The sequence below is a fragment of the Microcaecilia unicolor genome, chromosome 4 (genome assembly GCF_901765095.1).
Source record: "Microcaecilia unicolor chromosome 4, aMicUni1.1, whole genome shotgun sequence".
NCBI lineage: Eukaryota > Metazoa > Chordata > Amphibia > Gymnophiona > Siphonopidae > Microcaecilia > Microcaecilia unicolor.
Window position 1 is genome coordinate 144050611 of NC_044034.1, and position 144179 is coordinate 144194789.

The window sequence follows — 144179 nt, forward strand, 5'->3', positions numbered from 1 at the left end:
TTTAATCACCTTGCTCTGTTTCCAGATCATTTGTAAAGATGTTAAGCAGCACCCCTCCCAGTACAAGTCCCTGGGGCAATCCACCATTTATCTCTGTGGTATGTCTACTAAAGGGCATTAAACCCTAATGCATGCTTAGCGCATGTGAAAACGCTTACCAGAAAGTATGTTAAAGTATTTTGTGGTACGTAACCTGTTTGCGTGCTAATTGCATAGGATTTTCTTTTTTGTATTTATTTTCTGGAGGGGGCGTGTCAGGGTGGAGAACGGGAGTGGTTATTCTATCCAGCTCAGGCAAAAGCAACCCAACCACAAAAGTGGAAAGGACAACAGAGTCCCACGAGCAGTCTCAGGAGCAGGAGAAGAGTGGGAACAGAATCAGGCTCTTCAAAGAAGAGACCGTGGACATCCAATATTGAAATCGAGTTTACTGAGGAAGATTCTACATGGTACCATGTTTTGGCACAGGAGGTGCCTTCCTCAGGCGTTTAGTAGCCATATTTTACATTACGTTCCACAAAGGTCTTTTTAAAGACCACGACTCCCTTCCGACCGGAGCCTTACTCCTGAATGCATTGTCTACAAGTTTGTTCAGACCAGTTTCAAGACTCATAAGGAAGGCAACCCCTGTGCCAAAACATGGTACATGTAGAGTCATCTCTCAATAAACTTGATTTCAATATTGGATGTCCACGGACTGTTCTTTGAAGAGCCTGATTCTGTTCCCACATTAGCACATGACCTGAAAAAGAAATACTAGAAATTGCTCTGTTTCCTAGGTGCGCTAGAAATGGATTAAATATGCAGTAAAGTCTTACATTAGCAAGCACTAAAGCCCTGATCCTCAAAAGTAAACACAGGTGCCAGAGGCCATTAGCTTTGGATTAGTGTTCGCATTTATCTGCGGAGAATGTTTAGATGCCTGGAGCGCGGGAACAAATGAGCGCACACATGAACAGTGCAAGCAGCATGCTAATGGAGTCGAGCTCATGTTAATGAGGTTATTTTGTATATCCTCCCCAATGCTCAGAAAAGAGCGCCGAAAAGAGAACTGCCTTACTGCGACAAAGAATAACGTCAGGTTGGAGCAGGCGTTAGGGTGTTGAAAGAGAGGATTTCTCAGGATTCGCATGCTTCTTTCTGTGAAATCTGCAGGTTTTGATTGCATTTGGAAGCAGAAGGAAGCAAGGGCATAGCCAGACTTTGGCAGGAGGGGGGTCCAGAGCCCAGGTGAGGGGGCACATTTTAGCCCCCCCCCCTGTCGCCGCCGACCCCCTCCACCGTCGTCGCCACCACCAACAACTTTGACCCTCCCCCCGCTGACGACCCTCTCGACCCCCCTCCCGCCGCCAACCCTCCTCCGCCGTTGCCGTGGGCTACCTTTGCTAATGGGAGACCCCACCCCCACCCCCACCAGTCGAGGTCCTCTTGCTTCCCGCGCAAGGCTTTGTTCTGTTTCTGACATGCAGGACGTCAGACTCACAGAAACAGAATTAAGCCTTGATCAGGCTTCGTTCTGTTTCTGTGAGTCTGACGTTCTGCACGTACAACATGCAGGACATCAGAAACAGAACAAAGCCTTGCGCGGGAAGCAAGAGGACCTCGGCTGGCTGGGGTGGGGTCCCCCACCAGCAAAGGTAGCCCACGGCGACGGTGGGGGAGGGTTGACGGCGGGAGGGGGGTTGAGAGGGTCGTCGGCAGGGGGGTACAGGACCAAATCTACAGGGGCCCAGGCCCCCATGGCCCCATGTAGCTACGCCACTGGAAGGAAGCCAGTGCAAGCCCTTCTTCACTGGTCATGAGAAACAGAAGACCCAAGCAAAAGCACACATTGGCGTCTGTTTTCTGTGTCTAAATATAAGTGTCCAAGCTAAAGATAATTTAAAATGCTTTGGATGCAGAAAACAGACGCCAATCTGTGCTTCACATTCAGGTTTTACCAGGCGCATGCGCACAGGAGCCGAACCTACCGCTGAATGCATGTGCCAAGCACAATCCTCCTGCGTCAAAGCACAGTCCTCCCTCCGCACTCCCTAATGCTTAGTGCTATGAGAATGCCTATATTTGCATCTCATTAGCATAGTTCTTCTGCGTTATTCTGGCAGTATTTTTATGACGCTGATCAGAACAGCGCAAGAGTTTAAAGCATCAGGGTATAAGCTCATTTACTAGCACACTCTAGTAAACATGCTCCTTTGTCGCCTATCGTTTAACCAGTTACCAGTTCACAGTAGGACATTCTTAATTTCCTGAGTTTAGGGAAGATTTGGACAAATTCCTGGGGGTAAAATCCATAGATAGTTATTAAGGTAGACCCAGGCAACGCAACTGCTTATCCCTGGGGTCATAGGAGCCAACTTTTGAAAACTACAGCTCCCTTCTGCCTCTTCCAGCATTTCAGAGCAGCATGGTAACACAGTAGATGATGGCAAATAAAGCCCTGTACGGTCCATCCAATCTGCCCAAAAAGATAACTCATAACATAAGGAATGATGTGATACCTCATATGTACACCTGATCTTGATTTGTCCTTGCCATTTCCAGGGCATAGACTATAGAAGTCTGCCCTGAACTGTCCGTTTTCCTAAACTTCTGAAGTTGTTATGGAAGCCCTACTCCAGCCGGAATCAGGGCACAGACCGTAGAAGTCTGCCTAGCACTGGCCTTTTTCTCCAACAAAGCCAGCATTAGGGGGTGGCAAACAGGGTTAGCATTAGGGAGTGGCAAACGGGGCTGTTGCCCTGGGCCCCTATACCATAGGGGGTCCCAAACCTGCCTCAAGCTGAAGGAGACATAGCCGGAAGGCCAGCTTTTCAGCTCCCTTCCCGGTTTCTGCCCAGGGACCCTGAAAGTCTAATACCAGCCCTGCTTCTGAAGCATTGCCTCTCCTAACCAGTGAACCCATTATTTCTCTCCCAATACCTTTGCCTCTTTCAGCATTTCAGAGCAGCATTTTCTCTCCAAACCAGTGACCCCTTTCCATTCCCTTCACCCCTTCCTAGCCCATTTTATTCCTCTCCCAGTACCGCTGTATTTTTTACTTTAACTGCTATTGGTAAAATTGTCATGCCACTGTGTCAGTCTGTTGCACATGCCTTCCCCATTGGCAGCTGCTAGGTTACAGCAACTCCCTCCCCCCTACAGTCTGTTGGACAAGGTAGCAGGGGAAGGGGGAGCCAGCCAACAGGCTGCAGTTGTGGGGCAGAAGTAGTAGCTAGGATACAGAAGCATTTCTTTCCTGTGTTTTTTCTGTAGGTCTTCAGCATGAAGTTTGCTGCCCCAGATCTACAGACTTACAGGGAAAAATATTAATGGTGCTCAGACACCCACAGAGCCAGCGCCAAAGCCTGGGGTTAGTAGTATTGAATCTTGCTTCTCTTTGGGATTCTGCAAGACACTTGAAACCTGGATTGACCACTGTTGGAAGAAGGATACTGGGCTACATGGACCTGTGGTCTGACCCAGTATGGCAATGTCTTACGAGTATCTCATGTGGAAATCTGTTCAAAGCCTTCTGAAAATCCTGATACATTATACTGACTACTTACCATAAATTCATAAATCTATAAGATTGACTTTGAAAACATTTTTTGTAGACTAGGATTTCAAACTAAAATATCAATAAAGATCATCCTTCAAATACCATGGAAATTTGGGACCCATCAAAATACAAAGGGCTATTTTCAGCCCCTTTCTCCTCTAGATAGGTTGCAGACCTACAAATATGATCAGTGAGCATGCAAATTGATTTTCAATTTGAAACTCTCCATGGGGGGTTCCCTTTGAAAATCTGCAGCAGTTGGTGTTCTGGAAATTTTATTAACCATGCCTAATTTACAGGTACAATAAGGAGGGTAAACACCACCATGCATTCTTCAGTTAGCACACCCTACCCTGGCCTGGCACCACACTTTTCTCCATAGCATGGAGATACAGTTTTGAAAGGAATATTTTCCATAGCTAAGCACCCTTTGAAAGCACTTTGAAAATTCCCCCTTTCGTTGACTAATGCTATCTTCCAAAATAAAGAATATTAGCATCAAAAAAAGCAGGGCTGACAGACTCAGTGAGGAAACTACTTTAAGCAGCAGGCACAGTCAGTCAGGTGCCCTGAAGCTCTCCTTCAGTGATATTTGCCAAGGGAGCCCTTTGTGTAGTTGTGGGCTCACCTCCTCCCCCCCCCCCCCCCCCCCCCCCAGATCAACTTGGTTTGGAAGAAATCGTGTCTGATGCTTCTATATTGGGATTACTTCAAGAAATTCCCATATCTGAAGAAAGCAGTACACAGTAATTATTCTAAACCTGATTCTTCCAAGCTCATTTTAGCCAGTGGGGGGAGGGGGATTAAAAAGTGAAAATTGCAAAAAGCAGGTGTCATAAATATGTATATTTGGCAGATACTCAGCATAAGCTGAAAAATAATCCTCACAGCCTGAACAAAGATTGGAGTGCATGGGAAGGAAAGCATTGAATGTCCTTCTTTAACATCCTTTACTCTTCTTATTGATATACCCACATCCCCCCCACCCCAAGCCCCCCGATATGCCCCGTCCCCCTATCAACCATATGTACACCCCTCTCAGGCCATTCCTCTGTTGCAACCAGGAAGCTTCCATTAATTCCTATGTGGGGGATTTTGACACTTTAAACTACGTTACATTGTGAAAGACTAAGTAATTCTCACCTTTTACCTTATTACAGAAAAACAAACCTTGTGAAGGAAGGGAAGGAGATTATTTTACTAAACTGTACCTATTTTTAACTCTTCTTGTACTTTTCCAAATAACAGTCACTTTTTTAGGGTTGATGTCACTACCTGGGGACACAGTGCTCACTTTTTAAAAGATACTGCTAAATTTATTTATTTACTAAGTTACGCTGTAGGCGCGCTATTGTTTTTAGCGTGTGCTAACACTAGAGACACCCATAAATTCCTATGGGTGTCTCTAGCATGCTAAAAATGCTAGCGCACCTTAGTAAACGGGGCTCTTATTTATTTATTTATTGGGATTTATTTATTAACCGCCTTTATGAAAAGATTCACCGAAGGCGGTATACAGCACGTAAACATTAACATAAAACTTACAATTTTGTTACCAGCACAATAGTAAAATAACCAAGAATAAACATAAATACAATAAATGAGGTAAACTTGAAAGAACTACCATGAAACAGTATCAAAAATGTACACATTTAACAGCACTGAAATTCAAATACCACAGATATAATACAATGTTAACATAGTACTAATTATACACCTAATAAACATGCATTAGAACATTCAACTAACATAGATATGATGCTAAAGATTTTCTACAATATGGCTTACCATATAGTTGAAGGACCAAGAGCAGATATATGATGGGAACATGATGCATGGTATACGTGGTATAGAGTCAGTTGGGATAATTTGATGGTTAGCTAAACTCAAGGCAAATTCGTTGTATAGTTAAGCGAGAGAAGAGGAATTGATCTAAGTTATAGTGTGTTGAGCAAGCTAGTCCAGGTGCAGAATAGGTATATAGTCAGTCAACCTATGTATTAAAAGCTTGGAGAAGAGCCAAGCTTTCACCTGCTTCCTGAAGTAGAGGTAGTCTCGAGTTATACATAGCCCCTTTGGGAGTAAATTCCAGAGTGTCGGGGCTACTCCTGAGAAGGCTTGTTGGTGGGTATCACATCGTACAATTTCTCTTGATGAGGGTACAGATAGTGATGATCCTTGAGAGGACCTTAGAGGTCTTAAAGTTGTGTAAAGGGCTAACTTATTCTTTAAGTACTCCGTCCCATTTTGCCTGAGGACCTTGAACATCAAAAGTTTTAAATTTAGCTCTGTAAGGTATTAGTTGCCAGCGTAGTTTTTGCAGGAAGGGTGTGATGTGGTCTTATCACTTGCAGGCTTCTATCAGTTGTGCTGCAGCATTCTGAATTAGTTGGAGCTTAATTCATAAAGTAGCTTAAATAATCATAGAATCTATCTTATCTTAATGTACACATAATTTTTAACATCAAAAATGCGATCCCTCCTTTTCTCACACACTTTGGTTTTGTTCCATTTCTTTTTCACAGAATGCATATACACTTTGACATTTATCTCACCCTCATCTCTAATGCACTACAAACATTCATGGACTGTAAGAAGACTAAGGGGTCTTTTAATAAAGATTAGAGCATATTATCTACCACAGAACCCATTCTATTCCTGTGGGCCCTGCTGCAGATAGCATGCACTAATCTTTAATAAAAGACCTCCTAAGAGTAACATATGTTTAGATGCGGGCCTATTGTTTATAACACGAAACAAAAGCTAAGTGGCATAAAGCAATAATGCTATAAGAGACATAAGCTAAGCAGTGTAATGTTTGGATGTCAAGTTGTTTTAAACTTATAAAAAGTAAAAAAAAAAATACATTAAAGCAAGTTTAAATTCAGGCTTTAAGTCATTATAGACCAGTGAGGAGGCAAGGCGAGCTAAGAGTTTTTCTGGTTCTTATGAAATGAGTTGCCACTGAGGTCTATGACTTTTTAGCTTAAAAACCTGCTCTACTTCTGTTTCTTTTGGAATTATAAGACGCTGGGTTATATGAGACTGCCAACACAAATTAGCTGGCAAGATTCAAACCCACCTGGTCACTCAAATGGCAAGAAGGGATGTTAAGGGCATGGTTTTCATTGCCTTTCATTTATCTTAAGGGGATAGGGGTTCATTTTGTGCTTGTTTCCATATTTTATTTTTTACATTTTATCTAGGCAGAAGCACCTGGGGACCACTTCTTTCCCATCAATACCTATGGATGTGGTAAGATACGTGTGCAGGACCCGGGGGAAGGAAGTAGTTTTTATTTGAATACTAATGAGTTTTTTTGCAGAGGGGTCTGGTGGCTGCCTGCTGCTTCTTGAAAACAAAACAATTATAAAAAACAGAAGCTAGTCAGAGGCTCATGCAGAAGATCCCTGGTTTGATTCCCATATAAGACCTTCTATGTGCAATATAGACTGTGTTCACAGCCCCTTGGGGAAGGAGTCATGGCCATTGTTTGAAGAATCAGGGTGGGCAGTCCAAAATGTTATGGGATCTTGCCAGGTATTTGTGATCTGGATTAGCCACTGTTGGAAACAGGATGCTGAGCTTAATGGACCTTTGGTCTGTCCCAGAATGGCAATATTTATGTACTTATGTTTCATTTTATGTGTTATTTTTCATTTTATTTTGTTTTGTTTCAGGGGCAATGTCATTATGAGTTGCTCCCTGTTTGCAAATAGTGCACATTATTATCAGCAAATGAAAAACTACAAAATGAGATTTTTTTTCTGCTCATTTTCACTTAATGACATGCAACGACATGAGATATGTCATGGACAGTTCCTATATCATTGCAAACAACAGTCCATCCCTAGTGGCTGGATTCAGGGCCATGACTGCAGGGTTCTAGAAGGTGCCCCTGGTGCATGACCCCTGGTCAAGGACTCTCATTACAATGACCCGACTAAGTGTGTGGAGGAAACTAAAATAGGAAAAAAACATCCCCAGCAAATGAAGGTTCAGGGCACCAGCTGACCTGTATATATGAAAGAGTAGAAGAAAACTATAGGGTTAAAAAAAACAAGCAAAATTAATTTATAAAAACAGTAGTTCCAAATCCTGGTCCTGGAGGCACCCCAGTCAGTCAGGTTTTCAAGATATCCACTGCATGCAAATCTCTCTCATGGATATTCATTGCGGATATCCTGAAAACCTGACTGGTTGGGATGTCTCCAGGACCAGGTTTGGGAACTACTGATATAAACTATTTAAAACACTGTGCGATTCTGCCAGCTCTATATAGCACACACATATCAAGCATACCTCTTTATCACACCTGCGATACAAAAACATATATGTTTGAATATTTTGTGGTATTCTCACGATTGAGAGGCCATGAAGAACCCATCTCAGCGGCAATGATCCAGGTTATCCTCAAGAAGAGTCACAAAATTTCTACCCAGAGGCTAGAACAGTCCAAGAACATCTCTTATTGGTTGAGATGGAGAAGCTGAGGGTTGCAAGGATTCCCTACTGACATAAATGGATTCTGGGACATTTCTTCCTGAGGCTCCTTTCCTGTGTGTAGCCTATGTGGAGCTTGAATCGGTCATCCTGCTTTCTTCTACATCTACTACCATTGCTACTACTTACTTCCCAGCTTGGGCCTAGACTGTAAAAGAACTTCCAATTCTGTGTTCTTGCTTCTATTGCCAGGTCTTTTTTGCCCTGGTTTCCCCTGTCCCTACAGATAAACCATAGATTTTATGACTCACCTACCTGATCTCCACCTCCTGCCTTGTGGGATTTTATCTTTTCTATACACATCACTTGCTGATATTTTGACATTCATTTTGTTTTACTATTGATCATTCATGCTTCCAGTTTGTTGAAAAATAGGATGCTCGTGTGATTTTATTTTCTCCCGTTTGTTTTTACATATATAAAATGTGCCTTTCTAATGATTTCTTAAGCAAAATCTTGCTTTTAGCAAACCTGGCTAAGAAAACCATAATGATAAAGATTTAAAGTTATGTTTTGAATTGTATGGAGTAAAATTGTGATGACGTGGGAAGAAATCTCCTAGTCATTCTTGGGAAATTTTATGTAGAAGGTTACAGAGATGTTCAAGCAAATGAGAAGGTGTATTTGTAATGAGACAATGTAAAGTTGTTAGCTGCCAATGTGCAAGTTGTGTGAACTGTTTAAAATTTATACTTCATATCTACTCAAGGCACAAAATTAAGCAGGTTTTAAATGAATTGAAAGTGCATAATAGATATACAAATATTTAAATTTATCCTCAGTTCCTCTCTCTCCTTTTCCATATATATCCAAAACACTGCTAAAATACGTTGTTTCTTTATCTATAACATCACCAATATCTCTTTCTTTCTGAACACAATACTAAACCCCTTATCCACTATCTGATCAACTACCACTTAGACTACTGCAACCTGCTGCACACAGATTGCCCAGTGAACCATCTCTCCATGACAATATATTCAAAATTCAGGTGTGCATATTTTCTATGGAGACAGTTCTGTAATTGGGTGCCTCCATTTAAGCACCACAAGACACTGTAGGAGCCTATTCGATAATACGCCCCCCCCCCCTCGGGTACTCCGTTCTGTGGATAAATCTCTCTTGTCTGTCCCCTTCTCTTCTACTGCTAATTCCAGACTCCGTTCCTTTTATCTTGCTGCACCTCATGCCTGGAATAGACTTCCCGAATCTGTACGTCTAGCCTCGTCTTTGGCCGTCTTCAAATCCAGGCTAAAAGCCCACCTCTTTGATGCTGTTTTTGACTCCTAACCACTACTCACTTGCCTTGTACTTTTTATCCCCAGCTCTTTAATTCCCTTACCTCTTACTTGTTCTATCTGTTTGTCTGTCCTATTTAGATTGTTAGCTCTTTGAGTAGGGACTGTCTTTTCATGTATGGTGTACAGCGCTGTGTATGCCTTGTAGCGCTATAGAAATGATAAGTAGTAGTAGATAATGGAACCTAGGTATCTAGACTCTTTTATAACAATAGAATATCTAGCATAACTCGGAATTGGCAGACCTAACATTTAGGCATTAACAGTTACACCAGCCATAGAGCTAGCATAAGTATGGGCACCTAAATGTGGCAGGGACGTGTATAGCATGGAATATTCTGTAAGTTATGTACATATGTTGGAGCTGCACCATATCCCACCTCTTTTTATTTTACCTTGCAAATACTGACTATTTAAGGTAATCAGCTATTTGAAAACTAGTGCTCAGGCACTCACTAGCACTGAAATGGATATGTGCAAACATATGCACTTAAGTGCTAGTATTCCGGACATTTCTACATGCACCCCTTTAGAACCCCTCTCCTCATAAAGTTCAAGCTTCACTTACTCCTCTCCCAGCTCATTCAATCTGCTGCTCTTCACCACCTCTCCTCTCAATCTCTCTATAAGACCCCTCCCATGAACTTCATTAATCAAGCAAATCATTGTTCTCTCTACCCTCCTCCTCCATCACAAATCCCTTTTCCACACGCTTCACCTTCCCAATCGGTTGTATCATGCTCTTTCTCTGGTCCTGTTCAAATTCAAATTGAAAAAAAAAACACTTTTTGGAGTTTGGTTTTAAAGTTTAATGCTTCTTGTTCTCCAAAGTGGTGAAGGGCTTTCATAGCTCTCTGGAACTGTTATTCACATAAACTGCAGCAACTGAGCTCAGTTCGAAGTCTCTTTGACCATGATTCCTTCCATTCTTTCCTACTTGCTCTTCTTTTGTCTGTGGTTCCTCAAAATCTACACTGAAATGTTTGCAAACATTGCAAAACATTGCCATACGGCTACTACATCACTCTTGTAAATTGGATCATGTAACTTCCTTACTTAAGCATCACTGGCTTCCTGTCAAATTGTACTTAAATTTAAAATCTTGCTCCTTGCCTTTAAGGCTTTCAGAATGGGCATTCCTCATTATTTGAGTACTCTGACCATTCTGTATACTTCTACATGTACTCTTAGATCATTAAATGACCACTTTTTGGTTCTTTCTGGACTAGAATCCATCAGACATAGCATGGTATTATTTTTCCCACTGCTCCAGCCCTCTTGAACAGCTTACTATTAGCTATCTGTAGTGAGTTATCTTTAAAACATTTTAAGTCTGTGATAAAAACTTGGCTTTTTCAATAGGTCTACACCTACACTACCTAGCTTTTGAGATTAGAGTTGGTTGTGTTGTGCGCCACTTCCTGTCAACTGTATTATGTGTTCCATGACTGAAAGTCTAGTGAAAGAGAATCCTTTTCTGTCTAGTTTCTGTAGTTCCTTTCACCATATATGTTAGCTGAGTACATACCCTGCCAGGCAGGTTTTCAACATATCCACAATGAATATGCGTGATATAAATTTCAATGCACTACCTCCATTGTACGCAAATCTATCTCGTGCATATTCATTGTGAGTATCCTGAAAACCTGATTGGCTAATTGTGGACTGAGGAGTGGCTTAAAGAATCTGAACTGAGATAATGTGATAAAGGATTTCACTACAGTGCTGAAAAGAGGGTAGGAGATGTGATCTGATTTTCTTCTTACTTGGGATAATAAAGATGAAATTGTGTTATCTATACATTAGAATAGATGAGCTCCTGGTCCTACTGCTTCATATTGCACTGTACATAAGTACATAAGTACATAAGTAGTGCCATACTGGGAAAGACCAAAGGTCCATCTAGCCCAGCATCCTGTCACCGACAGTGGCCAATCCAGGTCAAGGGCACCTGGCACGCTCCCCAAACGTAAAAACATTCCAGACAAGTTATACCTAAAAATGAGGAATTTTTCCAGTCCATTTAATAGCGGTCTATGGACTTGTCCTTTAGGAATCTATCTAACACCCTTTTTTAAACTCCGTCAAGCTAACCGCCCGTACCACGTTCTCCGGCAATGAATTCCAGAGTCTAATTACACGTTGGGTGAAGAAAAATTTTCTCCGATTCGTTTTAAATTTACCACACTGTAGCTTCAACTCATGCCCTCTAGTCCTAGTATTTTGGATAGCGTGAACAGTCGCTTCACATCCACCCGATCCATTCCACTCATTATTTTATACACTTCTATCATATCTCCCCTCAGCCGTCTCTTCTCCAAGCTGAAAAGCCCTAGCCTTCTCAGCCTCTCTTCATAGGAAAGTCGTCCCATCCCCACTATCATTTTCGTCGCCCTTCGCTGTACCTTTTCCAATTCTACTATATCTTTTTGAGATACGGAGACCAGTACTGAACACAATACTCCAGGTGCGGTCGCACCATGGAGCGATACAACGGCATTATAACATCCGCACACCTGGACTCCATACCCTTCTTAATAACACCCAACATTCTATTCGCTTTCCTAGCCGCAGCAGCACACTGAGCAGAAGGTTTCAGCGTATCATCGACGACGACACCCAGATCCCTTTCTTGATCCGTAACTCCTAACGCGGAACCTTGCAAGACGTAGCTATAATTCGGGTTCCTCTTACCCACATGCATCACTTTGCACTTGTCAACATTGAACTTCATCTGCCACTTGCACGCCCATTCTCCCAGTCTCGCAAGGTCCTCCTGTAATCGTTCACATTCCTCCTGCGACTTGACGACCCTGAATAATTTTGTGTCATCGGCGAATTTAATTACCTCACTAGTTATTCCCATCTCTAGGTCATTTATAATACATTAAAAGCAACGGACCCAGCACAGACCCCTGCGGGACCCCACTAACTACCCTCCTCCACTGAGAATACTGGCCACGCAATCCTACTCTCTGCTTCCTATCTTTCAACCAGTTCTTAATCCATAATAATACCCTACCTCCGATTCCATGACTCTGCAATTTCTTCAGGAGTCTTTCGTGCGGCACTTTGTCAAACGCCTTCTGAAAATCCAGATATACATATCAACCGGCTCCCCATTGTCCACATGTTTGCTTACCCCCTCAAAAAAATGCATTAGATTGGTGAGGCAAGACTTCCCTTCACTAAATCCGTGCTGACTTTGTCTCATCAGTCCATGTTTTTGTATATGCTCTGCAATTTTATTCTTAATAATAGCCTCCACCATCTTGCCCGGCACCGACGTCAGACTCACCGGTCTATAATTTCCCGGATCTCCTCTGGAACCTTTCTTAAAAATCGGAGTAACATTGGCTACCCTCCAGTCTTCCGGTATTACACTCGATTTTAGGGACAGAAGCATCTTGTGTAATTTCCCACGGAAATAGTGCTTTCTTACTCTGTTATATTAGAGACAAGTATCATTGCTTTTGCTTACTTGTTCAGATGTGTCACCTTTCTTGGAAAGGAAAGGGATTTGGATATAGTTCACACCTTTTCAATAGTATCTCAAGATGAGTTACATTCAGGAAAGTAGGCATTTCTCTGTCACCTCGGGGCTCACAACCTCAAGTTTGTACCAGAGGTAATGGAGGGTTAAGGGACTTGCCTAAGATTACAAGGAGTGACAGTAAAGTTTGAATCCTGGCTTCCCTGGTTCTCAGCTGCTTCTCTAACCATTAGGCTTCTCCTCCACTCCAGTTTCATTTTGGAAGTATACTTATCCACCATAGCCAGAATATCCTATATGGTTGTAGCATGCATGATAACCTTTCTCTGTAAGATGATCAACTTGCAAACATGATAGGATCAACATACGACCACCTGTGAAACACACAAATCTCTCTGTCAATTAAAAGGACAAGAATGTTCTCATAAAATGGGGTGCTCATGTTTATATAGCACATTCTTTACAGATTATTGTTTGATAATAAAGAAACAACAATTATAAGAACTCATTGATCAGGAAGTATCAGGAATGAACGTGATAGGGGAGTATGAGCTTCCCCTTTATTGAGAACCTTCTAGTCTATTTTTGGTGAGAATGCATGTAGAGGACTGGGTTCATTTCTGGAGTCCATGTTTATACAAAAGAGTGTTGCTATAGTAGAAGATGCAGTTTAAGAATGGTCACCGAAATGATGCATGGTCTGTAATATAAGCCATAGATAAAAGTCTGAAGGAATTAAAGATGGATTCTCTAGAAGGACAAAAGTGAAAAGGGAGATATTCAAGTATCTAGTAATCTTCCACTGAATTTAAACCTCAAGGAAAAGGAGTCACCATATGAAGACAGAGGGAAGAAAATGCAAAAGGAATGTTAGAAAAAGTGAGTTCACTGAGATGGTAGTGGGAATCTGGAATAGACTTCCAGCAGAGGTGGTAGGATCAAAATCAGTGCAAAATTCAAGTATGCTTGGAGCAAGCAAAAAAAAAAAAAAGGAAGGAAGGAGAATATAGACTGATTAAGACCTGATACATGTGGTTCTGATGTACTGACCACTTTTTTCTAAGATGAGATCTTTGTAGTTTCTAAACCAAACAAAGTCTTTGTAGAATTTGTACTTTGGGTCAATAAGGGATACCACAGCCCACAAAGATTTTTGCTTTCATCTAAGACCAATGTCAAGAACTTGGCATTTTTTCTCATGAAAGCTAAAGAAATTCATGCATGCACCTTCTGGTGTAGCATATTTGTACATCATCTCAACCATTCCCTTTCTTATTATTAAGCAACCATGATAACCATCTGTAGGTAAAAGCACTCTGTTGCACACAAACTTTTGCAATACCCTTGAGTTGCAAACAATGTCTTGTGCTTTGGGACAATAGTGAAGGTCTTATGGCAACCTCTGCTGGTTTATACATAGATTGACAGAAGTTGCAACCCTCTTTAAATTGCCCTCCCAGCTAGAGGTACTTTCTGCATCAATGACCTATATGAATAAGTCAAAAAGAGAGTCAATGAAATATATGCCATTCCCTTTTACAGAAGTAAGGAAAACCCAATCAGACCTAAATTCCGAAGACTTTCTAAGATTTATTATGAGGTTAAAGTTGACATACTCTATGTGTCACATAAGAAAAGAAAGTAATCCTGAATCCTTCTTACAGTTTACAAAGTCTCTTCTAGAAGGATGAAACTGTCATTGTCTGATTCATAGATCATTACAACCTAATGGATAATGTGAAAAGGTTTCCATTCCAAAATCAGCAATGCCACCATCATTCCAAATGTTCCCTATATAAATCAATACCCATATAACAAACTAAACAAACTGATACATAGGGAGGAGACAAGTCTGACATCATGTGTATTTTAGTCAAAGCAGGCAGACAGTCTTGCACATAATCTGCAGTTAAGTTAATCTTATAGTACTTGGATGATCTTGTCAATACAGTTTTAATTCATTTCATGATGCAAGCTAATAAGCTGAAACCAAACATTTTCATAGTGCTGTTTTAAATATTAGAGATCATTCATAGACGTTTTTTTAATGTGTATATATATATATACGTTTGCCATAAAGTACACAAAACAACAATTTTGATGTAATGTAGGTGTTCAGGTGTTGATGGACTAGAGTTAGCCATGGAAAGAAAAGCATTTCGTTCATCGGATGTACATATCTATTTACCGATTCATCCTCTATGATTTTGTGTACCTTCATCTATCCTATTCCACAGGGGGTACCTAGGTCTTTACTAAAGCATTCATCCTTGTAGTTTGGGGGGGGGGGGGCTGTGAATTTAGATTTCAGTTCCTTTATAACCTTCTATCAAATAATATACTGTATGTGAGCTTTTCCACTGTATGCCTTTAAGTGTTGTCCTTCTGCTACTCATTAGTCCAGTTTGGGCTACAAGGGTTTACCGGTAGTCATTAACCCTCAACGCTAAAGAGTAATATATAACTCTGCTCTGTCATCCTAGTTCCAAGTACTGTACATAACTGAATTTGCTAATGGCAGATTATTTTGCAGGAAACAAAGACTTTAAGCCACGTAAAAATGTTCCTCTAGTTATTTTCCATTGATTTACCAAGACTACTGATGAGGTCTGAATGTCGGAAGGGCTCTCTCTCTCTCTCTCTCTTCTCTCGCACGTCAAGTTCACTGCTAGAGTTGTTCCTGTCAGCAGACAGGAGCCCGTTACTGCTCAGGCAACAATAACTTCATTTTGCTTACTAGAGAAAGAGAGACTTCTGCAAATCTCTTACTTTGACAGAGCACCTTTCAGTAAAGTTCTGACCAATCTTAGTAGGAAGATTAAAAAAAAAAATTCAGACTCATTCAAGCTAATAGGTAAGTATGCTTTACATATATGAATGTAACTTCTGCAAAGTTTTATGTTAGCACTATTTTTGCAAGGGTAACATTACTAATGACTTTCTTTTGTTTATTCAATCGTCACGGGGAATGATTACTAAGCTTTTCACATACTGTCGAAATAAGCTAATATTCAACAAGTCCCCGGAGTGATTTCCGTGTTAGCAAAAGTGAGCGTGACATTAAAGAAGCCAAATGTTTCCTTACCTGTGCCAACATGCAGATCTCCCGGGCTAAGCTCAGCTTGCAAAGCCCCAGGTGTGAGAGAGCAAGTTGCATAAAAGTGGTCTTGATTCCCTCGGAGTTTATCTAGTGTGCTGGAAGGACTTTTCCGGGAACTTTCCGTTCCAGTTGCTATTTTTTTTTCTAGATGGTCGAGCCATCCAAGAAGCCACGTTACAGAGCAGATCGTTTGATAATCGTTGGCAACTTCTTTCATTCATTAGGATCACGTAAGAACTAAAGAAACGTGTCTCTGAGCTGAGGTGTTGCGTAAATCTATAGGTTTAAAAAAAAAAAATCGCTGCCAGTTGCTTTCTGTCTTCTGTAGTCACCAAGGTGGTTGAGAGTTTAAGCTTGCGGATATTACAAAGGGTTATTAGATTCATAAGTCACACCAAGTGGTGGGCGATCCACTGAGCATAGCAGAAGTTCTCACATGATGACTTCAAAGAAGACACATTACCTTCTAGCATCTGTTGGAGAGACTGGATTTTAAGACACTTCTGTCTCCAGGACAGCAAAGAAACAATGGTGAGTACCAATAAATTTATTTTTTTATAATTGAAAAAAAGCTTAACATGTTGCTTAACAACAGCATATTATATATCAAGCTCAGTTGTTCTAATACTCAATGTACAAGATTATAGAACCTACTGGGTCCAGATAAATTGTCTTTTTATTTAACTTTAATTGAAGCACTCTGATTTAAGACTGCATGTGTCAAATTTGAAATTAATGATTTCGTGTGCTTCTTAATCTCAAATTAGATGTGAAATCTGTGTATATTTAGGATTAATATGGCACCGTGTGGAGGGGGGGGGAGGTTATATATGTTTGCTGTTTATCTGTACTACTACTGTAGGATGACTGCTATTAATAAGGGAGACGGAGCTAGATTCCCATCTCTGTAACGATAGATCTGAAAAAGTCCATAGGTGAACATACACGGAAATGAAATGGCTAATCCTCTTGTTAAGCAACGGGTCCAGCCAACATGTGATCAACTATGAACAGGACGGGTTTGGCAAGGCAATATTCACGTGACAAAGCGTGGGTAAAGGAACAGTGTAAAGGAATATCAAGTGTCACTTAATTAAAGTATAGATTGTAGCCTTTTCTGCTTGAGCTTCTCTTCCATTGCTTGCGTTGAGGATCGTTTCAGCACTTTGGACAGAGGCAATGGTTTGGGCGATGTGGACGTACCCAAGGTATATCTAACTCAATCCCTGGAGTGATTTGTCACACATGTAGCCATTAAAAAAGCACGTTTTCCGCAGTTAAGCTTTCACTCAAGGGGCTGGAGAGTCACACATTGTTTGTAGGGTGACTGCTTAGCATCTCGAGTTGCATCTAGCTGAAGTTGAATATAATAATTCCTAGCGGTGCAGTCTGGAATAAGGAGAGAAGCTTGTGAGCTTCGCTGGGTGTACACTACAGTGTTAAGTTTGGGAAATGCAAGTGTTTACTTCCAAGATCTAGGCACTGATTGTGGGTTTAGCTGTGAAGAAGGTGAGTACAGGAACAATGAATGTTCCCACTATCCCTGAGAAAAAAGAAAACCTTGCTTCTAATCGATTTCCTGCCTATTCTCTAAATCTTTCTCGGTCTTTTTATCTAGTTCTTATTTTTTTTCTCCAAGTTCTATCTGATGCTTATGTGTACATTAGAAATGTTAAGCGATTGATTCTTAAGAGTTTATTTAACTTTTCTGTTCATTTCAATGATATATCTATAGATATATAGATATGCATACATAATGCGGGTAGATACAGTTAATAATCAGCAGGCTTCACTGTTTCTTAAAGCCCTGATCTTATCGTCAGACTTGGGAAGACCTCTAATGAGAGAGAGAGCGAGAGAAAAAAAAAGATTTCGCGTAATGGCAACACGCAGCCTAAAATAAAAATAAGAAATATGCGACAGTTCAGTTCAGCCTTCTGCTGTTTTTCTAGTTCCATTCTTCCTACGTAGAACTGTGGCTAAGAATATGTAGTCTCAGAGCTAAAAATAAGATCCTCGAAGTCAGCAGTTTTTAGCAAATCACAGGTAGCCTGTTGTGTCCCAAGCTCTTTAAAGGGAAGGTTGCGTAGCTCCCTGGAACCTCTCTCACTAGCTCGCCGGCTCTTTCGGCAAGCAACCTGCACTTTCTGGAAGCGGGTCATCAGTCAAGTGACACGCAATCGGAAGAGGGCAGGACGGCACCCCTTCTTGAAGGGTTTCCCCTCTAAGCAGCTCTAGCATTCCTGCTCAAGCCTATCTACCGCTACATTAAGGTGTCTAGTGGCGTCTTGTTTTGAGTAGGGAGATCCCGTTAGGTGAAGGCACAGAAAGGGGGTGCTTAACTGGGAACATTTGTCAGAGGGAGGCAAACAGAGCGAGCACCATCTCTGCCTCCCTGTAAGATGTAGAGGCTGCAAACCGAGTAGGCGTGTACTGGCTTTTACGTCCAGAGCTACAACTCCAAACCTCCTAGGGAAAGGGGGATCTCTCTCATTGGTGGTGATAGCAATATCCAGGGGGAGACAGACACAGGCAGATAGATCTCTATACCTGGCAATGACGGGGGTTTTTGATCTCATCGAAATCTCATTATTTAACTCTTCATATCACGGAATAAAAACAGAAGTTGTTCTTAGTTAATGTGACTTCCTCCTCGCTCTCAGTCCCCATCCTAACATATTTTCTTGATCCATCTGTCGCAGTATCTGGTACCAGTACCTGCTCAGTACAATCAGACATGTATCTCTGTATTCAGGATCACAAGCTGATCACTACAAGCCAACTCTCTCTCTCTCTCTCTCTCTCTCTCTCTCTCTCTCTCTCTCTCTCTCTCTCTCTCTCTCTCTCTCTCTCTCTCTCTCTCTCTCTCTCTCTCTCTCTCTCATATCATTAGCATTCACCTAGCTGTTAGTTTCTGTATACAGGACAACAAAGATAAAACATTCATTTATTTATTAGGATTTATTTACACCTTTTGAACAACAAAAATAAATCAAGCATGAGCAATAGGCAATTACAGCAGTAAAAATACTCAAATAACAAAAGGTAAAGCATTTTAATAGACAGCATAGGGTATAAACAAAGATGGAAAGTATAGATAGGTAAGATAGAGTAAGAAAATAAGGGGATTAATTTAAGAAGTTTGCACATGAGGTCAGAAAAGTGCTTGAATATTATCTTATCTAGGATAGGAGTGGATAAACATGTCCGGCAAGCAAATCCTGTTCCATCTCTGTGGCTCGCAGCTTCGTTTTCTCTCTTCTTCAGTGCATGTATCACCTTCTTCTACAGATGTAATTGAGGTGTTTCCCCTCTGTATCTCTTTTTCCTCCGGTTCTATTAATTTACTAGCTTCCTACGTGCCTGGATCTGCCCTGCTTTGATTTCAGCACCTAATGTGATACATCTCTGAATCGTTTCCTGTCATCTCAGCATCGCTTTCAACTCTGCTTTCCTGCTAGCCTCTGCCTAGCCCCACTATTTCGCTTCCTGCATTATGTACAAAGCTCGCCTAAGATATGGCAAGAATATAATGTAATTATACGGAAATCTGCCAGCTGTCAATAAATATGATAAACGAGATACAGCGTGAGGTTAAAGACCTCTTTTAACCCGGGAACCTAGTAATGAAGGAAGCACAAATTGTTCTGAGATCGACCCGTTTTATCTCAGCTCCTGGAGGGGTTGAAATTCCAAGCCTGGTGCAAAGGAACTCCGAAGTCACCAGCTTTCCTCCTTGCCTCCCTCCTTCCCAGCCACCCACCTTCCCAGATGGCGCCGCTTTAAATACGGATCCGCAGGCTGCACCCTTAAACGGGAGACTGACTAAAGCACAGCAATTAAAGGCACCCTGTCTCCACTCTCATTTGTACACTACACCGATTTTTTTTTTCTAACTCACTCAGAGCATAGCGTTTATTAGCAGTAAATATTATTACAGATTGCGCCTGCTTGATGGATGGGGGAAAAATCAGCTGTCAGTATAAATTGCAGCGTTCACTTTCCTGGTGTGTTGCCTTGCTGGTAAATCCTTGCCTCAGTTGCTAAGGTTTCAAGCGAATGCATCATTAAGGAAGTATTATCCTTTTACTGTACACGCCAATTTATTTGACAGTTGAATGAAGCAAATTGTAGATCTGCGGTGCACTGGATGGATCATGGAAGGAAGGAGGGAGGGAGGGAGGGGGATTTCTACACTCTTCAAACAGCAGCAACCTCAAGCTAGTTGACAACAAACTGTTAAGGTGCAACATAATTCTTTCCTGAACATTTCTTTTAGTTATGAGAAGAAATCCCAGGAAAGTTTTCTCTGCAAGGAAACCAAATCTTGGACTTCAATTTCCCTATCACCTGCCACAAGACACAGACAGAAGACCTGAGAAAAATGATTGAAGGTTTGGGGTGGTGTCCAATCGTAAATATTGTCCGTTGCCCGTTTATCAGTAAAACTAGCCCATATTTGGACTAACGCTTTCTCACTGTACTCCACCACATGTGTGAAATGTAAAATCTAACTTTACTGCTGGTCTGAAGCACATGCTAATTTCTAAAAGTACTTAAGGGGAACTACTATTGACCTCCCTTCTGTCTATTCATTAAGCAGGGTCATAGGAGCCAACATTTCAAAATCATTGAGGTTGCTAAACCCAACAGAACTTAACATAAGAGTAGCCATACTGGGTCAGACCAATGGTCCATCTAGCCCAGTATCCTGTTTTCCAAACAGTGGCCAATCCAGGTTACAAGTACCTGACAAAAACCCAATTAGAAGCAACATTCCATGCTTCCAATCCTGGGGCAAGTAGTTGCTTCCCCATGTCTGTCTCAATAGCGGACTGTGGACTTTTCCTCTAGGAATTAATCCAACCTTTTTTAAACCCAAATACACTAACTGCTACAACCGGCAAAGAGTTCCAGAGTTTAATTATTCATTGAGTGAAAAAAAATATTTCCTCCTTTAGGTTTTAAAAGTATTTCTATGTAACTTCCTCGAGTGTCCCCTAGTCTTTGTACTTTTGGAACAAGTAAATAATCGATTTACTTCTACTCGTTCTACACCACTCAGGATTTTGAAGACCTCAATCATATCTCCCCTCATCTGTCTCTTTTCTAAGCTGAACAGCCCTAACCTCTTAAGCCTTTCCTCATATGAGAGGAGTTTCATCCTCTTTGTCATTTTGGTTGCTCTTCTTTGAACCTTTTCTAATTCTGTTATATATTTTTTGAGATACGGTGACCAGAACTGAATGCAATACTCAAGGACTGTTGAAGGGAGGAATTTGGGTGGAGCATGGGCAAAATCTAATTTACAGACATAGGTGCTTATGGCACTTATTTTCATACCATATGGATGTCTCCAATGGCTAAAACAAACATCCATGTGCTTGAAACATCCAAATTCCAATTTTGCAAAGACAGGAATTAGACGTCTGACATTACCGTACATCCAAAGAGCAAGGGGGAGTGTTGTGGGCATGTTTTGGGCAGGTCTAGGGAAGGCCTGAAATCAGGATGTCTAACAGCGATAATCAAATGGAAAGAAACGTCCAAGTCTAAAAAGAAGGACGTCTTTAGTTAGACCTGTTTCAATCATATCTACAGTACAAAAAGGTGCTCTAAGGAGCTGATCACTGGAAGGATTAATGCATGACCCCTCCTTAAACCTTCAGTATTTGCTGTCTCCCTCTATCTTCCCTGAAAGTGAAACCTTGAAGGAAACCAGGCTCTATGTCAGCTGCAGGTATTATGGGCATTCTGAAGAGAGCAACCTGCAGAACTGAAGAGTAGCCTAGTGGTTAGTGCTGTGGACTGTAAACCAAGGGACCCAGATTCACATCACACTTTAATTCTTTTTTTTTTTTTTATGTGTGTCCTCCAGGAACAGAAAAATACCTACTGTACCTAAATATATAGGCCACCTTCAAGCCTGAAGACTATTGAAGTGGTGTACATTCAGGTACTGTAGGTATTTTTCTGTTTCTGGAGGGCTCACCAATAAAAAAAAAAGAGTGGGGTTGGAATCTGGGTCCCTTGGTTTACATTGCACTAACTACCACACTGCCCCCCTGCTCTGCATGGATGTCTTTGTAGCCATTTTCTAAGAATGCTGCCATACAGACATCCATGTCCCTTGTTTTCTCCATTCATAATTTGGACGTTCCAGTTTCTAAAATGGCTGTTCATGCCGAATGTCTCCAGCACACAGATGTCCATCTTACATATTTTCAAACAGGGCATCTCTATGTATTTCCTGTTGGAAAATACATGTGAGATTGATGTCTGTTTGGGATGTTCTGACATGGACGTCCCTTTTCTGACTTGAACATCCTTTCGAAAATCCCCTCATCACATGTCTTTATAAAATACACTAAAAATAGGTGCCACACATAGGTGACTTATTATAAAATGACCCTCTCCGTGGTTAATTTTATCTGCTTCTACCCTCTTTCCTTCTAGATTTTAGATTGTGTCTTGAATCTCTCTTCTTTCCTTTCAGTGCGGGTATAATGAATTCCGTTTGATGTGCAATGTCTCTTAGATTTCTGCCCTTTAGTTTTCCAGTAAGGATGCTTTCCTCCTGCAGCATCTCATAGTCATATAGAGCACTCTGAACAATACTCTAAGAGTGTTACGCAGTCTTTATACCAGTGCCAAATATTTCTTCCTAAGAAAGAGGTCTGCCTTCAGTTTATCTATAGTAAAGTGCTGAAATGCCTCGTGAATACTCATCATGGAGGATATCCTTCCTTAAAAAAAGACAACTGCAGGGAATGCGAGTCTCAATCAATGAGCCACTGCCTTAGGTAACAGAGGTAGTTCCACAACCTAAGAAGATTTGTCACTAGACCTAAGACAGCCTCAACATGGGAATCACATTCTGGGGAGAGATATTCAGGTTTTCAAAAAGACAACGGTTCCTGCTCCTTCCCCACCTCTCCTCTTCATCCCTCCTCTATCTCTTCCTCAAAATAATGATACAGAACGGTTGGGAAGGGTGCTTTGCCTGTGTGGAGTACTTTTAAATCCCAGACACTGAATAGGTATCTAAAGAGATCCAAGACTGAACTGATGCTTACCATGTCTTGGACCAGTGTTTCTGAACCCTCTCCTGGAGGCACACCTAGCCAGTCAGGTTTTTAGGATAACCACTATGAATATGCATGAGATACGCAATGGAGGTAGTGCATGAAAATCTATCTCAGGCATATTCATTGTGGTTATCCTGAAATACTCCAGGACCCGCTGGACCAGCCTGCCTTCAGCTAAGTTATGGTATACCTATAGGGTCATCAAAAGATTTCAATACTTACCTGAATGACATTCCCTAATGGAAAGTAAAGGTTATCCCATCTCTAGTAAAGTACTGCAATTGCCATGTTAGTCCACTTGGATATGTAGAAATAAAGGTCAGCAGACAAGCTATATTTAAAACTCTATTCACAGGTGTGTCTAGAGTTCAGGACTCTGTCTCCTTCAAGAGAAAGCACTGACCTAACGTTGGGAGCAGAATTCCCAATGCATAAATTCAGTAAAAAGATGCAACTAATAACTCATTTCTCTACATTGATTGCTACATATCCTTTCTTTAAATAATGGAAATAGTTTTTGGATATGAAATCATTTATGATTATTTATGAAATATTTTTGACTGTTCAGGAAGCACTTTTCTGTTGCTTGTGTAACAACTGCACATTCAGCAGCTTCTCACCACTAGTGTACATTGTAGTTGATTTCCAAAGGGGTATTTTCCCTTTGAAGATTAGGTATGTAGGTCTGAAAGCACCTGTGGATCATCCACATGCTATTTCTAGCACAGGCCATACAAGATCATTTTTCTATTTGTTGACTATCTGGCTACAAATTAATGTTAAAGACAATAAAACAAAGTAGAGGAGACATCAAGAGTAGCAGCTCTGGGAGTATATGCGAAAAAATCCAACACAGATAATTGTCCGGGAGAAAACCTTTATTTGCACCAGTATGTACCCGACATGGGACCATGTTTCGGCGGGACAAATCCACCTGCCTCAGGGCTCGTAGAGTCGCTGATGGATATTGAAAATCGGTAGAGTCAAATAACCTGGAGTACCATAGATGTGGTGTCCTGTTGAGACTCCATGACACATTGTGGCTTTTTCAGCACCACTTTGTCTTACCATTCCCTGAGAGCAGCGCCGTATATGTTTATATATGGTGCTCACTACAGGTTATTTGACTGTACTGATTTCCAACATCTATCAGTGTCTCTACGACCCCTGAGGCAGGCGGGTTTGCCCCGCCGAAACATGGTCCCATGTCAGGTCCATACTGGTGCAAATAAAGGTTTTCTCCTGGACAATTACCTGTGTGGGATTTTTTTGCATATACTCTCAGAGCTGCTACTCTTGTTGCCTCCTCTACTTTGTTTTATTGCCTTTGTGTTCCTGTAGAGGTGGTTTCCTGTTCTCCTTGCTTCGCGATTTAATGTTAGCATTACCATGCGGCCATTGAAAAAAATTAACATGGGAGCACTTGCTGACTCCTATTTAGGAGGTTCTAAGGACTCCTGTGTGATGGATATGCTAATCAGTTACAGTTACAGTTTATTAAACTTGCTATACCGCTTCACTTTTTACAAGAAAAAGACCCCAGCGGTATGCAATATTAAAATCACATAAAACACCAACAAAGAAATACAATAGTCCAATAAGAAAGATATACACACAAATTTCCATTCATATCAATAAAAATAACTCATATAAAATCAGATAACCCAGTTAGTGCAGCGGCAATGTCAGCACACTCGCTGAATAGCATATCTGTGCTCACTCTCCGTCCCTGACATGCCCCCTCCAAAAAATTAAAAAATAAATAAATACTGCACGCTTAGCATGTGCAAATGGCAAAACTAATGCAGAGTCCTTTAGTGTGTCTTGTGTTAGGCAATTTTTCCGGCATTAAGGAGGAGATTCTATATATGGCGCCTAAAAAACTGATGCTGAAATCTGTGCCGAATAAGCACAGATTTAGGCGCCGATTATAGAATACACTTAGTTGATATCTCAGCACCTAAAACTACACACATCCATTTACAGCAATGAAAATGTGGCCTAAATACCGCACGCACGCATAAATTTCAGAAAGCCCACGAAATGCCTATTTCCCTGCCCATAACCACACCCTGTTTTTGCCTGTGCACGTTTTTATTTATTTATTTGTTACATTTGTATCCCACATTTTCCCACCTATTTGCAGGCTGAATGTGGCTCACGTAGTACCGTAGAGGAGATCGCCAATACCGGTATGAAACAAATACAAAGTGAGGTTATGACAGAGTAATGATCAGTGTGATAGACACATTGGGCTTAAGAAGTTAGAAGTTTGAAGCACTTCATTACAGAATACGCTTTGTGAGTTGTGTGTGTACTTTCTAATCAGTGCCAATTAGTGCTCCTCATTGTTAAGAGCTGTTATCAATGTTGATTAACTTGTTAAGCCGATTAAGTTACGGACATTGTTATAAAATCAGCGCAAATCTCTAGGCGCGCTATCTAGAATCCAGGGGTAATTGTGCATTTGTGCTTAATGCAGTTTAGTAAAAGGGCCTTTTACTTACCTACCTATCCAGCTGTCATTGAAAATTGCAGGATATTATTAATACTTTTGGTTGGATGTATATGCCTCATATAGGTCAATTACAGCATTAAGCAAGGCTTTGAAAAAAAATTGAAACCTTGTCATTACACAGTAGTGTGCCAAGGGCAGGGTGGTGGGGGCGATCTGTCCCAGGTGCATGTTGCAAAGGGGTTCAGGGAGGAGCCGCACAGCTGTTGGCTCCGCCGGTTCCCTCTGACGTTACTTCCTGTTCTGGGGCAGGGAACCAGCAGAGCCGACAGCTGCGCAGCTGCTCCCTATACCCCCAGGAGGTGATGCGCTGGGGGGGACTGCACAGCGATGATCTGCTCCAGGTGGCAGCTGGCACAGGAACGCCACTGTCATTACGTACAAACATGGCAGAAAACAGTATAATCCTCAAAGTGCACAAAGACAGTTGTCCATCTTGTCCGCTCACGGCACAGTCTGGATGCGTAGTTTGATGTGTTTGATAGGCAGAAATATGTTCATTCTTCCTGTACAGGGCTGGGAGTAAAGTTTAACAGTACACATTCTTTCAACATCCTCTCTCATCCATAGTAACTGATCGGTCTGATGTAGCCTACCAGAATGTAATACAGCAGGGCTTGACAGATCTTGAATGCCAGGTCGCCATGGAGACCAGAAATTACTCCCTAGTACCCAGGGTTTTCCTACCCTGTATATCTTCTTCCTTTTTTAACTGCTGCCGTGAACAGGTCCTGCTTCTTCACTGCACTGCACAGCTCTCTCTGAATTTGGTGGATGCAGTGCAGAAACTCAGCTAGAGGCATCAGGGTCTCAAGTCTCATGAGATCAGTGCAGCAGTTCCTGCATCAGGCAGCTAAGACTTGTGGAGAGATGTACAGTGTAATGAAGAGAAAGATCCACCAGCAGCAGCGGCACCCTGAAGAAAAGCAGGGCTGGTGTAATAGGAGGTACAAGGGATAGGTGCCTTGGTGTGCAGTGCCTATAGGAAGTCAGTAGTCGGGAGGGGGGTGTCAAGGGGAGCAATTAAGCTAGCTACATGGGATGGCTGACTGGCTGTGATGCTAGCAAAGGGGAATTTGGCTGGCTGCATGGTGGGGTGAAGGCTTGGGGGTGATTAACTAGCTTCCTGGGTGCTGAGGGCTAGTTAGGGGAGAGTTGGGTCCAATCAAGGGAAGAGGGAGGTGGTGGAATAGGGAAGGGAGACTGGTGAGGAAGAGAGGGATAAGAGAGAGAGGCAGCAGATTGCCAAGACCTGTCGTTTCTTTCTTTACAACATCCGTAAAATCTGCCCCTTTCTTTCCGAGCACTCTACCAAAACCCTCATCCACACCCTTGTCACCTCTCGTTTAGACTACTGCAATCTGCTTCTTGCTGGCCTCCCACTTAGTCACCTCTCCCCTCTCCAGTCGGTTCAAAACTCTGCTGCCCGTCTCGTCTTCCACCAGGGTCGCTTTACTCATACTACCCCTCTCCTCAAGACCCTTCACTGGCTCCCTATCCGTTTTCGCATCCTGTTCAAACTTCTTCTACTAACCTATAAATGTACTCACTCTGCTGCTCCCCAGTATCTCTCCACACTCGTCCATCCCTACACCCCTTCCCGTGCACTCCGCTCCATGGATAAATCCTTCTTATCTGTTCCCTTCTCCACTACTGCCAACTCCAGACTTCGCGCCTTCTGTCTCGCTGCACCCTATGCCTGGAATAAACTTCCTGAGCCCCTACGTCTTGCCCCTTCCTTGGCCACCTTTAAATCTAGACTGAAAGCCCACCTCTTTAACATTGCTTTTGACTCGTAACCACTTGTAACCACTCGCCTCCACCTACCCTCCTCTCTTCCTTCCCGTTCACATTAATTGATTTGATTTGCTTACTTTATTTATTTTTTTGTCTATTAGATTGTAAGCTCTTTGAGCAGGGACTGTCTTTCTTCTATGTTTGTGCAGCGCTGCGTACGCCTTGTAGCGCTATAGAAATGCTAAATAGTAGTAGTAGTAGTAGTAGGACAGGGTAGAATTGAAGCATAGGCAAACTAGGCACATGCCCAGGGCCCAGCTGTTTAGGGAAGGGGGCCCTCTTAGATCTGTAACTCTAAAGCTCTCAAGGCAGATTTTGTCCTAGCGTCTCAACTGCTAGAAGAAAGAAAAATGGGGGAGAGAGGACCAGAGCCACTCCTGCGTCCAGAGGTCTCCCTATTCTCCCCATCCTCTCTGCATGCTCCCCCAGTGGTAGGAGGAGTTGGCAAGCAGTGTTATCAAGTGCTTCCACCTTTGTCAGTTTTCCTCTACACTTGAAACCATGCAGTACCGTGGTTGTAGGAGCTTTAAAATGTGTTTATAATGCACCTATTTGCCTAGGGCCCACTAAAGAGTTAATCCTGTCCTGGGTGAGGGAATGAGCGAGAGGGGATAATGAAAATTATCAATGGATATAAGTAATCACAGGGTTTATTAATAATTGCATTGTAAACGTCCCTCACACTAGGAGGTGACTTCTTTTCTTGTGTAAACTGCTTTGAATCCTTTGAGAGAGCCGGCAGTATAGAAAACACAAAATAGAAATAGAAATGGTGGAGAGGGAAGCTGCTAGCTGTGTGTATATTTTATCTTGTTTATTTATTGATTTACGTATTTAGGCCATCCTAACATAAATCCCAGGGCAGGTTGCAACCAACATGCATAAAAGTTAGTCTACATTAAAAAAAAAAAAAGATAATTCTACAACAACCCATCGCCCAGAACACTCCGCTCCCAAAATTCTCAATCAACCACTAATAAACACTCAACCTCCCCCCTCCCCCCAGCAAACAAAGAAGCCTGTATCAGTGCATTAAAGGTTCAGATTTGCTAAGCTTTCTTTTTGAGAAACCAGCCATTAGCAAACTGAGCAATAAAGAGGTGATGGTATCTTTGGAGGGGTTCTCGCTCCTCTCCTCTCCCCTTCTCTTCAACCTCGGGGTGCTGAAAGGTCTTAGCTACTGGCTCCTAAGTTTTTGGTTTGGTACCTAAATTCAATAAAGTGCATAAAGTTGACAAAAATATTTCAGCTTATTCAGCAATTAAGTAATAAAAACACTCTGGGTAATATTCTGCCTTTGGCGGTCAATGATTTTAAGGCTGCTGATATAGACCCGGATATTACATACCAGGCCATGTCTGGGCTCCAGCATTGATGGGCTGATGATCAGAAACCCCGCGCTGTTCCAATGAGTCCTCTAAAAATAGCGCCGGAACAGCTCCGGGCTATAACGCCCCTATGATCAAAGTTAATAGCATGCAAATTTATGTGCGCTATTAGCTCTGATCATAGAGGTACTTCTGCAGGAGGATTGTGCCTGGGCATGCACCCAAGGCGCAATCCTCCTGCAGAAGTTGTTTGATAGGTCCGGGCTGTCAAAAGCCCCGATCTGTCATACAGTAGAGCTTTGACAGGTCTGGGAATTTCTCCCGGACCTCTCAAATCTAAGCCCGCATGCCCCCAAACACAAAATCTGGAGGTCCGGTGGACCTTCAGGCCCCCCACCCCCAAAGCACAAAAACCCTAGTGGTCAACTGGGACCACTATCTGGCCACCCCTCCCACCCAGCAGCCTACCTCTCCATAGTCGTAGTAGTGGGAGGAGGGAGGGACTAGCATGTCCTCCCTCCTCTTTGGGCACCTTCTCAAAATGGTGACGTCTCATCCTGCCCAGTGCATCCCGGGATGCACTGGGCAGGGCTTAACTTCCATATATGGGTTAAGCCCCACCTGGCATATCCCAGGACGCACCGGGTTGGGTGGAACACCACCATTTTGGGAAGGCGCCCAAAAAGGAGGGAGGGAGTGCTAGTCTCTCCCTCCTCCCACTACTACGACTACGGAGAAGTAGGCTGCCAGGGGGAGGGGCGGTTAGATAGCAGTCCCACTGGACCACCAGGGCATTTTTGTTTGGTGGGAAGGGTGGGAAGGGAGATGCTAGTGGTTCCAATGGACCACCAGGATTTTTGTGCTTTGGGGTGGGGTGCTTGGAGGTCCACCGGACCTCCAGGTCTTTTGTTTTGGGGGGCGGGCTAAGTTTTGACAGGTCGGGGGGAAATTACGGACCTGTCAAACCTCTTCAGTGGGTCTTCTACATTCCTCCTTTGCTAGTAAACCCTAACGCCAACTCCTAGCTGGCGTAAGGTTTGCAGCGGTAGCAGCGCCCTTGTTTGGCGCACTGCCCGCTGATCATGAGGGACGAATATGGCAGACCCTCATTGGCATGCATTTGCATGCAATTAGCATTCAGAGCCGGCGAGTGCATTATTACACATGCTCACCGGCTCTGATCATCCGGCCAGATCAAACACAGGTACTAGTATGACGCTATTGGCCTCTAGCGCCCATGTTTGCTTCTGATCATCGGCCCATGAATATCCAAGTTCTCGGCAGACCAGGAAGCTATGAAAGTGCCGGCTCATATTCAGTGCCGCTACCTATATACCTAACTGGGCAAAGGAAAGGAGTTACGGACCAAGAAAGGGATCTGGGTGTCGTTGTCGATAATACACTGAAACCTTCTCCTCAGTGTGCTGCTGCGGCTAGGAAAGTGAATAGAATGTTGGGTATTATTAGGAAAGGTATGGAAAACAGGTGTGAGGATGTTATAATGCCATTATATCGCTCCATGGTGCTACTGCACCTTGAGTATTGTGTTCAATTCTGGTCGCCGCATCTCAAGAAAGATATAGTAGAATTGGAAAAGGTGCAGAGAAGGGCGACTAAAATGATAGCGGGGATGGGACGACTTCCCTATGAAGAAAGATTAAGGAGGCTAGGGCTTTTCAGCTTAGAGAAGAGACGGCTGAGGGGAGACATGATAGAGGTATATAAAATAATGAGTGGAGTGGAACAGGTGGATGTGAAGCGTCTGTTCACACTTTCCAAAAATACTAGGGCGATGAAACTACAGTGTAGTAAATTTAAAACAAATCAGAGAAAATTTTTCTTCACCCAACGTGTAATTAAACTCTGGCATTCGTTGCCGGAGAAAGTGGTGAAGGCGGTTAGCTTAACAGAGTTTAAAAAGGGGTTAGACGGTTTCCTAAAGGACAAGTCCATAAATCGCTACTAAATGGACTTGGGAAAAATCCACAATTCCAGGAATAACATGTATAGAATGTTTGTACATTTGGAAAGCTTGCCAGGTGCCCTTGGCCTGGATTGACCGCTGTCGTGGACAGGATGCTGGGCTCGATGGACCCTTGGTCTTTTCCCAGTATGGCATTACTTATGTACTTATATATGCTTTTTGTGCTATCCTATCTGCCCTATTACGTACATGGCCACCCAGTACTGAATTTAAGTGCCCCAAATGTGACCACGGACAGTTCCACCACGGTCAGAGGGCATATTCAGTGGCACTGCCTGATTAGGTTCCACCGAATATCCTCTCCCAGCCCACTGATTGGGCCTCTCCTGCCTGCTTAAACCCCTTTGATTATCTACCACACTACTTTGATTGAACTTAGCTTTCGGAATTTTATAATTGCAGTTGTTCAACTTTTCTCTAGATACTGGAGTATGAAATACTGTCTGCAAGTGCCCCCAGCTCAGGTTTTCCCTGAACTGTAATGATGTAGGACTGCAACAGGATTTTTCCACCCGACTGCATGACCTCACTAAACCCTCAGGATTACTAGCATAAAATAAATATTAGTAAGTCACAAGTGCATCACTTTGTTATTTTTTTCACTCATTTCTTACAGTTTCCTTCCTGACTGGTGGTATTATCAAATAAATTTAAACCATAGACCAAGGATAACACCACAGTACTATAATTTCCTTCAAAACTCATTCTATAATTACACTTCATAGAGGATTGATTATTTTTAAGATCTAAAATCCTTTTTGTATATTTCTACTCTACCTGAATGTGCACCACATCAACAGCTTTTGGGAATAAATATTTCTGGAGTATGTATGTATGTATGGGGGAAGGGAAGGTGTGTGTGTGTGGAGAGGGACTGTGTATGGAAGCTTGTATGTTATGGGAGACTGCATGTGGGGAAGGAAGGAGTAGTATGTTTGTCTTGAGAATTGTATGTTTGTGTGTGTGCGGGGGTGAAGGAGAATATTGAGTCTAGAATTCATTTGCTTTGCTGGGAAGATACAAGCGAGTTTGTTTCAAAACAGAAGATATTGCACCTTGAAATTCCCTTTGCTTCATGAATAATGCATTATACTGTGGAGGTGATAGATAATTAGAGAGCCCAACTAAGAGGCACATGAAAGGGGATTGGTAGCCGTAGGATTTCAGGAGGTGTGTGGGCATTCTGACATCCAGGAAATGCTATAGATCAGGCCCTAACTACTGCATCCTTCTAGAAATAATTAAGAGAAATGTGGGTGTAGGAAACTGCAAACAACATGAAAGAACTGGTTTGGCTGTCCGAGCAGTTCAAAACCAATTGACACAAACACCCATATTAGGGTTATTATCCTTTCCCTGGTGCAGCTAGCGATATTTTAAATATAGCTTAATCAAGCATCTTGGAAAATGGACTTCTGTTTTGAATTCTATTATGGTATCATTGCTAGAATAAACTGCTTGCAGTGGTATACAATGGTATATCTGGTATTAGTTTTTCCACTAGGACTGAGTGGGCCCCAGGCAGAAAAATTGCATTGGATCCCCTATAACACCATCTTTCCCAAGATAGTGAGGAGGGGAGGGGAGGGGAGGAGTGGAAAAGGGAAAACACCTTCAGAGCTCCAGTAAACAAAGCCTGCAAAAAGCAAACACATTCTACATCTACAAAGAGTACCTGATATAGAAATAGAGACTGAAATACAAAATATTACAGATGCACATTTCCAAAAGCTAACATATTACAATTAATACATTCAGAATAAAAAATACATTTTTCTACCTTTGTTGTCTGAGCATTGCTTTGATTCAAGTGTCTCTTATCATGGTCTCCTGTCCAGCATTGCCCCTCTGTGCTCCCTCCATGCCCAGCATCTGTTTTCTTGAGTCCCCGTCCCTTCTTATGTCCAGATTCTCCTTTCACTATTCCTTTCCTGGGACCTGCAGTTCTCCCTCTCTCTCTCTCCTCTCCTGTCACCTACCGTAATGATCTGGCATCTCTCTTTCTTTCTATTGGTCAAGTGTCTATCCCCTTCTCTCCCCCACTTTAAATCTAGAAGTCTCTTTCTCTCTCTATCCTCACCTCCCCCCCGGTCCAGCTTGCTCTCTCTCTCTCTCTGTTTCCTCTTCCCCATGTGGGTCCTACATCTCTCTCTGCTGTTCCCCCAGAGTCATTTGGGAATCTCTTTCTGTCCGTTCCCCCCCCCCCCCACTCCACGATGGTCCTCCAGAAATGCAGCAGGTGATTGGCAGAGGCAGAGATATGAACAGGCTGACTGTAGCCAGCCCCGCCAGGGGCTTTCCTCTGCCACACCACACCTCCTGTGATATCACTTCCTGTGAGCGGCCACAGTAGAAGAAAGGCCCCGGTAGGGCTGGCCACACTCAGCCCATTCACATCGCTGCCTCTGCTAGACACCCACTGACATTGTGGAGGACCACAGGTGGGGGGGGGGGGTGAAGAATGAGATGCTGGATCTTCACATGGGAGGAGGGGAAACTGAAGGAGATGCCAGATCCATGCATGAGGGGGGAGGGAAGGAGGAAGGGAGAGAGTGGTGCCAGACACTGTGGGTGGTTGGTCAAGGAAGGAAGACAGTGGGGACAGAGACCAGTGACCAGCAGGCAGCAGGTAGCCCCTATAATTGGACAACCCTGGGCATTTTTCTGGGCTTGCTCATTAGTAGCTATTCCCCTGCTTCGAGTGCTACTTCTTAAAAGGCTGCATACTACCACTGGCAATTGTTATATTTGCAATTCTGGTTAAGGCTATGCCACGTAGTTTGATGAATGTGGCTTCATAAATATTAAGAAAGATGTACCCAACTAATGCCATACAGGTTTAGGCATATGGGGATAGATTCTATATATGCCTAAAAAATCGGCACCGAAAAAAATGCCTAGGCGTATGCTATAAACCATGCCTAAATCTAGGTGCAGTTTATAGAATACACCTAGTACCCGTCCACATGACTAAATTTAGTCAGGGGCAGTTATGCCAAGTAAAACCTGGTCTAAATGCCTATGCCTAAATTAGGCACAGACTGGGTGTATTCTATAACAATGTGCATAATTTTTAGAAATGCCCAAAACCCACCCATTTCATGCCAATAGCCACTTCCCTTTTTCCACTAAATGCCTTGGAATGTATGCACATTATTTTACAGAACATGCTTAGACAATTGTGTGTGTAAATTCTAATTAATGCCAATTAGTGTTAATAACTGCTTGTTAATTGTCAATTACTGACACTGATTGGCTCATTAATCTATTAAGTTGCACAGGCAAATCCAGAATACAACCGGATTTGTCTGCACAACCCTAGTCGCACTATATAAAATCTGGGAGATGAAGGACAACTGAGGCATAAATGTTCAGAATACTAACAACTTCATGGGCAAGGGGACACTTATGCTCATAAGGTTCAGCAGGAAGCCTAAGGGGAGAAGTTATCAAAGTTAAGATGTATTATTTTACTGTTAACCCCAGTTATTAGTAACTAGGTCTCATTGTATAAAATGGAACCTGTGCTAAAATAGCATGAGTTAGTGGTAAAATAACCCATCCTAACAGTAGCTCACATTGATAACTCCCCCCCCCCCCCCCCCCCCCCCACAGTGTGAAGAGTTTCAGTCTCTGGTAACCTGAACTGTTATTGTAATGTCATAATGCCTCATTCCACCAATGTCTAAGAGCCAACCTCATCAGTGGTGTCACAATGACTTGATTGTCCTATACTTGGCTCACGTTTATTACTTATAGCAGTGATATCCATTTCTAGAGACATTAGTAACTAGGTCTTATTGCATAAAATGGGACCTGTGCTAAAATAACCAGACTTGTGGTAAAATAACCTGACTGAACAGTAGCTGACATTGATACCCACTCCCCTTAGTGTATTCTCTAAGGGCACGAATAAGTGGCATAGCACATAAATGCAAGAGGGGCATTTACATGGGTAGAGCATTGAGAGAGTCATAAGCGGGGCTGCCACATACATGTCCAGCTTACAGAATATTCTTAGTTAGTTGCACCCCTGCCACATTTACATGACTACTGCCAGGTCCATGGCTGGTGTAATTGTGGCATACCAATGCTGGGTTAACCTAGTATTCTCTAATGGAATCTATGAGCCCTGATGCCATTATAGGACAGGCCTCACTGTATGGTATTGATGAGATCTTCAAGGGCATAGTAAAGGAATCCCACCTCCAGTCTGCCAGCCTCTGTTCTGCCTTGAAGAAGAAACGTCACCAAGAAAGAAAACATCATCTTGGTGTGATAGAAAGTTGTTCTGTTGTCAGGAGCTACCCATAAATCATTAAGTAAAATCCTCAGCTTTTTGTTTAAAGATCTATGTATGTCTCTTGGGGTTTTGTGAGGAATGCTTTTTTCCCCCTGTGCTTTTTGTGAGTGCCAAAACCTGCTTTCCAGGTGATGAAATATCCTCTCATACTGAGGATGTGTCTCCAGGGGGTTGTGCCAAGGAGGGAAGGGTTAGGACAAGCACTCCAGCTGATGATTCAGTCATTACAAATACAGATAAGCAGCTGCTGGGCATGGAGACCACTATGCAGTCCCTTTACTGAGCTGCGATAACTGCTGGCCTACACTTTCTCTGAAATGGTCCTCATTCCACACATAGGACAAAGAAGAAGTACAGATATCCAGAGCCTCAATGCCTGGGTGAGACAATGATGTGGGGAGAAGGGGGTTTAGATTTCTGAGGAACTGAGCAACATTCAGGGGAGGGGAAAGTTATTCCAAAAGAATGGACTCCGCCTTCATCAGGGTGAAGCCAGGCTGCTTAAAATGGCTTTACTAGGGGACACGCCCAATTGCACTATGGTAAGTTTAAAATCTATGTGTGCTACTCTCACACTAAAATATAATTTTTAATTTATTGATGGAAGAGAAATGTCTGGGGGCAAAGAGAAGGCATTCCTGCACTACTGCCTGCAAACTAGTTACAGCAGGATTACCATGTGAACCCTTACCGCCTACAAAATAGCTGTCAGTAAGAGCTCCTGAGGTAATGGCTGCATGCTAATGGCCATTGATAGAAAAAATAGGAAATCAGGCATTTTCTGGCTGCAGTAAAAATGGCCTCAGCGCGTGGGGAAAACCCACATAAAGGCGCCCTGAGGCTACATTTTACCGCAGCTTAGTAAAAAGATCCCTATGTAACTTCTCTGTAAGAAGATGGCAGACCTCAAGATAGGATTTTAGACAGCACTGGCGATAAACTAGCTGCCTTGGTACATGTGGGTACCAATGACATAGGGAAATATGGGAGGGCGGTTTTGGAAGCCAAATTCCAACTTTTATTTGGAAGTTGAAATCCAGGTAGCATTCTCCGAAATGCTCCTCATTCCACAAACAGGACAAAGAAGGCAGATAAAGATCTAGAGTCTCAATGCCTGCCTGAAACAATGGTATGAGGAGAAGGGGTTTAGATTTCTTAGTAACTTAGCAACATTCAGGGAGAGGAACTTATTCGGAAAGGATGGGCTCCGCCTTCACCAGGGTGGAGCCAGCTTGCTGATGCTAACTTTTAAAGAGGAAATGAAGCAGTTTTTAAACTAGATTTTGTGGAAAAGCCAACAGTTGCTATGCATATGTCCTCATGAGATATTGGCAAAATGTGGAAGTTAGGATAAAGTAGTGTTTACATAACGAGCAGACAGAGATAAATAAGGCCAAATTACCCCCATCAACTGCCCACTTTAAATTGTATGTTTATACCCAAAATCTAAAGAATAAGATGGGAGTTAGAACACATGGTAGGAAATGAAGAGGTGGATGTAAGAGACATCTCAGAGACATTGTGGAAGGAGGAAACCAATTGGATACTGTGCAATACCGATGTGCAAACTATATCGAGATAATAGAATGGATCAAATTGGCGGAGGGGTGATGCTATATGGAAAGGATGGCACAGTTGAACAGGATAAAAATCCTACAGGAAGCAAAATGCAACATGGAATCTTTATGGATACAAATCCCATGTGTGAGGGAGAGGAGTTCAGCGATGGGGGTCTAACATTCACCTGATGGGATGCTGAAAAAGACAGTCAAATGCAAACAGAAATTTAGAAGGATAACAAATTAGGTAACATAATAGTAATGGGAGATTTCAATGACCTGAATATCATCAAAATGGCATAAAACTGCAAAATCTCCCATAAAACGCTTGCTGAAACACTGATGCCAGGTTTTTTTTAGCCATGGTCTCTTTCTCCATATACGGTTTTTAAACTCTTTTTGATGTAACTTGTCTGATTTTTTTTTTGTTATTGCATGAAAATGTTTTATACATTTTGCTTTGGAGTTTTTTTTTTTAAACCAATGATATGAATTAAATTCATGGGCCTTGAAAGTTTGATTATGTCGTGAAGATTATTTGTACCATTTCAGCGCCATTGTCTCAGCAAGTTTTTTGTAGTTTATGTGAGACTTCAATTATTCCAATATTAGGCACCCCTTTTACTAAAGGGAAATAAGGGGGATGGTTTTATATACTGCCTTTCTGTGGTCACATACAGGTACCTGGGGCAATGGAAGGTTAGGTGACTTCCCTAGAATCACAAGGAGCTGCAGTGGGAATTGAACCCAGTTCCCCTGATTCTCGGGCCACTACGTTACCCATTAAGCAACTCCTCCACTCCTAGCCCCTTAATGTACACAATATGTGCAAAAAAGGCTACCACACAAATGTGTTATAATGGTTGGTGGGTTTTTTTTCTCTTTCCATATGCTAAACTGAAAGAAGACCAAATGATGGTCAGTGTATCTTAATGTTGAGCTGGACATGGTGGTGAAAGCCAAACAGGCATCTTTCAGAAAATGGAAAGCATCCCCTAAGGAAGAAAGTAGGGTTGCACAAACACTGGCAAGTCTGAAGGGCATAAGAAACTTTGAAAAGACGCTTGCTGTAGAAGCAAGAACTAATCCTAAAAGCTCTCAAACACATTTGAAGCAAAAAGCAAGTGAGGGAGTTAGCTGGACCCTCATATTTGCACTTCTGCATAATCAGTTGCATCACTGCAGTTCATTGTACATAGGAATTAAAGTTTTGCTGCAAAATCGCTCACTAGAAATCCACTCAATGAAAAATAACCAATGTGTATGACAAAGGAAGGAAAAAGCCTCAGCTCAAAATCTAAGCAGATTCACAGAGCTGCAAAGATCTAAATGATCTCTTACTCTTTCATCGGCAAAAAACTTTCCAAAAACTTTTTTTATATAGGTGCTTCAAAATCTTCACATAAAGGCATTTCCCAATGTTCTGTTTCATCTTATTTCTCATTTTCATAATTATGTCCATATCAAAATGCAATACAAAAGAAAAGCACTTATCTTTAAAGAGCTAGATGATAAGCAGAAACAGAGCCCAGCCATCACTTCACAGACAGTATACAACGCCCTTGGGCCAACGATGGCTAGTGTTTCGCTTCACTGCTTCAGGGTCCAGAATAGTGAGAAGTCTTAGGCTTCACCATCCAGTGTCTTATCTAATTCAACTTTAATGGCAGAAGACACCTCAGTCGTCTTATTAATAATGAGCACCATCAGGTTAAGGGAACAATTTATTCAGAATCCCAGCCCACTTCTGTAAAAAATTGGAATTAAAGGGTTGTCCTGTCATCTTCAATGTCTGCAGAACATTGTTGTTAAACTATTAACCAGAGCTATGATCTCCCCATTCTCTACTCTCCCAATCCTTCAAACCACCCATCTCCCCCAAAATACCCCCTGCACAAACTTCTTCATGCCCTAAAAATTCCCTCCACAACTGTCCCCACCAGCCCAAAAAAACTGCTCAGCCCCCCAAAACTAACATCCCATGACTGCCTCCACCACCCTATAAACTGCTGTCACTCCCAAAAACTAATACTGCAACTATCTTACCACCATGCAAGCTACTCTAACCCCTATATTACCTCCCCATCTTTGCATGCTGACCCCACTTCTAAGAATTACTTTTTGAACTGCCCCAGCAATCTGTAAACTGCAGCACCCCAAAAAATACCTGATTACAGCTCCCTCATCCCAAATACTCCTCCTCCTACAACTGCCCCAGCTACCAAAAACTATCACCTGAAACTTACCCAAAGCCCTGCAAACTGCTATCTGCAACCTTACTGCTATCTCACAAACTGCCCATAACCTCCAAAACTACCCCCACTAATGTTGCATCACTCTGCAAACTGCACCATCCCCAAAAATCTACAAACTACCAAAAATACCCTCCGAAAACTACACCACCATCTTCAGCTACCCCTTGCAGACACAAAACATGCAGTGCATACACAGAACACATTACAGGGATACACACACACACATGCGTGTGCACACACAGACATACGAGTTGGAAAGAATATCATGAGCCTTGCTCTGCATGCTTTCCCCACTTGTTATCGCAATGCACTACCCAATTCCTTGCACACTGAGTCCTCTAGAGTTCATTTTAAGCTAGCCTTAAACCCTGGCTATTTAGTCAACTATTTCAGTTGAGAGATCTCACGGTGTATCCACCCAGACCCGTTCTACAAGCTGCAGAATGTTTTTGTTTGCTGTGTTCTTTTATAGAGTTTATTTATTTAAACTGCTCTGTTGACATTGGCTTTTGATTGAAGAGACGGTATATCAAACTGTTTAATAAACTGAACTAAACCAAACCACTAGACCACCAAGAAGTAAAAGGAATGTTCAGGAAAGTAATAGCAGAAAAACAAAATGATGTATTTACCTCAGTCTTTAAAGTGAAGGACGTTGGGTTCAAACCCAGACAAGAAACTTTCTTTGATAGTAATGATTCCTTTCAAAGAACAGTAATGGGGACTAGTTACTAAACTGTCATAAAACATCACATTTTGCCACAGAAGTTACTCATGTGTGGTGACTCAGTATCACAGCTTAGTAATTCCTGTAGTAAATGAATAACACAGTTTGTATTATTTTTCCTCCCTGAAGCATCAGGTTACTAACACTATGGAGAGTCTTCTTAAAGGGGGTCAGTGCAAAGGTATTGGCAGATCCACCCCCACCAGCTGATACTCTCCACCCCACCTCCACTTCCTACCTTCTCCCTACTACTACTACTACTACTACTAATCATTTCTATAGCACTACTAGACATACACAGCATGTACACATTATATACAGATACTTTCTCTGTCCCTAGAGGGCTCATAATCTAAGTTTTGTACCTGGGGCAATGGAGTGTTAGGTGACTTGCCCAAGGTCACAAGGAGCTGCAGTGGGAATTGAACCCAGGTTGCCAGGATCAAAGCCTACTGCACTAACCCCAGCCTCCCAGTTGAACCCCTGTCCTGATCTCCCCAAAGGCATCCCCCACCCCCACTTGAATATCCCACCCCATCTACCCCCAAAGCATACCCATATCCCCCATTTAAACTTCCTACATCCACTTCTCCCGATGGCATCCCTCCACTTTCGGTCAAGCTCCCCACCCCCTTCAAAAACCCTCCTGATCTACCAGGGGGTTCCCTGGTGTCTAGAGATTAAGGGCAGGAATGATCCTCGGTCACTTCAGCTCCCTTCAGTGCTGGGTTCAAAATGGTTCTAGTTAACCCCTGGAAGTAGTCTTGTGGCACTATTGCTAGGAGTCAAGTTGCCAAATACAGCCTTTTACTACTTATTTGGCATTTTGAACCACAGAAGTGGTACCACAAGACTATCACAAGGGTCAACCAGTGCCATTTTGAACCAGATACTAGAAGGGGCAGGAGTGACTGTGGCAACACCAGGAAACCCCCAGGTAGATGGTCTTTGGTGAGAGTTTGACTGAGAAGATGAAGATGCCTTTGGGGGGGTGGAGGTCTGTTCTGGAGAGAGGGAGGGTTGAGGGATGCCTTCAGGGGGGCTTGATGGGTGCACCCCAATTCTTTTTCACTGGCCCCTTTAAGAAGGTTTTCTGGACTATCAGGTTGCATTTTAGTGACCAAATGCCTCAGGGATGAAAAGTATCACCGACTCAAAGCTGGTATTATTGTTCAAAAAATAACACTCACTTATAAAGTCCACTGTTATTCAAGTTCCAAAATAATGAGGTGCTTTGTATGCTTTGCATTTCATTGTTATGCTATGTGTGTTGCCTTATACTAACTAGTGTTATAGAAAAATAACACATGGCTTTCCCTTTTGAGGGTACTTGATGAGACAAGTATTGTGCATTATTCCTTTAAAGCAGGCTATGAACTGGCTCCCTAAAACAAGAGAACTATCAATGAAATCATAGAAAACCTTTTTTTCCTCACACAGCACATAAGGGGTCTTTACTAAAGATTACCACTTGCTATCTGCCACAAGACCCATTTTATTCCTATGGGCCCTGCTGCAGATAACATGCACTAATTGTTAGTAAAAGACCCCATAATTAAGCTGTGAAATCTGTTGCTGGAAGCCATGGTTAAGATGATTAGTATAGCCGAGTTTTAAAGAGGTTTAGACAAGTTCCTGGAGGAAAAGCCCATGAAAATTATTAGCCAGATAGAGTTGGGAGAGTCATTGCTCATCCCTGGAAAAGATCTACTTTTGGGGATCTGTTGGATACTTGGAATCCGAACTGGCCACTGTCAGAGACAGGTTGCTGGGCTTAATGGACCTTGGTCTGATTTAGTGTGACACTCATGGTACTGTTCTAAATTTAGTTTAGCCACCCATCTATTTATCCCAAAAGATTCCATACCACCCATCCTGCCCCCATCTATATTTCTGCACTTGGCCTCTCAGCTATATGGTAAGCTATATTGTAGAAAAGCATTAGTATCATAACAGTGTTATTTGAATGTTCTAATAATGTGCTTATTAGATACTCCATCACTATTATGCTTGCATCATATTATGTCTCAGTGATCTGAATTTCAGTGCTGTTAAATGTATACATGTTTGATCCTGTTTCATGATAGTCCCATGTTTAGATTTCAATTTGCTGTTTTCAAGTTTTCCTCACTTATCATATTTATGTTTATTCTTGTTCCTTTTACTGTTGTTATACTGTTAACAAAATTGTAAGTTTGGTGTTATACTGTACTGGCTATTCACCGCCTTGGGTGAATCTCTTTATAAAGGCGGTTAATAAGACCCAGTAAATAAATTAAAAATAAACAAATCCCCTAACAGAAAGCATGACATTATCAATTTTCTCTAAGGAAACTAATTTCTCAGAAACAGAAGAAATAGCGAACCTCAAAAATAGGTGTATTTGTTTTAGATTAGCAAAGCTGACAACATTTTCAAATATGGTCTATTAATTTGTATCCACTTGCTTCCAAATCTTTTGGTTTATTTAAATGTAACCTTTCATCAATTGATCATATTTTTGGACTTCATTAACGAGGCCAACATAATCACCTAATTAGGACTCTAATGCAAATAAACGGGACACATTGAATAACCAACTCTGCAGAGTTTCATCATTGACCTTAATAAAAATTAGCAGGTCAGCTTTTAGGAAGAGACGTTAGGAAAATATACAGTGGAGGTGGACATAAGTAACATATGAATGTGTGCTAGAAAGGTATAAAGAAGCTCTTGCGTAAAGGAGAATTAAAAGTATAAATCTTATACTTAGTTTATTTATGCCAAAGGGGTGGAGGAGGGAGGGGTGCGGAAGGTCTGAGAATTATGAATCCTATCCCTCTGAGTATGATGCATCTTTATTATCAATACACACACACACACACACCCTATAATTCGATCACACTACTTTGCCCTCCAGTGCTTGAAACCTATTTGTGGATCTCCACTCTGCTACTCACTGGGGCAGGAGATACACTGTGTAGCTAACACACTTCAGTGGGGAGAGCAGAAAGGAGCAAAAGGCAGCTTACCTCTAGAAGGGGAACACTGATAGGGTGAGCTTCAGCATCAGAAGAGGCTTCCTTTCAGATATTAAGGCGCTATTTACTAAGGTGCCTAGCATTTTTAGCACGCAACACCCAATATGGGTGATTCTAGCATTAGCATGCGCTAATTTTTAGGATGCACTAAAAATGCTAGCGTGCCTACGGCATGGCTTTGTAAACAGAGACCTAAGTATGTTAAGTAATACATCACCATATAAATTGTCGTGGGAGGGGGGTGGGTGAAACATGACAAATAGTTCTTAAATGTAATGTCAGCTGGTGTGTAAGTACAAGGCATGACTTGGACGGTCTGTGCCCTGAAAAAGACAGGTACAAATCAAGGTAAGGTATACACAAAAAACTAGCACATATGAGTTTATCTTGTTGGGCAGACTGGATGGACCGTGCAGGTCTTTTTTCTGCCGTCATCTACTATGTTACTATGTGTGTCGGTTTTTCTCTGGTGCAATGATGTACCAGTGAAGCATTCTTTTATTTGCAATTGGAAAATACTGGCACATTTTTTTCATTCAAGCAAACCTGGCAGAAAGGTTTAATAAATCAGACCTATGGCGCATTAGATGCACTGATTTATTCTGTAATTTACATGATTTATTTTAGAGATTTACGATGCTACAATTACAAAGAGATCTTTTACGAAAGATTAGCACGTTATCCACCACAAGACCCATTTTATTCCTATGGACCCTGCAGCTGATAACATGCAGTAATCTTTAGTTAAAGACCCCCATTATTTCTAAAGTTTTCAAATGGTTCTCTTTTGAGAGCAATTTTCAAGAGAAAATGTATAAATGGCTCACGGTTCATGTTTTATTCGGTATATCGCCACTGATCTAACAATATTATCCTTCCTCGGGGTCTCTGTCTGTTGCATTTCTTTTTATGTTGCTGGTTTTCAGGACATTCTTGTTTTATTTTTAGGTCTATACAATTGAATGAACCTTATGAAGCTTAGCAGGTAAATGGACCTGTCTGAAAATAGCCCTCCTTTGATGAGCTAAAAGCATGTGCAGTGGTGATTTTATTCCAGGATACCTCAGCACATAGACACACATAGAACTAGATTCAGCACATGGGTGCTGAACAATGAGTGCTATTCTATAAACAGTACTCTGAGTTGGGTGCTTTTTACAAATTAGCGGTAGCACCAGGATCCAGGATTTACGCCAACTGAAACCTGGTGTAAATCCTCAACGTGTAAATTAGACATGGATCCCCTGAATTCTATAATACTGTTTGCATCTTTGGAGAACATCCCTGACTCGCACATACCCTCCCATGACTTGGCAAGATGTGGATGCAAATCCAAATCGTTGCCAATTAATGCCAGTAATTGTTAGTGTCCATTTATCGGTGCTAATTGACTCATTATTCTATTAAATTGCATGCTCGCCCAAATTTGCATTGGCAACGCAGAGCTTCATATATAGAATCTGGAGGATACCATGTACCCATATGCTTTTATAAAACAGCCTATAATTAAGAAAACCCAATGCAAAAAGTAGCTTGACACAACCTGTGTTCAGTTCCCAGTGCAGTTCCTTGTGACCTTGAACAAGTTACATAAACTCTCCATTGCCCCAAGTACAAAAGCTTTGATGTGGGTCCTCTAGGGACAGAGAAAGTATGCACTACATACATCTAGTAGTGCTATAGATAGGGCCGGCAGAATGCGGTAAGCAGGGTATGCATGGCAGGTGGGTGCCAACAATCGGGGCCACCAGAGACTGCCATGCTTACCCTTGCTTACCCTCCCCCCACCATCCCCTCCGGTGTACTGCTATCATGCCACTCACCCTGGTGATGTAGTGGTCTCTGCCGCTGCAAGGGCAGCAAAGAAGCCCACTTTTTCCTGCCCGCTGCTGCTACTCCATCTCCGGTGCTTTCCATTTTTCTCTTCTGTACCATGGACAGCCCTGCCGTATTTTAGAAATGGCTGCCGAGTCTTCTGGGGGCAGTCTTGCGAGACTGCCGCCAAAGTCTTGGCAGCCATTTTGGGAACACATGGCGACAGCGCCCGCAGCACAGAAGAGAAAAGCAGAGAGCACCGGAGACGGAGCAGCGGCAGCGGGAAGGGAAGAGTGGGATTCTTTCCTGTCCCCACAGCCGCAGAGGCCACTACACCACCAGGGCGGGTGGCAAGGTAAGACTCTATTACGCTGGAGGGGTGGCATCATTACTGGGGGGGGGGGACAGGTTTTGACACAGTATAAGTCATCACAAGGACAAAGTGTAAGGAAACCAATGGATCATATTAGGGGCTTAAAGCCCACTTAGTTATGTTAAAACAAATCAGAGATCTGCAAGAAAGAATTTTTTTTATTATTATTTTGACTTACGAAAACCACTTGTCCTTGAAACATGCTCAAAACAGAATAATCCATTTGTACAAAAGAGATGAGATGAAGATGTGATTCCTTGTGCCCCAATGAAAGAAGTGTTTCATTTTACTTCCAATCTTTATAACACCAGGCTTCCCAAGGCAGATTACAACAACGATTAAGATTAACCCATCAGTAAACAGGATATCCTCGCTGAAATTTGGCCATATATTACTGTATTTATAGAACAGTGTATAAAAAGGAGCACAAAATATAGCCTTTATTAGTGCTGTTTCAACTAGCTACAATAAAAAAAAATTTAGCAGTTTTAGTGATATTCAATTTTATTTCATGATATTTCTACATATGGGAAGTTTCCAAATAAATTAAAAAGCTGTCAAGTAAAATAAAAAATAAAACTTTTATTCTTCACCTTTTAAGGCACTGGGCTGTGCCTCTGTATCGCTCCATGGTGCAACCTCACCTTGATATTGTGCTCAGTTGTGGTCGCCATATCTCAAAAAAGTTATAGCAGAATTAAAAAAGGTTTGATGAAGAGTGACCAAAATGATAAAGAGGATGGAACTCCTCTCATATAAGGAAAGGCTAAAGAGGTTAATGACCTTCAGCTTGGAAAAGAAACAGAAAAGGGGAGATATGATTGAGGTCTACAAAATCCTAAGTGGTGTAGAACGAGTAGAAGTAAATCAATTTTTTACTCATTCAAAAAGTACAAAGACTAGGGTACACTCGAGGAAGTTACATGGAAATATTTTTTTCACTCAATGAATAGTTAAGCTCTGGAACTCTTTGCTGGAGGATGTAGTAACAACGGTTAGTGTACCTGGGTTTAGAAAAGGTTTGGACAAGTTTCTGGAGGAAAAGCCCATAGTTTGCTATTGAGACAGACATGGGGAAGCAGCTGCTTGCCTTGGGATTGGTAGCATGGAAAGCTGCCACTATTTGGGGTTCTGCTAGGTGACCTGAATTGGACACTGTTGGAAACAGGATACTGGGCTAGATGGACCATTGGTCTGACCCAGTATGGCTATTCATATGTTCTCATGTAAGTCTACAGTGCTCTGCATTAACTGTATGGGCAGATTCTGGGAATGTTCCCAACAGTTAACCCAAAGGTTTTGCAGCTACTCTGTGGTAATTTTGGCACTTGTCACATGGTAACTGCAAAATGTTACTGCATCTTAGCCAAAGACTCCCTTATTGCATGCAGAAGTGTACACATTAACCTATGAATGAATGCATGTACAATTAATTACTTTGCATTAAAATGTTTTAATGTGCATTGGGAAATGAACTGGAAAACACCCCAAAATAGAGAACATTTCTGAAAATTCCAAAAGTGAATCCATCTTTACTATACACCCCTCCGGGGCAATTGTTGAACTGTCCACTTTAACACATAAAATGTTGTCTTCTCCAATGGTTTCTAAAATTACTCCTCATTATCTGGGTTTTAAAAGCATCATTCCAGGGATGAAGATGGGGAAAAGGAAAAGAGTGCATGAAGGCATTTTCAAAAAGTGAATGTGATGTACTTGTCCTCTGTAGATGTACAGCACAGGGCTATTTACAGTCGGTGTACTTTCCACTGAAATAATTTTCAAAAGAAAAATACCTGGGGACCTTCCTTTTGGAAAACTAGCCACATGCTAAAAGTGCCAACATACTTTACTATTATGGGAGCTATTTTGGAAGTTGCTCCACTGTTGAGAACTGGAGTGTAGGGGTGGGGGAGCAAGTGACTTTTTAAAGTTAAATCTTGCAGGATGTTCTATCATATTCTTCCCACCTGTATGTGGCAGACAAGGAAACACAAAAGAAAAATGAATTCAGCACCCAAAAGGCGGATTAACTGCTTTCTCCTGTTTTAGTGCAGCCCAATGGACAGTCATTTCTTGTCTGTTTATCGGTGGTTATTTGCGACTGTTGGCTCTAGATGTGTCATTAAGGTGATATTTTTTTACATTCAATTTCATGTACTATCATCTGACAACTACAGAGGGCAGGAGTAACTAGGAGACATTAATCAACACAATTAAACATAAAATGCACACGAAGTTTGAACTGTGTTCAAGCCAATTACAATTATGAAGAAACGAAAAGAGAGGGTCTGCCAAAATTAGGTATGCTGACATCACTCTGCTGTGTATAATAAGGATTAGCAATACTTTTCCAGACTGCAGCCAGAAATGGGAAATTCTAATGTGGCTACTTGACCTTCTCTCTCAGAAAAAAAAAAAAAAAAACAGATCGAGATTATTCCACATTATTAAGAGAAATGGTGCACCGACGGTGGGGAACAATTCATCAGCAAACTTTGATACACTCTTACATTTCATCCTTCTGCCGGGCTGATAGCTTTCAAATATTGACGTTTGCAAGTATGTATCATTCATTAAATCACTTGGCACTGGGAAAATAAACGCTCTCTAAGGATCCCCGCAGCACATTAAATAATAATAATACAAAAATGCATTGCAAAGATGTAAGCAGCCCTCTATCAATATGCATTCGCAGCTAGGGGCAGAAAATGGAGGTCCTTAAAAATGACTTGCAAAGCGACCTTTAAGTACTGAATGTTTAAACTCCCAAGAGTGCTTGTTATAAAGCTGGTTCACGGCTGCAACACGGTAGGAAAGAATGAGAATTCCTGCCGTTAAGGAGGCAATAACTCATCTCTTTGCGTCCAAATTGCATCACCTATTCACTGGAGATGTTGGAAAGGACGCAAAATCCTAAATTTACAGCCTATCACCTCTCCGGTTGGGAAAAGGATGAACGCAATACGCAGTAGTTTGCTTTCTCTATTAAACAAAAATAAAAGTTTGACCATATCGATTGTTGCTTAAATAAATAAATAAGACATTTAGGCGGGGCTAATCCAAACTCTTTTTGTGTCAGACTGCAGAAAAACGACCAGCTTTTCTCATCTAACAGGCACTTCACTTCCCTCTAAATGAGCTGAAAGTGAAATTGCCTTCTTATTTTTAAATGCTATAGCCACACACACATACAACCCTTCAGTAGCCAATCTCTCTGTAGACTAGACGCGCACCTCTATGTTTAAAAATAGCACGGAGGTGAGATGTTTACAATGAAAGTACAAGGAACGTTAGAGCTCCACACCACGAATCCCCGGGGAGAATTTTGTATACACAAGATCGTGGAGAAATATCATTAGTTTATACACCTACATACTCAAAAAACTCTTCTCGGTAGGACGCCTGGGGAGAGTTTTGTATACACAAGATCGTGGAGAAATATCATTAGTTAATACACGTACATACTCAAAAAACTCTTCTCAGTAGGATGCGTGGGAGACTAAGTGCAAACACTTTACAGATCGCATTTTAATCTAGGGTAGCAGAACACTGCCAGCCCGCAAACAATATTATGCCTCTCCTGGGAAACCTTAATAGTAAAACCCGGAAGAAATGCTTGAACCCAAGAAACCAGACGCAAGCCTGTCTGTATGCATTTAGGTACTGGGCTTGGATCAGGGTAGCAAATGCAGGCTAGAGGGCACCTGGACTGAGCAGCAAAGGGATGCCAAGGAAGCGCAGATTCCCCCCAAAGCCCATCATTAGTGCCAGGAGCGGATGGGGTTGAAGCTGCTGCTCCATCTAAGTTATCCAACTACAGTCTAATAAGCTTAACCGTGCTCCTTGGTCCTTCCCAGTCAATTTCTCATTGGAAGAAAGAGCCACTCTTTTTTTTTTTTTTAATGATTCTTATTATTATTTTAAAAAAAGGAAAGTGGTTTGGAGGATGGGGGCGGAGGAGAAGCAAAGGTGCCAAACTGGCAAGTGCCTGGACGGGAGCGTTTGACTGGGTGAGCCGGAGTGGGGCTGCTGCGTTGCTCCCTGCAGGGATCACATGGCATCCGACGTCAGGCGTGTAAAGCCGCACCAGTGTGGCTTCCTTCCCACCACCCATACTCCCATTCACAGCTCCAGTCAAGCCTCGTGAGCTAGCATGAAATCTCTCCGTCTTCACCAAGATCAAATGGAGTCACTCCATCAAGGGCTGCCAGTACCTCCACCATGCAATTTCCACCATCAATAATTTAACCTTTCTGCTGCAGCAGCAGAACAGGAGGGAAAGCAGCGAGCAGGGATAAGAAAAGAGGAAAGGGACAAAGCCACGAGCCCAGCAAGCAGCAAAGAACGATTATCTAGCGGAAATTTCAGCCCACAACCCAACTGTTTTGATGTTTCCCTTCTACACAGAGTGACTGAGAAGGTGAGTTGGAAATGTTTTTTTTTTTTCCCTATAGCTTTCTGAAAGTCTTTACATGCAAGTAGGGAAATTCAGCATACGATGTACCTGCTATTTGGCATGAAAGTGACCAGTGTAAGGTTATCTGGAGGGTTCATCAATAAATAAATACTGCTATTATCTGGATTAAATTCACGAGAAGCAAACTGTACAGAGGTCAGCCGGGAAGTTCAATTTCCATAGATCTAATTTGTTTAATACTGTTCATTGTGAAGCATTAGTTTTGGGAGATTTAATCTTCGCTCTTTTTACTGTTCTGAGGACTCCCAGAGTCTTTCCCTACCCGGCAGTCGATTTTTGTTTCTCATTTAACTACGATATAAAATGTCCCGAACTAGAGTACTGAAGTGAGGTTTCAGGTTTTGCGTCTTTTTTTAATGGAAAATGAGTTTTGCCCTTCTAGGGATTCTTTTTGACAGTAAAGTGCTCTGTGTAGCGCTTTCCTTCCCTTCCTAACCCCAGGTGCCAGGCAGCAGCAGGATCCGGGGCGCTGGAACCAGTTTGGGTCACTAGACAAAACAAATTCCCGGAAGGAGTGTGTACCTGGGGGGGGGGGGGGGGCGCCCAGATTGTCCCTGTTTATCTCCCACTGGGGTTCTGCGTTCTTCAGTTTCACCCTGTGCCAGACCCGGAGTGGGGAGGGGTCTTACCCCGGTCGCCTTTCTGCAGTGCTGGAGGTTGGGTGGTCCAGTGAGTGCCCCCCTCTCACTGCCAGCTGTTTTAAATAAAGCTTCGCTTAATCTTCAAAGCTTTTACAAAGCAAGTTTCAGCTTTTGGTTTTTCTTCCTTCACTTTTCCCCTACTTTTTCGATCTGGTAAACAAAAAGAAAGGAAATCCGAAAGCGGGCTGGTAGAGGGCGGCTCTGCAGCTCCTTGTGTCCCCGGGCTGGGCTGACAATCAAACGGGTAAACGGCAGCTGTTACCCTGGAGCGACCTGTCCCGAATAGACAGTGGTTACCTGGAGCTGGAGGCGGGGGAGAGAAGGCAAAGGGCGCCCCCTGCCGGACAATGGCTAAGCTGCAGCTCTGGGGGAGGTTCGCTCTGCCTCGCGCTTCTTAGAACGGGGAATCGGTACAGCTTGAACTCGGAATAAACAAACTCACGGCACTGCATTTAGTTTCAAGATGTTGAGAAGTTGTTCCGTGTGCATCTAAACTTCCCCTGAGCCCTAGAATTGTCTTTGGGAGGCTTGGCTCAGTTGGGTGCAGAATGTAGAAGCACCTCACAGGTAATGTCTCTGTGGGGGGGGGGGGGGGGGGGGGGGGGGAGGGGCAGCAAGAGTTAGGAGCGCTCTGAGCGATACTAGTTCTAGATCTAGAGCTCGGAAGGCTTATTGTGGGGATCTGAATACAAGAATCTATATTATGCTAATACACGGTTCCTATACAAGAATCTATATTATGCTAATACACGGTTCCTGATCGTAACATTACAGCCGAAGTGTGTGAGAGTGAGTTTCGGAAGTTATCCAAACAAGAGGGTTAGATCTCAAGGTTACAAAACAATACCACAAAGGGGACGGCTGGTACCGTGTATAGGGCGAGCTATAACCTATGGAACTTTGTAAGTGCTTTGAAAATGAGCCCCCTAAGGTAAGGTTGCTTTGGTACAAACCATTTGGGAGAAGAGCACTAGGAGAGGGGCCAAAATAGAGCACTAGAAACCCCAATGAGGTCAGACTCAAAGACCTAAACATGTAAACCATTGAAGAAGGAGAGTCAGAGTCATTCAAATCCCTGAACGATATAAATAATACAGTCATCTGGCATTTTCAGTGAAAAGGACGTTCTAGAACTCAAGTACCAGCTTCAAAGGAGATTGACGAGAATAAATAATGAAAGGTTTCTTCACAGAAAGGGTGAGGGATGCATGGACCAACCTCCCTGTGCCAGAATCTGAAAAACCATGAAATAAGAACAGGTAATCATGAGCCGTTAGGAGGGTGCAGGGATTTAATTCCTTTATTTGCCTTTCCAAATATGAACTTAAAGTGAGTTAATACAAGTACACTAGATGCTTCCTTATCAAAGAGGGTTTACAAACCTGAGGATTAGATTTTCTGTAGGTGCATAATTAACTTTTAATAGGGTGATAACTTGGGGACCTTTTTACTAAGCTGCCGTAAAAAAGTGAGCTTACACAGGAAATTTTAACACACACTAAGCCCGTTTTTACAACAGCAGTAAAACAGGGCATTTTCTATTTTTCGTTTTGCAAGTCCCACATTAAATTTTCAATTAGCATGTGGGACTTGCAGAAACAAAACAAACCGCAGGCGCAATTACTGCCTTTTATTTAGGAGGCACTAAGTTCTCCCATATTAAATCTGCGTTATCCAGTTAGGGTCAGATTCTGTAATAGGCGTCTAAAAATTAGGCAGTTTCAAAAATAGTGCTTAGCGCTATTCTTTGAACCATGCCTACATTTAAGGGCGGTTTATAGAATAGCGCATTGGGCCGGGGAACGTGCCTAAACTGAGGGGCGGTTTACAGAATAGCGCATGGCGGTGTGAGGACATGCACGTCCATTTACATCACTGAAAACCTGCTATAAATACCCGTGTCTAAACATATACACGTTCCCCTGGATTCTATAAGCACTTGCATAAATTTGTGGAATTTCCCTGACACGCTCACACTCCGTGGACACGCCCCCATATCAGCTAAGCTTATTAGGAGTTATTCACGCTTCTTTATAGAATAAGCCTAAAAAAAATGCTCCTGTAAATCCCAATTATGGCCAATTAGTGCTGATAATTGGTTGTTATTGGTCAATTATCATCACTGATTGGTTCATTAGTCAATTAAGGTGCATACGTAAATTGGATGTGCACCCAATTTAATTCATGCAACACCATGCCTTATATAGAATCTGGGGGTTAGCGTATGCTAATGTGAATGCGTTAGCTTTATAACACTTTCAAGCCTATTCTCCACCTATGTCATGCCCCATCCAAAAAAAATAATTAGCGCACAATTAGCATGTGCAGGACACTTTAGCGCATCCTGCAGTAATCCTTTTTCAGCATGCTTAGTGCGCCTTAGTAAAAGGTCTCCTCGGTGCAGTTAACACCATCTGAATAGGTGTTGCTAATGGACGGTAAAGACATTCCTCCCTTCTGAATGAATGAACAGGAGGATGCTGGGATTGCACTCAACAGCTGAGGCAGAGGTTTTGCAATTAGCACATAGCAACTACAAACCTTGCCCCGCTTTAGTAACTAAGCCCCTTTGCTTTAAATAATGTGTTACATTGCATTAACGTGATAAAGCACTAGTAAATCTAGCCCTAGCTTTTGTACTTGAAGCAATGGATAAGTGAATGAGTTGCTCAAGGTGTGTATGAAAGAAGCAGGATTGAACTCTAATTTTCCAGGTTCACAGTCTACTAGGCACCTCAAAATGGAAGAAAAGTGACTGTAACAAAAGTGCACTTCCCTATTCGTTGTAGGTATTTGTGGAGATCAAATAGAGTCTGTAGTCCAGAATCAGAAGAAAGAAGAAGTTATCTTTGTGCAATAATTTAAACGGTCAATATTCAGACTGTGATGCATATTTCATTTAAATGCCGGCTGCAGTGCCTGAAATTATATACAAATATTTCAGCGCCGGCCACTATCTGGATGCCGTTGCTAAACATCTGAGTATAATGAGCAGAACCACAATTAGCGGATATGGTGATGTTCAGTGCCGTCACCCAGATGAGATAGTTTCCCAGATAACGGCACTGAATGTTGTTGTTCTCTGGAAACTCCAGGCTCTAAAACTCCACTCCCCCCCCCCCCAGATTTATTTATTTATATATCCAGACTTAGGTATAACCATGGTCTGGGCACCAGAGCGGCCAACAAATCAGTAAGATAAAGCTATAGCAAGATCAGCAACATCAACATCGACAGTTCAATCGAGACAGTACAGGACAGAAAAGGCACAATCTGGATAGAGCGGAGGTGGGGGGAGGGGCTGTAGAGATCTTCAGTGACATCTGAAATCCAGGTATGTCCCCTGGCTTGGCAGTTCTCCGGGTAACAGAAGCTGCTGAATACCAGGCAGTAAATATTTATTAAAGTAATTTTTCTCTGCCAGGGCAGGACTGTTTTGTTGTTTATTACAGTGGCATATTTGCTCAACTTGAAACACAATAAACATTTCCCCTTCATTGTAATAAATGGAATGAACCCATGGCAATTATTGTCATTGCAGTTTAGTTCTGCTCTATAAGGAGTGATAGCTGAGCATTATTACATTTGTAGTTGTTGCGACTCGGTTATTAGAAATCAATAAAGGGACTCTACGAATTGGTCAGATGGGAATTGGAGCTCCCTGAAAGATGCTTTTTGTTATCCCACGTTTCCTCTTGTCTATGGTTCACATATTGTTCAGTCTTTTGGAAGCTTTTTGTTTTCTTTTTATTTAAGTTTTTATGAGTTTTAGGGCCTTAGTGTGCCACATTGCAGTGGCAGAGTTCACTCCGCACCCATGATGTCACAACAAGGGAAGGAACAGACTCCGCAGGGTTGTCCTCCTGCCACCTCACAAGTTTAAAAGAGATATCAGCAATTTTTAACATTTCCATTCCACCAGTACTGAGAATGCAATATTATTAATACTGTTCTGGCCTTCAAAAGCTAGTCAATGTGTATTAGGTTGGTCCAATAAAAAAGGTATCACCTTCTAATTTTTTTCTTTCTTTTTTGTTTTATTTTATCATGGATTTTTTTTTTCATGACAGTTACAACACAACAGAGAAGATTCTGGAGTTTTGCTAATTACATGGTTTCTTTCTCCTTTTGAATGGGCTCATATGTTACGCTGTATGTAGTATATTATAAAACTTGTGTGAAATAAAACCTCTTCTCTCACACTTAGAAGATTAACCTGTGGTCAGCTCTGCAAGAATGAACCATTACTACAATAAAGCATTTTTACTGGCCCTTTTACATAATTTTGCAGATTCTATTTATGGCGCTCAAAATCATGCATGGGAAATTGGGCACATGCCCCATTTCCACACACAATTTAACTGAATAACAAACCAGCTGGTGCTGATAATTGGGTGCTAATAATCAATTACCAATGTTAATTGGGCAGCAATTAGAATTTGCACATGCATCTTGCTAGGTGTATTCTATAAAGGTGTGTGCATAAATTCTAATGCACGGATCTGGAAAGGAGGCGTGACCATGGGAGGGGAATGGAAGTTCCAAGAAGTTTTGCACACTGTTACAGAATATGCCTGATCCACACCTATTTTAGGTGCAAGGATTTACACCAGGTTTCAGTTGGTGTAAATCCTGGCACCTAAAAATTAGGTGCAGCTCCTGCCACTAGGTGCTATTCTATAAATGGTGCCCAACTCCGAGCGAAAAGGAGAAGAGTGGGGGGAAATAGGCTCTTTCCAATTACTACGGCCATGCTTGCTGTATGGATCTCTGCCACTGCTCTGGAAGAGAAGGAACTGCATTTTCTTTGAAATTGGTTTATCTTGGAGTATTAATCATTCAAGCACTCGATATACTGTTGGAAGACTCCTGAAGAAGGCGCTACGGCGCCAAAACACGGCTGTGTTGAGTCAACCTGTTACAGTAAATATTATACCGTATTTTTCGGATTATAAGACGCACCGGACCATAAGACGCATCTAGGTTTTAGAGGAGGGAAATAGGAAAAAAAAATTCCTTTTTCCCTCCTCTAAAACCTAGGTGCTCCGGTGCGTCTTGTCCGAATCCCTCCCCCCAAGTTCGGGATCGCCGTCAGGGTTACCTCCTTCCCCCCCCCCCCCCCAGGCCCTGTCACCACCTCTCCCCTTACTCACGCGATCTTCCCTGGTGGTCTAGTGACGTCGGGGCAGGAAAGAGCCCCCTCTTTCCTGCCCAGCGCACTGCTCTCCATCCTCCTGTATGCATTGCTGCCTGACGGTCTCGGCGAGATTCAAAATGGCCGCCAAGAATTGAAGTCTCGGCGGCCATTTTGAATCTCGCTGAGACCGTCAGGCTGCATACAGGAGGATGGAGAGCAGTGCGCTGGGCAGGAAAGAGGGGGCTCTTTCCTGCCCCGACGTCACTAGACCACCAGGGAAGATCGCGTGAGTAAGGGGAGAAGTGGTGACAGGGCTGGGGGGGGGGGGAGGAGGTAACCCTGATGGCAATCCCGAACTCGGAGGGCGGGCAGCCTGCCAGCCTGCCAGCCAGCCAGCCAAATCTCTACCTTCGGACTATAAGACGCACCCCCCATTTTCCTCCCAAATTTTGGGGGGAAAAAGTGCGTCTTATAGTCCGAAATATACGGTACTTTTTTCAAATATACGTCTCCCCTATTGATTGGAAAGAGCCTATTTTCCCCGAGGATAGCCGGTGAAGCGCTATTTAACCAGTCAGCAGCCATTCTGGCCAATTAAATAGCACTGATTATTGGGAGGTTAGAATCTAGTCCAATGGGGATCATTTTCTACTTGCTTAAAGTTAGGCATTGGTGATGTACACTAAGTGCAAATTCTGTACTGAGAATTACACGTGTAATTACCACTATAGAATACTAGCTTAAGTCCACAACTGTGCACGTAACGTTTGCGCTAGCTCAATGTCTCACCCTAACTTCCCCTGACCCACCCATGCCTCTCATAGTTACTCACTAACCCCCTAATATTCAAAACTATTTAACTGGCCAGACACGACTGGTTAAATAGCAAATCAGCACCTAACCACGGATATTCAGTGGTTGATAACCAGTTATCTGTTGCCGAATAACTGTGGTTAGCTGCCAGCTGGCTATCTCGTGAGATATAGCCAGTTAGGTTCAGATATTCAGTGCTTAACTGGCTATAATCAGCAGTTACAACCACTAAAAAGTTAACTGGTTAGCGCTGAATATTGGCTTAACCAATTAACATTTTAGCGGTTAAACCCCTCCCCCCCCCCCCCCCCCCCGTCCCGGATATTCAAAATGCCAGTCGCCGAAAATGGCCCAGCATTGAATATCCAGGTTTAACGATGTGGCGGACAGCGAAAGTGCTACCTGCCACTGGCTGAATATCAGGCCTCAATTTGTAGCTGAAAATTAGTGCTAATTAATGCCAATTAGCACCAATTACAAACAATTATTGGTTGTTAATGCCAGCTAGGAACTAATTTAACAATTAAACATGTACGCAAATAACACTATGCTTTAACTTGCGTGTGCATCTTTGTGTGCTAAGTGTCAAATTGTATTGAATTGGGGAGGCTTGAGGATAATTTTCCAAGGGGGCACCTGCTCTCTGTGTCTTTGTAAAATACTAACACGTGGTAGAAGTTGCTTCTGTCTTGCAGGTATGTCAGCACATGGAATATTCACATAGGTTTGTAGATTAGCATATTTTATGATCCGTGAACTCCACCCATGCTCCGCTCAAACTCTTCCCTTGTACATACCTATCAGCAAAGTGTGCACTAACCACCAGGGATGGAGCTACTATTGAGCAAGACTGACAAAAGGCCTGGTACAGGCTACCTGCTGCTGGACTTAAGGAAATGTTATTTAAATCAGCTGCAGAGCTACAGGAATTTGCTTCTTCATGCCTGTCATTCTTCCTGTTCTCTATCGGCCATGGCCACTAGCACCATAGGGCTGTTGAAATCAGAGAGCAAGTACTTCCTGTATGATACAGGAAGTGCTTGCTGTCCAATTTCAATTGTTGCATGGTGCCAACGGCCAGAGCCAATAGAAGATAGGCAGAGTGCCAGGCACGAAGAAGCAAACTGCTGTCGCTCTGCAGCTGATTTAAAGGTACTGAAGAAGTAGGGGAAGAGGGCAATAGATTGATTTTGAGCATTTGTTATACCACTTTTTGCCAAGGCTGTGTACAGAACTAACAATAAACTGACAGAATAGCTTGCAATAAACACACAAAAGGACAGGACTAGGAGGACACAAAGGTAAGGATATGTAGCACAACAAAATAAATCTGAAAGACAAACTGAAGATCAGGTGCAGAAGGTGGAGAAGATACAAGTGAGGGACTAAGAGTAGGGCAGGGAGAAGGGGTTGATGCTGATGTTCGGGCTTAGGCCTGAAATGGGGCTAAGGGGTGGGAGAAGGGGGCTGGGGGATGACACGGGGGCTGGGGATGGCACAAGGAGGTCTGGGGGCTGATACTCAGCTGGGGTGGAAGAAAGAGGCTGATATTGACAGGGAATGTCAGAAGTGGCTAATACCAGGGTTTGGAAAAAGATCTGGTTATGGGGCAGGGAGAAGGGGTATTGGAGGTAACACAGGGGGTAAGAATGGGAGAAACGGCAGATGCAAGGGGCTGGGGTAGGAGAAGGGCTCTAATGCTAGGCCTGAGAGAAGAGTGCTGTCAGGGAGGCAGGAGAAAGAAGGGGGTTGAAGATGAATCTGATGCTGGAGCTGGGAGGAGGGGTGTAGGGGCTGATGCAGGGACTGGGGATGGGTAATGAGAGAGGGCAAAAACAACTTTATAAAATTTTACCCCTTTATGCAAATGAATTTTAGGCAATTTTTTCTGCAAAGTTCAGAAAATCTCGACCAACAAAGTCAATTTAGTAAATAACTGTTTATATATTAATGAACAATGACTCATTCAAAATTATTTGAAGTTGAATACACAAAAACTAAGCTTCTTTGGTTCAGTAACAACTGGACGCAGTACCTGCAGAGTTGTCTTGTCATGTCCCCTACCTCAATGCAAGCGGCGTCCTTGGGCTGTGCAGGGTCCCATCGACACACACACTTGACTGGCACTGCCTGAGCCATGTGTGTGTATTCCTCTCTGGGTTTGTTCAGAGAGCCGTGGTTGCAGGCTCCTTAACTGCTTTGCTTCCATGCACCTGTTTCTGCTCTCTCTCTCTCTCTCTCTTTCTGCCTGGCTTCCAGGCTCCTTGATTGCTTTGCTTCCACCCACCTGGGTCTGCTCTTCCTCTGCCTGGCTTCCCTTGCTTCTCTCCTATTTGTCTTCCAGTTCCTCCTTCCCCTGCTCTTGTCCTATGGCTGTGCCCCTTCTCCCTGCTGATGTCAGATGCCAGCACTTTATCAGCTGAGCTCTCCCTGAACTCCATGCTTAGGCTTCTACTTTGATAGGTGTTTCTAACTCTGTAGTCTGCTTCTTATCTACTGGTCCCTCGTTGCTGACTTTGCCTTTACCTAGATTACTCTTCTGCCTGCCACCAGCCTACTGACTTTCGCCTGTACCTGGATTACTCACCTGCCTGCCGCCTGCCTACTGACTTTCACCTGTACCTGGATTACTCTCTTGCCTGCTGCCTGCCTGGCTGATACATTCATCACCCCGCTTCCAGCTCCGTCCCATAAGTCCTGCAGGTCACCCGCACCTAGGGACTCAACCTCTGTGGAACGGCGGTCAGCGCAGGTGAAACCCGGGGTTGTGCAGCCACCAAGCAGAACCTGGTCCGAGTACCAGGCTCAGCAGCGCTCTACTTGGTATAAGAACTCACAAGTCTGACATGTCTCTCCCCTCAGGAATAAGAATTTCAGTTGATAGAACGTCTAGTTTCTAGACGTCACCTTAGACTCTGTTCTCACAATTATTTAGGACTGTATTTCTTAAACTGAGGCAATGCCTTAATTAGATCATATCTTTTTGCGGATCTTTTCAGATTGTCAGTTCAATTGCTGATCTTACCTCAATGACTATTGTAGTGCTTTGCATTTGAGAGTCTCTGTAAAGGCGATGCATCGACTTCAGCAATTACAAAATAAAAAACTGTGCTAGGCTGATTTTCAGAGTGTGGAAATATGATAGAATTATTCCACTATTGAGGAGGTTACACTGGTTGCCAATTCAAGCTTCAGTTTTCTTTAAAGTGGCTTATATAATTTTTAACACGCTTTCAGCCCAGAGTACTTTTCACACTCTTGATCTTTACCTGCATCTAAACATTTATGGAGTCAGCATCGTTGTTTACTCAAATTTCTGTCTAGAAGCAGAAGAATTCGATTTAAACAAAATTTTGACTCTTTCCAGTTCCAAGCAATTAAGCTCTGGAAAGCTTTCCCTTTACATCTGCGACAAATTTCATCTTATCGGAGTTTTTGTTTCCAATTTAGTTCCAATTAGCTAATGTTATGTGTGCAAGTGACCCTATTCCATAACTGGACATCCAATTGAAAGGCTTATTTCCAAAGTCCTCTAAGTCCAATGTAACTCATATGGACTTGGAGGGTTTTAGAAATAAGCCCTTCAAATATACACCTAACTTTAGTCGTCGTTTATAGAATTTGGGGGTTAATTATAGGACCCCAGGATCCTTCTACAACGAGGACACTTTTTGAAGAAATGTCAGCTTCTACATTATTTCTAACTTTTCACTTCACAAAACTGTACAGGTTGGTTCTATCTACTTTGTACAACTGTGTGATGGACCGGACAAAATCTTAAAAGACATATTAAGACAAATATGATTTTAGATATATATTTTCCTATATTAAATATTACAGATGTGTATTGTTTGAAACCTGTTGTTTCATGTCATTTTTAGCCAAAAATGGCAGGAAACCCCTCCCCCCAAAATTTTTGTTTGTTTTCTTCCTGTGTCATAAATGGTGCAGATAGAGTCCAGAGTGTGTCTGCTATGTGAAAAGAGAAAATTATTTTATTTTATTCCCCAAAACGAAAAACAAAACAAAAAGTCTGAAACTAACCCCCCCCCCCCCCCCCCCCCCCCCCCCATTAAACGTAATGAATTTCTGATCTTGATATTCATACTGGAACATCAGAAGAATTTATCGGAGGCTCTATCACAAGAGACGGCTTTCAACTTCTTAACTCTTTCCAAATGATGATCGTGGCAACTTTGAGCATTATTCAAATCCAGGCACAATTATTCCCTTCTGCAAGAATTTACAGGTCAATATTTCATCCATGGTGGTCAGTGGTTTTCAAAATGCTGGCCATGTGGGATTTTTATACCCAGTCATTCAGCGCAAGATCTTACCCAGATTCCAGCACTGAATATCAGGTATGTCCAGTTGCTGGGACTTATTTAGATACCAGATCATATTCAGCCCAGTACTCAGGTAATTGCCAGATAAAGTTAGGGGAGCTTTTTTCTGGCCTAATTTTATCTCGGCATTTATCAGGTTAGTGGACTGAATATCACCTCTATCCAGGTAAGTCCCAGCACTGTTCTGACTCCACCCCACACTGGCCTGGCCCAGTCCAGATCAGCGGATACTGAGTGGCATAACTTGGGCACCTACCATTGGGATTTAACCAGCTAGGAGCCTTCCTATCTGCTTAAATCCCTTTTGTATATTGACCCTTTATAATATAGCTACCCAATACTCAGCTTGTGGTGGTCAGTGGTTTTAAAGCAGTTGACCACAGTGGGTTAAGTCTACCTCAGATACTCAGTGCAGGATCCATGTCCAGGCACCAGCACTGAATATCCCAGTTGGCCAAAATCTAATCTAATCTAGTTCTTATATACCAGCTGTTGTTCCAATTGGGATTCACAGCAGTTTACAATGCAAGGTTATTCTTGGAGTAAGGGATATAAAGGAGCTGGAGGAGGCAAACTCATCATTGGGAGGAGATGCTACGGGTCTGATGGCTATTGTGGGTTTCCTGAAGAGTGTGTAAGATGATTGTGATTTTAGGGCAGAGGACGCGTATTCCATTGGCAAGCTCCATGGAAAGAGAATGATTTTTCACGGATAGATTTTAGTCTGACTTGTTTGATGGGAAGGTATCCCAATGTCAGGGTCTGACGGTAGCAAAGATTTCTCAAGGAGGAAGGGATTTCCAGTAAGTTCATCAGTCCTTCTGCATTAGATCCACCAAGTGCCTTGTAGATCATGCACAGCATTTTGAATTTAATTCATGGTGAGTGTAATTCCTTCAGTGCAAGGGAAACACTGTTGAACTGTCCTAAACCAGAGATTAATCTCGCCGCTGGATTTTGTAGTAATTGTAGACGTGTTTTCAGCTTGCCGTTGATTTGGGGAATTCAGTGTCTGTACCCTCATAGCTAAGCAGCAAAGTTAGGGCTACTTTTTATGGAGTCCTATCTGCCCACTTAGCTATGTGGGCAATGACACTGAATGTGTCTGATGCCCGCTTAACTGCCAACTCCTCCCTAACTCCACTGCAGACCTGCCTGGCACTAATTGGACAGTGTCAGGGCTGTCAGAGCTGATAGCCATTCTGCTCAGTATGATTTAAGTGGCAGGAGCCTCTCCTGCATCAACTCCTAAGTGGGTCATGAAGCAATTGGAAATTAAGTTACTTGGCCAAAGTCATTAGGAGTGTTGTGGATGGAGAAGGGGGGAGGTAGCAGATTTTTGAACTTTAAGTTTCCTAGCTCTAAACTTATTACACTAATCACTAGGCCACTTTGCATTTGAACATGTAAGAATTTAAATAATGATATAACTAGATATTGAAAAAATGCCTTGGGCCAGTGACTCTTAACTGCACGTTTGACTAAAGGTTTTGCTAAGCCAAAAATGTTAAAGTCTTAACACAATAAGAGATAGTAACAAAGTGGATGATGGCAGATAAAAATCAATACGCTCCATCCAGTCTGCCAGTAGACTTGCCAAAGAGTACCTGTTGCCCAGTGCAGGTTACTTTCTCCAGTTTTTTTTTTTTTTTTTTTTTTGGGGGGGGGGGGGGGGGACGACAATGCTGGATGCATTATTCATGCAATCATGTACTAATGTGTGAATGCCTTGCAAAGGGTGTTATGTGCCAAAGCTTGATAAACCACACAACTAATTTGGTTTTATGATTTTTTTTTTAATTCATAAATAAAATGTTGCACTTGCAAAACTGTTCAGAAATGTTATGCAAAATCATTAATGAGATGACAAATCATGCCATCAGCCTATTAATGAATTTGTGCTAGCAGGGGTTACAGTGAAGTTTATATTTTTAACTTTTTCTGATAAAGTTCATACTTTGAACAGACTTCATTGCAAACAAAATCCTTGAAAAGCATTTCGGTGATATTGAAATGAGCCAGTATCATGAGAAAATCGTACGGTGGTGCTGGATCATTTTGGCAAAGAATTTCACCATTAATCTACTGAGCCACTTACACCCTAATTCTATATATGGCGCTCAAGATTGCGTATATAAATATGAGTGCAATTCTGGTCACCACATCTCAAAAAAGATATAGTAGAATTAGAAAAGATACAGAGAAGGGCTACAAAAATGATAAAGGGAATGGAATTACTTCCCTATGAGGAAAGGCTAAAGTGACTAGGGCTCTTCAGCTTGGAGAAAAGACAGCTGAGGGGAGATATGATAGAGGTCTATAAAATAATGAGTGGAGTGGAACGGGTAGAAGTGATCGCTTGTTACTTTTTCCAAAAATACTACGACTAGGAGCCATGCAATGAAGCTACAAGGTAGTAAATTTAAAACAAATCAGAGAAAATATTTTTTCATTCAACATATAATTAAACTCTGGAATTCGTTGCCAGAGATTGTAGTAAAAGCAGTTAGCTTAGCGGGATTTAAAAAAGGTTTGAATGGCTTCTAAAGGCAAAGTCCATAGACCATTATTAAAATGGACTTGGGGAAAATCCACTGCTTATTTCTAGGATAAGCAGCATAAAATGTATTGTACTATTTTGGGATCTTGCTGGGTACTTGTGATCTGGATTGGCCACTGCTGGAAACAGGATGCTGGGCTTGATGGACATTCAGTCTGTCCCAGTATGGCAATACTTATGTACTTATGGATATGTACCCTTTTTGCACACACAATTTAATTGATTAATGAGCAAATTAAAGCCGATAATTGGATGCTAATGATCAATTATTGGTACTGATTGGCATTAATTAACATTTGCACGCAGATCTTTAGGTGCTGGGATCTATGCATAAAATTTACATGTGGATCCATAAAGGGGACATGGCCATGACAGAGACATGGGCGGATCAGGGGCATTCCAAGAATTTACACACAATTTTAAGAATAAGGAAGATCAGACATGAGAATTTACACCGGGTTGTACTTGCTGTATATCCTCATGGCCAAAACCTGGTACGGATCCTGGCACCAAGCACTAGTCTATAAACAGCCCCAACTCTGAGCATCATTTATAGAATAGCGCTTAGTGTGAATTTTTATCGGTGCCTAAATTTGGATGCCATTTATAGAACTGAGTCCTTAGTGCATCTTCAGTGATATTTTTAGATGTTTTATAGTGAACATTTTTTGCATTCGTTTTCACCCCACACCTCTCTCTTACGATCATGGTGTAGTGCAACAGTCCAACTCTCAGCTTATGGCAGTGACCCTGCGTAAGACTCAGATAGGGGACATGTTGAGCAGTCCAGTAACTGAACAGACTATGGTGCTATGAAATACATCACATTCTAACATTGACTTTAATAATATATATAGCTACATACCTGCTATGCAATACATAGACCTATGTAAATGGGCAATACCTACCTACATATACATAGTAACATAGCAAATTATTTATTTATTGGGGTTTATTAACCGCCTTTATGGAGAGAGTCACCCAAGGCGATGTACAGCAGGCACAGTTTAACATAAAACTTACAATTTTGTTAACAACATAACAATAGTAAAATAACCAAGAATAAACAAATACAATAAATGAGGTAAACTTCAAAAAAGTAGGTTGAAACCTAATAATAGAACTACTGTGAAACAGTATAAAAAATATACACATTTAACAGCGCCGGAATTCAAATACCAGAGAAACAATACAGTGTTCGCATAATACTAATGATACACCTGCACAGTCCCGTGTGCCCAACAGTCCCATTCATTATCAATTCATGATTGAACCAAGAATTCAATACTATAACATTTTACTTACAAAGGCTTCATTTGTGACCTGGTAGTTTTCTCTTGCTCCCAGCTGAATCAGCTCCAAAGCTGGGATCAGATGATATGAGCCTTTGCATCTACATGGGGCTATTTCTCCTGATACACCTAGTCTGGGCATTACAGTGAAGATTCTGGGCCAGTAGCCTTGTACAGGGCTCCCTCTGGAACTCTACAATCATGGATATTGAAATTGACCCCTAGATTTCACTGTAATGCTATGATAATGAGTTTCTCCCCTTTCTAGCTGAGAGCTGAACTGTTGCACTATACCGTGATCTTAAGGGAAAGGGGTGGGGTGAAAATAAACACAAAAAAAGTTCACTAGAAAACAGCTAAAAATATCACTTAAGACTCATTAGTTGGCACACTGGACTACACGGTGAAGTTCTTTGCCAAAATGATCCGGCACCACCATATGATTTTCTCATGATACTGGCTCATTTCAATATCACTCAAATGCTCATGACTGGATGGACCATATTGAATTCTTATCTGCCATCGTCCACTCTATTTAAGACAATAGACTTAATTTGGGCTACTCAGGATTGCCAGCTTTAATCCAGTAGCAAGATACCAATTGGATGGAACCTCTACTGGAATTTAAAATATGCCAGTTACCATTATAGGAATTCCTATAATACAAAGTCATTAGTTCTCTCTGCATTGTATTACATTAAAGAGCAGCTATGCAAGTTATTATAAGTGTCACAGTACATCCAAGTGTGCTCAGGGGGAAGTTGACGATCATGTGTTAAAGAAACGCATGTAGTGTAAATGCTTCAAGCTGCAAAGGGAGGTGGAACACATTTCAGAGGACTGGCCATAATTCAGAAGTTCTGGGACATGAGTTTGGACTCCCCTCTGTCACTGGCTGTCTGATGTTAGGAGGGATGCAAATTTCATGAGAGCACATTCACATTTTATGGGTGCCTCCAAATTTAAAGTTTGTGCAAATCTTTTGTACGCACATATATCCACAAATTAACGTGTACACAATTAATTTCATGCACAAAACTTGCTCAAGTAGATTGTCAAAAAAAAAAAACTCAAATCTTGGGGGAAAAACAGTTATAACTACATAAGTATTGCCACACTGGAACAGACCAAAGTTCCATCAAGCCCAGCATCCTGTTTCCAACAGTGGCTAATCCAGGTCACAAATACCTGGCAAGATCCCAAAACAGTTCAATACATTTTATGCTGCTTATCTCAGAAATAAGCAGTTGAGTTTCCTTCTCCAAACTTACTACCTGGTCCTTTGATCCCATTCCCACCTATCTCTCCTACTGTCATCCTTTCTATCTGCCATATCCTCTGTCTTTCAGATTACACTGCAATTGTTCCTGACGCCTTCAAACATGCTGTGGTTAGACCACTCCTCAAAACACCTTCACTGGATCCTACCTGCCCTTCTTTCCCCTCCATCTCCCTCCTCCCTTTCTTATCCAAGCTATTGTCTTGACTTTATTTCATCTCAGGCTATTTTTAATCCACTACAATCTGGCTTTGGCCCTCTACATTCAGCAGAAACAGCCCTTGCCAAAGACTCCAGTAACCTGTTCCTGGCCAGATCCAAAGGCCTTTACTCAGTCCTCATCCTTCTTGACCTATCTGCTGCTTTCAACACTGATGTTCACTACCTGCTCCTTGATACACTGTCCTCATTTGGATTTCAGGGCTCTGTTCTGTCTTCATTTCCTTTTTATCTCGCCCATCACATTTTTAGTGTCTACTCTGGTGGATCCTCCTCTATTGCTATCCCACTATCAGTCCATGTACCTCAGGGCTCTGTCTTGGGATGTCTTCTCTTCTTTCTCTGAACTTGTTCCCTTGGTTCTCTGATCTCTTCTCATGGTTTTCTGCAAAAGGGTACCAAGGATGGACCACCCTGGGTGTAGGCAGCAAGGGAGTGCATAGAGCAGTCATGTGGCTATTGGCTCCGCCAATCCCCTGCCCCCTCTGATGTTACTTCCTGTTCCGGGGCAGGGGACCGGCAGAGCCAACAGCTGTGCAACTGATCCGTGCAGCCCTTTGCTAGGAGGAAGGGTGGTGGGGGTGATGCACTTCAGGGATGGGGTGGGGATGATGCACCTCAGAGGGGGTGAGGGGTGGTGCAACTTGGGAGTGTGTGATGTGCCTCAGGGGGGCACAGCAATGACCTGCCCTGGGTGGCAAGCAAGCTAGGTATGCCACTGGTTTTCAGTATCATCTTTATGCTGATGACTCCCAGATCTACCTCTCCACATTAGAAATTTCAGCAGGAATCCAGGCCCAAACCTCAGCCTGCTTTTCTGACACTTTCATCTGAAGCTGAAAATGGTCAAAACTGAACTTCTTATCTTTCCACCTAAACCTAGCTCTCCTCTTCCCCCATTCTCTGTTTCTGTGGATAACACTCTTTTCCTTCCTGTCTTGTCAGCTCGTAAATTTTCTAGGTTAGTTTACATTCAGACAATGTATGCATATTTCATAGAAGTAGAGGCTGACTGATAGACAGACCAACTCGGGAGAAGATGTTGAAGACGTTTAATAAAACAACTTGCACAAAGGATCCGACATAGTCCGGGTTTCGGCGCAAAGCGCACCTGCCTCAGGGGTCACAGATAAAATTCAAACCACAAGTTGATGGTTTCCTTAATGGCACGCTGTACTTGTATTATCCTCTGAGCTTACATTCAGAGGAAAAGTTTGTTTGCTTTTTATTTCACAACACACATGTTCGAGAAAATTCCCCATGCTAACAAGTGGTTTGAATTTTATCTGTGACCCCTGAGGCAGGCGCTCTTGGCGCCGAAACATGGACCATGTCGGGTCCTTTGTGCAAGTTGTTTTATTAAACGTCTTCAACATCTTCTCCCGAGTTGGTCTGTCTTTCAGTCAGCCTCTATTTTTGTTGGTTTGCTTTACTTTCCATGGAGGTTACTCCTGCCCCTTTGGTTCTGCATATTTCATAAAACATATGGGTAAATACAAACCCCACCTAGGACCATTTCCATTATGTCCAGGTAAATTTATATGCATACATACTGATATTTAACAGTACATAGATGCAAAATCACACAGATGTATACAGCCAGGTACCTACAGTGTCCAGTGGTAGAAATATGATAATACATGCCTAAAAATTCTCACTGGCATTTCAGCTTCTCTTTCTAGCCTGCTTTCTACAGGGATTCTGACTTTGTAAAATCATCATGGCCATGTGTTGTCTGTCCTTCTCCCCCCCCCCCCCCCCTAATAATAGTGAGGCATTCATTCATCATTAACAGAATGTCCAAGTGATCCTAGCTGTCTACTTTGGTGCCCTGGATAACTCCTCCTCACCCCCACATTTAGATTCACAGTTTTTAAAGAAATTGTGGGGAAGCATCCCTGCCATTGGTTAGTGCCTGTGGGCAAAGAAGGAAATAGTCCTGCTTCTCGTTCTGCTTTAGAAAAAGTGACTTTCACAGCATTTTTCTTTATTTCCAAACACATGCTTAAACTCTAACCAATGGCAGAGCAGCTGTCAAAATGCTGAATGATATGCAGTGTGCTCAGACCACCCTGAGTGTACAGCTGAACTGTTATAGGAAATTAGCATGGAAAAAGCATACAGCAATTTAAGTGTTGGGGGTCAGGAGCTAGTGGGCAGTCTCATATCTATGAGAATGAAATTGGGTGAATGATTCAGAAGTTAGAGGGAGACAGACAGACATGATTTGATAAGACCAGTGTCCTATAGGAAATCAGGCTTAAAAAGTAGATTGCAATTTAAGCCAGACAGTTAACAGCACATAACGAAGAATTCAGATGTTCCTGAGCGGTCAGAAGTTCTCTCAGAAATATGGAAAACTTCCTGCAGCTCATGTAGGAAAGAGTAACGGCTGCTTATTAGAGAACTCATTTTTCAAAGACGCCATTAGTGCCTTGACTGGACCATTCAAAGTATGAAATGAAACTGTACATTTTTTCCCTTTGTTTTTTATAGGCTGCAGTTTTAGGTTATTACCATTGTGAGATCAATAGTCATTACTTATTTATGCTTCTAGTAACTGAGTTTTAATGTGTGCAGGGAATCTATCTTGACAGCCCACTTATTTCAGCAGGTATTTGGCTCTTAGCTCAGGTTTTGAGAGAGACATGTTTAAATAGAGCTCTTTCCTGTGACAACAGCAGAGGATAAACAGACGTGCTTGGTGGCCTAGAAGCAACCAGTTGAATAACTATGGAAATATGTCCTAGAATATCAGACATTTGGAATGTGGAAAATATCAACACTGCTTTGTCATTCCTACACACCAATTTTTACAGGAAATACCAGATGGAATGGCATTTAAATAATATTTCAAGGCAGGATTATGAGTGCTGCCAGGTCTCATCTGGTCGTCCATTCCGATGAGTCACAATGTACAGACTACAATTGCAATTCTCTGCAATAAAGTCTTCCCTTTGGTCTAGTTTATACTTTCCAAGAGATAAATGGGCAGGTTTGTGTCATAAAATCATGTCACAAGGTTGCTCTGGAGAAATAATATCTCTGAGCTCTGTTGATGGATCTTTTGTAGACGTGTAGACTACCTGAACTTTCGCAAACAACTCAAAGCTTTTTTCTTCCAAAGGTTCTTCTATGAAGACTCCGGGGGTGGGGGGGAGGATCAAGATCAGCCAAATGAATCAGAAAATACATTGTCAGCTTGCTTCTTATAACTTGACTGCATTCTATCCGTCTATCCACAGACAGGCAAATAGTCCACTATTGAATGACTCTATCCATTGTAAATCTCATGGCAACACCCAACCACAGTTCTCATGCATTTGTATTTCACACAATCAACCCTTTTGCAACTATTCTATTATTTATGTAAGCCACATTGAAACAATATTTATTGAAAAATGTGGGCTATAAATGCTGAAATAAAATTTCTTACTGGGCAAGGGCATGAGATACTTCTTTGATAAGAGGCCTATGACATCAGTGTGTATGTCAAGTGAGACTCTTAGAATATTCCCTGTATATATTCCACTCAGGAATGTTTTATAGTCATGCATTTTAATGTCCCCTCTCTCCACCAGTTTACAGTGGAACAGTCCAATAGCTGGGGGACATGTTAGCTGATCTAGTACGAAGATTAGCTTTTTCAGCCCCCTAGCTGAATCATCGCTGGGATCAGATGTTATGAACCCTTGCGTCTACATGTAGCTATTCCTCCCAATATACTTAGACTGACCATTATGGTGAAGATTCTGGACCAGCAGCCATGGCTCCTTCTGGAACTCTATAATCATTGATATTGAATCCCTTGTTCGGCACCACCATAGTAGCTGGCACACTTCAACTGAAAGTTGGAAGAGCCGTTTTTTCATCTCTTCATTGTATGCTGTTAGCAGTTCCTGAGGAAGGAATAGTCTGAAATGGAGCTCTGTAGAGCTCTCACGTTTGGAAGATACTTCACAGTTAGAATGGTATTTTGAAGACAGTGTGTGCTATTCGAAAGATAAGTTTAAGATTTTTTAAGACTGTGCTTTGTATTGTTGGAGAACTTTACAACCTTGGCACTGCAGGTGGGACACTGTTGTATACAGGACTGTAAAAAAAATTATTCACATTAATTTCTTTATGTGTCCTTTCACATTACTTTATGTTTAGTGGCAAGCTCAAGGATGTGCTATGGAGCTAAATGAGAGCTAATAGGCTCTGTTATTCATTTATAATATTGCACGAATTAAGGCTTGGGTGCCTGTCCTTAGACTGAGAGCTGCCACTTTTCACACATACGTATTTTTTCACATTTATTAATACTTTGATTCTTGGTCAATTTGATGTCTTTTGTTGTTCCTGTTCCTCAGTGTATTATTGACCAGGAAACTTTTGGAAAGTATTAAGTTTTTCAACCCCCTGGCATGCCTTATAATGTTACAAAGAAATTGCAAATATAGGGCATATTTCCATCATTTTCAAACAGTTTATTATACGGGATCGTTACTGTCAAGCTACAAATGAAAGAACGGATGTGGAAAGAGGAAAAACTATCCGACTTCCCCTGTAGCCTGGAAATGATGATTGAGATTCTCTGTTGTTAATCAGAAGTTAAAGACCCCCAGCCTCCCCACCCCTTCAGGTGCAAGAACTACTGATCTATTTCAGTAGTTGTACCTTAGCTAACCAGTTCCAGCCTATGTCTTGGTGGAAGAGCTTGGGCCGCACACATTAGGGGAGATTCTATATATGGCTCCTAAAACATTGGCGCTGAAATCAGTGTCGACTAAGTATATTCTATAATTGGCACCAATTATGGAATAGGCTTAATTGATATTTCAGGGCCTAAAGCTATGCGCCTCCAGTTACACCAACGAAAACGTGGCCGCTTAGATTTAGGTGCACTGGGCCATATTCTATAACTAGGTGCATACATTTCAGAACGCCCATGAAGCACCCATTTCCCTGTCCGTAACCATGCTCCTTTATGCCTGCACATGTTAGAAGTTCAATGCACTTCATTACAGAACACGCTTAGTGAGTTGTGCACCTAAATTCTAATCAATGCCAATTAGTGCTCATTATTGCTTGCTGTTATCAGTGCTCATTAGCTTGTTAAGTTATGCTCATTGTTATAGAATCCGCGCCAATTTCAGCGTGGATCTCTAGGCATGCTACATAGAATCCGGGGGATTATGTGCAGGTTCCAGTGAAGGGAGAAGATCATTGTAATAGAGTAATGGCCAACGTTTTTGATTTGTTTTCAAATGACTAGTGTGTACACTCATTTCCCACTAATTACCAAATTGCTGTATAATTGCAAGGACACCTCTCAACCATGGGGAAAAACAATCCATAGGCTAACGAGCTCTGTTTTCAGCTCAAGCGCTGCCTTGAAATGGTTTTTCCTCCAGTTTTTAGTTGTGAATGAGGAACGATGACACTACAAACTCAGATTCACTAAAAGGCACCACCGGACCTACCCTGTACTATTTACCACAGACACTGTGTAATGCAATGGGACTTACTTACATATAAACAACATCTGAAACAAAGAAAACACATTACAACAGCGTGCCATAATAGTGAACACACACTTTCTGAACCTGCCACAGGAATACGTCTGCAGCATCAACACCCGAAAGCCAATTGAAAAAAAAAATGGGGTTTGAGTTTGATTTTAAAATTGGATAAAGATAATTCAGAGCGAATATCTGGGGGAAGATCATTCCAAGGTTCCCCCTACAAATAGCATTAATGCATTTCTATCAATCACTAAAAATACACAATGCAGACCTGCTGTTAAAGGTGACCTGAAGGTACCACCTCGACAAAGTGTTTAGGAATTCTGCTTTGTATTGGCTTAACTCCCTAATTCTATAAACTCGAGGGCACAAATTTATGCCTAGCATTGCATATCTATGGAACAAGGTCAATTGTGCAGCTTTATTTAATAATTGGCTGTTAATTGGCATTAACGGCTAATTATTGGCTTAAGTTGGTGTTAATTGATGCTAATTGGGCCCCAGTTTGCAGTTTTGCACCCAACTGCCCTTAGTCACTGTTCTAGATACTACACACTCAAATTATATCACAACCAACTTCTAGGAAGGTGTTGCATGTGGGAGGGTTGTGGGTGGGTCAGGGTGTGCCTAGGATTAAAAGGAATGCAAGGATTTGTGCACCTAACTACCAGCAGCTAGGCACGAGCACTTAAATCAGTCGCTGACATGACATAACTGCATGCACCTAAAGTTGGGCATGAAACTGCGGACTCAGGCCAGAGGTGTAGCTAGGTGGGTCACCAGGGGAATGGGTGCTCCCCCAAATGGACTTCCACCGGCACCTATTTTTGACACAACTTGTCACGTTTAAAATACGTGCCGGCGCCATCGGCAGTCCGCTCTTCGCTCCTCCTGCGACCTAAACCTGGCTAGGCTTCTGACTCAGGCTACTATCCTAAATGGCCACTCCACGCAGAACTGCTGTTGTAGAATTCGTGCTTGGTGAACATCATCCCAACACCGAAATTTTGCTGCTCTTTTTTGAATGTACACCTCAATCTGCATTATAAATGATCTTTGTAAATCATTCCTTTCTGCTTCTCACACAATTTTGTAACAACATTGAGATGTTGCAAGACGTTTAGCAGGAGGCAGTTGGGTCTGGGGTGCTTTGGACCAAGTATTGGGGTGCTTTGGACCAAGGGTGCCCTGGCTAAGGCTGGAGTGTCAGGGCACTGCTTGCGTCAAGCCTACATGAAGTGAATTACAACTATGATGTACCTACTAAGTCTTTTTCCAAAACATTATATCTGATGCAAATTAGTGATTAGAGAACATTACAGATATGCAGACTGGAGAAACAAAACTCTTACGAAGCATTTGAAAGCATCACTGGCCTGAATGATTGCAAGAGATGAAGGAAAGACTTCTTTCAAAGCATCTGAACTTTAAAGAGTGATGGAGGAGGCCAGGGGACGCATGAGTGGCAGTAATGAGATGTGACTGTAGTCCCTTCCAGCACACCACATTAAAATGTAATCGAAGCATCACTAATTGACACAGCTGTCTGGAGATGAACTCAGTTTGACAGTTGGGAACATGAGAGAGGACTTCACTAAAAGTGACTTTTCACGCTTGAGTAACAGCTGGGCGAAAGTCACCACTATATCTGTGTGTGATATTCCCAGATGCTGGTGTGCCACACTCTTCCTGTGACTTGCACTGAGAGAGCTATACTCCTGATACCAAGGACAGGGCTGATGAGGGGGGGGGGGCAAGATTCCCCGGGCTCGACTTCCAAGGGGGGCCTGGCACCAGAAGGTTCTGCTCCATTGGTCTGTCTTTCTCCTGCTCCTGTGTGTCAGGACCTGAGCAAGAAATTGACAGACTGAGGGAGGAGTAGATGCAGGAAGGTAAGGAGGTGGGGCAATGGTGGCCTGAGTGGGGGGGAGGAATGTGGCGGCGTGAGGTGGCGGTGGCAGTGGTGGCCCAAGTGGGGAGGGGGCAGAGGTGGTAGTGGCCCGAGTAGGAGGAGCAGGGGCCCGAGTAGGAGGAGCAGTGGCAGCAGCGGCCTGAGTGTGGGGGGGGGGGGGGCGGTGGTGGCGGCCCTGCTCCAGACCCGGCTCTGTCTCTCGGCAGCCCTAACTAAAAGACCTGAGACTTCTGCAGTTTCTGTGTGTATTTATCTTTAAATGTTAAGCTGAACCACAAAAATATAAATAAGGGAAATACATTCTTCTTGAAATAAAATGAAAAAGAATGAAACAAGCTTGTTTGTTTCAAAAAGAGCTAAAAACACTGCAGAGTTGTACCTGTTTTGTTTTTTTGTTTTTTTTCATTTTTAGCACATTATTTGCAAATAATGTGTGGTGAAAATGAAACTTAATGAAAGATTTTTTTAAAAATCAAACTCCATGAAATGTGGAGAAAATGGACTCTAAGTACAAATATAAGTTAAGACACTTTGCATGATTATGATGATGGATAATGTGAAAGATACCACGTTCAGTGCACATCTGAAGTGGCACCTGTGGAAAATTTCCATGAGCTTGTGAAGATGGTTCAGTGACAGTCTTAACCTTAAATCCCAACTAGACTAGAAGGTTCTATACACATAGGTTTCCTGCTGGTACAGTCAATGACAATTATCTCTAGATCACCAAGGAATAAAAGGTTAAACCTGACATGCCCCAGTTGGAATCTGTCTGTTTACTGTACTGCTGTGTGTTTTTCCCCATGAAAATATTTGCAAGTGAAAGTGTTCATATCTTGCAGCTGTTCCGGAGCTCACTAATTGAATGTTCAGAGCCTGAAAGGTTGCTAACCTAAGGAAAGAGTCATTTATAGAATTAGCCTTAATAGTCTGAAGAGCCATGCTCAAAAATGGATTGAAAGAAAGATAAGGAAAAAAAAGTTTATTAGACCATGTGAGAGTTTACTGTGTTATCCATTTGAAGTTGCAAACTTTAGGTCATTTTCACTGTGCTCACTCAGGTACCAGAGCTCTGTTTATTTTAAAAGTTGATAGATTACAAATAAAGAGACCATTGCAAATTCCAAACCAATATACACATCATCAAATATCAAGACATAAAATACAGATATAGGGGGCCCATTTTCAAAACAGAACAACATCCAAAAAGCAGCACAAAGTGGCAGATGGACTTTTTTTTGCCAAAATGCCAAAATCGCTATTTTCAAAACCCCATTTTAAGACATTTTTTACGCAGTTTTTATGCAGTGCATCCAGATCACAAGGGGGCATTTTGGAGGCGTGTCAGGGATGTGTTGGAGCAAGATTTGGGCATCTCCAACAAATGTGTGAAAACCATCTGGAAAATAAAGGGAACGAGCTGATTTTTTTTCCCTGTGCATATTCCTATTGTGTTAGATAGTGGTCTGTCTTTCCAAAAGGAGGAAGGGCCCTGAAACCTTGAAATGGTATCTGATTCCCCCTCAGAATCTGCATGCTGGGAGGAGTATTTTATGAGATGTTCAAAGGGGATATGCCTTAAGTGTGATGTGTGGCAGTAGCATACAACTCCTTGTACGGATGGCTTAGTGCAGAGGTAGGCAATTCTAGTCCTCGAGAGTCGCAGGCAGGTCAGGTTTTCAGGATATCCACAATGAATATACAGGAGATAGATTTGCATACTAAGGAGGCAGTGCTTGCAAATCTATCTCCTGCATATTCATTGTGGATATCCTGAAAACCTGACCTGCCTGCGGCTCTCGAGGACCGGAGTTGCCTACCCCGGCTTAGTGTATCCCTTTCTTTCTCAACCCTACTGAAAAGGTGCAGAACAGGAACCCTACAGTTAGTGTCACTAGATCGATGGTGCCTGGAATGGAAGTGGGAAGTCCTGTGAAGACTCCTCACCCTACTAGCGTGCAGCTGGGGCCAATGGAAGATGCCTGAACTGAAGAGAAGAGTATTGTGTCTTACAGATATATGAAGAAAAGCAGAGGAGCCAAGAAGGAAGAAAAGTGAAGTGTTGTGTCTTAAGAGAGGGAAAAGAGGAACCAAAGGGAAGAAGGAAATAAAGATAAAGGAGAAGAGTGTCGAGCCTTATACATTCAAAGAGGAAGATCAGAGGAGCCAGAAGGAAAAAAGAGAACAAGAAAAAGAAGAATTTTGTTATATCTTACAGATACAAGAGGAAGAATAAAGGAACCAGAAGGAAGAAGAGCTGCTACCACCCACAGTCAGTGAAGAGAAAGGGGAAGACTTGAGACAACGCTATAGTGTTTTTAGAGAACATTTTATTTTGAGTTCTACCCTGAGGTAGCCAGTATCTCTCTTTCTCTCCCCCCTAACCATGTCTAGAATCTCTTCCTCTTTGCCCCTCCTCCCGTATCACATCACCCTGTCCTTTGCTCTGCCACCTCCCTACCTCTTCTCAGCTGCCCTGAAATCCTGTAAAGTGGTGTGCATGCTGCAAGGCCTCTGAGCACTGGTTGCACACTCAAGCTCTTCTTGGTCCCCCCCTCTCCCCTCAACCCATTGACAGGGCATCAGAGGGGGTGAGACCCAGAAGATCTTAAGTGTGTGTATCTGTGCTCACCAAGCACACTGCTTTCAGGACCAGGGTGGCCAGGCAGGATACAGTGGTGGCTCAACGGTGCAGGAGGGGCAGGAGCAGGTTCTATCCTGCTGCGTAACCGCACCCAAACTCCGTCACCCTAGTGATGTGTAGTCTAATGCAGCAGGGCCAACCCTCCTTAAGAAGGAGGTGTTGGCTGCTGAAAACTAGTTGGGATAGGTGTAAATTTACATGAAGAAGAGGGGTTTTAATTTAATTTAAATCTGATATATTCTTCTCCATATCGTAATCACTATATAGGCGAGTTGTAATAAACAAATAACATCACAATTTTTATAAAGTAACTGAAGAAATAAAAATTGGCAATAAGGTTACAAACCCTTAATTATAAAACACAAAACACAAAAAAATTTTACTTTTTCAAATAAACAGTATTTTCGGCTGCATCACCTTCTTCCTTAGGATGTACACCAGATAATCTTACTTTCTGGTCGATAACTCCTCAGCAAGCCAGGATTTTAATTTTTTTTTTATAAATGTGGACTGTATATGTATAAAAAGCAGGTGCATGGAAAAAGTGTCCCTCTTTTTCTATGGGCTTCTGATCGGCATTGCTGGGAGCAGATGTGGAGTTGTGATATACGTGTGTATTTTGTAGAACACACCGGTACACAAGTAGAGGACACACCTATGCACGTTTACACCTTTTTTTTCAGTGGGTGAAAATTTGTGTGACAGAAGCATACAGGGGAATATGATGGTCCAAAAATGTGTTCAACATTTATTTACAGGTTGATATTCAAAGGGATTAAGCTGGTCAGGAGCTGACATTCAGTGACACATAACCGGACCATGCCACTGAGTATCTGCTCTGAGTGTCACGGGGTAGTCCAGAGGTAGAACCAAGAATAATAGAAGCACTGGTGATACTGAGCGCTGTGTCCACTTAGTTAACCATGTTGGACCACATATCAGGAGCATAGCCAGACCTGTTATTTTGGGTGGGCTCCGAGTTAACCCAGGTGGGGCCTTCCTGCCCCTGTCCATACATACAGTTAAATTTTCCCTCTGCCCCTTCTATCATCATGCTTCTCCTCCCCCCTGCTCAACATCTGCTCCTCTTTCCCCCCGCCCAGCATTCATTCCTCTCTTCCCCCCCTGGCTGGCATCCGTTCCTCTCTTTCCTTACCCCCCTCTCCCCGCTGGCATCTGTGGCATCTGTTCTTCTTTCCCTCCCCGGTCTACCTCCAATCCATTGCTTCAGCGATTCCAGTAAGTAGCCTGCGCCAGCCCTGCAAGCTTCTCTCTACCGCGTCCTCACCAGTGAAGAAACAGGAAATTATGTCATTGAAGGCAGGATGCTGTACAGGCCTATGAGGGCCTATGAGGGCTGGGACCAGAGCTTGAGAGACAGAAGGGAAGGCCGAAGGCACGCCGATCGAAGAACACGTGCTTCGCTGCCGCTGCACGCCGCCTTAACCCCGAGGACGGTACGCTTTTTAAATTTCAGAGGAGGAGGGGGGTTCCTGGTGCTGGGAGGGAGGGAGGACGGGCAGGCGGCCTGATGCTTGTTTGGTTGGAGGGAGGGCGGGAGGCCGGCCGAACTGGTGCTCGGAGGGAGGGAGCGTGGGTGGACCAGTGACAGCGCGCATGCCAAGGGATATGGCTCTGCGTGCCCTCTCTGGCACGCGTGCCATAGGTTCGCCATCACTGACCTATATAATATGTAAACCACTTTGATTGTAACCAAGAAAAACGGTATATCAAATCCCATCCCCTGTCCTATCCTTTCCTTTATTTCTATGCAAAATATTATCAGTAACAGAAATACATTATGGTCAATTCTCAAAGTGTTTTGATGCCTAAGTTTGGGAGTTAGACACTTAACTTGACCCCATTGGAAGTGGCTAGAGCTGAGCACCTAAATTTAGAATCTTAACTCCACTGGGCACCTAAATCTTGGTACTTAAAATGTCATCTGCTGCAAGATCAGACTTGGAGGGCCAGTAGGTGGAAGAAGTGAGTTGTTCTGATTGCTGGTCAAGAGAAGGATCATTAGGCATGTCCCCCATATTCTATGTATTGCACCTAGCGTTCTGCACCAAAACCCAAGCGTATTCTACAACAATGCAAGTAACTTGATTGGCTTAACAAGCTAATCGGCATTGCTAACAACACTTAACAAGCAATAATGAGCACTAATTGGCAATAATTACAGTTTACGTGCACAACTCGCTAAGCGTGTTCTGTAATGAACTGCACCTAAATTATAATGTGCCCAGTTCAAAAAGGGCATGGCTGTGGGTGAGGAAAGGGGTGTTTTATGGGCATGCCAAAATTTACACGCGTAGTTATAGAATATGGCCCAGTGCGCGTAAATCTATACACGTAGTTTTAAGCGCTGGGATATCAACTAAGCGTGCTCTATACACCTGTGCCTAAATCTAGACACCGCCTATAGAATACGCTTAGTCAGAAATGTTTACCATTAGGATTTTTTAGGCACCTTATAAAGAATCTGGCCCTGTATCCCCTTGCCTTCTATTGTAAGTCCTTGGAGAGAAGTGGAGTAGAGTTACTCTGGGATGCGGCTCTTTCCGAGAGAAATGTTTCTTGTTAAGTGTAATAGACTGTGGGAATCTTTCCACAAAGCCTCAGAGAATCCCCTTTGTTGTCATTGTCGCTAGTTTTAGTCAATCAGCAATGATCATGGGAGAAAAGTGATTTCATGCCTGTACTAGTCTGCTGCTTCCTTGTAAAATGTGATGTCTCTCTTCTGAAATTGCTGTGTGGAAAAAATATTTGTGTAACACAAGCAGAGATCATGTGTTCATTTGCAGCTGAGCACACCAAGAAAGTAATTTTAAAACAGGGTGTCAGATTTAAGAGGGCAACTAGCAACTACTTAGGTGTTAGTTTATAGCACGTCTATGAGTCTTTAGAAAATACTAAACTAAGTGGTAGAAATCATGCAGGAGCCTTGCAAGCTGGAATGCAGGTGAAGCAGGTCCCCAAATGCTCCCGTCCCACCCACCTGCATAGCTTCATTGGATCCTGATAAGTTATCAGATTCAGATTAAAATAATGACTCTGACTTTCAAGACACTTCACTCTGGCACTTCTGATTATCTCTCATCTCTTGTCATCCCCTATACTCCATTCTGTGCTGCTTGAATGATCACTATCTGGTTCTCCCAGCTCCATCTCAGGCAAAATGGGAAAACACAAGCAATAGTGCATTATATTTTTTGGCCCCTAGACTTTGGAACAATTTGCCTTTACTTTTGAGCTCGAAGCTAAACTACAACAGTTTTAAGAAACTTTTAAAAGCCATTATCTCAATGCGTTTGAATAATCTTGTGGCTATTCCCAATCTGCAGACTATGCTGATCAACCTGTCTTAAATCCTTCCTTCTTGTCCTATTAAGGTATGAATGAGTCTGTTGTGAGTCCTTCTATCCTATACTAGGAGCTCCTTTCCTATTCTGTAAATATGTTAGAGCTTTTAGTTATGATTTGTTCACTGCTTCAACTTGCCTGCTCAAATGAAACAATATGGCAACTCTCCAATAAGTCATAAGTCATAAACCATAGAGTCAGGGCACTTATCTTAAAGGATCCTAAGAGCCAAGCAAGCGGGGTCCCAACATGGACCATGTTTCATGACCTGCTTCCTCAGGGGAAGTTCTCTATTCCAATATGCAATGTCTTAAAAATGATAAAATTCTTCATAAAACCAATAGAGCACTTAAGGTTTTACATAACTAATGGTTGGAAATAGTTTAAATTTTGAAGACGTTGCACCTTGGATTAGAGAACATTGAGGGGCATAATTGAACAAAAACGTCTATCTCCATGGGCGTTTATCTCCAAGAACGGGTCCGTGAAGGGGCGGACTGAACCGTATTTTCGAAAAAAAAATAGACGTCCATGTTTTATTCCACAATTTGTGAGCTGGGCATTTTTGTTTTTCAGCGATAATGGAAAATGAAAGCGCCCAGCTCAAAAACGAATAAATCCAAGGCATTTGTTCGTGGGAGGGGCCAGGAGTCATAGTGCACTGGTCCCCCTCACATGCCAGGACACCAACCAGGCACCCTAGGGGGCACTTTTACAAAAACAAAAAAAAAAGGTAAAAGAGCTCCCAGGTGCATAGCACCCTTCCCTTGTGTGTTGAGCCCCCCAAATCCCCCTCAAAACCCACTGCCCACAAGTCTACACCATTACTATAGCCCTAAGGTGTGAAGGGGGGCACCTACATGTGGGTACAGTGGGTTTGGGGGGGGGGTTGGACGACTAAGCATTAAGCAGCACAATTGTAACAGGTAGGGGGGGATGGGCCTGGGTCCACCTGCCTGAAGTCCACTGCACCCCTAACAACTGCTCCAGGGACCTGCATACTGCTGCCAGGGAGGTGGGTATGACATTTGAGGGTGAAAATAAAAAGTTGTGAAACATCATTTTTTGTAGTGGGAGGGGGTTAGTGACCACTGGGGGAGTCAGGGGAGGTCATCCCTGATTCCCTCTGGTGGTCATTTAGGGCACTTTTGGGGGCCTTATTCGTGAAAAAACAGGGTCCAGGAAAAGTGCCCTAAATTCTAGCTACAAACGCATACTTTTTTCCATTATCGGCGAAAGGCGCCCATCTCTCCTCGGCCGATAACCACGCCCCAGTTCCACCTTCGCCACGCCTCCGACATGCCCCCATCAACTTTGTACGCTTCCGCGATGGAGTGCAGTTGAAAACGTCCAAAATCGGCTTTCCATTATACCGATTTATTCGTTTTTGTGATATAAACGTCTATCTCCCGATTTGGGTCGAAATCTAGGCATTTTCCTCTTTCAATTATAAGGTGGATTGTTTGCATCTCCTGAGAAAGCAAATGTCAAAGCATGATCCATGTGAGGCCCTGCTCTTATGGACTCTAACCTCTTAAGATCCTTTAAAATAAGTACTTTGCATATTATATATTGTTTAAAAATTTTACATTTAGTGCAATGATTATATTTTGTGGAGAGCAATGCTGTTGATCCTTTTGCACCATGGCAACTTTGCAATTGTTTTATGAGCACTAAATTATCAAAAAGATTTTATTGAAAAGTGTTTATGTACTTGTGAAGATGTATGAATGACTTTTATTGAGCTGTGAGAGTTTTTTTTTGTTGCCTGAATTCTACTTATTCTGAAAGATGGTTCCACTCAGGCTTTAGAGAGCAGAGTATTTCACTGAGTTTTCAGGATCCAGATTAAAACGTCTCTGTTTCAAAGTGATTCCATAATGCTGAAGGAATGTGTTCTCTTTCCTTTCCTTTTTTTTCTCATCAGGAAGTACTTGAGAAGAACACTTTTCTCTCGATTTGCTTTCTCTGGGTGCTTGGATAAAGCTTTCTCTGTGTATCCCCTGCATATTATTCTTTGTATTTTAACTTGGTCCTTGTGCTTGTAGGCTGGTTTCAAGACTCTTTCGTCTATCTTTAAGCAATAGACAGATGGCAATAAGTACCACAGGTTGGAATCAGTTTGAAAACAAAGCCACAAGGCTTTTACCATCTGTTTCTGGGCAGGTTCTATAAACTTTGACAGCAAGTTTAATAGTGAGTGAGTGATTATTTCTGCTAGTTGATTGGATGCAAAGGGGGAAAAAAATCAAGATTTACAATTTTCATTGTTAGTAGGTTGACATTTACATTTAACATGTATTGGTTAGCAACCATGTTTAGACAGCATTTTCATTCATTATTGGTGTCATGGGTATAGGGGAATTTGGTGCTAAACCATCAATAGACTAACATTCATATTAGTTAACTAATATAACTAATATGAATGTTGGTTTACAGTGAGACTTTCAGTATTGTTCACTATTGTTACTTCCAAGACACTAAAGTAAGATCAGACTTCAGTTTTAGTCCTATTTTAAAATCAGATTTCCCTAGGATTTCACAGGGTCATTTTAAAAGGGTAACATCAGGGCGATGCTTAATACAAAGAAACTTTTCAAGGTGTTGACCATACATCTTGGTTTTAATATTGAGCTGCAAGTTCATTTTTATGTGGGCTTGTTGCTATAACAAATATTGTGATAAATGATCGATAACCTAAGAAGAGGATATACAACATAACACTGTAAAATCTGAAATCTTCAGGAAAAATGCTGCCAGATGGACAAAATTGATGAAACCCTTGTAGAAGTATTTAGAAAACATATATGCAAAAAGTGAGTAAATCTGAAAACATATCCAGTAGGAGTTTTGTGGTAACTTCTAAGCTGGAAGACAAACAAACAATGGGAAGTAGATCTTGCAATCCAGAGATGGAAAAGACAACTGTAGAAGTTTGAATGAAGTTTATTGATAGAAGACTCGACACAGTACTGCCACAGGCCTGCCTCAGGAGTCTAAACAAACAGAAGTAATACATAAGTAAACATAAGAGAAAAATAAATATAGGTAATACATTAATAAACAAAATGCATAAGTAAAAAATGAAAATATGCAATTAATTAAAAAATATAAATATAAAAATTAACTCTGGAACGCCATACCTCGACACATCCGGAAAACCAATGAACACCTACCCTTCCGAAAACAAGCCTACCCAAATGAACCATCCTAACTCTCGAACCTAACTCACACCATTAGTACTATCCAAACTCCAACCCTTCCCCACATCTCCCACTATTGTACTACTCTATGTAATTATGTCATCTCTGATACTTTGTTCCAAATTGTATTACATCTGTGATACTTTGTACCATACCTTGTAAGCTGCACTGAACCTGCTATCGAGCGGGAAAGAGCGGGGTATAAATGCCACAAATAAATAAAATAAATATGTGAGACAAATAGCACAATCTAAAAAAGTGGGGAAAAGGAGTTGAAAAACAGGTGCGTCTAGACACCAAGGGCCCTGTTTACTAAGGTGCGCTAGCATTTCTAGCGCATGCTAAAAATTAGCATGTGTTAACCGTGTAGATACCCATAGGAATATTATGGATGTCTACACAGTTAGCATGCGCTAATGCTTAGCACATGCTAAATCGCTAACGTGCCTCTAGCGCAGCTTACTAAACAGGGCCCCAAGTGTCAAAGATAAGACAGTCAAGGAGATGTTTGGGAACTGCAATTGTGACATCAAAAGCCAAAATGCAAAACAATGGATAAATACAAAATGGAGTGCAATATAATTACAATTGTACGAGAATGGTGTAACAGACTAACCTTGATTTAATCCTGCATGTAAACATTTCTGCTTCAAAAGGATATTGCATAACTTCTAAGCTGCTACATTCCACTCTATGAGTTGGATGGGTGTTGATGGTCCGAAGATGTGCACTCATCTTATTGAGGATACTTTAAAAATCCGACCTAGTTAATTCACATTTTCATATGCTTATCTTATAAATTGAAGAGTGTGTCTACTTTATAAAAATGAGCATAGCATGAACAAACTTGTGTGCACGTAAAAAACTAGCACTTAAAACCATTTCAAGGGCTGCTGTAATATTATCATGTACTTTCCATAAATATGCAAGCAAATTAGGGAATTTTATCATCTATATGCATAAGTATGGACTCCACCTGCATTATGCCCCTGTTCATGCGCACACTGAAGGTACATAGCATAAATCTTATCATGTACTTTCACATGTCAGTCTTTTATTAAAGGCCACTTAAGCATGTATGGGTTAATATTCAAAGGAGCCCCTTTACTACGGCATGGGAGAGCTAATGCGCACGTAGCATGCGGCAAATCAGCACTACCACCGGGCTAGCGTACTGTATATGCCCAGCAGTAATTCTGAGTTTGGTATGCACTGAATCCCACGGTAGAAAATAATTTTCTATTTTCTACCACGGGGGGGGGGGGGGGGGGGGTAGCGTTGCTGGAGGTAATCAGCAGTTGACGTGTACTGCATGGTTACCGCATGGGTAGCTTGTGAACCCTTACTTCTAAGCCAATGGGTGTTGGTAAGGGCTCAGGCCATAAATAGGCTTGTGCTAGTTTTAATTTCAGCGTGTGCTTATTTCTTGGCCCACTAAAAAAGCCCTTTTTCCCATCCGTGGAAAAAAATGGCCCAGCGTGTGCCCAAAACACACGCCCACACTACCACAGGCCACTTTTTACTGCAGCTTAGTAAAAGGACCCCAAAGTGATTTAACTGTCCTGTTAAGGGCTAACTGCAAATTTTCAGTTAGGACTTAACCAGCTAGTGCCACTGAAAATAACCGCTTAGCGCTGAACTGAAACCTGGCTATTTTGAGGGTGTCAAAATCCAAAGTGCAAAACAGGGGGAATACGATGATGAATCACAGCAGGTGAAAGTAGAGGCTAACCAAAGACGATTCACCACTGGAGAATTGAGTCCAACAGTCTTTATTAGTATAAGTAAAATAAGGACCCGACACGGGCCATGTTTCGACATATGCAAGCGCCTACATCAGGGGTCAAATAAAATACTCCGGATGATAACACGGAGCCCCAGTTCTACTGGTCTGTAAAGCTGTCACCTTTCAAGACGTGTAACACTAAAAACAAATGGATAAACACTTGCAACGACTGCAGGACCAGTAATCACCATTTGTTTTAGTGTTACACGTCTTGAAAGGTGACAGCTTTACAGACCAGTAGAACTGAGGCTCCGTGTTATCATCCAGAGTATTTTATTTGACCCTGATGTAGGCGCTTGCATGCATTGAAACACGGCCCGTGTCGGGTCCTTATTTTACTTATACTAATAAAGGCTGTTGGGCTCAATTCTCCAGTGGTGAATCGTCTTTGGTTAGCCTCTACTTTCACCTGCTGTATTTTGAGGGTGTTTCAGCGGCAGAGTCAGCCGTGGTAGCCATGTAAGTAGGGGAAAAGAATGCGCCTAGGTCCCTTATCTTCCTCTTAGCACCTCACATGGCCCGGGCCCTTCCCTTTCACTGGGCGCCCGCCGATACCATGATCCCTCCGAGAAAGAGGTCACCTGATGACTCCTTTGGGCGTTCTACAGCAAGTCCCCTAAATCTGGGTTCTCAATGTCCATTTTTTCCAGATCTTCTCCATCGGCCATCGACTCAGGCAAGTGCTCTGGCCTTCTCCTCTCCGGCTCCTCAGGCCTCCATCCTTCCTGGCCGTCCGATGGGGTGCAGCCTGCAATCACAAAAAACACATCCAAGTGTGGCCTGTTCACTCTCCTGGCCCCCCACACTTGTGCTGCACCTGTGGTCTGTGGGTGTGTGTGTGTTTGTGGCCTCCTCCATCCCCTACAGCCACTCCCAAACCTCCAGATCTTACAATCCACCCTCACCTCCCTCCTAGGTACCCTTTACCTGGGGTAGGTGAGCAAAGCGCAAACAGTAAATACGTCAGAAAAGGGCGGAGCCATGATGCGAGGGAAGGGAACGGAAGGCTGAAACCGAGCTAAGCCTGCTACCTTCGCTTCAACGCCGGCGCGCTTCGAAGGAAAATAAAATTTTTAAAGGCAAGCAGCACAGGAAGGAAACCAGGTCTGTCGGGGAGCAGAGGAAGACGGATGATGGACGACCGGGGCAGCGGGGGAGCAGAGGCGAGCCGGCTCGCACTGGCCAACAACCGGCTCGCAAGATGCCAGTAAATTTAACAAGCGGCTCTTGCGAGCCGGTGCGAGCCGGCTCCAGCACACCACTGGGTGTCTCCAGCATTTAGCGTGTCCTAATCATTAGCGTGCACTAAAAATGCTAGCATGCCTTAGTAAAAGACCCCCTTAGTGCCAAAGCCAAAACCGGCTATTTTATGGGCATTCTGGGGGGCGAAGTCTGCCCTTAGTCGGTTAAGTGCCATTATTCATAACCGGCCAAGATAACCACATGAAATTCAGTCATATCTTTATACGGTTCATCTTAGCTGGTTAAGTGCTGAACATCAGTGAATATTTCCTAGTACCATGTTATTGCATGGAAATAGGATGCTCAGAGTTCCTTTAATCATACACAATTACATCTAGAGCTGAGGAAGTGAGGTGTCTGCTTCTGCCGAATTATAATGAAAGGACTAGTCTTATTAGACCTCATAAGGACAGCCCCTACGAAACAAATAAGAAGTGAGCTCTAAGCTAAATGATAAGCGTGGAAATCTTAAGGAATCCTGCCATTAAATCTGAAGCTGTGAAATGGAGCAGAAAAGATGTGTAATCTCAAACATGTACCATGTGCTAAGGTTGTATAGTAACATAACACATTTCCATAGTTGTAAGATTTGCCAGTTCTGCCTCGGTGTTAATAGATGCTTGCATGATTCTCCAGAGGAAGTCCTGAAATAATTCTCAGTCTTCTGATTCTGTTTGCTGGGATTGTAGCTGGCTATTGGTTGGACATTTGCAGATTTGGTGATATTTATTACCTGGGTGATCGGAGAGTAGAAGAATCGTGCATTTTTTTCCTTCGTCTAGAAACACTTGGCTTGTTCTCTTTTGCGACAAAGCTATAAATTTTACTGGTTACAGCCCACATAATTCTGTCGGTAACGGATGGTTATAGAGATGGCTAACTGAGCTGAGTGTAATCACTGTTAGCTTGCAGTAAAAGCAGTGACTGGAACACTCTACGCCTTCCAACATGTGTTGTGTTTTCTATTTATACTCTTCTAAATAAATTACTAACATGGCCAGGAATCCTTGGGCTTTTCCACTGAAATGATGCTAATTGTACATCCCAGCAGGTCTTTTTATGATAATGGTATTGGAGACTACAGTTTTGCATCCATCCACTCTAATGTATAATTTCTTCTAGTGTGATAGCAGTATTTCTAATTCTACAGGTCTCATGATATAATTAAGCACTGACCATTTGGGGTAATTTAGCTCTTTAATGGCTCTCTAAAAACAAGAGCTGTTAATCTGGTCGTATTATTGCAGCTAAATAATTTTGTATCTGAAAAGCATACTTAAACTGTATCTCATTCAAAGGATTCATACATAAAGTCATTACAGGGCCGATATTCAAAAGGGTTTAGCTGGGCCTGGTTAAACTCTGCTGAGCTGACCATTCATCAGTATTCAGTGGCCCTTAATTGGATAGGGCCGCTGAATATCCCCTCTGACCACCAAAGCACTAATGGCTAGGTCTGAGGTGGTCCAGGGGTGGAGCATTGGTTAACAGTGACATTCAGTCAACTAACTGGTTGAATGAGTGAATAATGTTAGGACAGCTGAAAGGCTGTTCCAAGATTATCAGCCAAGCTAACTGTGATCGGTTTGAATGTCAGCTGGTATGTGGTTAGTTTCCAGGTTATTTCATTAGCCTAGATATTCAGTACTGGAGGTCAGATATGCCCTGGCACAGAATACCCAGGGTGAGCAGCTTAGAAGCTGAATATCAACCCTGACATTTTTACAGATTGCACAGATAATTAGTCACAGAAGGATATCCATGTCCGGGTGATTCAAAGGCTTTCTTTCATATGACAAAAAGAAACCACCGTGCCACCCACTCTTTTAGCAGACATGACATCATTAAACAGTGTAGTTGCACTCCTGTGCCACGTAGCAAACCCTCTGAATGTTGTTCTGTTCAGTGCTGGACTGTGTCTCACACGTACAGTATCTCACATTGTGAGTTACTTAGAGAAAGGGTTCAGTATCATTATATAGAATACAGAATTCAGGGTCCTTTTCCTCAGGTTGTATCTTCAGCCTGTATAGGGTAGTCATACTGACTGACCAAGACATGGGCCATGGTCACCAAAAATGACCTAGTCAGAAGCATTATCTACATTCTGTATTAGGACTCATTGAGTGATCATTCGCCTACTGCCCCCACAACCAGAGCTTAAATTCCACACTGAGATTTCTGCCAACCTCTGGCCAACTCAACCATCTATCCACTTTCAGTCAACGTGTCAACACCCAGCCTTAGCCAGGAGGTAAAGATGACTGGGGAAGTCTGCTAATAGTCTGCCAAGTGGTGGCCTCCCCCCATAAGTCATTCATAGCTTGCATAAAGAAGGGCAACCTGTACCCTTATTTTGGCACCTTCTTTCAAGTTCTCTTTGCCTGTACAGAAGACGTTTGGATTTAGTGTATTTTCAAAATGCCCCTGACATGGCCCCCAAGGTTGCCACCACCGCCACCCGCCCCCCTCCGTCCACCACCAGGCCGGGCCCCCTGCATTGAAATCACAGTGCCTCTCACCTCCGTGTGAAAGGGCTGCAGGCAGCAAGGCAGCAGATCGCCTCTCTTCGGCCCTCCTTCCCTCCTTGTGTCCCGCCCTCTTGGAAGTTACGTCATACGAGGGCGGGACACAGGGAGGGAAGGAGGCCCGAAGGGAGGCGATCTGCCCTACTGCCTGCATCGCTTTCACATGGAGGTGAGAGGCACTGTGATTTCAATGCAGGGGTCCTGGCCTGGTGGCAGACGGTCGACGATGGAGGGTGGATGGGACTGTGGTGCCGGCCCCCCCTTGGAGGCCCGGGCCTGGGGAATTTTGTCCCCCCTGCCTCCCCCCTCTCGGCGGCTATGGTGTGCAGCCAGATGTGTGCAAGTCCTAAATGCTGCCAATTAACTTCAATAACTGGGTGTTAGTGGCGGGAAGAAGGGGCTTAAAGAGCCGCCAAAAGGGAGAAGGAGCCTCTTTGGTGGTGGCCAGTGGGATTGCTTCCCCGCCCTCCCTCCCTTGACAATCACCTGGGCAGCATGAGGACATGCAGTTCAAAGTGTTGGATAGCGTTGCCAATTCTGCTCTGATATGTTGTTGCGGTAGGTGTAGGGGACCATTTGTTAGCTACTTTACCTGTAAGAATGTTTGTGCACTGTACCGATACGTAGTAAGTGTTTGATGGCATTGTTGCTTATGTTACAATAGGTGGCGGAGTAGGCATTGGGGGACTCTGTTAGTTGCCTTCCCATAAGTGTATCTGTACATCTGAACCTAGAAACTGCTAGAGGTGCTGGAACAGTGGGTGAAAGAGAGTTTGGCTGCTTGAGGTGAGGTCAGGAACACCCACTGGCGACAGACTGATCATCTAGCTGGCTCTAACAGCAGGCAGGTGGAATGCTAGTCAAAAGCAGACATACACTGCAGCCAGAAGGAGACATGGCTGGCCGCTACACGGCGAAAACAAAAAAAGGGGTGGGGAAAATAGGCTCTATTCAAACAATGGGGCAGACGTATAAATTAATTAAAACAATGATTTTTATTGTGAATAGGTGACTCAACACAGCCATGTTTCGGCGCAGTAGCACCTTCCTCAGGAGTCTTCCGGAAGTGTTTCAATCTTTGGGGTGATTGACACACTGGGGAAAAAACACTAGGGGATACACAATCCTTTCTTCCAAAGGAGTATTCAATGGTTAGATGGGTAACACTCAGGAAGATAATGGCATAAAGAAATGCACAGTTCCTCCTTGAGAGCGAGCGAGTGGCGATGCAAAAATCTCAAGAATATTTGCACATCCGAAAAGATTGTGAGCCCTCCAGGGATAGAAAGATACCTAGCGTATCTGAATATAACTCAGCTTGAGCTATGCCTGAAAAACATGTGAATCAAATCCAAATAAATAAATAAAATAGAATATTGTCGATTTCATTTCTCAGTCAATAACCAATAGTTGAGGTAAGCCTCTGGGTTAGAAGGCAGAATAACATGACACTTTGAAAGTACTTGAAAGGTTTGATAGCTAGAATGAAATTTAACAGCTCTCTCTCTACAATGGCTGAACACTACAGGATGAGCTCTCTGGGTGTGATTAACTCTGTGGTACCATTATAAGCTCAGTGGTTGCTTTCAAACTAGATTTCCTTTGTGTGAAAAGGTTTGAAGCAAAGGGCTTTTTCACATTAGCATGTGGATACCATGTTTCAGCTGAAGCTGCTATTTGAGCTTAATGCATGAATTGCTACCAGGTACCTCCAAAGCAAACACGGAAAAGGCTATAAATAGATTTGTATGTGGTGAAGCATTTGATTTTTCTTTTCACATCTGATAGCCCCTATAATTTAGCTTTACTTTTAGCTTACTTCCGAGTGAGTACTGAGTTCAAACTCTCTGAAATCATGGGATAAGGGCTAACATCACCTTACAATGATATAAAACATTCCTTTTATCCAGAGAGGAAACATTTTCAGACTACAGGAGACAGAATCTCAGTTTGATATTTTAGAAATATATGTGTTTCTGAAAAGCTGACTGATGAAACCTGCATGGATGGCAATCTACCAATGGCTTCTGGCTAGTAAAGCAATTTTCAAAGCCTTCTAAATTTACACTGTACAAAGGAGTGGTGTAGTCACAGAGGAGGGTGAGTCTTGGGGCCTGGACCCCCCAATTTGAGTTTGGGTCCCCAACATTTGCTGATTTGGCTGGTGGGAGTCCCCAAGCCCCAGCAGCAGAAGCTTTCCTGTGGCGATATTTGCTGCTGCGCTGTCTGCCCTGCTTCCTCCTCCATCTCACGTATGTTCGGTTTTAATTAAATTGAGCAAAATCGAGGTCTGGCTACATCTCTGGTACAAAGGTAATTTTGCTGTCTGAAAATTGATCTTAGTCTAATTCCACAGTATGGACTCTATGAGGAAAGCATTCCGGGAGCAAGTTCTGGGCAGGATAAAAAAATAACATGATATTTTCAAATGTATGTCTATTATTGTCCATAGAGATGTTGCCTGCACAAAGAATAGGTGCCAAAATCCCCAGAGACTTAACACCATAACAGGTTTCAAAGGGAAGGTGTACACAGAATTTCCTTTTGAAGTTTGATGCAAAGTCTTCAGTAAAAATGTTCTTTTGGACTTTACAGCAAAGCCCCCAAGAAAAACCAGGTTATTTATAGAAATGTTACATGAGCTGTCTGTTATACAATCTCAGGTTTGTAAAGATGATCCAGTGATGCCTGAATGATGGCCTTAGCAAGTTAGGTTTCACTTAGTGGAGTAGGATTATTGTGTTAATGAGTGGGAATCAGATAACATTAGCTCATAACGGTATAGGAGTTCACTCTTGCACTTGCGCAAAGGCAAGAGAATCCTATGAACTCATCAAGAAAAATTGCTCAACTTATTTCATATTTTCAGACTGTCATGGTGACACTAATTCTGGTTCCAAAGCTTTTGTTTTCAATTTCCCAAACTTGATAGAGAATGGATACGAAATGTCTACTGTGAAAGGCATGGGCACAAAATACATTAATAGTCCCTGGATTCATGTTCCCTGGGTTCAGGATCTATCTAGGCAGTGCAACAAGGCGATAGAGGTACACTTCTTCTAGAGCTGAAAATGAGCACTGGTTTGGAGGTATTCTAATTAAAAAGAAGGGCAGGAAAAATCAGGTCAGAGTCAAGTGCTATCTAGCCAAAAGCAGATTCCAAAAGTCATTTTATCCATTGCCATCTCGCAGCTTAGATTTCAGAAACTGTATCAGGATGTAACTTTCTAGCGAAATGTGTTGAACAATTGCTTGATTTCTTGGAGGAGAACTTTGGGGAAAGGAAATTGTTTATTGACAATACAAAGAGCAGGGATCCTTCCAAGAGATCTGCTTGGAGGGAAAGACATTTGTGGTGAACCCAACAAACAGGACTTTAAACAAAACAAAATGGTGTATTGGGTAATAAATGATTCTGTGAGCACCTTCTCTCAACCAGTACAGCTGTCAAGTGCTCTACATCTCAAATGTGATCTTTGTGTCCCCTGCTGGACAAAGCTGAAATAACATGCTGTAATGGCCTTTGACACTCATTATTCTGCTTACATTATCCCTTAGGACTATTATGGTTTATGGTTTATTCAAACTTGTTAGACCACTCAAGCTGCCACGGCAGAGCAAAGTGGTGTACAGACTAATAAAATAGAAAGCAGGAAAAGAACGCCATTTAAATGACAGGAAAGATAAACACTCTTACAAAGGAAAAAAGAAGAAAACAAAGAAAAGGAAGCCGAGGAGAAACAGCTAGGGTAAAGGAAAAATAAAAGACCTCCAATTGGTGAGTTCCATTTAATCAAACTCTTCAAATGTCTGCCTAAACAGGTTTTAGATTGGCTTTGAAAATCTTGAGGGAAGATTCTGTGCAGACGGGGCAGGGAAGATTGTTCCAAATGTGGGGAGACTGAAAGAAAAAGGCACAGCGTTTAGTTAATTCATAATGGGCAAGTTTAGAGCCAGGGAGAATAAGCCGATGATCATTGAGACAGAGGAGCACCTGTACAGGAGAATATGGAATAGTGAAACGAGCGAGATAGTCCGGGAGGCCCACCCTAAGGGCCTTAAAAGTTAAAAGGGCTACTTTGTAACCAGTGATGTTTAAGCAATGAGGTAGAATGATCAAAGTGACAGACATGACAAGGTGAATAGCAGTGCTCTGAAGGGACTGAAGTTTTTTAAGTGATCGGGGCAGGCCAGAGTAAACAATATTGCAGTATTCGAATTGCGATTTGAAAAGGGAAAGAATCAGTTCATGAAATGTATTGTGGTTGAAAAAAATGACAAACAGCACACAGCTGATGAAACAGGAAAAAGACTCCTTAGATAATTGTGAAATTTGTGGCTGAAAGGAAAGGGCAGAATCCCAGTGTCTGATTGGGAGAATATATGCTAACAATATCCCCACCACAAAGGAGTCTGAACCTGCTGGGATCATTAAACCAAAGAGCATTTGGCTCTGATTCCATTAGTGCTGGTATGAAACCATTTTTAGTAACAGCAACAAAATGAATCTCTATTTCTAACAACTTTTGCATTGCTGACATAGGGTGTCCTAAGTATTTGACATTCTTGGAAGCTTAGCCCATTTCTGAATTTCAAAATGTGGAATTCTGATCCTTGCATTTAGAACAATGACCCCTACTGTAAGCAGTGGTGTTCATTTCCACTCCTTAAAAGCTGTAAACAAATCGGTTTTTCAGGATATCCCTAATGAATATGCTTGAGATAGATTTGCATACAATGGAGGCAGTGTACATGCAAATCTCTCATGCTTATTCATAATATAATATAAAATAGTAACTGTAGCTACTGCTTAATGTATCAAAATCTTTTTTATTCAAAATCTGTAATACACATGAAAATACCTTCCCACAATCTTAACCATGCACTCCTCCCAAACATACTTAAAACAAGATATATTAAATGATACAACCCCTCTATCCCCAGAGTTTTACAAACCAGCTGGTATAATAAATAAACACATATACTTATGAAGCTCTAAGTTCAAAATCTTCAGTCTTATCATAAAAAATAATAGCGATAACACAAGGCTCCTTCTTCTTTAGTATATGTCGCCAGAGATATCCAATCAGAATGTTCATACAGCGTTACTTTGTAAACTCCAGCAGATGAGAGTGTATTTTCTTGCAACTTCTATTTCAACCATAGGCAAACCAAGTCACCTCCAAAATATGTTGAAATGTTCGCAATAATCATACAAAACTGCACCAACTCTAATTTTCTTGTTTTGCAGTCTCTCCCATTTTCATGAAACCTGACACACTTTCTGTGTTTCGCAAAGCATTGTCAGAGGTTCAACTAAAAAGTGCAGATTGACATCGTGAAAATTATATACATATCCTCCTAATGTCCTATCCTTTATCCTTCAACACACTCAACATACCTGAGAATAATTTTTCTTTTCTTATAAACTGCATAATCGGAGTGAACCTCCATCGGTGCTAGAAAATGGCATCTGACTCTTCCGAACGCCCATGCATGCGCATTATCATTCTCCCCTTCTATACTCTGATAGAAATTGTCACGTGATAACTCCCAGCTACTCAGCTTCTTTAGATAACCCTAATGGTGCCACCATTCTCCTTTCGTATATTAACCTTTGTTCTTTATTAAACATGTTTTGTAAAATATCACCACTTACATTTGCACTATATTGAACCAAAACCATAAATTTCAAATCACTTAGCAAATGTTCAGCCTCCACCCAATGAGCGACCAATGGCGCTTCCATTTCAACATATTTTGGAGGCGACTTGGTTTGCCTGTGGATGAAATAATAGTTACAAGAGAATACGCTCTCATCTGCTGGAGTTTACAAAGTAACGCTGTATGAACATTCTGATTGGATATCTCTGGCGACGTATACTAAAGAAGGAGGAGCCTTGTATTATAGCTATTATTTTTATGATAAGACTGAAGATTTTGAACTTTAATATAGAGCTTCATAAGTATATGTGTTTATTTATCATACCAGCTGGTTTGTAAAACTCTGGGGATAGAGGGATTGTGTCATTTAATATATTTTGTTTTAGATATGTTTGGGAGGAGTGCAAGGTTAAGATTGTGGGAAGCTATTTTCATGTATATTAGAGATTTTGAATAAAAAAGATTTTGATACATTAAGCAGTACCTATAGTGACTATTTTATATTATATTGGGTGTAACCAGGAAAGAAGATTTGCTCAGTTGATGTTAATATAATTAATATGCCTATTCATAAGGGATCTCCTGAAAACCTCACTCTTTGAAAATCTTTAGTAAACACCTCAGGTCTACTGGCTGTTAAAGGTAAGTTTCCACAGCAGAATAAGCATGCATGCACCTGCAATTTCTATGTTTTAAACTGATGCTTGTCACCGACTTCCCAAACTCCAGCAGCATAAAAATGACCAGACTGCTATCACAGTGGTCCTTCGGTTGCTTAGTGACATCTCATTTTACTCTTCCATTATAACAGTGGTAGAAAGAAGGGATAATTAAAAATTAACCCCCTGCTAGTACATTCAACCATGACATTTACTCCAGGGAGAGAGCAGCCTACGGACGCAAAGGCACTGTGACTTCCTGACACACTTATCTGATTGTGAATTTGTTCTTCTTGCCTGTTACTCGAAATTCAGTGAGAGGTATTAATGTCTCTGTCGTGCATTAAACATGAAGCATCTAGTGTATCCTGGTTCCTATTGATGATCATGAAAGGAAAGATAAACAACAGGTGAATGAATATAGTTTTGAAACGAAAAAATATTATGGAAAATGTATAGAATGAAAAATGTGCTCAGCGCTGGCTTCAGATTCTTGAGTGTCATCGAGACATTTATCCAGGTTCCTGTGCCAGAAGTGTCAGGATAATCAAACCAGTGTATTTGCTGTACTCTTTTAAAATTGTAGGTTAATATCAGGTGTGCGGGGGATGGGGGGGAAGCGATGAGTCCTTTATATCATGAAAAACCTTTATTAGTGGTAGATATTTATGTAGTTGAAGTGTGATAAATTATACAAAGCACAAATGATAATGACTTTTAGTTGACCTTGACTGAAATTCTGCTCTATCATATTAAATGACATGCAAAATAGTTATTTAATACGATACAGCAGAATGTCAGTCAAGGTGACCTAAAAGTCAAAGAGATTGAAATGGTCTGTTGTAACTCTGAATTACTCTAATTCCTCCATCAGAGATGGAAATCTCATTTTTAACTAGATGTTTTCTAACTGAAGGGTTTATTTAGACAATGATTTTTACCTTCCAGATTGCCTCAGTCAATGAGTATAGTCTTGTTATTACAGCCCAGCTCAAGGGTGGGAACAAGGTTTCCCAAACACAGCTCTTGGCACCCTCTACCAAGGCTTACATTCATGATAAATGATGTATCTGAACCAGCCTCATTCTTAGACCCAATGTATGTGAATAAAGCTTATGAAGCTTCATCACTGAATTCTGAATATCAGACCTGGTTAAAAATGCCAAAAGGCTAATTAGAACACCACAGGGAAAAACAGAGTTTCTCAGAGTGGTTCACTGATGCTTGGCACTGTATTTTAGTTCTATACACCTTCAAGGACTGCACATGTTTAAGATATGGGTTTACTCTTTTCTCTAATGTATGTATTGAACAGTAGGGTGATCTATGGATTACTCTCTGAGAATGTTGAATGAATACTAAATGAGGTGTAGTTTATAAACTGAAACATTTGAGAAATCTTTGATGTAATTCTGTGACTCCTTGCTCCAGTCCTGATGGACTACTAATAGTTCTGATGGTCAGGATAACCATAATGGATATGTATGAGATATATACTGATTAGCGTTGATTGAACTAAACAAAAAAAGTAGATTGAGGTCCATATTTTGCTTATCCTACAAAACAGACCTGCTCAGGAGCTATGACTGATCTGAGGCAGCTCTTTCTATGTGATTTCTAATAGCGTTTGTTTCTTTTAACAGTTCCACCAGGTGAGAAGAGTGATGACCATCCTTTTCCTTACTATGGTTATTTCATACTTCAGTTGCATGAAAGCTGCCCCTATGAAAGAAACCAGTGTCCGCGGACAAGGCAGCTTGTCTTACCCAGGGCTTTGGACCCATGGGACACTGGAGAGCATAGGTGGACCTAAGGCCAGTTCAAGAGGAGGGCTACCATCGTTAGCAGACACTTTTGAGCATGTCATTGAGGAACTGCTGGAGGATGAGCAGAACACGAGGCCCAGTGAGGAAAACAAGGATGCGGACTTCTATTCTTCCAGAGTTATGCTAAGCAGCCAAGTGCCTTTGGAACCCCCCCTGCTCTTTCTGCTTGAGGAGTACAAAAATTACTTGGATGCAGCAAACATGTCCATGAGGGTCCGGCGCCACTCAGACCCTGCTCGCCGGGGGGAGCTGAGTGTGTGTGACAGTATTAGTGAGTGGGTAACGGCAGCTGACAAAAAAACTGCAGTAGACATGTCAGGCCAGATGGTCACAGTCCTTGAGAAAGTTCCAGTGTCCAAAGGTCAGCTCAAGCAATACTTCTACGAGACCAAGTGCAACCCCATGGGGTACATGAAAGAGGGCTGCAGGGGCATAGACAAGAGGTACTGGAACTCCCAATGCCGAACTACCCAGTCTTATGTGCGAGCTTTCACCGTGGATAGCAAGAAGAAAATTGGCTGGCGGTTTATCAGAATAGACACTTCCTGCGTATGTACATTGACCATTAAAAGGGGAAGATAGTGAAGCTGTATTGTACAGATTACATTGAGACAAATTATCTATTTGTATATATACATAACAGGGTAAATTATTCAGCAAGAAAAATAATTTTATGGACTGCATGTATAAATGAAGTTTATACAGTTCAGTGGTTCTGCAATCTATTTATTAAACATATCCATGACCTAAAAGAAAGGAAAAATCATTTGCACACAACTTAACAATGAAGTGTGCATTACGTTCCTCGATAACATTGTGGTTTGTTGCCGTTGCCAAGAATCAAAAGCGTAAAGAGTTAAAATTAAGTAAATTGCATGCTGCTTCAATTGTGAATTTGAAACTAAAGTATCCTCATTCAGACAAAATTTGAAGCAAAACATTCCATTTCCATTCTCAAGAGTAAGTATCTTTATTCCTGTCGGTATTATAGCTCTTCACTGCTCTATACTTCTCATCACGTTGGAATTAAAGCAATGTTAAGGTGCTGATGTCAGAGCTTCAATGTTTATTTTTTTATTCCCGCAAGCTGAAGGAAAAGGGGAGGAGGGGAGGAGCCTTTTCATTGATATATCTGTTCTGGAAAAGAATGAATCATTCATTTTTGTATGTTGTGAAGATGTTTGCGAAAATCAAATTGAAATACTACTGAAAAAAAATTTAAGTAAGGCACCTGAAACCAGAAGGCTGCTGTTAACCTTTGTGGCTTGCAGACTACAGTCTCAAAGACGCATGTATTTATCACTCCGGGTGCACTCATTCTTTTTAGGGAACAGTTCCAGAAAGCAACTTGAATTTTGTGCATTTGGAAAGAAACACACTGTTTCCTTCTTGGTGTGCTGTTTTACTACTGTATCAACTGCTTCTCAGCAGCGCATGTGCAAAAGCACACATATTCTCTCTCTCCCTTAAAATAACCCACTGCTCACTGTTAGGATTTCTTGATTGATCCCTACCCCATCCCCAGTAGGGCTGTACTCCCTTCCCTGACACTGTCATAGAGTTCTGAAACCTCATCAGCCTGATCCTGGGAGGAACTGGGCCTATCACTAACAGGTAAAAAGGAGATATCATGTTACCAACAAAATGAAAAGTCACTGAACTTAACATTAAATGTAATTTAATATGGCATTTTATACCACACTTTCCAGTTACCTTGTTTGAGGCGGATTACAACATATATAAAATTTACAAAGATTAAAAAACCACTACTAAATGGACTTGGGAAAAATCCACAATTCCAGGAATAACATGTATAGAATGTTTGTACTTTTGGGAAGCTCGCCAGGTGCCCTTGGCCTGGATTGGCTGCTGTCGTGGACAGGATGCTGGGCTCGATGGACCCTTGGTCTTTTCCCAGTGTGGCATTACTTATGTACTTATAAAAACAATATATAATTCCACCGCTGTATAAATCATAAACACTATTCCCCTCATTCGATAATGTGTGCGCCATTTGCATGTTCAGATTATACAATTCGAGCACTTATGTGTTACAGATTCATGTGTAAGTACTAGCGGGCACTAAGCGGTATTGTATAATCTTAGTGCAACTGCATAGTGCACCATTGCAAGGATGCTCACATGGGCGGGACAAGTGCATCTCCCAAAATTGCATGCACATGGCATTGAATGGTGCCATTTAGGTGTGTGCATTTGTGCCTGCCATAGACACGGCATAAGTGGACACACTTAAACATTGGCATATAAATGCCCAGATCCTGTAATAGAATTTGCATTTAGCACCCAGCATTTTGGGTGCATTTCACAGAATTTTCCCCTATGCTAAGATTCCAAGGTTCAAAATACCAGTCTTTTCCTTTGGGTCTCATTTCTACCTCCCTCTCTTTTATTTTTTGTTTTGTATTTTGCATGTTTGTAGACTTGTTTCGTAATAAACGAAAAGCACATTTGGTTCTGTGTGTGGCCAGACCACTGCTGTCCACTGTTCTGTCTGCTTTCATTGGGACAGTCCTCCTCTATGAGGTGCCTCCTTTATCACATACGTCAGTGTGAAGGCAGCCTGGGGATCTGATGAGGCTCAGTTGGGCAGTGCACTGAATTATTTGGGGGTTCATAGAAGTGTCCTTTAAGGGTTGAAACCAGACCTGGTTTTCAGAGTGACATAGGTAAAGTAACCAGATCCCTTTCTCCAATTATTATCTGATGGACTTTCACAAAGTGGATGTGCATTATAGAGACTTGGGACCAGTTTCATTAAACTTTAATTCCCAAAGACACCGAATGGTAGAGAAGCTTTGCTCACTTTTTAAAACAAAGTCAAAGCACGGCAGAAGCTCCCAACTTCTGTGCTTTAATTAGAAAAGATTGATCTTCAGAGAGGGTTTTCACCAGTATTTCTGCTTTACAAATAGTTACTAGGACTTCAAAAGTTTATTCTCAGGCAGAGGAATGGGGTGAACCACTGCAGCCGTGACCCAACCACTCTTTAGCCCACATGACATCAAAAACTGGGGAGCTTAAGGTGTGAGGGTGGAGCAAAATGGTGTTTCACTGCCCCTGTTAGTCATCTGCCATCCAAACATTGGACATATCTAAAGTACTTAGTGCACCCTTTCAGGGGAAAATATATTTCTTAATTAGTCTCAGAGGTCCTCCTTTGTCTTGTGTTGCTGTCTGCCAACTGGCTGGATTCTGATAGGGCCCAGTATGAAGCCAGGGTACAACGGACACTTCCCAGTGTAACTCCAGCCTAAAAATTAACTACTGTATAACTTATGCCCTTCTCCAAGGGTGGGTAGCATTTTAAAGTAAACAGGTCTGTATTCAATGCCACCTCAGAAGGTAATGGAATAGCAAAGTCACAGGTTACAAAGTAAACTCACAAGTTACATTAAGAGAGAAAAGACTCCTGACTGAAATGATGGGTTTAAAAAGGGGTTAAACAAATTCCTGGAGGAAAAGTCCATAAACCATGATTAGTTGTGTATTCTTGAGACTGAGTAATAAGAAATGGATGTTCTCCTTGGAATCCCATGGGTACTAGTCAGAGGCAGGATGCTGGACTTGATGGGCCTTCCATCTCACCCAGTATGGCTCACCTTGCCACCATGTCTCAAGCTTCGAGTGCCTACCTTCCAACATACTGAAGTGCATGACTTTAGAAATGCTCTGCTTGCCCGACCCTGCAATTCACTAGAAACAAACAGACTCTACTGGCCCCAGGCAACATAAGGTTTAGGCTGAAGGAAAAAAAATAAATCTAAAAGTAGAACTAACTCCCACATTCCACACTTGCTATTAAAACATAATCCTGTGACATTTGTAATTTCTATAATGTGAATATGCGGTTAAATTGATTTTTGAGGGGTTTGAAACAAATCTGTATGATGAAGTACTACATCTCACACATTATCCTACTGCTTGATACAATGAGGTCAATAGTCAAAGTGATATTTTCAGTAGCATTTAACCAGATAACTGTCTAGGCTGAAAACAGCTATCTAGTGGGCAGTCTGGGGGCAGAGTTGTCACTTAACTGGCTGAGTGCCAATATTCAGCCTTAACCGGTTAAGTTTAGCCAGCCAAACAGGACCACATAAAAAGCAGTCCTATCTTTGGCCGGTTTTACTTAACAAGTTAATTCCCTTGTTTATTAAGCCTTGTGGCAATGCCTACGCAGCCCATTCAATGTGAATGGGCTGTGTCGGCATTAGCGCATGTCCTAGTAAACAGGGGAGTAGGGCTGAATATTGGTACTTAACCAATTAAGTGCTGGCTGTCCGGACATGGCCCGGCATTGAAAAAAATTGCTGACCGCTGCTGGCTCAATAGTCACCCAAATGTTTCTACATTTCTTCCATTCTCATGCACAATGCAGCTGAGTTCAGTGTTTTTCCTGGACTGAACAATGTCACACACCCATGCACTGCTCCAATCATGTGGGTTCTGGGCAGCCAAAATGTTGAGGGGAATGGACCAAATTAGGGGAAGGGAAACATGACCTGTGGATCCTTCTAGGCAGAATTAGGGTCTAAAAACAACTGAGTGACATTTCAATAAAGGAAACATATTATTTTTTAAAAAAAGCATTAACCTCAGGGTTGGAGGAGAGGAATTGCTGGGTTGCAGTTTCCATGTTTGCTTTGAAGAGACAGGATGATCTTCCAGTAGAGCAGTTTGCAGGCGGAGGTACATTTTGTAGTGTTTTAATTTGGGTTTTTGTTAAATGCATAGCTGTAAACAAAAAAATGTTTTAAGTCTTGCAGCACTTGAAGTACAAATCTTTGTTGTACATAAAAAAAAAATAGAGCTAAACCTTCTTAGAGGTTCAAAATGGGAAAAGAGAGTTTAATGAATAAAGATAGTTTGTCCCAAATTATTTTTGAAAGCACAGGTGTTGACAATTTCTGATCAACTGAAACCAAAATGTGACAATATGTAGCTATAAGATATGACAGCTAAGCTGCTCACCATCCCAGGCTTGGCAGTTTTAGCTGAGCCAAGATTTAAAACAAGTCTCTCTCTGTGTCACATACATTTTTGAAGTCTTACAGTGGTCTGTTTGTGACAAAGGTGTTTCAGGCATGATAACAGGTCTATTGCTTTGTAAAAGTGAAACTCCTGGAAAATGTAAGCACATGTCTGTGACCTTGTTCTCTCTATGGGAAAAAAAAGAGATATCTATTCACACCATGTGTAACAAATATTTATTGTATTTTTAGTGTATTTATATAATTATGTTATTGAAATTGGCACTTAAGCTTCAAAGCATCTGAATCCTATTGTAAATAAAATTAAGCTATATTTAAGTGTACTAATTAACATATAATATATGTTTAAATATAAATATTTTTAATGTTTTTAAATATATTTTCAAAATATATAAAACTTGGTTTTGGATCCTGTGACTTTTCTCTGGCTGCAAAATGAATGTCAGATTTATTGAAAATCTGTTCCTGGCTCTAAGACAGATGCATTTCCTAGTACCCCAGTGAGTGAGAAAGGAGAGGTGAATGCATTGTCTTGCATGCTGGAGCTTTGACAACTCACAGTGAGGCATGATACGCTCTCCTGATTTGGCCCATTCCCCCTGCAAAGAAAAGTTATCCCACAAATCAGACAGTGTCCATTTTATCCACTTACAATACATAACTGTTCATATAAGTACAATAAATGTACATAAGACAAGGAAATTGATACTGAGGTGGAAAATAATTGAAGAACCTACATACAATAGATCTAAGTTTGATGCCATTATATAATTTATCATCTTTATTTATTTATTAGGATTTATTTACCGCCTTTTTGAAAGAATTCACTCAAGGCGGTGTACAGCGAGAATAAGTCAAACATACACAACAGACAATTGCAAGAGTAAAAATATTCAAACAGCAATACAAAGTATGGCATAGTATACTACTTACAAATGTCAACACAATACACAATAAAATATTTTATTTATTTATTTTATTTATTTATTTTATTGCATTTGTATCCCACATTTTCCCACCTCTTTGCGGGCTCAGTGTGGCTTACAATACATTGTTAATGATGGAAATACAATTTGTTACAGTACTGTTATGGTTACATAGTGAGGAGTTATGTGAAGGCAAAGTGAAAATCAAAATATCATTTGGGGAAATAGAACAGTGGAATGTATCAATGGGGAAATGATGATACACAATAAAACATTTTAATAGACAGCATAGGGTGTAAGCAAAGACGGAACGTATAGATAGATAAGATAGAGTAACAGGAGTAAGAAAATAAGGGATTAGTTAAAGAGAGTTGCAAATGAGGTCCAAAAGGTGCTTGAACATTATCTTGGCTAGGGTAGGAGTGGATAAACATATCCTGCTATAATATGTGCAGCCGGTGTCATTTACTTCTTCCTTTAAAGACCTGGTAGAAGAGCCAAGCTTTCACCTGCTTCCATTTGGTAACATTCCTATGATAACCTCTGCTTAGATGCTTTTGCAACTGAGATGGGCATCCATGTGATTTAAGACATGGTCAGATTTCTAATGTGATCTAACACTGTAACTGCCAAGCTTAGTCTTATATTTAAGGAATTTTTTCATGGGGAAAATGCTGCAGAGAGTGGCCTATAGAGTATCCCCTAAGATATGCATGCAAATTGATTGGCTAATAAGCCAATTAATGTCAATGATTGGGTGCTAACCAGTGGCGTAGCTATGTGGGGCCAGGGGGGCCTGGGCCCCCGTAGATTTGGCCCTGGATCCCCCTGTCGATGACCCTCTCGACCCCCCCCCCCCCCCCGTCCGCCGCCAACCCACCATCGCCTGCCTTTACTGGCGGGGGACCCCGACCCCCGCCAGCCGAGGACCTCTTCTTCTCGGAAAAGGCTTCCTTCTGTTTCTGACGTCCTGCACGTGCAAAGTGCAGGACGTCAGAAACAGAAGGAAGCCTTTTGCGAGAAGAAGAGGACCTCGGCTGGCGGAGGTTGGGGTCACCCACCAGCAAAGTTGGTTGGCGGCGGCAGAGGGGGCAAAGTTGGTGGTGGTGGCGGCGGGGTCAGCAATGGCAGGGGGTGGATGTCGGCAATGGCGGGGGGGGGTTAGCGTCATGGGGGGGCTAAAATGTGCCCCCTCACCTCGGGCCTTGCACCCCCCTCCCGCCGAAGTCTGGCTATGCCCCTGGTGCTAACAACTAAATACTGAAGTTAATTGGCACCCATTAAAATTTGCATACGCATCTGGCTGTGCGCTAAACTATAAGGCCTGGCGTCTAACTGTAATAACATGGAACTCAAAAGATGGCACAGCCATGGGCGTGTTGGGGTGTTCCAAACTGTTATGCGGGATGTTACAGAAGACTGTCTCAGTGCATCTAACTTGGGCACCAGTATTTACACCAGGTTTCAGCAGGCGTAAGTCTGGCGCCCAAAGTTAGGCGTGGGAATCAGTACTAAGCGTGATTCTATAAAGGGTGCACACACCCTTTATAGAATCATGCTTAGCACTGATTTATTCCAATGACAGATTTTATTTATTAGGATTTATTTACCGCCTTTTTGAAGGAATTCACTCAAGGCAGTGTACAGTAAGAATAGATCAAACATGAGCAGTAGGCAATTAGAGCAGTAAAATATTCGAACAACAATACAAAGTATGGTATGGTATACTACTTGCAATGACAACACAATATGTACTAGAACATTATAATTGGTAATGAGGGGTAAGGCAAAGTGGTAACATATAGATGAGTAAGAAAGTAGGAAGAATTAGAAAGTAAGCTGATTGATTTGAAGAAAGTTGCACGTGAGGTCAGAGAGATGGTTAAATATTATCTCAGCTAGGGTAGGAGTGGATAAACATGTCCCGCTGCAGTATGTGCAGCCTGAGTCAATCCTTGTGTGTGTGAGTGAGACTAACAAGTTAGTTACTTCTTCCATTAAAGGCTTGGTTGAAGAGCCAAGCTTTCACCTGCTTCCTGAAGTAGAGGTAGTCTTGTGTTAAGTGGAGCCTTTCAGGCAATGCATTCCAGAGTGTGGGGGGCTACTTCTGAGAAGGCTCGCTTGCGGGTATCACATCGTGTAATGTCTTTTGGAGAGGGTGTAGTTAGTGAAAGTCCTTGGGAGGACCTTAGTGTCCTTGGTGGTGTGTGGAGGATCATCCTATTCTTCAGACACTCGGGGCCATTTCCTTACAGGGCCTTGAAGATCAGACATAAGAGTTTTAAATTTAGCCCTGTATTTTGAATGCCAGTTATACAATTCTCCCTTATTTGTCTATCACCGTAGCCCTAGAAATCCCAACAATTACAAAGTATTTCTTAGAGGCAATTCCGGTTAGAGAGGTTCATTGAGCACCACTGTGTAGAATTACTTACACATAATTAACTGCGTTAAATGACTTACATTATTTAACAGCTATTTTCTGGGAGGAAACGGGGGTAGACTTTCCATCAGTACTGTACATGCACACATTGTTCCTTTATCTAGCCACCAAAAATTATTATTGTACAGAGGAGAAAGGAGAGACACAGAGGGAGAGAAATTAATTACAGCACTGGGATCTGCTCAATGAGTATTCGGAATTTCAATAAATTTTAGGAGCCCATTTGGACTGCTGGGATATCAGTATTCCAGAGTTTGAGCATCACTCCACCAGGTTTACAACACGTTAAAAGGTTTCACTTTCTTACATGAAAAGTAAATTAGAGGTTTTACTCTACAACAGATAAAACATGAGAGAAGAAAGAGTACATTTATTACAACAGAAAAAGAACTTGCTTGTGTGAGCTGCAGCGTTGTTCCTCTCTGTGGGTTCTGTCTTATAACCTGGGGTGTTCATTATTCCATATTATCAGTAAAAAAATAAACTTCATTGCCAATAATGGGAGTCATGGTAAATGATAACCAGGAGAAAATCCCAAAACACAGCATTACCCAGGTAACACTGTGTGTATGGATTTTCTCCCAAATGTTATTGTGACCCCTGAAGCAGGCGTTTGATTGCGCTGAAACACAGACCGTGTCGGGTCCTGTTGTCCAAGCAGCGAATAAAGTGTCCTTTAAGTACCACATCCTGTGTTGGAGCGTCTATTGGCCAGCCTCTACTTTTGTTTGGTTGTACTGTCTACGTGGAGGTTTTTCCAGTTTGCTGTGCCTGAGTCATGGTAAATGAGACATGTTATCATGCATTGCAAGTTAGTAAACTGATCCCAGTATATGGCATGGAGACATAACTCCACTGAGTGATTCTACATCACACAGTTACCGAAACTTAAACATCAATAAGAACCTGAACACAACAACTTGTTAGTTTTGAACACATTGGTCAGTCTTGTTAAGCTCTCCTCCCGAAAAGGTGCCATGTTATTACCTTATTCTTTATAACTAGACCATTTAGCTGGGTTTCATAAAAGCCCTATATGTATGTAACATCACAATACTATTAATTTGTAGCAGTTGAAAAAGGGACAGTGCCAGAGAATGGTATAAAGTCTGAGGTGACAATATATAAGCCTTTCCACAGTTGCTTTCTGGTTGCAGCAGGAATTGAATGGGCTTGCTGAAACTGTATTAATAACTCATTTACAAAGTAGAAAACCTTACGAATGTTCAACTTCCCCAGAAGAGACGGCCCTGATTCATATATGAGACTGAATACCCATCCATTTAGAAAGAGAATAGCCAGGGAACTCTGAAATCAAATTTGGCTGTTTCAATCCTTTCAATCAATCTTTTGTGAGAAAATGGAACTGAGGATTTTCAGAATTTCGTATTGCAATTTGAAGGGGATAAATCTCACAAGAAGGCTTTCATGGTTCAGCAGGCCCATTAGATGGGAGCCCAGTAATCTATCCACATCTGGCTGACATCAGAGAGGATTTCCCTCCTGACAGACTAAGCCTACAGCCCTGCGTGTATTTGTGTATAACACATACGGTCAGCTGAGAAACTCAAGGTTATTCTACAAGGCCTCCCTGAAGCCTCCAGTAAATGTGAACTGGTGCACGTCGTAACTGGGTCACACTGTATTTGGAACAGATTTGTAACTGAATCTGGTTGGCCACAGCCAGCATATTAATAAGTAACAGGCCATTCCCCCTGTGAATACCACATACTTTGCTATCCTATCTCTTCATGAAATGAGTTTTGAGGAAATATCCCCAGGCTTCCTATGCTAAAGCCTGTGGATAATTTTCTGAGTCTACACCCCTTCTCCTGATAAAGTCTGGAAGGAGAACAACAAGCTGAGGCCAATGGCAGAGATTAAGATGCAAAACAATGATTTCATTAAAATGTCCAACAACAATTAGCCTCCTAGTAAAAGGTGATGAAACAATAGTTAGAATACTTTATTTAAGCAGGCAGATATATTATTTATTGTAGATATTTAAAGCACTTTTCTAGGATAAATCTGCCCTTCCCTTCAAAACCAGGGTTGTCTGGCCCTGGCCCCTGAGAGGCATGCCTATAGCTGTTTACACTGTGTATCACTGCTGTGGCCAGTCAAAATAAAATGAAAGATATAGCAGAATTAGAAAAGACACAGAGAAGGGCAATGAAAATGATAAAGGGGATGGGATGACTTCCCCATCAGGAAAGGCTAAAGCAGCTAGGGCTCTTCAGCTTGGAGAAGAGAGAGCTGAGGGGAGATATAATGGAGGTCTATAAAATACTGAGTGGAGTGGAACAGGTAGATGTGAATTGCTTGTTTACTCTTTCCAAACATACTGGGACAGGAGACACGGAATGAAGCTACTAGTACTAAGTAGTGAATTTAGAACACATTGGGGAAAATATTTCTTCACTCAAAATGTAATTAAACCCAGGAGTTCATTCCCATTGAATGTGGTAAAGCAGTTAGCTTAGCAGGGTTTAAAAAAGGGTTTGATACTCTAGAGTCCATTAAGAAGGACTTGAGAAAATCCACTGCTTTTTTTTCTAGGATAAGCAGCATAAAATCTTTTACTCTTTTGGTATATTGTCAGGTACTTGTGGCCTGGATTGGTCACTGTTGGAAACAGGATGCTGTCCCGATATGGCAACGCTTATGTTCTTATGCTCGTGAGTGAAGTATCCTTCAGTCACAGAGTACAAACCTCTTAAACCCCCTCATAAGCAAGTCAAGCTAGGATTGGAGCTGATTTAACCTTAGACTCCCACCTTCTCTTTGGTCTGTGCATCAATAAAGGAAATCATCATTCAATGCACCTTAAAATCCACAGCAGGGCTGCAAATGTGAAGAATAGTTTTGTATAGAGTGTTATGATACGACACAGTTCAAACAGGAACTGAAGAGCCACTTCAAGCTGAGATTAACACATATAGTTTTCTGATGAACAACGTTGCCTTTCAAAATGGTGAATTCCACAAGCCTCCTCCTCACCCCAAATAAACTTTAGTCAGGATCACAAGTTGACAATGATCCAATTTCTGGAAGTTTTGTTTCAAGTCCTTCATCTGTCTGGAATCTTTAACCAATACCCTCAATTATATGATTCAAGACATTTTATCTCCTTTTTGTTTTCTAAAAAAACAAAAACAAAAACCAATAACAACAGCTAGCCCAGCTAACACCAGACACTGCAGGCAAAGGCTGCCTACTCTGTATGGTTCCAGCTCAGAATCTTGCAGCACCTCCCTCTGGTTCCAATCTCTCAGTCTTGCAGCTGATCTTTAGGCTTCCTTCCTCCTCAGACCTGCAGGTTTTGAGCATCTTGGTCAGAACCTCACTGCATCTTGCTCTGGTTCAAGCTCTCGGTCATTGGATTTCCTTCTTCCTCAGATTGGGCCCCATAGCTTCCCTCCCACTGTGGGCCTAAGGGCTGCCTCTTTACTTCTGGAGTTTTCTCATGCCCTTAAACTCATGGTAATTTCAGTTCCTAGTAACTCTTCTCTCCTCTTTCTTGATACTTCATTCCCTAATCATCTTCTATGCAGCGCTCTCTACCTGCCATGATGGGTAATACACCCTTTCATAGGAGCCTAAGCTGGTAAATGGGTATTTAAGTCATAGTATTTTATAAAAGGCTTGTTGCATGCAGAGTATTTTATAAAATACTATTAGAGCATCAGGAAGAGAAAATGGAATTGACACAGTGCACATCAGAAGAAGCCATTTTACAAAACAGATTGCTCATGACCGCACTCCCTTTTTGGACCCACATGGAACATTTATACGCAGATCCTGGCATCTAACTTTGCATGCATAAATCCAAATTAATTCCAATTAGCACTGATAATTGTTAGGGCCCAATTATCAGCACTAATTAACTTGTTATTCCATTAAATTGCATATCCAAATTTGTGCATGCAATTCCTAGCAATATACACAGAATTTGTGGTAAGTGCCTAGCGCTTACACACAGAAATGCCAATCAATGACACCGTTTATGTGCATAAATGCACCTATTCTAGAAATTAATGCATTTAAATGGTGTAGGGGGAAATAAACGCTGAACGATAAGAAGGGATAACTAAGTGTAATACTTTGTGTGCTAAGGTGAGGATCTTGAATTGGATTTGGTAAGATTTAGGGAGCCAATGGTGAGAAGCAAGCAAAGGGGTGACATGATCCGACCTGTGGGCACGTGAGAGCAAATGGATAACAACATTCTGTACTGTTTGGAGACGTTTGAGTGATACTTTTGAGAGGTCAGAGCATTGCAATAGTCCAATCAAGTGGAGACTAGGGAAGGAGCACAAGAAGAGTCAACTAAGGGCCAGATGCTCTAAACAATCATTAGAGCCCTTCCCTTACTGATTCCCTTAGCGAATCGGTAAGGAACGGGCATGCTTTAAGGAAAGGGAATGCAAATGAGCTGCTCATTGTAGCTCACTTACACTCTCTATTCCATCGTTAAACAGTCGGCCAATCGGCCGGTCGAGCATGCGCAGAGCAGCCAAGCGTTATGCTGGCTGCTCTGCGCATGCCAAATATGCCTCCCTGTGCCAATTCAGCTCTTTCCTGATACATTTTCTTATTTGGGCAAAGCATTAGTAAAACAGGCAGCCTCATATTCCCACTAAAAGATCTCAAAAAATTAAACACACAATTTTGTTTTAAAAACACTACAAATGACTTTAAAAATTACATCTTTTCATCTTTGTGTATTTGAAGAAAATGAACCCTTCCCTTCCCTTCCACCCCCTCTCCACTTTGAATGATGATGGTGACAAGTTTAGTTTAAAAGAGCTTAAACTACACATGAGCAAGACATGAGCAAGCCCAGCCCCCACTGATCTGGAGAACCCACAGGGCCTGTTTTTAAATCAAATATTTACAAAGCAATTTTTTCACATGAAATTTAATGAATAATGGTTTATGCTTAATTAATGATGTACACAGTATTATGCATTTTATGATTTTATAATATATATTAAAGATAGGCATTCCTGCAAAAAGAAAGCAGAGACTGAAACTTCCATTACATGTGTCTCTTAAAACGTTCCAGAACCTGTGATGGTGAAAATCAGTGCATAGTGGCACTTGGAATCATGCACCATGATTCAGGACACAAATTGCCAAAGCTAGGCCAAAGTATAAGATTCCTGCCCTCTCCCCCTGGGATCTCACTAGTAAGTACAGCAGAGCTGCTGGACTGCCACATTTATTTGTAATCTTTTAAGCAAAGGTCACCATGATTGTCTTTTCTCTTTCTATCAAAGTGTCTCCTTAATGCTTCAAGTCAACACATTTAGGATTTTTCCAAAGGAAAAGGCACAGGTTTTTCTCTAAAAGTCACGGTCAAACCACATTCAAAATTGTTGAAAACCCAGTGTGAAAGGAATTCTGAAACAAAGTGCAGAAATGACTGAAAATATCTGATTTGGTGTTTTATTCACACATTGTTGCAGCTGGACTATGTGCAATGATGTTTTTCCGTGCTCACAAAATGAGAAAAGAATTATTGAATGGGATGTAGTTAATAAAAACTGCAAAATTAAATAAATAAATAGAGCACAAAGTCATTAACAAACTCCATCCCTCACTGGAGAAAACATACCAATGGGGAACAAAGTGGTGACTCAGTATTTAATTATTAAAATCAGATGCAGCAAAAAGCAATCTTGGATCAAGAACGGTGCTTATTACATTTTTGATGGGACATGCATGCAGGAGGTTCTCTTGGATTGTGTCCCCTCTCAGTTTGGGATGGAATTCCAGTCTCAAATACAGACATGAGCTTTTCTCAGAAGCGGCCTGTTTACATTCTACAATATTTATGACACACTGCTAGAGTTCAGATCATTTTGGTGACTTTCTCATGAGAGAAAGATAAGCACGTAGACTACTCTTACAGATCCCTCTGTAAGCATCCGTACGTGAAGGGCAATTCTATAACTCAGTGCCTGAAGTTACTCTTACCTTGCGCACGTAAGTGTCGATAAAACTGGCACAGCCGTAGGGCAAAATGTGGCCACATCAGACGATCTAAGAATTTTGTATTATCATCATTTCTGGACCCGTTGTTTGTACTTAAGGGCACTATTCCATAACAAAGCGCATAAGGCCTTAGGGGTAGATTCAAGAAAGAGCACCGAAATGAAAGCGCTGGGATGATATACATTAAGCCTGATTCTATAATGGCAGTTGTGCACCTTAAAACAAGAGAGTTTTAAACTGGTTTTAGAACTACTACTACTATAAATCATTTGTATAGCGCTACCAGTCGTATGCAGCGCTTCACAATTTAACATGAAGAAAGACAGTCCCTGCTCAAAAGAGCTTACAATCTGAATCAAGACAGACAGACAGGACAAATAAGGGATAATCAAGACAGACAGACAGGAAAAATAAGGGATAAGGTAGGACAGACAGATAGGACATAAGGGGAAAGGGACAACTGAAGAGAGGAAGACAAGATAAAGGTTACAAGCAGGTGACAAATTAGGAATTAAAAGCAGCATCTAACAGGTAGGCCTTTAGCCCGGATTTGAAGGCGGCCAGGGATGGAGCTTGACGTAATGGCTCAGGGATTCTATTCCAGGCATAAGGTGCGGCAAGATAAAAGGAGGAGTCAGTGTAAGCAACCTTTATGCTTTGAATATCCTGTTTTAAGGGTTGTCACATTCCCTATAATAAGGACCAAATGTGCCCCTGAGGCAGGCAATCTGCTGCCGAAACATGCTGGGCTTTTACTAATGTGTCTGCATGATAGAATGCTATCAACACACATTTATTAGCAAATCTCACTCTTTTAGGAGCCCTTTTACTAAGCCGCGTAAACATATACACGCGACCAACATGCACCAAAATGGAGTTACCACCTGGCTACCATGTGGCTTTTGTGGTAATTTCATTTTTGGCTCTCATCCGATACATGTGTCTGAAAAATAATTTTTATTTTTGGACATGCGAATTAGACACGCACCAAGTGGCATTTGACGCATGTAGGTCATTACTGCACGGTTACCGCTTGAGACTTTACTGCTAGGTCAATGGCTGGCGGTAAGGTCTCAGATCCAAAATAGATGCGTGGCAATTTTCATTTTGCCGCATGTCCATTTTTGTCAAAACTTTTTAGAAGGCATTTTTTATAGGTGCACTGAAAAATGATTCTACGCGCGCCCAAAACATGCGTCTACAGTACCACAGGCCATTTTTCATCTCGCCTTTGTAAAAAGGCCCCTTAATAAACTTCTTTTACAGGTCAGCCACTGGTTGGTTCTCCTGACTGCTCCTTTTCTCTTTGGATTGTTGCTGCGACATTTCTGTGCCTCTTCTTATCTTGGAAGAACTTGATCAACACAAGATCGAAGCTGCAATAACACAGTGGCATACATGCCTTCATGCTTGTGTGTCTGCTTGGGGAAAACATTTTGAACAAAATTCTGTGACTGATATTAACCTTATCATCTACGTTGAAGGACTGGCTCCATGTTACTGAAAACTTGACATAAATATGTGTGTGCGTCTATAGAGGGAGACAGAGAGCATGCTCTTAAATATATAACCAACTGCACTCATTTCTAGTTAAGACCATATCCACTATTTAAGCTGTTTCTGCATTTCTGATTTTTAAGTTGCAGATAATGAGTTAGAATGACATCAAAATGAGCTGCGATATGGGGGCTGCACAATGTATACACAGAGCTAGCCAAACAGTTAACAGTCAGGGAAATAGCACCTTGTCTGTGTAGTCTGTATCAGGCTGCCAAGTAAACTGGGATAACCCACGCAGAGTGGACATGGTTAAATCCTAGTAGCTGAGGCACAGCTGCATCAAATTTCCAAGAAGTCTGGCTTAACCTGCACCATGTGGCCATCCTGAGCCCGAGAATGCTTCGGACAGTGGCCTCACTAGTTTTGCTGATTGTCGGGCTCATTTTCGAAAGAGAAGGTCGCCCATCTTTCGACATAAATCGGAAGATGGGCGTCCTTCTCACAGGGTTGTCCCACCTATGCGGGAACAGGAACTTGAAGAGAAGGCTTCGGGGCAGAGCCAAAGGCAGCGTGTACGTCGCTACCACTGCCAGGAACACAGAAAAACTGAAGAAGCATGCTTGCTGCCTGCGCCGGAGGTAGGGAGGAAGAGAGGGGGTAGACGGACACGTTTGTCTCCATCCGCTTTGCTTCCCTGCCCTCTCTGTCTGCGTCCCGCCCGAAAGGAAATGATGTCAGAGGAAGGCGGGACGCAGACAGAGAGGGCAGGGAAGCGAAGCGGACGGAGACGAGCGCGTGCCTGCTTGTTTTTTTTTAACTACTGACGCAGTGGCGCCAGTCTCATGACGTCGTTTGGAGGGGCATTGCCCCCCCTCGCCCCCCCCCCAGTCTACGCCCATGCCCATCACCCATAAGGGCTATGGTAGTGGTGTACAGTTGTGAGTAGTGGGTTTGGGGGGGGTTGGGGGTTCAGCACACAAGGTAAGGGAGCTATGTACCTGGGAACAATTTATGAAGTCCACTGCAGTGCCCCCTAGGATGCTTGGTTGGTGTCCTGGCATGTCAGGGGGACCAGAGCACTACAAGTGCTGGCTCCTCCCATGACCAAATGGCTTGCATTTGGTCGTTTCTGAGATGGATTACCTTGGTTTTGATTATCACCGAAAATCAGAAACGACCAAGTCTAGGGACGACCAAATCTAGGGATGACCAAATTTAAGGATTTGGACGTCCCTGACAGTGTTTTCAAAACGAAAGATGGACGTCCATCTTGTTTTGAAAATACGGGTTTCCCCGCCCCTAGATTGGAACGTTTTGCCCCTCTGTGTGGACTATGACTAAGCTCGATGGTAAGACATGGGAGGGGTCTTTTGGATTGAGTCTGGGTCTTTTGTGAACCAAAGAGGCAGATGAGGGCTGGAGTTGTCTACCAGTAGAAGTGGAGAGTGGCACTGCAGCAAAATTTAAGGGTGCTTAGAAGAGATCTAGAGGGCAGTGAGAGAAAGAGGTTTGAGGAGGGAAATGACTTTGGTAGGGAAATCCACCTAAAGTGCTAAAGATCCAGAGAGGAAGAATTTCAACTGGGCAGACTGGATAGGTCATTTGTCCTTATGTGGTTTTACACATGGAAGGGTCTGCTTCTCAAACAATGTGCTGGATACATGTATAACATGATACATAGGTACATAGAACATAACATAAGAGTAGCCAAACTGGGTCAGACCAATGGTCCATCTAGCCCAGTATCCTGTTTTCCAAACAGTGACCAGTCCAGATCACAAGTACCTGGCAGAAACCCAAATCGTGGCAACACTCCATACTACAAATCCCAGGTCAAGCAGTTGCTTCCCATCTCTGCCGCAATAGCAGACTATGGACTTTTCCTCCAGGAACTTGTCCAAACCTTTTTTTAAACACAGATACACTAACCGCTGTTACCACATTCTCCAGCAAAGAGTTCCTAAGCTTAACTATTCATTGAGTGAAAAAATATTTCCTCCTATTTGTTTTAAAAGTATTTCATGTAGCTTCCTCGAGTGTCTTTGTACTTGTGAAATTAGTAAAAAATCGATTTACTTCTACTCGTTCTACACCACTCAGGATTTTGTAGACCTCAATCATATCTCCCCTCATCCATCTCTTTTCCAAACTGAAGAGCCCTAACCGCTTTAGCCTTTCCTCATACAAGAGGAGTTCCATCCCCTTCATCATTTTGGTCCCTCTTCTTTGAACCTATCCACACCCACCCTGTTAGAATATCAATGATATGCTTTGATGTCCCCATGCATACTTCCTACCCACCCCCCTCCTCTCACCCTGTCAGACTGTCATAGTAATGCTTGAATGTTTTTACTTATATACACTGTCAGCTAGCACATTTGCTTATTTCCGATCTGAGGAAGAAGGGCAACCTTCGAAAGCTAATCAAGAAATGTATTAAGTTATGTCCAATAAAAAAGGTATCATCTTATTTTCTTTTCCATGTTTTATTTTGTTTGATTTCTATTGATAACCTTAAGAGTGGACTAACACAGCTACCACACTCCTCTACTTAAGAAATGAAACAAATTGGTGAGGCAATATGTGACCCTACACATATTTTTACATTTTTTTTTAAGTTGTGGAATTGAGATTTATACATAGAGGACTAAATTCAGTAAATGGGCACCAAAGAAAAAAAAGAGCGCTGAGTGCTATTCTATGCTCAGAGTTGGGCGCTGTTTATAGAATAGCACTGAGAACCACGCCCAAAGGGATTTACATCAACTGAAACTATTGTAAATCCTTGCATGTAAATTAGGTGCTGATGTCCTGAATTCTATAATAGTATATACATCTTTACTGAATGCCCCTGACCCGCCCAAGCCCCTCCCATGGCCACACCCCCTTTTCAGTTGTGCACTAAAAAATTTACACACGTATCTTTATAGAATAGCGCCTACCAAGATGCACCCATAAATCCAAATTGTTGCCAATTGGCACCAATAATTGATTGTTAGCAGCCAATTATTGGTGCTAATACACTCGTTACCCAATTAAATTACATGTGCAAATTGGGCACATGCCCAGATTTGCTTGTGCAATTTTAAGTGCCATTTATAGAATTTGGGAGAGAATTTTCAAAATGCAAAGAGTATGTGTAGGCCCTGGTAGATACATGCATGTATATTACATATGTGCTTGCCAGTATTAGATGCACCTGTAAGTCACAAATTTGGAAGGGAATGCATTCATGTACGGTATGACGCCGATTATTCGAACATTGATTAACCGGATGTCCAATTATCTGGACCGGCGAGTTTGCTGATGGAGCAGTTTGCGATAGGCCTCTAGTCCTCGCACATTGGAGAGGATGGATTGGTCTGGTAGTGTGGGGGTTTGTGGGACAGGGTGCACCACCACGAGTCTTTGCACTTGGCGTTTGTGAGATTAATTAATTTATAATATTTTTTAGTTTTTGCTGCATTGGGGACAAGGACTGGGTGGTTGAGGCTGTGCAGGGTTGAGGGTTCTAGCCTTGGTGGTAGAGAATGACACAGGGATGGGGACCCGCAGTAACCATGGGGATGGGGACAGGGACAAACTTTGTCCCCATGTCATTTTCTACTTTGAAGCCTGTTAATGAACTGGACTGTTCTTTATGTTTGAGTGATGTTGATAACAATATTTTGATTTTTTTTTTTTGGAAAAACAAACTGGCCACAACTAGCAAAATTTGCATGGGGGATCCTGTACATCCTGCTACCAGCACATCTTCTAAGAAGACATCTTCTATTGCAGGAAGGACTGTAGAAAACAGGAGAGCTAGACTGAATCCTGAGATTGTTGATGACTTCTTATTCATCCACAGATTAAAAAATCATAACTGTGCTACATAGGGCATATTTCTCCCCCTCTAGGGCATACAGAACAGGTTGTATTTTGTACCCCTGGACACTTTAACAGGGTGGATTAGGATTCCTGGGGGTAATAGAAATCAGCTATTGTTGTGGTTGGAAGGGTAGAGGGTGGTGGTGAGGAGGGTTATTATAGCTGCTCACTGTTATTATTGTTTTCTATATGTAATTTATACACAAGAGTTGCACAGTATATTGTTCCTTTTTATACTTTAATAAAAAGATTTAAATATAAAATCATAATTGTTCATGGCTTCTGCAGATGAGGATGGGGTGAGGACAGGGATAGAACCTGCGGGGATGGGGTGGGGACAGAGACAGAACCCATGGGGATAGGGCGGGAACAGAACCCACGGGGACGGAGCTGGGATGGGGACAAACTTTGTCCCCGTGTCATTCTCTACTTGGTGATTGTGGGTATAGGTTTGTCCAGTCATCTGGATTTTTGATTATCTGGACCACTCCCCTGCCGGGGATAGCCTGGAAAATCAGCATTGTACAGTACTTTCTCATTCTAAAACTGTTGCTTTTAATATGCACGTAGGCTGAGGCAGTTCTAAAATCACCTTCCACGTGTCCCCATTCTGGAATGCTTTGTATTCATCTCTCTATCTCTGCAGTATCACAGTTCCCGCATGGAATGTTTGGCAAAGACAATGTTTTATGCAAAGCCCCGACATTATATTTGCAAAGCTTGTTTCCTCAGTGATTGCTTCTGACATTATCTTGCATCCTGCCAAAGTTCAGTTGAGAAGCACGGTGCTTTGGGAATCAAGTGAAGGAAGAATGTAACACGGCCCCAAACAAGTGTATGATGAAAGAAACATAGATAAGGTGGTACATTAAGTTATGGTCTTGTTGAGAATGCTTTGATAACAGTGTAACAATTCAATAATACGGTGTTATGGCTGCTGTTACGACTTTATCTTTCAGTGTAATTGAACACCTTTCAGAGCACTTCTGTATGTTCACACTGCTCTTTCTGTTCTAGTCACAGGGATTTCTGTGCCTATTTCCACACGTAATGAGGAACAGAAAAAGAGAAAATATCACTGAATATATCTTCAGCAAAATACATCCAACTAGAACAGATACATGAAGACAACTTTAACAAAATGTTTTTTATCTGATGTCTCGATGGAACCAGCAGGTGTCACACAGACGGCAAAGTTTAATTATCCAAGGGAACTGACAGGCTTAACAAGTGCATTTTAATAGAAAATAGTTCCAGTCATGACCCAGGTGAAACCACAGGTATGAAATCAAACTGTTTTCCTCTAAAGAAGTGACCGAGTCTGACTTTTCTGTAGTAGCAACTCAGAGCTCAGACTTGAAAAATGTGCTACTTTGAGGAGAACTAGAGAAAGATTACCCCTACTAGACAACAGAGTTTAAATCTGGGACAGAGAAATATCCAGAGTACCTGAATGTAACTCACCTTGAGCTACTACTGAAAAATGTGTGAGCAAAATCTAAGTAAATAAATGTTTAACTTAACTATTTGCTGCCCAAAGTGCCTTTACAGCTCCCTGATGTACATTTGTTCATCAAGGAATAGCAAGGCAGCTGGGTTCAGACAGCAGATAACAGAGGACTCGTACATTAAAGGCCACTTCCTGAACTCTCTGAAGGATTTCAACATTACAACCAAAGACCAAAATGTGAATAAGTCAAACTGAAATGTCATGTACTTTTACTATTTTGATCTTATCATGTTCTCTGCTGGCTATCCATTTTATATCTGTCATTTTTTTTTTTTTACATCACTCTCTTAACCAGCCAGGAACAAAAAGAACAACAGGATGATCATAATAGAAAACTCTGGGAAGCCGGTATTGTACAACCCAGTAATGCACAAAAGGGCCCTTGTACTAAGCCGAGGCAAAAAGTGTCCTGCGGCAGTGGGTAAGAACGGTTTTAGTGTACAGGAAAAACTCACATAAGGGCTCACTAAGGTCACTTTTCACCACAACTTAGTAAAAGGACCAATTAGCAAGTAAACCCATGGACAGATCATGAGCAGGACATGGGCAGGTCTCCAGGTTATACGCTTAACAGATTCCTATAAGTTACATGCAAGACCTGTCTTGCTCCCAGCACCACTTCAAAATGGCTGCCGAGAGTTCAAGCTGTGACCTTGCAAGACTTCTGCGTTTAAGTCTCGTTAGACTGCCACTTGAACTCTTGGCAGCCATTTTTTTGAAGCGGCGCCAGGAGCAAGACAGGTCTGCAACCACATTGGGCAGGAAAGAGGGGGCTCTTTCCTGTCCCAAAGAAGCCACTAAACCATCAGGGCACGATAATACAGTAAAGGAGGGGAGGGAAAGATAGGACACCCTCTGAGCCCACCCCCTGAGCCCACCTGTCCGCCACCATCAGCCTGCCCATTCATCCGCAAACCTGGACAAACAGGCACGCTGGCAAAACCCACCCAGATGCCCCACAGTTTTCTCAAAAAGAGAACATGTCTGGGTAAAGCCAGATATATGGTAACCCTACGTGGAAGGTGTCTCAGATCTCCTCAGCAGCTCCCACAGCTCTGTCTGCTCAGGTTCCACAGGCAATCCGGCATAGGCTTTCCTTCTTGTTCCACCATGGGTGCCAGAGTCCTGAACCGGGCAAACTGAAAGCAAGATAAGGAATCAGCAATGTTATTAGCTACACCATGCACATGCCTGGCCCTAATTCACAAATGTAGCTGCAAGCATTCAAAACCAGTTCCCTCATCAATCCATTGACCCACAAACACTGTGCTGCCTGCCAATTAACCAGCTCAACTACCCCCTTGTTGTCACACCAAATCAGGATAGACCGCACAGCCTACCAGGCCACAGCTTGCAAGCTACCCTGAAGGGGAACAATTCCAAGGAGGTAATGTTCCTGGTGAGTCTGCTCTTCACCTAATTGGGTAGTCATGCAGCCACGCACAAGGATCCCTGGCAGTGAATGCCAAAACGCACTGCCCCCCGCAGCATCAAAGTACCATTCTAACTCCAAATTGGTCACCTCTTCACTCTGGATGGCCTGAGTTTCATTAAAGCCAACCAGGAAATGCTGCCACATGCATAGGCCATCACGCACACTCTGCGGCAACCTAATGAAGTGATGCTGGTTGCGGATCCCCGCCGTAACCATCACCAGCCTCCTGGCAAAGGCCCTTTGTATGGGAAGCACCAGACAGGCAAAGGTTAGACTGCATATCAAGGACTGCATCGCCTTCAGGATCACCTTCTTAGAATGAAGGATGGATCAATGAAAGCGAGCAGCTGATCCACTTTCCCTCTGTGTAGCCTCTTCATCATGTTCAATGAATCATCTCGATGCTCAAAAGATGAGCACCATAACCAGTCCCTCTGTTTTGTTACCCACTAGGGGAGCACCGAATAATTCCTATGCCACCATGATGAAGGGGTCGCTGCAGTCATGAGCCCCCCCTCCCAACACACACACACACAGCCTTATGGGCAGTCACCCACTGAAGGAAGGTACTGAAGACTTAAAAATAAGAACAGGAGATTGAACATCCCATCAGGAGACACATGTCAAGATAATAGCAGCCATCTAAGGTAAATCCCAACAGGGGAAAGTAGTCAGGGTGAATATGCAACAGGTGAAAGACTGAGTCAGTATTGACCTGCGCCATTAAGGTCCCCCTGCCTGTTTGAAGCACCAAACGCACTGCACAATCAAAGGAGGTGTATTGGACTGTGCACAACGCTTGGGGATACCATCATTCACTGAACCCCCCAGAGGATAAGAGAGGTTGTGTATCTGTCTGAATTTACCCGGCTTCCTTTTAGGAATCGCTGCCAATGGCGATAATTTGAGAACCAGGAAAAGTTTTTTCCGGAAAGGCCTGGCAATCCTATCCCGCCTTATGTCATCAGTTATCTTCTCCAGGACCACTCCCTTAAAACAATGCGATGAAGAAGCATTGACAACTACCAAATCTCGCCCCTATATGGGATGAGAAAACCCTCCCCAAAACCCCTTTCCAGCAATTCTGCTGCAGCCCTACCCCATACACTCACAGCCACAGGAGCATGGCCTCGAGCATGTGGGCTGGATGTCCCTGATCACACTAGGGGCAGGCATGCCTGAATTTGCAGTCCGGGAAAGGACATGGGGATTTATTGTATCTTCAACACACGTCCGATCCTGTGCCACTTGCTCCTGCTCCAGGGTTGAATACCGGATGAAAGGGCCGCCCTGCTCCCTGAACGCTGCTCTTGCCAGTACCCATTGCTATGCTTGCTGAGGGTCTCTGGGCCATGTGGGTCAACCAGAAGTTAACCTCCTGGGTACCCTAGGACATGTAGATGCTTTCTTCCATTTTATCACGGAAGGCCTCTTCATAATTAAACCAGGCCCACACGCCAAAACGCTGATATGTGCCAAGGACCATATCAGCACATACCAAAGGAAGGCCGTACTGCCCAGGGGTGTTGTTATCCCATACGCCATCCAGTCTCAGGAAAGACCAAACCCAATTAATTGGATTCCTGGGCACTTTCTTAAGTCTATCCTCCACCCCCCACCCCCACCTTCTGGTTTGATTTTTTTCTTATCCTTCCCCTGATCGCTGCCCTCTATCAGCTTGAAAATGTTTATACACTTCCATGGTACCTTTTCCCAAAGCTCTGAAAGAGCTATCAATGCAGGCACTCCCCTGTCATCGTCCCCCAGCCCCAGACCCCATATCCCTTGCTGTGTAGTGAGCCCCCTGCCCAAAACAGAAAGAAGAGGAAGAGGTAAAGCTACAGTTACAGTTAGCTCATTTATAACCCGCTAATACCAATGAAATAGTTCATAGCAGGTTACAACAAAGATACTAGATTACAAAAGAACAGAATCTAGGATGTAACAATAATTAGACAAAATTATCCTGATCTAAAATAACAATATACATCTCATCTTAGTTCCTTCCCTAACAAGTATTTATAGAACAACCATGTCTTTAAATTTTTCTTAAAAGTAACATAACTGGGCAAGCAGCTTAACATAGATGACAAAGCAGGCCAAAGAGTGGCAGATTAATAAGCAAACAAACATGTGAACAACTTCTTGGAGGTGATTCCCCAAGGACTAGGGAAGGAAAAAATAATGATTTACGAAAATTATATTGAGATCATGAATCTGGATAACATACTAAAGAAAGCATATAACAAGGAATCAGGCCACAAACGATTTTATATAATAAGCACCCCAATTTAAAGAGAAAAAAATTTAATGAATTGCCACATTTTGAATAGTTTGGATTTTTCTAATAATTTGTTTCGATAGACCCAGGCATACAATATTACAGTAATTCAATTTGCTAAGAATAAGTGACCATCAGTCTAAACAGATCTTCTGATAAATATTTTCTAATGCTTCTTAGTTTTTTTCATCATATAGAAAGAGCTTTTTACTAAAGAGTTTGGTGTTCCATTGTTAGCTTATTGTCTAACGTGACACCCAGGATCTTAAATGTACGGTCTAAAGAATAAAAGTTGCCATCAATACTAAATTGTGAATCTGTGTATGAGCTCTGCCTATTCCCTAACAGAAGAAATTTAGTTTTTTCCTTATTTAATTTAAGGTAGTGAACAGCCATCCAATCAGCTAGATGAAAAGGAAGAGGAAGAATAGTCCCTGCTCCTCCAGCCCTTTCCCCTCCTCCTTTTCTTCATTGGTCCTGAAGCCCCTGAACCCGCAGCGACATTACCATTGGCTGCAGGTCCTTCTCCTGTTGCTCCAGAGCTGGCTGACACAACAGTGCCTTCCACATCTGCTGCCACACCTCTGCTTGTCTTCAGCAATATTGATCCAGCCTAAGGTCCGGAGACCCCCTCCATCCTCCAGCCACTTATACAGGCCATTGGGGGGGGGGGTTCTCTCAGGCACCAACGACTTGGACCTCCACTGTGCTCTGCAAGTAGAGGGAAGCTCCTCAACCACTGCACTCTCTCCGCATGAAGTCCCTGCAAAGGAAAAGAAGAAGAGCCTGTAGCAACTGAACAGTGGCTCTCAGGCAATGACCCAGGAGACATGCATCCTTCTCCAGCATCACCCCAAGCCAGCCTTTCACCCTGCCAAGGGAAACCATACCCCCTTTCCCCAAAGATCCAAAAGGGACCCTATCCATAAGGAACACCCATCATATGTGGGAGACAAACTAGTGACGGCTCCTAGGGGCCTCACAGGCCAGCCCAACACTTGCTGTGGACCAGCCCCACCCTGAATGCCTGACCCAAGCTGTGTTGGCTCCCCTTGCAGTCTGTCCCTGGCAGGAGTGACATTCACTCCTTGTTGCACACCTATCCACTGCTACCCCCATAATACCCGTCTGAAAATCCATACCAAGCTGTCCTCTCCTGAGCTGCCATGGCCCATGGCCCAGGACCACATCCTGAAGCCCACAGATTAGCCAGACCCCCCCCCCCCCCCCAGTGTCCACTGGCTCCCTAGTGGAGTCAGCACTCTCGGGGGTTGGACTCCCTCAAGGAGTTCCTCCTCAAGTTCTACAGCCCAATTAATGGGACTTACTTCCAAACCCAAATCAACCCCTCCCCTTTGATGAAAGTGCACTGGAGACCCAGCTGGCTCCACCTGCATAACTAAACCCACCATGCTTGCCTCCACGCTCCTCTCTTCACACGCCATTGATGGCCTCCTGCTGAACCCGCTTGCAGCGACCATACTTTTTTCGCTGTGCCATGTTTGGGCACCACTTTCCCTGCTTTTTGTTTCCCCCTCCCTGAGTTCAGGCACTTCTAAGGCCTAGCCTGACAAGACAGTGGCCTTGAACCTACGGAAGATCATCGGGGAGTCCCAGGTCTCACCAACTCTGGAAAAACATCCTCATTATGGGAGTCCCCCGCTATCAGCAAAAGCTCCTTGCTGACCTCATCTGCTGATGCTCCATGTGGGGATTTGCCCAACGCCATCAAACAGCCAAGGTGGTCCCCACACCATCACAAACTCTTCCCGAACACAGCAACCACAAAAAAGCCACCTCCGAGGAGCAGGATAAGCCCTGCTTCCTGGAGGCAGATCCTTTAAATAACCCCCCAATTGCCCTGCCCTCTGACAGCTTCCAGCCTATCCCCAGGCTGGACCCAGCGGGAAAGTCCAAATTCAAAAATAAATCCGAGATCCCATGGGACTTTGCAGTCCAGTCTGGGCACCCCCCTACATCCGGGTCTTCAACCCCCTCTTCTTGTGGCCTAACAACTGCCTGTCCCCAGAGAGGTCATGGGCCCAGCTCAATGTTAGGGCTGCCCAGCGAGACAAGCTCTTGGGCTCTTAATTCCTCAACCAAAACAATCGTGTAACTGTGAAGCTCTGAAGAAAAATAAAGTCTAAACAAAGAATTATATTGAAAGTGACAAAAAATAAACAAAATAGAAATGAGGACTCACACAAGATTTCTTCAAATCTGCTGCAAAAAATGTTTCCCACATCCAAAATTGGTAGGGTTAAAAATTCATCTACCAATTGGGTCCATACATTTTGACATACAACCATTGACCCATATCGGGTCGAATGCAGCGAGGCAGTGTCAGCAGATATATAGTGAACTCATTCATTTTCAATGTATAGGTCTGCCTCCGCTTCAGCATGTCTCACGGGATCCACCAAGAGAATGCCTCCAAGGTTCAACGGCTGCCTTGCAATCACCTTGATTAGAACTCGCTTTGAAGAGAGTTTGAAACCAAGGGGGAATTCTTATAATGCACTCTGTTGTTTTTAAACTGGATTGGGGGGAGGGATAATTTTCTATTTATTTATATTGTGAAAAATTATGTTTACCTTTGTATTTGAGCCCCTTTGAAGATGTTTTAAAGTATAATGTGGGATATCAAAGAAAATTAAATAAGTAAAAATAAATTACTAGCACTATTGGGATACTGCATTAAATTGTTTTCCCCTACATGAAAGGGAGAGTTTCCTCTGATGCAAAAGATCTATTTATTCATTTAGAGCTCGTGTACAGTTTTGACAGTTCTGGATCTGTAATTAAGTATGAAGCCTTAAGAATGATTTTTCCTGCAATAATCTTACAAAACAGCTTTTACCCAGCAAGTCCGGAATCACTGGGTGCAAATAATTCTGCTGTAATGCTCTCTTCTTTTTCAAAGGACACATATATAGTAATCTTTTATGGACATATCTATTCCATGTAAACTCTCTCATTGTCCTAAAAAAATGTTTTTAAATGCATTAATCAATGATTTTATTTGATGTATGGTTTAGCTTATGTTTGGAACATAGAGTTTTGACTATCCAGTGTTTAGTTACCATAATTTTTATATTATTTATTTAAAAATATAGAAATAAAAAACAATTTTTGGGAGGGAGGGAAACTGTTAGGGATGGTTAGAGTTAGGACTAGCCCACGGAAGTGTTATGACTTAGACAAACCTTCAACCCCCCTTCAGAGTTGACTCGTGTCCCTCCCATGTACCAGGATCTCCCCTTTCTTTCCCTCCAGATGTCCAGCAGTGCCCCTTTCCTCTCCTATCCCTTCCCCAACCGCCAAGGTTTCTAGTATCTGCGTGCTCTCCCTTTTCCTTCCCTCTCCCACCCCGCTGTTTAACATTTCCCCTTCCTTTCCTCACCTACCTCTACATGTTTCCAGCATCTCCTCATCTCCCTGCTTTCTTTCCCCTTGCAAGGCAGGCTTCACCCGTCTACCCACATGCAGTTGCTACTGCTGCTGCACCACTGTCATAAAATCTGCCCAGCCCTACAGTACCAAACAAAAATCAGTGCTACAGGCAGCATGAAACCTTGAGCATTCTGTTTCAAAGTTCCTGTTTTGGAGGGGATAGGAGGTAGCAGACCTTGGGCATAAGCTCATGATTAAGGCTCTGCATCACTGGCTGTGCTGACTTGTTTTTTTAGTGACAGTGTCACCCCCAAGTTGTGCCATCCTAGGTGGAAGCCTAGTTTTCTTAGTGATTGGGCCTGCCCTAGCTAGAGTGTAAACAAACATGGCTTCTGCACAGTAAGTTTAACACTCCTTTCTTTCTTCCTCCTTCTCGTCTCTTTTTTATTTCCTTGACTTTTTTTCTTTTCTTTTTGTCTTTAAGTTACTATATTTTTAAAAAATTGTTAACCACTTTGTTATGCCTTTTTGGCCTTAAGGGCGGTATATGAAGCAATAGAAATTTAAATAAACATAAACAGAGTGATAATGTACTAAATCCTTATGAGGAATAAAAAGCACACTGGTCCAATCATATTTAAACACTGACCACTATGTCCATACACATGAACATGGATTTATACTTTTAATTCTCAAATTCTGTTGGCCTCTAGTTCGTTTGGACTGAGCTGGTGAAATTCACTACAGGAATCTCACATGTCAAATCTCTGGCAATAATCCAAGTGACATCAAGTCTGTAATCCAATTCGAATTACTTTTGCAGCTGTACATCTTGTTCATGTTTGCCGTAAACAGCAAATGGTCCAAGCTAATTGGTCACTTTCACTGTATCCTGCAAATACTGCACTCTGGTAATATATGTGGCTAAGACTGGCAACTGAGACACACAGTGTGTTTGAGGCCAGCCTCTGCATTGCAGCGCTGTACTTCTGTGCTACCATCAGGGGGGGTGGGGGGAGGGGGGGAGCCATAAAGAGAAGTTTGAGGGGAGGGGCTGACATCAGCGGTGGGAGGTGGCAAGAGGGGAGGAATGTGGGATATGCACACTAACCTGCTTATAATCGAACGAGAAAAACGCCCAAGTTCCGACCTAAATCGGGAGATGGACGTTCATCTCACAAAAACGAATAACACAGTATAATCGAAGGCCGAACTTGGACGTTTTCAACTGCACTCCATCGCGGAAGCGTACAAAGTTGACGGGGCCATGTCAGAGGCGTAGTGAAGGCGGGACTGGGGCATGGTTATCACCCGAACAGAGATGAGCGCCTTTCGCCGATAATGGAAAAAAAGTATGCGTTTGTAGCTAGAATTTAGGGCACTTTTCCTGGACCCTATTTTTTCACGAATAAGGCCCCCAAAAGTGCCCTAAATGACCAGATTACCACCAGAGGGAATCGGGGATGACCTCCCCTGACTCCCCCAGTGGTCACTAACCCCCTCCCACCACAAAAAATGATGTTTCACAACTTTTTATTTTCACCCTCAAATGTCATACCCACCTCCCTGGCAGCAGTATGCAGGTCCCTGGAGCAATTGTTAGGGGGTGCAGTGGACTTCAGGCAGGTGGACCCAGGCACATCCCCCCTACCTGTTACAATTGTGCTGCTTAATGCTTAGTCATCCAACCCCCCCAAACCCACTGTACCCACATGTAGGTGCCCCCCTTCAACCCTTAGGGCTATAGTAATGGTGTAGACTTGTGGGCAGTGGGTTTTGAGGGGCTCAACACACAAGGGAAGGGTGCTATGCACCTGGGAGCTTTTTTACCTTTTTTTTTGTTTTTGTAAAAGTGCCCCCTAGGGTGCCCGGTTGGTATCCTGGCATGTGAGGGGGACCAGTGCACTACGAATCCTGGCCCCTCCCACGAACAAATGCCTTGGATTTATTCGTTTTTGAGCCAGGCGCTTTCATTTTCCATTATCGCTGAAAAGCAAAAACGCCCAGCTCACAAATTGTCGAATAAAACATGGATGTCTATTATTTTCAAAAATACGGTTCGGTCCGCCCCTTCACGGACCCGTTTTCGGAGATAAATGCCCATGGAGATAGACGTTTTCGTTCGATTATGCCCCTCCACGGCATCTCTGTCCCTATTGCAGTGCTGCCAACCTAGTTTATTTCCCGTGAGTTTGGGCTTGTTATTTTTTTTAAGTTTTTTTTTTTTCTGAACTCACAGGTAACTTGTTTTGGGGCTTGTTCTTTTTTATTTTATTTGACTTGATATACCGCCAATTGCCCACAACTGTCACCGTGACAACATTGTAAGTAAGTGTGTCAGCCAGCACTTAGTCCCGCCTTTTCCTGTCCCCTTTTGTTTCCTCATTGGCTATGGAAGAAGTTAACCACAACATGCACCGCCCCTGTATTAGGGCTGCTTTCTTACACCAGGGACATACTTTATAAGACACATTAAAAAATTGGGCTTATTTTTAGGAACTGATATTGCTTGTTTTTTAAGCAAAACGTGCTTATTTTTCCACAACTACCTAGCAACACTGCCCCATTGTTAAAATTGGGGGAAATGGCTGCCAAACAAGGAATCATCAGGGACAGAGATATGAAATCGGAGGCAATCCCCAAAAATCAGGGACGTCTAGTAACTAACATTGCTCCTTCCACCTCTTTCCTCTGTATACTGGAGGTATAGCCTAATGGTTAGTGCAGTGGCCTGTGATCTAGGAGAACCAGGTTTTGCATTGCACTGCTGTCTTTCTGTGCTGCAATTGGAAGAAAGGAGCTGTAAATGGAAGACTCGGGGGGGGGCAGGGGGTAACAGGGAGAGAATAAGCCAGAAGGGGGAAGAGAGAGGTGCAGATGTCTGAACTGGAAGGGGGGACAGAAGGAGGTGGAGATGGCTGAACTGAAAGTGGGGAGGAGAGAAAGGTTAAGATTATAATTTTTCTGGTGAAAAATAGTCATTGAAAAGCTCCACCCCTCTCAACTTCACCCTGTCATGACCCGCCCATCTGCACAGATTTGCAAGCCAAAAATCTGTTAACCTTAAGCAGTGTTATACAGAGGGCAAGGGAGAGGAAGAGAAGAGTTATACAAAAGAGGGGAGGAAGGGAAAGGTTATACAAAAGGAGGGAGAGGAGGAAGGGTTATACAAAAGGGAGGAAGGGGAAGGTTATAAAGAGAGAAGGGAAGGAGGAAGAAGGGTTATACAGAGGGAAGGGTTACACATAGGGGAGGATGGGGAAGTTTATACAGAGGGAGGGGAGGATGGATAAGGGTTATACAAAGGGGGAGGACGGGGAAGCTTATACAGAGGGAGGGGAGGAGGGAGAAGGGTTATACAAACAGGGAGGAAGGAAAAAAGTTATACAGAAAGAGGGGAAGGAAGGGGAGGGTTATACAGAGGGAGGGGGAGAAGGGAGAAGGGTTATACAGAAAGAGGGGAAGGAAGGGGAGGGGAGGGTTATACAGAGGGAAGGAACTGGAAGTAGATGTGACTGAAGGCTTATGGCACTGTAGCCCCAGAGTTCAGTTCCAACTGAGAGGGAAACCCAAGGGAGCAGATGAAAAATTTCTACATTCCCCAGAAAAGGGAGACTCAGTGAGGATCATTCAAGAATGTTGAAAACAGTCAGAATAAACACTATAGAGAATCTGGTTTTAAAGCAGTCTCCATGTTGGCTCAGTAGGTAAATAATAGTCTGCTAGCTAATTAAAAACTTGTTTTTTCTGTATTCATTTAATAATTGTAATAAACCATTTCACAGACTGCAGTATTATGTAATTGTAAAATCTAAACATCTGATGCCTGGTTTAACTTACTGCTTAAGGGAGCAGTTTTCAAACTGGTTTGTGATTGTAGTTCTATGAAGCACTTTTCATGTCTGTACCTTGTACACATTTTCAGCAACCTGCACTGTTTCTCTTTCAAAATAAGAAAACACTCATAGCATGTGTGTCAGAAGGGGCTACATACCTAATGTCTGCATTTTGTGTGAATGGCGCAGAATGACGGCAGAAGTGCAAACACATATTTAAAAAATAAAATGTATATGTGCTGTCGCTCCTCTCCCCCCCCCCCCCAAAAAAAAAAGAAAACTACACAACTACGAGAGAATTTCTTTTTAAGGGGTACATTGTTGAATTCACACTTACATTCCACTATATTCGGGGAGGGGAGGGGAATTTTCAGTCAAGAGATTTTGAACTGGGTAAAAGCCTCTGAAAATTAACCTCCACAGCATGATACCTGGCTGGACACTCCTCATGGCCAAATCACTTTACCCTCTTCAACCTCAGATACAACTTAGATACATAAGACTGGCATAAGCAAGTAACTTGGGGGTCCTTTTACGAAGGTGAACTGAAAAATGGGCTGCACTAGTGGAGGTGCTTGTTTTGGGCACACAAGGATCCATTTTTCAGTGCACCTGTAAGACCTTACCACTACCCATTGACTTAGCAGTAAGGTCTCATGCGATAATCATCGATGTGCATAGAATGACAATTACCGCCTGGTGTCTGCCACGTGCAGGAAAATAAAAATTATTTTCTGGTGCGCATAGCGGATGCACGTAAAAAACAAAATTACTGCCCGTGCCATGCCAAATTGACAGACGTTGGGCGCACATAGGCGCCTACGCAGCTTAGTAAAAGGGCCCCTTGGTGTGTGAACTGTAACTCACCTAGATTTGGAAAAGGCAAGTAAAAGAAGAAAGAAAAGGAGAGGGAACCTTGAGCTGCTTTGGAGATATCTCTCTCTTTTTCTTAGCAATAGTTTACATTTTCTTTCCCCACCCCCACCCCCTGCACCTCACAGCTGATGATGCTCAAGGCAGAGCGTGGTCCAGTACACTATGAGATGACATCCTGAGGCTCTTGGAGCACATTACTCCATATTGCAACAGAGCATTTTATTTATGCATTCTTGTATCCCACTGTGTTCCAAAAACAATTTTCGGTTCAAAGTGGCTTACAATTTACAGTTTGGTAGAGTTACAGTTGTGTTTTTTTCAGTTAGAAAGTTAGGTAACGTTTTTAGTTAGAAAGTGGTATAGACCATCTTTAGCTTATGTCTTCGGTTATAGAATTGTTTGGAAAAGGTAGGTCTTCAGTTCAGCACTATCCAGAGAGTGTTGCTGAATATTATTTCCACTAATTGCTGTGGCACCATCCAGTGACTGCTGGTGAATATTTCCACTAACTGCCGTGGCACTGTCCAGAGAGTGCTGCTGAATAGTTCCACTAACTGCCATGGCAGTATCCATAGAGTGCTTCTGAGTATTTCCACTAACTGCTGTGACACTATCCAGAGAACACTGCTAAGTATTTCCACTTATTGCTGTGGCACTATCCAGAAAGTGCTGCTGAATAGTTTAGACAGTGCCAGGGCAGTCTGTGGAAGGAGCTTGGCTCTTATTCAGATTGTGACCATTTTCAGTGCCACTATCTGGGTAAGTATCCACATAACTTAGGACAGAAAAAAGGCTGTAGTTTGGCTATTCAGCTAGTGATACTGAGCTGAATATCTGTTGTGTTTTCTTTTTACCAGCGGCAGCCAGTGTTTAAAAAAAACTGACTTCCGTAGCTTCAACATTACCCCCTAAGTTTTTAGGCCCTTTCAGGGATCTCCAATTCTTCTATAAAGCATTTTATAGCCTTTCCCAGGAAAGACAAAATACAACGTTGACAAATAAAATAAATACATTAATAGATGCAGTGAAATGGAAAGGGGACTTGTAGCACAAGACTTGCATGTTACATGACAAATGGTATCATGGCAGACATTCAGCTTGTTGTGAAATCAAAACAGAGGCGGACTGGTCCTGTTTCCTCACTTTAACTAAAACCAGTTTTCTGCCTCGGGAATGAAATGTGCCATATTTCAATCTTTAATGTAAAACAAACACAAGCTTTACTACGTTTGTCGAAAATGCTCTTAGAATGTTATTTAAACTCTTATTCACTTCAACAATTATACAAGTGTTGCCAAACTTTGGTCACATGATGCCTGAACATCTGTTGGCTGCAGATGTTTAGCAGTGTACAAGATAACCCAAAGCGGCCAAACAATTTAAAGCACAATATTTGTCTTCTCGCCTATCACATGACACCCACAGAAATGCATAAAGCCAGTGGTTCAGGCAAAGATCAGAGTTTACCAGTTACTTGAAATCAAAATCGATTTTACATTTCCGAAAAGGCATCAGGTATTTTGGTCTTGTAGTTTTTCCTTTTCTTCTTTTTTTCAAAGTCATTATCATGGTTAGATTACATTACATTATATTACATTACATATGGGTTTATATCCTGCTAACACCTTTTCAGTTCTAAGCAGTTTACAAACATCTTAAAGAGATATAGAGATCAGAACATTCCTCTGAGAATTACATTGGTTGTGTTGGAGACAAGCAGAAATCTAAATTATAATACCTAATTTCTTAAAGAAGAAAGTTTTTAACTGCTTTAAAAAGATGAGATATGATTGTGAAGGAGAAAACGTTCTGGCAATATCTTTCCAAAGTCTGGTTGCTTGATCGGCATTAAAAGGTATTAATCCACAAACAAATATTTTCCAGAGATGGGAAGGCGGTAGAACGGAGAGGACATGAAATGAGATTGAAGGGGGGCAGACTCAAAAAAGATGTCAGAAAGTATTTTTTCACAGAGAGAGTGGTGGATGCTTGGAATGCCCTCCCGCGGGAGGTGGTGGAGAAGAAAATGGTAACGGAATTCAAACATGCGTGGGATATACATAAAATAATCCTGTGCAGAAGGAATGGATGCTCAGAAGCTTAGCCGAAATTAGGTGGTGGAGCCGGTGGGGGGAAGAGGGGTTGGTGGTTGGGAGGCGAAGATAGTGGTGGGCAGACTTATACGGTCTGTGCCAGATCCGGTGGTGGGAGGCGGGACTGGTGGTTGGTAGGCGGGGAATAGTGCTGGGCAGACTTATACGGTCTGTGCCAGAGCCAGTGGTGGGAGGCGGGGCTGGTGGTTAGGAGGAGGGGATAGTGCCCCTGAAAAAGACAGGTACAAATCAAGGTAAGATATACACATGAGTTTATCTTCCTGGCCAGACTGGATGGACCATGCAGGTCTTTTTCTGCCGTCATCTACTATGTTACTATGTTATGTATTTTTCGAAGACAGCTAGTCTCTTCTTGCCCTTAGATGAGGGGACAGTGAAAAAAATTAGCAGCTTCCTGTCTTCTAGTTCTGGTAGAGGTTGCAAAGCAGAAATGAGCTAGCAAACAGCTACGGATCAACTCTTGCAGTGTTTTAAAAAAGGAAAAGGCCAATTTGAAGAACGCTCTCACCTCAATGGACAGCCAGTGTAATTTGATGTAGAAAAGGGAGACACTGTCAAATTTTGATAGCCTGAAGATTAGCCTGATTGCTCTATTTTGAATGATTTGAAGTCTCTTAACTAAGGTCTTTGAACATATTCCCCCCCCCCCCCCCACCCACCCAGTTCATGACTGTATGCTTAGTACACAAAGAGGTGCCTGCGAGTTATACCCATAGGTCAGTTGATTGCATAACTTAATTAATGTTTACTAGCAATAATTGGCACTAAGTAGTGTTAGCACCAATTAGTGGTTATGGGTGCAACTGACCTTGGATTGCATTCTATAAAATATATGCACAAACAACTGGATTCTATATCTGGAGCCCAAAGTTGGGCTCACTTCCGAGATGCGCACACAACTTAATTAGCTAATGAGCTGCTAACCATTAATAATTGGATGCTCACAACCAATTACTGACATTAATTAGAATGTGTGCATCTGGCTGCGCACTGTGCCTAAATCCTATCATGTGCAACGCAAAAGACGGTGTGGCCATGAGAGGGGGATGGGCAGGTCATCAGCATTCCAAAGAGTTGTGCACAGTGTTCTAGAATAATGGTTTCCGTGCCCAGCTTAGGCTCCAGGATGTACACCAGGTTTCAACAGGCCCAGAGTTGGGCGTGGGAACCAGCGCTATGCATGCACCCTTTATAGAATTTTCAGTGTCCATTTTTGAGCACGATTTCTAGAATTTCCTCCGAAATCCATAGCATGGAACTGCAAAGGGGTGTGGACCAGGGAGGGGCAGAGGTGTAGCCAGACTTGGTATTTTGGATAGGCCGAGAGGTAAATTGGATGGGTCCTTTCACGCACACGTACCCCCTCTCCCCCTCCCCCCCAACACACACCACAAATATCTTCCCAGAGATATTTTTTCAGAACATCTTCTCTCTCTTCCTCTCCTCTGCGGCATCCCGGCATCTGTGCTCCTGTCTCTGAACACCATCTCTCTCCGATGTCGGTACAGGCATCCTTGACGCCTGCAGAGATTCATTCTGGCTGCTTGCACTGGCCCTGCAGGCTTCCATCTGCCATGTCCCACCCTCGCTGACATCACTGCCTGTTTCCTGTCTGGCAGAACACAGCAGATGGAAGCCTGTGGGGCCAGCACAGCAGCAAGAATGAATCGCTGCAGGCACTGAGGACACCTGTACCGATACCGGGGAGGGATGGCATTCAGAGACCGGACTGCAGATGCTGGGACGCCGCGGAGGAGAGGGGGAAGAGAGAAAGTGACGCTACAGCTGGATTGGCGTGAGCCAAGATTGGGTGGACCTGTGTTCACCCAGGCCCACCCGTAGCTACGCCACTGGGGAGGGGCATGGGCACATGTTCCACAATCCATGCAGTTACATGCCTAACTAACATAGTAACATAGTAGATGACAGCAGAGAAAGACCTGCACGGTCCATCCAGTCTGCCCAACAAGATAAACTCATATGTGCTACTTTATGTGTATACCTGACCTTGATTTGCATTTGCAATTTTCATGGCACAGACCGTAGAAGTCTGCCCAGCACTAGCCCCACCTCCGGCTCTGCCACCCAATCTCCGCTAAGCTTCTGAGGATCCATTTCTTCTGAACAGGATTCCTTTATGTTTATCCCACGCATTTTTAAATTCCGTTACCGTTTTCATATCCACCACCTCCCGCGGGAAGGCATTCCAAGTATCCACCACTCTCTCCGTGAAAAAATACTTCCTGACATTTTTCTTGAGTCTGCCCCCCTTCAATCTCATTTCATGTCCTGCTAGTTCTACCGCCTTCCCATCTATGTATAAGGTTCGTTTGTGGATTAATACCTTTCAAATATTTGAACGTCTGTATCATATCACCCCTGTTTCTCCTTTCCTCCAGGGTATACATGTTCAGGTCAGCAGGTCTCTCTTCATACATCATGTAATGCAAGTCCCATACCATTCTTGTAGCTTTTCTTTGCACCGCTTCAATTCTTTTTACATCCTTAGCAAGATACGGCCTCCAAAACTACAGTTTAGCAGGAGCATTCACATCACTTAGGTGTGTAAATACAGGTTTATGCTAGTGTTTCTAGAAATGGCAGTTCTCTGCAAAACTGCTGTTATGGAATTGATGCTTACCCCTGGATTCTATATATCGTGCGCAGAGTTCTGTGCCGAAATCCAAACGTATCCAATAACAACGCGAATAACTTAATTGGCTTAACAGCTAATCAGCATTGCTAATAGCACTTATCAATAATGAGCACTAATTAACAATAATTAGAATTTCTGCGCACAACTTGTTAAGTGCATTCTGTAAAGCAGTGTGCCTAACTTCTAATGCATACAGGCAAAAGGGGCATGGTTATGGGCATTCCAAAATCTATGTGCACTGTTATAGAATATGGCCCTCTGTGCCTAAATCTACGCAGTGGGATATACACCACATTTTCGATGGTGTTAATGGAAGTGCGTAGATTTAGGCACTAAGATTTCTATCTAAGCGTATTCTATATACCGCACCTACTGTAAGTCTTTTAGAATAGGCTTAGGCGGAAATGTTTTCCATGCGGATTTTTTAGGTGCCATAAATAGAATCCCCCCTTAGCACCTACATGGTTGTTGTCTAACATTAGGAGACCTTTCTTGAATGTACCCCATAGGGTCATCATTGAATTCTAGGTTTTGCTGTAAAACCACCTATGGTTCAATGGTGTAATTATACAGTCAGTACCAATACAGTGCTAGCATTTGGTATCTCGCCTCCACTCACCTCCACCTACCCTCCTCTCTTCCTTCCCGTTCACATTAATTGATTTGATTTGCTTACTTTATTTATTTTTTGTCTATTAGATTGTAAGCTCTTTGAGCAGGGACTGTCTTTCTTCTATGTTTGTACAGCGCTGCGTATGCCTTGTAGCGCTATAGAAATGCTAAATAGTAGTAGTAGTAGTAGTAGTATCTCGGTTGGATCATTAATGGGCTGAATATTTGCCACCAAAGTTTGGCTGGAACATAGAAAGAAATTTCCTTCAGTATTGTGAATAAATAAGTGCAGAGTTTCTAACACTGACCTATGACTTAAATTCAACCTTTACATTCTCTAAACATTGGCCCCTGTCAACATAACACTTAACACTGGCTCAAAAAGGAAATATGGAAAAACTCAGATAATAAAGTCCCACTTGTTTGGTTCTACCCTGTCCTTTGGCCCAGCTTCATAAGTACATACAGTGGTGGAAATAAGTATTTGATCCCTTGCTGATTTTGTAAGTTTGCCCACTGACAAAGACATGAGCAGCCCATAATTGAAGGGTAGGTTATTGGTAACAGTGAGAGATAGCACATCACAAATTAAATCCGGAAAATCACATTGTGGAAAGTATATGAATTTATTTGCATTCTGCAGAGGGAAATAAGTATTTGATCCCCCACCAACCAGTAAGAGATCTGGCCCCTACAGACCAGGTAGATGCTCCAAATCAACTCGTTACCTGCATGACAGACAGCTGTCGGCAATGGTCACCTGTATGAAAGACACCTGTCCACAGACTCAGTGAATCAGTCAGACTCTAACCTCTACAAAATGGCCAAGAGCAAGGAGCTGTCTAAGGATGTCAGGGACAAGATCATACACCTGCACAAGGCTGGAATGGGCTACAAAACCATCAGTAAGACGCTGGGCGAGAAGGAGACAACTGTTGGTGCCATAGTAAGAAAATGGAAGAAGTACAAAATGACTGTCAATCGACAAAGATCTGGGGCTCCACGCAAAATCTCAGTTCGTGGGGTATCCTTGATCATGAGGAAGGTTAGAAATCAGCCTACAACTACAAGGGGGGAACTTGTCAATGATCTCAAGGCAGCTGGGACCACTGTCACCACGAAAACCATTGGTAACACATTACGACATAACGGATTGCAATCCTGCAGTGCCCGCAAGGTCCCCCTGCTCCGGAAGGCACATGTGACGGCCCGTCTGAAGTTTGCCAGTGAACACCTGGATGATGCCGAGAGTGATTGGGAGAAGGTGCTGTGGTCAGATGAGACAAAAATTGAGCTCTTTGGCATGAACTCAACTCGCCGTGTTTGGAGGAAGAGAAATGCTGCCTATGACCCAAAGAACACCGTCCCCACTGTCAAGCATGGAGGTGGAAATGTTATGTTTTGGGGGTGTTTCTCTGCTAAGGACACAGGACTACTTCACCGCATCAACGGGAGAATGGATGGGGCCATGTACCGTACAATTCTGAGTGACAACCTCCTTCCCTCCACCAGGGCCTTAAAAATGGGTCGTGGCTGGGTCTTCCAGCACGACAATGACCCAAAACATACAGCCAAGGCAACAAAGGAGTGGCTCAGGAAGAAGCACATTAGGGTCATGGAGTGGCCTAGCCAGTCACCAGACCTTAATCCCATTGAAAACTTATGGAGGGAGCTGAAGCTGCGAGTTGCCAAGCGACAGCCCAGAACTCTTAATGATTTAGAGATGATCTGCAAAGAGGAGTGGACCAAATTCCTCCTGACATGTGTGCAAACCTCATCATCAACTACAGAAGACGTCTGACCGCTGTGCTTGCCAACAAGGGTTTTGCCACCAAGTATTAGGTCTTGTTTGCCAGAGGGATTAAATACTTATTTCCCTCTGCAGAATGCAAATAAATTCATATACTTTCCACAATGTGATTTTCCGGATTTAATTTGTGATGTGCTATCTCTCACTGTTACTAATAACCTACCCTTCAATTATGGGCTGCTCATGTCTTTGTCAGTGGGCAAACTTACAAAATCAGCAAGGGATCAAATACTTATTTCCACCACTGTAAGTATTGCCATACTGGGACAGACCAAAGGTCCATCAAGCCCAGTATCCTGTTTCCAACAGAGGCCAATCCAGGTCACAAATACCTGGCAAGATCCCAAAAAAGTACTAAACATTTTATACTGCCTATCCCAGAAATAGTGGATTTTCCCCAAGTCCAATTTAATAATGATCTATGGACTTTTCCTTTAGGAAGCCGTCCAAACCTTTTTTAAACTCTGCTAAACTAACCACCTTAACCACATTCTCTGGCAACGAATTCCAGAGTTTAATTACACGGTGAGTGAAAAAACATTTTCTCTGATTCGTTTTAAATTTACTACATTGTAGCTTCATTGCATGCCCCCTAGTTCTAGTATTTTTGGAAAGAGTAAACAGACGCTTCGTGTCTACTCATTCAACTCCACTCATTATTTTATAGACCTCTATCATATCTCCCCTCAGTTGCCTTTTCTCCAAACTCAAGAGCCCTAGCCACTTTAGTCTTTCCTCATAGGGAAGTCATCCAATCCCCTTATCATTTTCGTCGCCCTTCTCTGCACCTTTTATATTTCCACAATATCTTTTTTGAGATGCGGCAAACAGAATTGAACACAATATTCAAGGTGCGGTCGCACCATGGAGCGATACAAAGGCATTATAACATCCTCATGTTTGTTTTCCACTCCTTTCCTAATAATACCTAACATTCTATTTGCTTTCTTAGCCACAGCAGCACAATGAGTAGAAGATTTCAACATATCATCAACGACGACATCTAGATCCCTTTCTTGGTCTGTGACTCCTAACGTGGAACCTTGCATGAAGTAGCTATAATTTGGGTTCCTCTTTCCCACATGCATCACTTTGCACTTGCTCACATTAAACGCCATCTGCCATTTAGACGCCCAGTCTCCCAGTCTCGTAAGGTCCTCTTGTAATTTTTCACAATCCTCCTGCGATTTTACCACTTTGAATAACTTTTGTGTCATCAGCAAATTTAATTACCTCACTAGTTACTCCCAACTCTAGGTCACTTATAAATATGTTAAAAAGCAGTGGTCCCAGCACAGACTCCTGGGGAACCCCACTAACTACCTTTCTCCATTGAGAATACTGACCATTTAACCCTACTCTCTGTTTTCTATCTTTTAACCAGTTTTTAATCCACAATAGAACATTAACTCCTATCCCATGACTCTCCAATTTCCTCTGAAATCTTTCATGATGTACCTTGTCAAATGCCTTCTGAAAATCCGGCTCACCTTTATCCATATGTTTGTTCACCCCTTCAAAGAAATGTAATAGATTGGTGAGGCAAGATTTCCCTTCACTAAATCCATGTTGACTTTGTCTCATTAATCCATGCTTTTGAATATGCTCTGTAATTTTGTTCTTAATAATAGTCTCTACCATTTTGCCCGGCACAGACATCAGACCTACCGGTCTATAATTTCCCGGATCTCCTCTGGAACCTTTTTTAAAAATCAGCGTTACATTGGCCACCCTCCAATCTTCCGGTACCATGCTCAACTTTAAGGATAAATTACATATTACTAACAATAGCTCCGCAAGTTCATTTTTCAGTTCTATCAGCACTCGGAAGGCATTTCCCTTTTTCTTGTGTGTGAAACTGATCAAATGTTACACTCCATTGTTCTATTTTCCCTAATGATATTTTGACTTTGTCTTCCTATAACCCTCACAATGTAACCCATAACTGAATTGTAACAAAATGTATTTCCATCATTCACTATGTACTGTAAGCCACACTGAGCCCACAAATAGGTGGGAAAATGTGGGATACAAATGCAATAAATAAATCAACCCACATTATTATTTTTTTGCATCAAATGACTAACTCTTTGGGCCTAATATTCAGCCGGTGGAGGTCAGCATTTTGCTAACTGCTGCCGGTGTTAAATTGTACACTGGCATTGAATTTCCAGGTTTCCAGAGCTGGTTAACACATAGCCGGTTGTGCGATATTCAACATTTAAAGGCCCTTTTACTAAGCCACGTAGGCACCTATGCGTGCCCAATATGCACCAATTTGGAACTACCACCCAGCTACCGCGTGGCCCAGGTGGTAATTTCATTTTTTATGCATGTCCGGTACATGTGCTAGAAAATATATTTTATTATTTTATTTTCCAGCATGCAGCGCTAACCAGGCAGTAATCGGCATTGTACACACACTGAATACTGCGTGAGACCTTACCGCTAAGTGAATGTGTGGCGGTAAGGTCTCAGGCCCAAAATGGACGCGCACCAATTTTCATTTTGCCGCATGTCCATTTTTGGCCAAAACCAAGAAGGCCTTTTTTGCAGGCATGCTGAAAAATGGACCTGTGCGCGTCCAGTATAAGCATCTACAGCAGTGCAGGCCATTTTTCAGCGCACCTTAATAAAAGGACCTATTAACCAGCTATGGGTTACTGTATAAAGATAGGACTGACTTTTATGTGGTCCCATTTATGCAGTTCCCTGGCCAGTTAAGTGCTGAGTATTGGCACTTAATTGGCCAAGTGCCAAGTTTACCCCTGGACCACCCCAAAAATAGTCAGTTTTCGGTTTGGTACTAACTGATTAAGTGTCGCTGAAAATTAGCAGTTAGACCCAAACAGGCGAGTTAACCAGCCAGGAGCCTTTCGGGCCGGTTAAATCACTTAGAATATCAACCCCAATGTTTATAGCTTTTCATTGCATAATGTCAGCATTACATTCTGGCTAAATAATAATTGGGCTCTTTTTGCAGATATTTTAAGTAGCCTTGCTTTCATTGGTGCAACCTGAAACCCTGTTGGGAATACTCGCAGTGATTGGGTCCAAAGGATAACTGGCCATGCGTGAAAGGACCTGTGAGATTTGATATATGGATCACTCCTAAATACAAGTCACTGCATCAACAAAAAAGTGATATAGCAGAAGTAGAAAAACTGCAGAGAAGGGGCAATAACATAGATTAAAGGGATGAAACAGTTTCCTGATGAAGGAAGGCTAAAGAGGCAGCAGATTTAAAACTAATTTAAGAAAGGTTTTCTTCATTTCAGTCAACCCAGTTAAGCTGTGCAATTTTATGCTACAGGTTGTGGCTGAGGATTGTAGTTGTGCTTCAAAAAAAAAGTTTTGGACAAGTTTCTGAAGGATAGGTCCAGCTCTTACACTAAAGATTGGACTGTCCTCTTGGTATCTGCCATGTATTTCTAAGCACCCCAGACTTGTCACTGTCAGAAATAGGATATGAGGGTCACTGGATCAAAGCATGGCCTGTCTTTACACCATGTTCTCCTTTGTACCTGTTACTTTTTCTGTGATATCAAGGACTAAACACTGCATGGAGCATGACTGGAATACCTCAGTTGAAATCAGTCTCCAACGCTTGGCTGTTGCACCAAAAAACCTTTATGGCTTGTGTTTTCTTTTTTGGGTTTCCCGGTAAGAGAACTGATGAACTTGCATTTTTTCTTGATAGGTCATTTTGAAAGTCAGAACTGGAGTTGAATTCTCAACCTAGAGACCAACTAAGTTATGTAACCTCAGAAACAGAAATCCATAAGAGTGATATATGAGGCCCCTGAAATAGTTGACAGAGGTCTTTGGAAGAATTCTCATCAACTACTCATTACAAGTTTAAACATCTTTGTTGAGTAACTGAAGGAGTTGAGCCAAGTATTGTTTTCAGTAAAAACTACCAAAAAACAGAAAAACATCATAGAAACGTCATGATTTGGCTGATATGATTTCAATCATTCTCTCTCACATTTCTTTTCATGAGATCAAGGGTCATCTGTTCAATAAAATAGAGTCTGTTTATAGGTAATGCTATATGTAATTCGAGACTACCTCTACTTCAGGAAGAAGATGAAAGCCTGGCTCTTCTCCCAACTTTTAATACACAGGGTAACTGACTATATACTCATTCTGCACCTGGACTAGCTTGCTACACACACTGTAACTTAGATCAGTTCCTTATATCTTGCTTAACTATACAAAGAACTTGCCTTGAGTTTAGCCAACCATCAAATTATCCCAACTGACTCTGTACCAACCATCTTGTTCCCATCATATATCTGCTCTTGGTCTTTCAGCTATATGGTAAGCCTATTGTAGAAAATCTTTAGTATCATATCTATGTTAGTTAAATGTTCTAATACATGTTTATTAGGTGTATCATTAGTATTATGCTAACATTTCTCTAGTAATTGAATTCCAGTGCTGTTAAATGTGCATATTTTTATACTGTTTCATGGTAGTTCTATTATTAGGTTTCAATTTACTGTTTTGAAGTTTACCTCATTTATTATATTTAGTTTATTCTTGGTTATTTTACTATTTTTATGCTGTTAACAAAATTGTAAGTTTTATGTTAAACTGTACCTGTTGGGTGAATCTCTTCATAAAGGCGGTTAATAAATCCCACTAATTAAATAACGACCCTGGAGTTTCCCTGTGAAAAGAAAAGACTCTGAGCTTCCAAACCTTGCAAGCTCTGTAATCTGCTGGATTTCACCAACCAGGTGATTTCCTATAAATCCAAAGTTTGGGCAATGTGCACTATTATTGATCATAGATGCCAACTCTGTGGGTGGAGTGGGTGCTGAGCATCCCCAATATCAAGCAACCTCCTTGTGTTGTGTTTAACACCATCAATCATTTTGAAAAGTCAGCACCTATGCCATGTCTTTCGTCTTCCAGAATGGGAATGGCACAATTCCGAACCAGTCTAGTTCCTGTGCTGGGAACACAAATAAAGTGCCACATTTTCTCTTCTTATCTTCCTTTGGAAAGTAGCCTTGATAAAGGGCCAGTTGGTACTGGCCATGCAAAAACAATTGCTTTAGACTTGAGCTGGTTGGAAAGCAGAGCCTTAATTTGTGTACAAAAGCCTCACTGATGGCCCTTGCGTGTTTTTGATCCTTCCTTTCAGGTTGTGACTATTCCATGTGTCCTATAAATATTACTGAAGCATATTACACATCCTGCTTGCTCAGCTGGAGCCACAAAGATGTCAGGAATGCAAGTCACTACACTAATATGACCTGCTCCGGAGACCCATTTTGCAAATCTTTTTTGATTAACTTATTCCAGAGTTCTATTTCATTGACAGTGCTCAAATACTCACTAGTTAATTATCTCAAGGTATGAATGATGTATTGTGCTGCATATTGTGGTGCATTATTTCCAGGAATTGAGTTATGTATTCTAGATTAACACAACTGTGCTGGCCACAGAGCCTGTTGTGTATTAATCACTCACAGCAAAATGGAAGTTAATATTCTACTATATGCCATTATGCGTGTTTTTGTTACATATCTTACTTTGTGGATGTGGTAACAGCAGCTAGCATATCTGGGTTTAAAAAAGGTTTAGACAAGTTCCTGGAGGAAAAGTCTATAGTCTGCTATTGAGACAGACATGGGGAAGGCACTGCTTGCCCTGGGATTGGTAGCATGGAATGTTGCTATTCTTTGGGATTCCAGAATCTTGCTACTGTTTAGGATTCTAGAATCTTGCTACTATTTGGGATTCTGGAATGTTGCTACTAATTGGGCTTCTGACAGGTTCTTGTGACCTGGATTGGCCACTATTGGAAGCAGGATACTGGGCTAGATGGACCATTGGTCTGACCTAGTATGGGTATTCATATGTTGTGTGGACACAAATCTAATATAATAAAACGCACCGTGAACGTTCTAATGAGGACAACGTTCTGTGAAGCCCTGAAGCCCTGAAGCCATGCCCTGAAGCCATCTGACGTCACTGAAGCTGTAGGGTTCGTGGATTCGTGGTGTGAAGCCTCCCTTCAAGCCAGCCAGCCAGCCGTCTCTGCCCCGCCCTCGCGACAAAACAAACAAATCCGGAAGCGAAACGTCAGGGAAGGAGGCGGCGCTCCCGACGTCTAGCCTTCCCTTCGCTGTGTTCCGCCTTCAAAATAAGGCGGAACACAGCGAAGGGAAAGCTACACGTCGGGAGCGCCGCCTCCTTCCCTGACGCTTCGCTGCCGGAAACGCCACGGAGGTAAATTGAAAAAGAAGAAAAAAAAAAAACAAAACGATGCATGGATGCGAAGGGGGGACATGGATGCGAAGGGGGGGAGGAGAAGAGGGCGGGCCAGGCTGGGACATGGGATAGAGAGGAGCATGGATGCGAGGGGGGGGGGGTCATGGAAGGGAGAGAGGGGACTTGCTGGAAAAGGATGAATGGAGGCGGCAGGGGACAGAGGAGCATGGATGGGCATGGATTGCGAGGGCAGGGCTCAGGGAGAGAGGGGAATTGCTGGAAATGGATGAATGGAGGGGGCAGGGGACAGAGGAGCATGGATTGGGAGGGCAGGACTCAGGGAGAGAGGGAAATTGCTGGCTAGGGATGAATAGAGGAGACAGATGGGCATGGATGGATATGGATTGCAGGGCAGGCCTCAGGGAGAGAGGGCAATTGCTGGATAGGGATGAATGGAGGGGCCAGGTGACAAAGGAGCATGGATGGGCATGGATTGGAAGGGCAGGACTCAGGGAGAGGGGAAATGCTGGATAGGGATGAATGGAGGGAACAGATGGGCATGGATGGATATGGATTGCAGGGCAGGCCTCAGGCAGAGAGGGAAAATGCTGGATAGGGATGAATGGAGGGGGCAGGTGACAGAGAAACATGGATGGGTATGGATTGGGAGGGCAGGGCTCAGGGAGAGAGGGGAATTGCTGGAAAGGGATGAATGGAGGGGGCAGGGGACAGAGGAGCATGGATGGGCATTGATTGGGAGGGCAGGGCTCAGGGAGAGAGGGGAATTGCTGGAAAAGGATGAATGGAGGGGCCAGGGGACAGATGGCCATGGATTGGGAGGGCACGGCTCACACTCTCTCTCTGATATACAATGTCTTTCTGACTCTCACTCTCACACACTCTGTCTCACACTGTATCACATTCACTCTCTATGTGCCACACAGTCACTCACACACTCGCTTGGTCTCATACACTCACTCAAACAGAGAATCTGTGTCTCACACACACTCTCTCTCTCGCCCACACACACACACTCTCTCTCACACTGTGTCTCACATACACACTTGCACACACTCTCATTCTCACACACACACTCTCTCACAAACACACTCACACCCAGACTCACTCTCTCTCACACACACTCACACTTTCACTCTGACTCTCAAACAGTCACTCTCACATACACTCTCCAAACATACACACTCCGAGGAAAACCTTGCTAGCGCCCGTTTCATTTGTGTCAGAAACGGGCCTTTTTTACTAGTAATATATATTATTATATGTGCACACACATACAAAGAAAGTGCACACAATACATCAAAAGAACAGAAAAAAATACAGCTATGTGTTTGTAACAAAATATGCTGCATCAGGGGAAAATGAGATATGCTTGAAACTTGGCACCTCTTCGTATCACTGTGCCATTTCTCTAGTCATTCTACTGATGCAGCCACAGGTGCCAGGCCTTCTATAAACCTTCTTTCTTAAAACATACTTTTCTTCACAGCAGTGCCGTAGCGAGGGCGGCTGACACCCGGGGCGGGTCACCGCTGCGCACCCCCCCCCCCGGGTGCAGCACGGCGCCCCCCCTTCGGTGCGCACCCTCCCCCCTCCGGAGCACATTCTTACTTGAATTAGGAAGCGAGGGGCGCGCAAGAGGGCCGATCCACCCCCAAGTGCACGTCGCTGGGAGCTGCGTTGGCTCCGCTGGTTCCCTGCTCTCTCTGCCCAGGAAGTAACCTGTTCCGGGGCAGAGGGAGCAGGGAACCAGCGGAGCCGACACCCCCCCCAGCGGCGTGCACCCGGGGCAGACCGCCCCACCGCCCCCCCCCCTTCCTACACCACTGCTTCACAGGGATCAGTCCCAGAGA

The 144179-nt window shown here is 42.6% G+C and overlaps 1 protein-coding gene across 1 annotated transcript; it reads left to right on the forward strand.

Moving 5' to 3' along the window:
- The first annotated feature begins 48950 nt into the window (after positions 1-48950).
- On the forward strand, positions 48951-97564 carry BDNF (brain derived neurotrophic factor). Its single transcript, XM_030199447.1, has 2 exons — positions 48951-49122; positions 95624-97564. Exon 2 carries the CDS (start codon positions 95645-95647, stop codon positions 96386-96388), a length of 744 nt encoding a protein of 247 aa, XP_030055307.1. The 5' UTR covers positions 48951-49122; positions 95624-95644; the 3' UTR covers positions 96389-97564.
- Positions 97565-144179: the final 46615 nt, after the last annotated feature.

Excerpts from the sequence above, each read along its gene's own strand:
- BDNF (XM_030199447.1), top strand. The coding sequence starts at position 95,645 with ATGACCATCCTTTTCCTTACTATGGTTATTTCATACTTCAGTTGCATG.